This window comes from Macaca nemestrina, chromosome 9 (genome assembly GCF_043159975.1).
Source record: "Macaca nemestrina isolate mMacNem1 chromosome 9, mMacNem.hap1, whole genome shotgun sequence".
NCBI classification, from domain to species: domain Eukaryota; kingdom Metazoa; phylum Chordata; class Mammalia; order Primates; family Cercopithecidae; genus Macaca; species Macaca nemestrina.
The window spans coordinates 89,811,782-89,955,960 of record NC_092133.1 but is presented as its reverse complement, the minus strand read 5'-3'; the positions used below and the strand labels follow the sequence as shown (position 1 = coordinate 89,955,960).

The following is a 144,179-nucleotide window of genomic DNA, read 5'->3' as shown; positions in this document are numbered from 1 at the left end:
TGGTACCCTGCAAACTGCATCCCAGCTCAGCTGGTTGCACGGGCTAGGCCCTGCAATAGAGGGGCAGAAGGGAGGCTGCTGGGCTGGGGACATCACTCTTCCTGTTTGCTCCCTCTTTAGCCAGTACCATCCCATCCTCACCTCTTCACCTCAAATGTGGTGTTGTGTTCCAGGAGCAGCATTTGAGTCCAGTTTGCTGTTTACATTTGCTCCTCCAGCTGGCGGCTGCCTCCATCGGACGTCTGGGTCCGGCTCCAGGAGCCCCTCAGGCGGCAGGCCCCAGTCTGAGCGCAAGCAGGGGGTGCTCTGCAGAGGGCTGAGTTCAATGTGGTCCCTCCTCTCCCTTTTGTCCCCCACCCCCAACCTCTCAGATGTCTTAGCAGTCCCTTCTTGTCATTTAGTGAACAGTTATTTATGTTAAATTATTTTCATTTAAAAATAGGTATGGTTTCTGCCTCTACTTAACTAAATCTGACACCCATTTCTGGTATTTAAAAATATTCAGTTAAGAAAGAATTGTCAGACACTTCCCTGACATGATTTCATAGATAATCAACTCCACCTAAAACCAGCATCTTACTGAGAGGTTAAGGGTGGGGACTTGGATAACTTTTCTGTCTAGCTAAAGGATTGTAGACACACCAATCAGCGCTCTGTGTCTAGCTAACGGTTTGTAAATGCACCAATCAGCACTCTGTAAACATGGACCAATCAGCACTCTGTAAAGTGGACCAATCAGCTCTCTGTAAAATGGACCAATCAGCAGGATGTTGGTGGGACCAAATAAAGGAATAAAAGCAGGCCCCCAGCACCAGCAGCCACAACCCCATAGGATCCCCTTCTGCATTGAGGAAATTTTATTCTTTGGCTCTTCACAATAAATTGCTGCTGCTCATTTTTTGGGTCCGCGCTACCTTTATGAGCTGTAACACTCACTGCGAAGGTCTGTGGCTGACTCCTAAAGTCAGCGAGACCAGAAACCCACCGGGAGGAACAAACAACTCCAGAGGGGCCACCTTTAAGAGCTGTAACACTCACTACTGGGGAGGTCTGCGGCTTCACTCTTGAGGTCAGCAAGACCACGATCCCACCAGAAGGAAGAAACTCGGGACACATCTGAACATCAGAGGGAACAAACTCTGGACACACCATCTTTAAGAACTGTAACACTCACCTCGAGGGTCTGGAAGGAAGAAACTCCGGACACGTCTGAACATCAGAAGGAACAAACTCCGGACGCACCATCTTTAAGAACCGTAACACTGCGAGCGTCTGCAGCTTCATTCTTGAAGTCAGTGAGGCCAAGAACCCACCAGAAGGAACCAATTCTGGACACATTACCAAATGGAGAACAAAGGTTCCCCACAAGGGCACTGTGTTTGGGGTGGTAGCCAGGGCAACAGACAAGAGAAAGAATAAGCTCTTTGCTCCAAATTCTGACCTGAAACAGTGGAGGAGATACTGTTACAGGGAAAAGAACCAGGGGCATGATGGGAAATACAATGTAGACCTTTTGGGTAAGAAATGCAGAGAAACACACATATAAATGTATCTCCTTATACTTGCAAAAAGAAATACTCTAAAAACAAACCAAAAACTGATTTTTTTTTAATTGGTTACATAAACAGGGAAGGAGAAACAAGGTAGCGAGGACAGGAATGGAAGGTAGGCTTCTCAGAATACACCTAGTTACAGAGTTTTTGCAGCAGGAGGAGCCGCAGACAAAACTCCTCAGACACCAAATTAAGGAAGAGGTTTATTCAGGCGGGGGCATCGGCAAGACTCCTGTCTCAAGAGCTGAGCTCCCTGAGTGAGCAATTCCTATCCCTTTTAAGGGCTCACAACTCTAAGGGGGTGTGCATGAGAGGGTCGTGATCAATTGAGCAAGCAGGGGGTACGTGACTAGGGGTTGCATGCAGTGGTAATTAGATCAGTACAAAACAGGATAGGGATTTTCACAGTGCTTTTCTATATAATGTCTGTAATCTACAGATAACATAATCGATTAGGTCAGGGGTCGATCTTTAACTACCAGGCCCAGGGTGTGGCGCCAGACTGTCTGCTTGTGGATTTCATTTCTGCCTTTTAGTTTTTACTTTTTCTTTCTTTGGAGGCAGAAATTGGGCATAAGACAATATGAGGCATGGTCTCCTCCCTTATTCCCCCTCTTTGAGACTTTCACTCAATAGTGGGAGTTCTCACTTTCATTTTTACTACCCATGTCTTCTTGCAAGATTGATAGTGATTCATATAGCACACCTGTGCTGAAGCATTTTGGTGAACTAAGGCAGTGATGAAGCTTTTTATCATTTGAAGAAGTACAGGTAGCAAACAAAGGAGGAGTAAGCAGGTTCTTATTACTATTATAATTCTTATTATAAGAGTTTTAAATCCTTCTAGTGCTGGGAACCATTTTCTAAACATGGCCCCAGGATCAAATCCATGCCACACTTGCACGGGCACATGTGCCAGTTTTGTCGTATCTCTATGTCTTCAACTACTTGCTCTGATTATCTATGTGTAGGCAGCAATCAGTAAGGTTAAATTTCCTACAGACCTCTCCTTCAGCTGCTAACAAGTAGTCAAGAGCTAATCTGTTTTGATAGATAGCATTTCTCATCTGAGTTTCTTGCCAGGCCAGAATAGTCAAGGCTCTGCCAGTTTTATTAGTGATTATTTTTAAGACAACTTGTAACCGTACAATTCGTTTGATCATGTAAATGGGGGTCCGGTATCCCCATGAGCCGTCTTGTGCCTAAGTAGCACGCCTGTAATATTGTATGATTCTCTCAGGGGGCCATTCATCATTTTTTCAATTTCCTATAGCTATGCTTTTCTCGGGAAGCCTAAAGCCCAGGAGTTCACCTGTTTTTGTGGGCAATAGGAAAAAAGATTATTTAATAGTGCCAATAACACAACTACCTGCCTCCTGGTCAGGTAATTTGGCGTAAGCTCTATGCCTACATATCCAGTATAATCCAGTGAGGGCTATCCAGTCCTGGTGGGACTCCAGGTGGATCCACATGGTCTGCAACTTTGGGAATTTACTAAATGGATTTCTCTCTGTGTAATTTTAACTCCACCAAGTGACTGTTTTTGTGGTACCATTATACAATTTCTGTCTCAGACAACTAAGTCATCCTACGGGGTGAGTGAATTCCTTTCCTTCTATAGCTATGCAATATTGTCCAATAATTGAGGCTTTTAGGACCCAGAAATTGTCAGGGTGATTCTTTTGAGCTGGGAATTCATCAGGAACTGGGTCTGTAGGTACTAATTCTGTAGGCTTTCCATGGCCATTGATCTCCTGTTACAGTTCCTCCACATACATAACATGAAGTTACACTGAGAGACTGGGCTACATGCTTGGCTAATTGCAAAAACAAATTTCTTGTTTTTCCTGGAATTTCTGGTACGGGCACATTTAGTTCATCATAGAAAGTTTGATACACTGGCTCAGGAGAGCGTTTGTAAACTTGCCCTCAAACCAAGATATTTACTCGAGGATCCAGTCCAGCCCCGTCGATTCCTAAGGTCACACGCTCCTCTTTTTTCCAGCGAGGATCGAGGGGATTGGTTATTACTAACTCTAAGGGGTTACATTGTCCCTTAATACAGGAATGGCCATTTTTTCCTTTCTGAAGGTGGACTGGATCCTTTTTATTTTTTTTATTTTTTATCAAGTGGCCTAAATGACCCAAGACCAGTATTTACGTTTATTTCTACAGTCCTAATTTATGACAGATGTACTTTCTGTAATATAGCCTCTTTTCCAATTAAGAGAACCATACATTATTCCTAACTTACTGCTATTAATGCCAGCACAGGCATCAAATTTTCAGCTGACTTGTTTGGACACCCCTTTTTCTTCTGTTTTGGCTAACTTTACTCGTATCATTTATGAGTCCCTACCAGTCCTCAGTCCTTAATCTTATTTTAAAAACTGTGGTCATGGGAGGCTCAAATGGGTCATAACACACATCAGGTTGGTCATTTCCTGGGCTATACACCTTGTATAGAATAACATTATACAAACAAGTTCTTTTTAGAGTTCCAGTACACTTATAATAACCATAAAATAATAGGACCGTAACAACGTTTTGTCCTACCTCAGTGACTTGATGTATACACTGGGAAAAGTCCTCAGTCTGAGGAAGGTCAGTTGAAGAACCCACACCTGGTAGACTGGAGGACCACCTTGGTGGAAAGGGGACAATCTGGGCCTCTGGCCTGCCATGTGCACAAGCATAACAATTGCTTTTTTTAACATGCAGATGGAATATTTGATCCATTTTAGCCAGGCATTTGCACCTTGGTATCCTGTCTTAGTTGCTAAAATTTGTTTTAAGTCTTTAACTTCTATGATCCTCTAGTAAAATGAATGTATGGTTTTAGGAAATTACACAACCATAACCATGTGGTTGGGGCAGTCCATCCTTGCTCTTTAGTGGTCCACAGAATGTTGGACCAACTATGGCATGAAAGCTCTACATCACGGGGCAAGACTCCTGGTTGGCTCTGGGGTCTTTATCAAAATCTCCCTGGATTAAATGGTCCTAGTTTACTAATGCCCAGTCTGAGGAGAGTCAGGAGGGAGAGAAGTACTTTACTGAAGTACAAAGCTGTCTTTGACTTGGCAAGTCCTCACAGGGTATAACAAGGCAAGCATTAAATGCAATAGTTTGAGGTGAAATTGACTTGGTTATGTTAATAACTGGATGGTCAGCAATAGAAGAAGGAAAGAAGAAAGAGTAATAGAATAGATAATGAAAAGGGTTAATTTTTCTTAGCTTTAGTTTGGTAGGGTTTTTCCCTGGGACTGTGGCCCACGATCCTGGAGGGGGTGGCGCTTTCTTGACTCGGGTGTGATAAGTCCATCTTTTTATTTATTTATTTATTTATTTTTTGTGCTGCATGAAAGGCAGTCTTGGTGGTTAGCAGCACAAGGCAGGGTCCTTCCCAGGCTTGCATGAGTTTTTCTTCTTTCCACCCTTTGATGAGAACGAGATCTTCAGGCTGGTGCTGGTTTACCAGAAATTCTAGGGGTGGTACATGTGCTAAAAGACTTTTAGGTGGTTTTTTTTTTTCGAGAAAGGGAAGTGGAAGATGCAAGTATATACTTTTTAAGAAACTGACCTTTTGTTTTAAATGGGGGGACCTTGGCCGTGGACTTTATAGTCCTTAGTGCCATTTTACTGAGAAATTTCCTTTAGCACCTATTTTTATTAGTTTTTAAACCAAAGAAAGCCAAATACCATTTTACATTTAACAATGCTTCTCATATGATTTTTATACCAGAAAAACTAAATTTTATCTTTATATTAGTGTGTTATTAATGTTAACCCTAATTTTAATAAAACCTTGTAGACATATTTCTTTAATTTTTAATGTTTGACCACAAGGTAAGATTTTATAGACTCCTTTTAACCTTCTATAATTTTTGCTAAAGAGCAGGTTGGTGCTTTAAGAAAAACCTGTTATGCTTTTACTTTAATGTCCAGTTCACAGAAAAACTGGATGATACTTATTTAACTTTAGCCAATATGTTTACTCACATAATTTTCTTTAAAATTAACACCTTAAAACTTGCTTAAACCTTCAAAACAATAATTTTTTTAACTTTTTAATGTAAGTAAAAATGTACATTTTTATGCCACCTTATAATCCTTTTACCAAAGGTATATTTTACTTTTCTTATACACCTTGCACATAAACTTTTTTTTTCAATAGTTTCACATTCAGGAGGCCTAGTTACTTTTAAATTATACAACATTTTTTGCATAAATTCTTTTTTTATAATACACTTCTTTTTCATGACTTTTGCAGACAATTCTTTGACATGCCTCAACTTTCTGACTTATTACAAATATTTCTTTCTTTAAACAACCAGTTAATTTATTTCAGGACAAGAATTTACCATATAATACTCTTTTTATATAAATTTTGCCCCCCTTTTTTTTTTCCTTTTTTTTTTTTTCCTTAGGATACTTCTGAACTGGTGAGGTGTGCTCAGAATGAGGTTTCCTCTAAAAGTTTTTTTTTTTTTACTTTTTGTTGTTGTTGTTGTTAGCAAAGCAGTTGCCGTTACAGATTGAATGCATTTGGGCCATCCACGGGTTACTGAGTTAAGGATTTTTGACAGGAAGGCCTCAGTGCTTTTGGGATACGCCCTTGTTTGCACTGACAACCAAGTGGTATTGGAGTGTTCTACAGTTACGGAGAATGCCTTCAATTATCAATTATAGGTTTTAAATTTACCTTAGCTTTTAAAGGAATAGGGTACACTTTTTTTTTCTTAACTACTTGTATATCTCTCTCTTCGACTTTCCTTTTGCCTCTGTCTCTTCTCTCTCTCTGCCTCTCTCTTTCTTTCTCTCCCTCTCTCTCTCTCCTTGACTCCCTCTTTGTCGGTCTCTTCCTCTCTGTCTCTTCCTCTCTCTCTCTCTTTGCTTCTTTTCCTCTCTATCTCTTTCCTTTCTCTCTCTCTGCTGGCCTTTCCCTGCCTCTGCCAGCCGCTTATGCTGCCGTTCTCTCAACCACTGTGTGTTGCGGGCACCGGGTCTAAAACCAGCTGTAACCAAGTGTCTATGTACAGGAACTGGTCTGGGCTCCCTGGCTTACAGGTTACCTTGTGCCATACCTTTGAAACAAGAGACTTCCTTCTAATGGCCAACCTACCTCTAATGCTGGCCAGTCTATCTTACACAAAGTTTTAAGTTTTCCTAGTGTCATAGTACTCCATAGTCTCCTTTAAATTTTTTTTGAAATTTTTCAACATAGTTCCTAGTAGGGTGGGCTTATTTGTGCCTGACCTATGCTTCTTTGAGACAAAACACCACGCTCACACCACACGCACACTACAAAACAAAGAACCAGTAAAAAGGGCACACACACTTTTGCAGTTTGCGCCAAACCAAAATCAAAACCAAAATCAGAGTATCCAGAAATCCAAGCCAGGTCAAAACCAAAACCAAAGTATCAAGCAATCCAAGGCAAGTCAAAACAAAAACCAACGTGCCAGTACAGGCACACTGTGGGTGATCAGGCCACGCTTCCACTCAAATGGAGTAGGCAAGTTCCCAAGACCAATCCTGTCAAGCAATTCAAACCAAGTCAAAACCAAAACCAAAGTGCCAATAAAGGCACGCTATGGGTGATCAGGCCACACTTCCACTCAAATGGAGTGGGCAAGTTACCGAGACTGGTCCTGTCAAGCAATTCAAATTCAGTCAAAACCAAAACCAAAACCAAAGTGCCGATAACACCATGGGTGATCAGGCCATTCTTCCACTCAGAGTGGGCATGTTTCAAAGACTAGTCTTACCAAGTTTTAGATGTCCAGACTCCAAGTGCCCATTCCTTCCCAGTGTTCAACCACTGCATTGATCCTCCACGGGGGCCTGCCACACACTGCTCTGGCGAGGCATTCCACTGGGGCAAATGCCTACCTGGGAACGCTCTCAGGATCCGCATTGCTTGGGCGGGTCAGAGTCCCCGGCAGGGATGTTCCACAGGGTAGGCTTAAGCCGCCTAAGGAGCTGCCTCCACCATCCGCCAATCACCTTGCTTCCCAGTCAGGGAACCAAGAAATGTAGAAGGAGGAGCCACAGACAAAACTCAGACACCAAGTTAAAGAAGGAAGGGGTTTATTCGGCGGGGGGCATCAGCAAGACTCCTGTCTCAAAAGCTGAAGTCCCTGAGTGAGCAATTCCTGTCCCTTTGAAGGGCTCACAACTCTAATGGGGTCCATGTGAGAGGTTCATGATTGATTAAGCAAGCAGGGGGTCTGTGACTGGGGGCTGCATGTTCCAGTAATCAGAACGAGACAGAACAGGACAGGGATTTTCACAGTGCTTTTCCATACACTGTCTGGAATCTATAGATAACATAACTGATTAGATCAGGGGTTGATCTTTAACTACCAGGCCCAAGATGTGGCACCGGGTTGTCTGCTTGTGGATTTCATTTCTGCCTTTTAGTTTTTACTTTTTCTTTCTTTGGAGGCAGAAATTGGGCATAAGACAATATGAGGGGTGGTCTCCTCCCTTATTCTGACTTTGAAAACAAATTGTTTTACATACTAAAAATAAATAAATAAATAAATAATGAAATAGAATAAAAAACAATGAAACGCATTTCTAAATTCATCTGAATTCAGTTTCCAAAACAATTCCCAAAACAGCCTGAAATGAATAAGCCTAATTATCTACCTGGTTGGTAACATAACAGTACAAAGAGAAGACTTACTTCTAGTGGCTTTAAAACATTACTAACTGTGAAGAGCTGCTGGTTCCAAAACACAGTTCCCCACAGAATCCACATCAGAAAACGGGTCCCCATGCTGTGCAGCTTCCTCCACTCAGTTCCAAGTTTAATTCTCGAGTGGGTGCATCTCATTGCTGGGCCATCCAGCCCACCTGGAATCCCAGGCACAATGACAACTGGAAAATACAGTTTTCAGGTTTCTCCATTCTGCACCCAGCACTATATATTGGCCGCAGATTAGAAATGAATTGAGCACATCAATCCATATTATCTGTCACCTGGTAAGCTCAGGCCCTTCGAACGTCTTCCATTTGTCTCTTAAAGATTTGGAACATAGAAATTTTCGAGGAAAACTCATCCTAAAAATCTACAACAGGATTATACCATGTAACTAATGTGTCTTATGTCTTTAACCAGGGCCAATGTTTAGAGACTGTGAAGAAAAAGACCATGTCTAAAATATCCAGTGTGCCCTAAATAGCACCAGGGCAAGCAGGACCATGCACACAATCCTACCGTGGCTGTAGTTCCAATCACACAGAGAGGACTCTCATTTGGAAAGAAAGGTATGCAATTTTTTGTTTTCTAAATAATCCCAACAGGTTTTAGTTTTTGTTTTTTTTTTTTTTTTTAAGATGTAATCTTCTCCCTTTGTTGCCCAGGCTGGAGTGCAGTGGCACAATCTTGGCTCACTGAAACCTCCGCCTCCTGGGTTTAAGTGATTCTCCTGCCTCAGCCTCCTGAGTAGCTTGGATTACAGGAGCCCACCACCATGCCTGGCTACTTTTTGTATTTTTAGTAGAGATGGGGTTTTGCCATGTTGGCCAGGCTGGTCTTGAGCTCCAGACCTCAAGTGATCCACCTGCCTTGGCCTCCCAAAGTGCTGGGATTACAGGCGTGAGCCACCCCACCCGACCAGGATGTAAATTTATTATTACCAATAACATCTTACAAATTCCATTCATTATAAATTCCCCCAAGGAATACCCTTTAAAACTTGTCTGGATGAAAAAGGGAAATAAAAGTTAAGCTTCTGAAAATAAAAGCTTCCAATATCCCTAGACCCAGGTATGGGTTGGCTCCAAATCACCCACAATACTTTCAGGGGCCTTAGAACCAATCTCAGCTCTGATGCTAATTCATTGATCATTGTTGGCTGATGAATTTCTTTTTCTTTTTCTTTTTTTGAGACAGAGTCTTGCTCTGTCGCCCAGACTAGAGTGCAGTGGTGCAATCTCGGCTCACTGCAACCTCTACCTCCCGGGTTCAAGTGATTGTCCTGCCTCAGCCTCCCAAGTAGCTGAGATTATGGGTGCTCATCACCATGCCCAGCTAATTTTTGCACTTTTAATAGAGACAGGGTTTCACCATGTTGGTCAGGCAGGTCTCGAACTCCTGACCTCAAGTGATCCACCAGCCTCAGCCTCTCAAAGTGCTGGGATTACAAGCATGAGCCACTGCACCCAGCCGGCTGATGAATTTCTTAGCTCAACTTCCTGGTCCAACAAATTTACTCATTGCATAATGTGTGTAGTGTTCTGCAATTCCAATCTTACTCTACTAGTGGCTATGCACCTTAGACAAGGTTTTCAACCTCCCTGTGCCAAGGCCTCCTCTTGTAAAACAAAGGTAGCAAGTGTTCCTCCCATTTTTTGTGAGGATTAAATGAATTAATAAAAATCAAGTTATTTGCAATAGCAAAGACTTGGAACCAACCCAAATGCCCATAAATGATAGACTGGAATAAGAAAATGTGGCACATATACACCATGGAACACTATGCAACCATAAAAAAGGATGAGTTCATGTCCTTTGCAGGGGCATGAATGAAGCTGGAAACCATCATTCTCAAACAACTATCACAAAGACAGAAAACCAAACACTGCACGTTCTCACTCATAGGTGGGAATTGAACAACGAGAACACTTGGACACAAGACGGGGAACATCACACACCGCCTGTCGGGGGGTGGGAGGAGGGGGGAGGGATAGCATTAGGAGAAATACCCAACATGAATGGTGAGTTGATGGGTGCAGTAGACCAACATGGCACATATATACCTATGTATCAACCCTGCACGTTGTGCTCTTGTACCCTAGAACTTAAAGTATAATTTTTAAAAAAGAAAAGAAAAGAAAAATCAAGTGCTTTGAAGAGTGTCTGGCACCTATGAAGTGCTGCACAATTGCTATTACTCTTTTCATTACGTTTATTACTACTGTTACTCCCCAATGCCAGCAGATATCAAGATAGCAATGATTCTAGATACATTTAGTATTCCTGAGTCACAAACACTGGCAGATTACCTGCAGTCTGAGATAATATTTCTCCTTTGGAAAAGAAAAAGAAAAATGTAGCCTATGTAGCAAATACTATAACATGATGAATCCTTTATTAATGTTTATAGGGGAAAAAGAAAGAATATCATTTTCCAAACAGTAGAATTTTGAACTAAGAACAGTTAGGTCTGAACATCCCTCATGGATCAGAAGTGACAGACCATCCTGGTGGCATCCTCCTTAGACAGGCCACAGGCTGAGCATCCAAACCATGCAGTCAGCAGGTCAGTGGCAGGGGAGACTCTGCCTTCAACTCACAAATGAAATCCATGAAAATGAGGAGTGAGGGGCAGAGACTGCTGCCTAACACTCTAGATCCTGATGCCTCTGAATACAGGAATTGCACAGATGAGAAGACAGGAAAGAAAGACACAGAGTGGATCTCACTGTCACTGGGCAGGGACCAGGTTGGGGAGAACAGAGTGGAAAAAGACTGGTCATTTCTGCAAAATGATATCTACGTTTGTCCACTGTGCTAGTTATAGTCCTTTCCCTGTGGTTATTTCTTAAAAGATGGAACTAAAAGGCCAATACTTAGAAAAAAACTTTAAAGGATTTAAAAATCACAGGCAAAAGTTCAGATAACACACCACATTCAGATTGATGGTGAGGAAATCTTTCCCGATAGAGACCTCAGTGTCTTTAGAACTCACATCTCAGAATAACGAGGAGCAAAACTCTAAGTAAAGCAAATCATTTTTGCAGTTATATAGACTTTGCCAAAACAACTGTGAGGAAACTGAATCAGTAATATTAGACTCTAAAAGCTTTTTTCCCTCCACCAACTACCACAGATAATTTTATAGAGGACAAGAATTTCCAGCCAAAATAACCAAATATTTTCTTTACCACCTGGCATGCTGCTTCTTCCAGCTTGTGTGGTACATTGCTAGAAGTTTCTCTGCAGAATAAAATTACCCTCTGGGAGCTGGGCACATGGGTTCGTGGTAAGAGTTACTCTGGACCTAGTTTGGTCACTTGGCAGGGAAAGCATCAGGAAACTGAGTGAAGAACCATGAGTAAGCCATGTTTGCAGGAAGCAGACGGTATGTGAGGCAGGAGATTTAAAAGAAGAAAAAGAAACTGTATTGTGAGCGGCTTCTATTCTTGCTGGGCTAAGAAGTAGTAAAGGAGTAGTGGCCAAAAAATAAAAACTGTGCTATCAAAAAGAGAGAAGAAAAAAGAGATGCCAACAACCCAGTAGAAAAGTGAGCAAAATAACATGGAGAGTTCAGAGAAACAAAAGTGCAAATGCTTTCGAATATGGGAACGGATTTCAATCTCACTCTTACAAGAAAGGCAGTGGTATTTTTCACTTCACAAGTTGGCAAAATTCAAAAGCTGTGATGGCAAACTGTGTGAGTGATGGTGCAGGGAGATCAACATTCTCCTAGATATTGCAAGTGGGATGCAGGGAGATCAACATTCTCCTAGATATTGCAAGTGGGAGTGCAGGTTTACAAGTTCAGGGGAGGGCAGGCTGGCAAAAGCACAAAGGACCAGAAGTGTTTAACTCAAGGACACCACTTCTACAAAGTGAGAAACTGAGTACTTTTTTTTAATAAGTCTGAAAACAATCTAAATGTTCACAACGGGGGACTGAATAAATTATGGTGTGACCATACAGTAGAATATTATACAAATTTGTAAAGAAGCAGGCCCGTACTGATTTGGAAGGCTCTGCAAGGTACACAGTCAAGTTCAAAAGGAAAGGAAGGACCACAAAAGTACCTTGTTGTGCTACCACTTGCATAGGAAAGCTCCTCTAAACAAATGCAGATGTGCTGCAGAGGTAGCAGACACCTCTGGAAGCTGGCAACAAGGGCTGCCTGGAGGGAAAGGAAAATAGTGAAGCAGGAGACACCCAAACCCATTAAAATGTGTGATGTGTGTCTGGTGTCTGTGTAGATGTGTGCACATAAATGGAAGAAATATTGAGCATTCCCGCAGGCGTGAGCTGTGTTCTCTCTGTACTGTAAACTTATGGGTGACTTTTATCTTCTTCCTTGTAGTGTTTTTTGAGTTTGTAAATATTTCACAGCGAAATTAGATGCTTTAAAAAAAAGGATTTTTTTTTCCTCCTAAAATTCTCAATTATCTCCACCAAACAAAATACTTGGGCCAGGCGCAGTGGCTCACACCTGTAATCCCAGCACTTTGGGAGGCTGAGGTGGGCCTATCACCTGAGGTCAGGAGTTCAAGACCAACCTAGCCAATATGGTGAAACCCCATCTCTACTAAAAATCCAAAAAAAATTAGCCAGGCGTGGTGATGAGCACCTGTAATCCCAGCTACTCGGGAGGCTGAGGCAGGAGAATCACTTGAACCTGGGAGGCAGGGGTTACAGTGAGCCAAGCTTGCACCACTGCACTCCAGCCTGGTGACATAGCAAGACTTCATCTCAAAAAAAAAAAAAAAAAAAAAAAAAAAAAAAAAAACCTGGTCAGTTAATTCAGTCAAAACAAGCCTTTTGATTGTGGTGCACTCGGGTTGCACAGTGGGATTGGAGCTGGAATCCCCAGCTCCACCCTCGGAGGACAGTCAGGGCTCACCACCCGCCTGGGGAGCCTGGCGTCCAGCAGCCCCACACTACCTGTGATCCACTAGGCCCCATGGAGGGTGCAGAAGAGGGCGGGATATTTGGGGACAGAGTTCCACTTATTGTCTCTCTCAGGTGAAGCCTTCCCAAACGGTGCTGCTATTGGAATTGAAGACTTGGAGCTATTTTGGTTGCATTCTTGGCCCTGAGAGACAGGTTTCCTGTTAATACTGTTTTGACTGAGATTGTTTGGGCCTCTCCAGCGGGAGACCAGATTTAGATCAAACGCACAGGATCCTCCTGCTGCAACAAGAAGGGCCTGTGACACCCAGGGAAGTCCAAGTCCCTGCTGTTAGAGGGTGGGAAATGGGACTGGGGTGGTTTCTCTGCTGCCCCAGGAGGCCCTGGTGGAGAAAGGCCCGCCCGCCCGGAGCCACACAAAGCCCAGGAGGCTGGGCCGGCAGTGTGGAGGTCAAAGCATCCCAGGCCCCCTGTGGAAGGTGAGTACCCGCTCTGGGGCCAAGGGCCCGGCTGAGGAGGCTCACACAGTCATACTCAGAGTGCCAGCCCTCACACAGGGCTGTTTAGGGTCTGCCACTGATCAGCCACCATTTGGAGTTGATGCCGGGAATATGGAACCAAGAAGACCTTGGGAGGCAGGGTCTGTCCTGGCCTCTCAGATTCAACCTGGCAGACTCCCTCACATAGGCAGGAAGAGATGCTGATGGGAGTCTTGAACAATCCAGGGCCCACGGGCACTTCATTCTCAAAGTGAAAGAAGAAAAGGGAAGGCCTGCCTGCTGAATGCAGGTGTAGAGAGAGGGACCCCAATGTATGCAGCACAGTAGAGACAGCTGTCTGGAGATGACTCTCGGGTGCACCATGCCCAGGCTGGGGGGACCTCCGAAGCAGGCAGGAGAGTACCATCTGGTGACCAGAGTCCCTGGGGTAGTTGAGTTGTCAAGGCCTAAGCGGAACCTACTCTTTATTCCATATTTGCATTCCGTGTTCCCTTTGCAAGGCTAGGGAAGTGGCTCCAGCGTCTGAATTAGGGCCTTGACCTTCTCATAAGAGCCAGTAATGACTACGGTGAGACCTTCAGTAGAGCCTGCCCATAACCTGCTGACGTGTGGCTTTTGGGAGAGCCAGGCTTATTTGTTTCCCAAACCTTTTCCTTTGAATCTTTGTTTGATCATGGACCTGGGAACTGGCATCTGCCATCTCTTTCCTAATGTGACCTTAAATCATCCAAGTGACTACGGGAAGGTGGCCTGCAGCGCCCAGCCTGGGCCTCTGGAAAGAGCTTGTAACTCTATTGCCAGAGGCTGAAAGTTAGTAAACAACCTTGTGAGGCACAGTTCTTTTCCCTGAAACTGGAGGAACACAGCCAAACTGTCTTCTCCCATTGTAGATGGCAAACTGTGAAGATATGTCTTAAACTCTGGTAAGAGTCACCCCTTTCATTGCAAAGTTAATGAAAGAAAACCATGTGTTTACAACAAGACTGCCTTTTCCTAACAATCCTGAGTCACTGTGCCACCATTCAAATGTCAGAGAAGCATCCATGCTCCAATTAAGCCGAAGACAAAAGTAATGTGGAAAAATAGAAAGAATTCAGGTTTCAGAAGAATCATCTTGCAATATGTGTGTAAATGAAAATGTCTTTTTACCTGAAGTAACCCTTCAAGTCAGTGATCCTCACTCGAAGCCAGGAGCATGAGGGACTCACCCAAAAGCTTTGACAGTATGCTCATGCCTGGGCCTCACCCAGACCAATTAAACCAGAATCTGGGGAGAAAGGGGGAGACTCAGATATCTGTGTCTACCTCCCAGGTTATCTGAACATCCGGTTAGGATTAAGAAGCACTGATAGATCTGAACTTTCACTTAGGTTTATTTTGTAATAAATGGCCTTCCTATCTGTGACCTCAGGGCTGAAATGAATAGGTCCATTTCAGTGGCCCACCAGGGACTAACCCAAGGCTGTCAGAGTCCCAGTTATAAATGCACATCTTCTCTGGAACCCTGCATCACAAGTAAAGGAATCGCCTTTCTTCCACCAAACTGCACCCGTGCATAGAGTACCCAGCCAGCCAGCCAGCAAGAAGGAGGCACCCGTGGCCAGCAGGGCAGGCCCAATGCTGGCTGCAGGCTCCACTCCATCAGCCCTGGCCTCTCCCAGCCTCTAGGCTTGGGCCTGGTGTGTGAACATGAGTGCCCTGCTAGAGGGCTGGAGGGCCTGGAGACACACATTCTGGGTCCAGCCCATGGCCCACTCAGGATCAGCCAAGGGATCCACGTAAGTGGGTCAAGGCTCTGGATTTTGTCCCTAGTAAGCCATTTAGTTTTTAGAGAAAAACTGTTTTTCCATGCACTTTGATTGTTCCCCCACAAGGAGATGTTCTTCCCAGGACCACTTCACCTACTCAGAGATGCTCCTTCAGCACTGTGACATCTGAATATGCAAAACGAGGATCAGGTGCCTCCTAGTATTGTGGTAAGAATCAGAGAAAATCAAGTGATATATCCTAAAATACTATTGGAATGCAGGGGATAATTACATGATCATTTTTCAGGAAACGTCTCTATAATACTTTAAACTGATGGTCAAATTGGTGTCTCAGGCACATACAGATCAAAACTTAGCAAACAGTACTCTTTAACCATGTGTAGTTTGTTGTATGCCAATTATAACTTCATATAACCGTTCAAAGAATCTGTGACCCAGCACTCTGAGTTTGGGACACAGTTGGTGGTCCCAGCAGCCATGTTCTGTTACTGGAATCTATGTGTTTGCTGAGTGGATAGTCCTGGAATCTGCCCCCAGCGCTATCCATGCAGCAAACACACTTATGAGGGTGTTGACCACAGCCCCAGTTCCAAGGTGTGGGGGGTGGGGGTGGGGGCGGGTTGTCTAAAGCCCACCAGTCCTTTGCCACAGTCATTGGTTTAGGGTTAGCCCTGTGCCCTGAGTCCACCAAGCAGGCGGGGTCTCATCACTACTGCCAGATCCCAGACAGTTTTTGTCCTCCCTCTGAGGTCATAGCATGGGGGGTAAAGCCCGGAACATTTGCCACCAGGGGAGAAGCAACTTCGGAATTAAGCCCACAGTTGGTGGGAATGTAAAATGGTATGGTAGCTATGGAAAATGGCCCAGTAGTCTCTCAAAATGTTATACATAGAATTCTATGAAACCCAACAATTCCACTTCTGGGTATCCACCCAAAAGAAATGAAAGCAGGGACTCAAAGAGATATTTGTACACCCATGTTCACAGCAGCCTTCTTCACAATCGCCCAAAGACAGAAGCAGCCTAAACGTCCACTGATGGGTGAATAGATTTTTTTTTCCAGTGTGATCTGTCTATACCATGGAAAATTATTCAGCCTGAAAAAAAGAAGAGAATTCTGACACATCCTACAACACGGATGAACCTTGAGGACATTAGGCCAAGTGACATAAGCCAGACACAAAAGGATAAATATCATATTATTCCACTTATATGAGGTTCCTAGAGTAGTCACTTTGGAGAGACAAAAAGTAGAATGGTGGTTGTCAGGGCTGGGAGGAGGAGAATGGCAGCTATTTGCGCAATTCGTATAGAATTTCAGTTTTATAAGATGAGTTCTGGAGATGGATGATAGTAATGATTGTACAACAATAGGAATGTCCTTAACACCATTAAACTGTACCCTTATAATGGTTAAGATGGTCATTTTATGTGGTGTGTATTTTACCACAATTTTTTTAATTAAAAGTTTTTTGAAGAATTAAGCCCACATACAGAGGACAGCCAAGCCTGAAGAACAGCCAAGAAACAGACCTGGAGCCCTGTGATTGGCTGGCTCTGCAGCTGACATCTCACATTTCCACATTGCTTCAGCCAGTTTGTTTCAGGCTTTTTGCTACCTATGGCTTAAATCATCTTCACTGCTACCTTGCACGTGAAATAAGACATTACCATGAGCTTCCAGAACACCAACCCAGTGGAACTTCCAGTCCACCTCTCAGTCAGATTAAACATTACCTGGTGTCCAAACAAGAGTTGGTCCTGTGGGTGATCAAATTCTGACCCTGACTTTCAACACTTCTTAGCCCCTAGACCCCACTGCACTTCACCTGTCCAGTCCCTGGGCCACACCACAGACTTTGTCATCAAACGTAATCTCCAAAATTACATGCTGTGTTCCTTTATCACGTTCCACTATTCTCACACCCCTCCCATGCTCATTCCCACACACCCAGCCTATGGCACTCAACTCTGAAGTCCACTTTCCGGCCTAAACTCTACGACGTTCCACGTTAGTTTACAACGTGCTAAGCACCTCAGCCGTCCTCAGCAGTTCCTGTGTCCCTGGTCAGTTCCTGTTCTTTTCCCTAGAATGGCTCTCCAGATCCTACAGCCTCCTCCATCCTCCAGCATGCTCTCCATCCCAAATTTCCAGGTCATCTCTCCTCCCTCTTTCTCTCACTCTGGTTCGTATTTCCAGCCTCTTGCCCACAACCTCTACACTTAGTCACGTCTTCCTATTTCCCATGGTTAAGGAAACACGTTTCTTCACCTGCTGTTCCCTGGCAGCTGCCACCCTGTCACTCTCCTTCCCTTCACAGCCAAGCAGCTCACAACATTCACCTGTGTTCTGATCCCCACCTCCCAACATTTCCAGCCAACCACGGTCAGGTGTCCAGCCCCAGACGCTCCAGTGGAAACATTCTGTTAAAAAGGCTCTCACCCCAAATGGCTAAGCCCATGGACCTTTTCCAGACAGCCTCCTGCCCGAATTCCTTGTCACGTGTGGTGTGGTTCCCTTGAGTGCCATGCACCCTTGGCTCCGGGGCACCCTCTAAGCTGTCCTCCCGCCTCTGACATTCTTTCTCTTGCTCTGACTCTCCCTGGGAAGTTGGGGTGCTCTACAGCACTGTCTATGGCTTTCCTCACTTTCCATCCTCAGTACCCATCCTAGGGACTTCATCCCATCCTACATGTTAAATTCCAAGAAAGGTCTGGCTTTTGCCTGGCTCCAGGAGTAAACCTCTAACTCCTGCCCTTGGAGTGTCCTGCCTGAGAAGAGTGTCTTTTCTTGGGGCCTTGGGTCATGCCACATACCTTATGCTGACAATGGGATTTAGTCAAGGGGGAGAGGGGCTGGTCTCAGGCCATGTGGTGTGAAGTTGACCTCCGCAGGGGCTGGAGACTGAGCAACTAAGGTCAGTCGCCTGGGCACCCCATGCTTAGGTGACCAACTTGCAATGAAACCCCTGAAAACCAGGGCTGAGACTGCCTGGCTGCCGGTCACTCATCATTGCAGGGAGAAGTAAGTGCTTCTCTGCAGACCCACTGAGAGAGGGCAACTGGAAGCTGACACCTAGTCTCCCCTCCTGCTTTCACTGTAATAAACTACAACCATGCGCATCACAGCTTTTCTGAGTTCTGTGAGTCCTTCCAGTGAATCACTGAGGCTGAGGGTGGCCTCTGGGACCCCCAACACAGCATACCATGTCATCGAGTCCTGCACTAATGATTCATAAATCCATATTTTCTTCTGCACGTGTCTCCCAAGCACCCTATCTACAGACATAACAACCACAATGTCTCAGTGACACTACAGATTTGAATTGTCCAAATAGGTCTTCCGCATTCTGCTCCCAACTCATTTCTCCTTGTGCTTTGCTGCAAACCCAGCCGGTCATGTCTAAGACCTGGAAGGTATCTCACCCTCCAACCCTCCTGTGCCTCCCTTCCCTCATCTGTTGTATTGCCTGTGGGCTTCTCTGGGTCCTTCCTGCCTTCTGGGCTCACTGCTTCCCTCAGTTCAGCCTCTAACCATGTCAGCTGGACCATGAGATCAATATTCTCTGGGTAGGTCTCCCTATATCCAGGCCACACCCCTCCAATTACTCCCCCTACAGACAACAGGAACCTTTTTAAAAAGCAAAACCAGAATTCTAGTTCAAGAACGTGAAATTGAAATCTATAGGAAGGTGTAGCAGGTATAAAAACAGTAAGAACCCATAACAGTGAAGAGAAAGGCCATTAGTGAAAAGGACATTTCAACAATTTTTAGAGAGTCAAAAGTGAATGAGAACAAATTAACAGATAAATCAGAGTGGAGAAAAACTCACCTTGTTGTACAACCCTCAGCAAAGCCTTGCACTTTGGAGCTTTCCACAGGAGTTGACCAGGATGTTTACTAAGAGACACTGAGCTCAGGACCACTGCAGATTCAACCATTACTCATTCCAGGCTTTAGGGAGTCTACACCCAGACACTGGCTTCTTGCCTTCACACCCTGAAGTGACATTTGCTCACTGACAATCCCCTAACACAAACTGGGGGCCTCCAGCCAGCCGTCATCTCAGGAAAGAATCCCACCTACAGAGACAGCAGTGTGAAGTCCTGGACAACAGGGTGAGATCCCACCTGCAGAGACAGCAGTGTGAAGACCTGGACGACAGTGTGAGATCCCACTTGCAGAGACAACAGCATGAGATCCCACCTGCAGAGACAGCAGTATAAAGACCTGCACCGAGCAATCAGTCCCTAACACCTAAATAAGTACTATTTGGTTTGTGATCATGGGAATATGGTAATTTACAACCTTTTGGCTTAAAAATATATATACTGTGCAACTGTTGTAGGTACTTTCCAGTTTAAAATTCTTCAGTGGCTTCCCTTGACCTACTGGGTCAAGATAAAAATCTACCTTCTTTCTTAGCATCCAGAATCTCCTGCTAAAGACCATGTTCTCCATCAAGCCCCATGGTATTTTACAGTTCACATATATGGGTCAGCTGGCAATGTTCTGTTTCTTGGCCTTGACTCGGCATTCTCTCTACTCAGAGTGCGCTTCCCTGCCCCTGCTATTAGGGGAACACTAACACAGCTCAAAAATTTGTCCAAATAAAGATTACTTACGATCGTCCCTCTCCCAAAACCATGTAAAGTCAGTCCCTTCTACACAAGCTTTTACCAATATTCCCATGATATTTTATTACACTTGTAATTTTTTTTTCTTTTTTTTTTTTTTTTTTTTTGAGTCAGAGTCCCACTCTGTCACCCAGGCTGGATGGAGTGCAATGTCGCAATCTTGGCTGACTGCAACCTCCACCTTCCAGGTTCAAGCAATTCTCCTGCCTCAGTCTCCCAAGTAGCTGGGATTACAGGCGCCCACCACCACACCCAGCTAATTTTTGTATTTTTAGTAGAGACTGGGTTTCACCATGTTGGCCAGGCTGGTCTCTTTGGCTGGTCTTGAACTCCTGACCTCATGATCCGCCCACCTTGGCCCCCCAAAGTGCTGGGATTTACAGGCGTGAGCCACTGCTCCTGGCCTACACTTGTAAATTTACCTGCCTGTCTGTACTTTGTGCTCTGTGAGAAACCTGGGTGCCCCAGGCTTAGAATACAGGAGAGCTTTATTATATTCCCAACAATGAATGAGCAAATGGCATTTAGGGATGGACTTGTCATTCCCTGTGGGACTGATATTGGCTCCATCAGGTGTCTTATGTAAGCAACATCCTATCAGTAAAGTGGGAACAATAACACCAGCTACAATGGAGGATTTTTGTGAAGATAATAATGATTGATAAAATGTATCAAATACAGACAATGCCAAACACTACCCACAGCACTTTATACATGTTTAAATTCATTTTCATAATAACACTGTATGATTGGCACAATTATCTCCGTTTTATACTTGACAAAATTAAGACTCAAAAATCAAAGGACATGGCCACTCCAGAATCAGAGGGAGCATCTGGTGCACAGCAGGCCCTCAGCAGGTGCTAGCTCCTTTTCTTGTCCCCACCTCTCAACTCTAGGAAATTACAATGAGATAAGTGGATGACACAAGGGAGGCATGACCTGTGTTGAGGAGACTATATAACAGAGAAGCTAAATTTCTTAATACTGTTTTATAACTTCTAGGAAAAACACATCTCCCAGACCAAAGCAAGAATCACCCTGCAAGTTTCCCCTGGATCTGTCCACTTAGGCTTAGATTAGAGGATTCATGCTCACTCCACATCTCAGAAACCCCATTAGTTATAACCTCTGGGAAAAGATAGGTCAGGTTCTATTACATACCGGTGAGTCTCTTTGAGGCCAGGGTTGTTAGTCTGATTGTAATAATAATAACAGTTATAGTAGGAATAGCATGGCAACCACAGCAATAGGAGGAAGAATATTAACAGAGGACTTACTAACCACCAGGTCATGGCTAAGCACTTGAATTAACATATTTCATCCATTTGAGATCATTACTAGCAGCAATTGCAGCAACAGTAGTAACAGCATTGTCAGTGGTGGCAATATCTAATGTTAACTGAGTACTTACTCTCTGCCCAGCTCTAGACTACACCCTTTACAATTATCAGGGCATTTGATCCCTATGAAAGAATTACTGCTGTCTACATGTTGCAAGTGGATTCCATTTCTGACCAAGAGGAAGTAACCAGGTTTTGATTTACCCTCTTGTCTGAACCCACAAAAATAATAAAATATATGAAACAATAGCTTTTAAGACACTGGCCAAAAAGCAATGGAGGACAGTGATCCCTAAGAGATGGGCACAAATGAGGTGACCAGTCTGATTGCCCCAGCTTACTGGAGGGCTATCCAGCCATCTGGCAGGGAGAGGGATAGCAGGAGAATACAGGACTCCTAAGCTGAGGCAACAAAGCTAAGGAGACAAAGGTAACTAGACTTTGCAAGAAAGAGTACCAGATAGGAAAGAGCTTCACAGAGAGAAGGACAGGGGTCTGCAGAGGGCCTCCCCTGAATATTCAGTATATGAATGCAGAGAAACTAACCCAAGTCTGGCAAGAGAATTAGAGCAAATGGAACCTGGTGTTCACACCGTACCAGGGCTAGTGCCTGCTCCTACCAGAACGATAAGACATTGGGACACTGGGTAGAGTACTCAGAGGGTGATGCCTTACCAGTAGTAAGGAATAATTAGTCCAAGATTAAACACTGCTCTGGCTCTACCTAACAAAATTTAAAAACAAGACCCAAAGGGATCAGACTGTTCCCAACTAGCTTAACTGCATCCCAAACAAAGATCAGGAATTCAAAGATATGCAGTACCCAACAGGGTGAAATTCACAATGTCTAGCATTCCGTCAAAAACAACCAACAGGCAAAGAAGCAGAAAACATAATGAGAAGAAAAATCAGCCAATCAACACTGACCCAGAACTGACAAAGATGTTCAAATAAGCAAACAAAGATACTAAAACAGTTATTATACCTGCATTATGTATTTGCAAATATTAGCTTCACGGAATCTGTAAAACAGGCAAATTGAACTTCTAGAGATAAAAACTACAATGTGTGAGATGTTGAAATGAAAAATATATTGGATGGGATTAACAACAGATTAGACATTGCAGATGAAAATATTAGGGATCTTGAAGAAAGAGAAACTATCCAAAATAAGACACCAAGAGAAAGAAAATAATCAAAAATTGAAATGAATAGAGGGTGTGGAACAGAAAAAATATTTGAAGAAATAATGGCTGAAAATTTCCAAATTCGATCAGAGCTATAAACCCATAGATCAAAAAAACTCAACAAACCCCAAGCCCAAGAAATAAAGAAAACTACAAGGCACCTCAGTATTAAGTTGCTCAAAATCAGTGATAAAGAGACAATCTTAAAAGAAACCAGAATAAAAAGACATATTACATACAGAGACAGAGATGAGGATGACAGAAGATTTCTTGTCTGAAACAATGCAAAAATAAAGCAACATTTTTAAAGTACTGAATGAAAAAAGGCATCAAAAAAGGAGATTAGCATTACGTAGAGCTGAAACCAAAAGAAGACCTAGTTAACGCCGGGTCCCATCGATTTCAGGGTGCCTAGAAATTTAATATCAGACTTATAGTTTCAAAAATTGACTTGAATGACTATCATAAACAAATATAAATTCCAGTCGGATTAAAGATACAAATGTCAGCCTAGAGTTCCATATCTAGCAAAAAATATGTATCTAAAATAAAGACTGTTTTCAGAAATAAAAAGCTAAAAGAATTCATCAACAGCAAACATAGGCTACAAGAAGCGTTAAGGAAACTTCCTCAGCAGAAGGAAATTGAGACCGCATGGAAATCTGGATCTATGCAAAGGAATAAAGAATATCAGAAGTTATTAACTGCATGAGTAACTGTATAAGATTTTATTCTTATTAAAAAATAATAACGATGTAATTGTGGCATTTACAATATATGTAGATATAAAATGTATGACAACAGCACAAAAAGCCAGCAGGGGGAAAATGGGAATAACTATCATGAGATTCTAATACTGTCTATAAAGTGCTATAAAAACACTCAAAGATCGACTATGATAAGCTAAGGACTAAAGCAACCATTCAAATGATAAAACACAGATTCACAGGTCATCTTCAGGTGATCGTCTTCAGGTCATCTCATGCCTGTGAACACAGCCACGCTCCAAGTAGTGTGAACCAAGTGGAAGGAACGAGAACCTGGAGTGCAAGGAACCCCAGGCCTGGGGCTCAGGTTTCCCCTCTGGGGACTCACCTTTGAAGCCGCAGGCCTCTCATTACAGTTCCATGTGCTTCTCAGCCTCTCGTATTCTTGCCTATTGAAATACCCCATTTGTGTTTTTTTCAAAGAATAAGGATCAGAAGAGACTTCTCTAATTCTTTCCTTGCTTTCCAAAACAAGAAAGAATTTCACACGTTCTTAGGAGCTGGGGACATAGGCTTAGAATGGCAAGTGGTGGATACCTGGAATAACTGCCTCACACATCCAGGTAGAAAGGCCTTGAGGGTGGAGTTGACTATTCTCAAAATTTAGAGTATTAGAATCTCCACATACCCCTGTTGTCTATCAGTGACCTGGTCTAGGTAGAAATAAGTGGCCAGGTGTCTGGCTGAGCAGACCAGTGTTTTGCTTTGCTGAATGGGTGTGCAAGACGAAGGGTAGTGTCGGGAAGGACACAGAGAGCCAGCAAAAAAGGAGGAGAGAGAGATTCTGTAAAAAGGAAAAAAAAAATAGGAAAAGTGAGTCTGCTGCTATGGGGAGAAGAATTTAGGAAAAGAGGAGGCTGTTGAAGAGATGTGGTGACTTAATGTTGGTTGTAACCACTTCCTCCTCCATCTCCCCCAAGAACCTCAGAAAATATCTGCATTGCCTCTTCAAGTCAGATTTGGGACTTGGTGAAAAAAGAACAGCTAGGACTATCCTCAAGGGAGGCATGGGGTGCCCGGTCACACTTATGTCGAGAAAGGTGGTTGACATTCACTCAGGATTTCATTGGCTTGTTCATCTCATCAGTAAATAGTTAATAAGCATGTTCTGTGTGCCAGGCACTGTTCTAGGTGCTTAGGTTTCACCAGTGAGCAGCACAAATGTCCCTACATTGTTGCCAGAGAATGCAGTAAATTATAAAGAAAATAAATAAGTGTACATAAAATGTTAGAACATGATGAGTAGAATGGAAAAAAGAGAAAGTAGAAGAGACAGCAATTTTAAACACGGTAGTCGGAGTACAATATCCCCTTGGTAAAGTAATACTAGGGTTAAGCCTTGAAGGAGGTGAGGGAGTGAGCTGTAGTTTGGATATTTGCCCCCTCTCCAAACCTCATGTTGAAATTTGATTCCAATGCTGGAGGCAGAGCCTAGTGGAGGTGTTCAGGTCTTGGGAGAGGATCCCTCGTGAATGGCTTGTCACTGGCCTAGAGGTAATGGGTCAGTTCTCGCATGAGAGCTGGCTATTAAGAAGAGCTAGGCACTACCCTCTCTCTCGTTTCCTCTCTCACCTTGTGACCTCTGCACAGCCATCTCCCCTTCACCTCCCGCCATCAGTGGAAGTAGCCTGAGTCCCCCACTGGAAGCCAACCAGATACTGGCACCGCATTTCCCATACAGCCTGCAGAACCGTGAGCCAAATAAGCCTCTTTTTTTATAAATTACCCAGGCTCAGGTACTTCTCTATAGCAATACAAATGGACAAAGAAAGAATGGAGGGCAATCGAGTCAGGGGAAAGGCAATGCAAAAGTCTGGAGGTAGACTTTCCCAGAACTGTGGAATTTCATAAGGACATAATGGATGGAGAGGAGAAAACCTATGGTGGCTATGAAGGCCCTGATGCCACATATGTCAAATGGATATCCTCTGATGGTCATGAATTTATTGTAAAAAGACAACATGCATTAACATCAGGCATGATAAAAGCCATGTTGAGCGGCCCAGGTCAACATGGCTTGAGAATGAAACCAGTGAGTTAATTTTAGAGAGATCCCTTAACAGTGCTATCAAAAGTATTTGTGTATTTTACCTACAAGTTTCGCTACACTAACAGCTCTACTGAGATTCCTGAATTCCACTGGAAAAGATGATGGCTATGATTTCCCAAACTGTTAAATAAAACAAATCATAATAAACTGCTAACTTTCTTCAGTATTTAATACCTGTAGTTCAGTTCATAATTTTTTCATATATAACATGTTGCCTGTATGCAATTGAACCATAAAGTTCATGGCAAGACTGGGTGCGGTGGCTCACACATGTAATCCCAGCACCGTGGGAGGCCAAGCCAGACGAATCTCCTGAGGTCAGTAGTTCGAGACCAGTCTGGCCAACATGTTGAAACTCTGTCTCTACTAATAATACAAAAATTAGCCAGGTGTGGTGGCACATGCTTGTAATCCCAGCTACTTGGGAGGCTGAAGCAGGAGAATCGCTTGAACCCAGGAGGTGGAGGTTGCAGTGAGCGGAGATGGAGCCAATGCACTCCAGCCTGGGTGACAGAGCCAGACTCCATCTCAAAAAAAATAAATAAATAAAGTTTATTGTAAAGATTATCTTGTTCTTCTGCAAAGCAATCAAAGTTGAAATTTGTTTGCTACATCAACAAATTAAGAATATTTTTAGAAGCTGAGAAACAAACTAATATGTCAGCCCATAGGTGGTTTTGCCTTATTCTTCATATGTGACTTCTTAAATTAAAGCAACGATGATATAGTAAATGCTGAAATTTAGGTATATATAAACACATTCTACAGATAAATAACGAGGCTAAATATTTTTATTTTTTATGTTTTTTAAGAATCTATTCTGATCTTATAGCCACCATAAGCATTACTAGAGTTACACAAATAAATGCACTGTAAGCATGTTTATAACTTAGCCAAAACATCAATTTTTATAACTTTTTGAGAATAAGAGTTAAAATTTCATACATATTTTTTGACAAAATGCAATATTAATTGTTTCCTTTTCTTTATTGCTATAATTTAAGAACTTTGTTTTAAAGCAGCTTAGAAAGATTATGAAGTTTAGCTTTTGAAGCAGTAACTGAACTGTAGCCAGATGGTCAACAAGTAAACCACATAACTTCAAGTTCTTGCACATTATACATTTTGAGCAATGAAAGTACTATATTTTCATTGTCTATAAAGCTTCCTTTGCAATTTCCACACACACACACAAAAAAAGGCAGGAGACAATGGGGATGGGATTTCTTCTGGGAATGATGAAAATGTTCTGGAATGAGTATAGATGTTGGGGCCCCTTGTGAATATGCTTTAAAAAAAACCACTGAATTATACTTTAAGAGGGTGAAATTTGTGTGTGTAAGTTACATTTCAATTTTTTTAAATGTGCAAGGCAGGAGTGTGCCTTGCACATTGGAGAAACAGCAAGGAGGACAGTATGGCTGCGGTGGAGTTGAACAAAAAAGAGATGAGGTCAGGTATGGGACGGGACATCAGACCACGGAGGCCCTTGTTGGTTTTTCTAAGATCTGTGGGTTTTACTCCAATTACATGGGGAACCAATGCAGAGTTTTGATGTGTGTAGTGAGATCGTATCGTCTACACTTCAAGGATCAGGCTGCCTGCTGTATTGGCAGTAGCTACAAAGGGTCAAGAGTGGAGGCAAGGAGGACCATCAAGAGGCCACTGCAGTGATCCAGGGAGAGGTGATGCAGACTTGGGCAAGCTCAGGGAGAGTGACGGGAACAGTGAGAAGGGACTGGATCCTGGACATCATTTGAGGATCTCTCCACAAAATTTGCTGCTGAGTGGATGATGGACAAGAGTGAAAGAAGAAAGTCAAGGGTGGCTCCAAGGTCTTGTGGCCTGACCGTGGGAAAGACAAAGATGTTATTAATTGAGATGGAAAAGACTATGAGCCCAGGAGGTTGGAGCAAGGGAAGTATAATTTTGTCAATGTTGAGTTTGCAAAGTCATCCTAGTGGAGATGTGGAAGACAGATGTGCAAATCTGGACTTTAGAAGAGAGTTCTGGGCTGAAGATGTAAATTTGATTCTATCAGAAACTGATGAGATTGCCAAGGCAGTGGATATAAATATTAATAAATAAGAGAACCAAGATCTGAGGCTTGGAGCATGCTAAATGGCAAAAAAAAAAAAAAAAAAAAAAAAGAGAGAGAGAGAGATAAAAGAAGATGATAGTAATGAATACTGAGAAGTGGCCAGGGAAGGAGGACGAAGCCCATGAGGATGTGGTGTCCTGAGAGCCACAAGAAGAAAGTATGTCAGGGAGAAGGTGTCCAATGCTTCTCATGGGTCCACTAAGAAAAGAACCAAGAATTTGCTCCTGGTGAACTTGATAAGAGAAACTACTGTGGTCTCATAGGGGCAAAAACATGATTAGGGAAGATGTAATAAAGAATGATAAAAATTCTTCAGGACCTAGTAATAAGAAGAGTTTTCTTAGAACACAAAGAGGATCAAGCATAGAGAAAAACAAGTGATTAACTGAAATTTACCAAAACGAAAGTCTTCTGCTTTTCAAAACTTACCATCAAGAAAATGAAATTCTGGTACAGATAGGAGTTTTCGGAAATGAAAAGAGGTAAGCTATTGACTGGGAGAACATATTCTTCAGTCATACATCTGACAAAGAACTTGAATCCATAGAACTCTTCCAACTCAACAAGAAGACAACCCAATTTAAAATGAACAAAATATTTGGATAGCTATTTCACAAAAGAAGATATACACATGGTAAGTAAGCCTATGAAACAATGCTCAGTATTTTCAGTCAATAAGGAAGTGCAAATTAAAACCACACTGAGATGCTACAGAGCAGTTGAAATGGCTAAAATTCGAGACTGACAATAAAAGGTCGGCGGGGATATACAGCCATTGGCACTCTCATACATTACTAGCAGGAATGTAAAATAGTACAACCACTTTAGAAAACAATTTGGCAGTATCTGAAAAAGTTAAACTTAAACCTACCATATGACCCAGAAATTCCACTTTCACATATTTACCCAAGAAAAACAAAAACTTATGTCCATACAAACCCTTATTCCAAACTGTCTCACTCCTTCCCAATCAAAGCCCTCATCTTCATGGAGCAGACCTAAAAATGCTGAAAACTGAACTTTCTCTGGAGCTCTCTTTCTCCTCTGCTTTTCTGCATTTTGACTGAAAGAAATGAGAGTTCCCATGTGCAGCCAGGAAGACCCTCTGGCTTTCACACTTCGCCTTACACTGGTGATTCCTCATCCTCAGACTGTCATTGTTTTTCTCCAAGGTGTTGATGGCCTCCAGGAATGGTCACCTGGTTCCAACATCCTTATAATGACTATCTCCAGCCCCCAGACTCCCAAGATGACCACCTGAGATGTCACACCTGCCATATGCTTTCTCCCACCGGCACCCAAACTCAGTCTACCACTGTTGAAAATCTCAACAATTGTTCCACAATTTGACACTGGGACTATCAGGGTACACTTAGACCAGTGACGTGGTCTTCATTGCCAGTAAGCCAGTGGATGATCAAAGGGAATTGAAGACTTACATATGATTTAATACAATTCAACATATACATAGCTAATATTTATTGAGTGTACATGTCAGAGCTTATTCTAAACACCATGTGTCTATGTGTGTGTACATACATAGACATATATACACACATATGCACATATATCAATATATACATATATATGTGTACTCATATACATTTATTTAACCCTTAGAGCAGCCCTCCGAGGAAGGCACCACACTTACACCATTACAGGTAAGGAGACGGAATACGGAGAGGTGAAGTGAACTTGCCCAACATTTCTAGAGGTCAGGGGAAGAACACCTTTAGGTTCCGGTTCATTTATCCTTCCCATATGTCTTTTCGGAGACTGTGGTCTTTGAGTAACCCATAAATGTGATCACTTTTCCATGTGTGTAACAGAGATTCTTGTTATGGCCTCCTTCACTGTGCAGAAGATTGGGGCAGTGTTTCACCTGCAGTGAGTAGGTCTCGAGGATCATAATCCCAGCATCATGATCACACTCTACCATGTTTGCCTCAAATAAAGCCCTGGGGTTACAGGGTGTGGGTGGGCACCAGGGAAGCCCCCTACAGTGGGACTCGGTGGAACTCTGTGCGTGGGTTGCAGCCGGTGCGGAGGACCATGAAAGAGCAGCACGAACAGGAAGGGAGTTGGCTGTTCCCACACTTCCCTAGGCCCTGTCCTCGCTCTTGGATGATTGCACTCACAGCCCAGTGTCACCTACCACCAGCACACTGACAACTTCGGGACACATGCGTCCAGCTCCACCTGCGCTCCCAAATGCAGACCCAGCACTGGCTCGCCTGGTAAATGCCTTCACCCGTATGCACAAAGGAGATATAACATCTCCAAAACCATCTCACTGTGTCTTTCTTACCTAAAGACACTTCTTTGTGTCCCCATTTCTGGTTGTTGGAGCCATTATCTACCCACCGACCCCAAGAAAAAACACAGGATCACCCTGTCATTCTCTGACATTGCCGCCTTCTACTGGCTGACAAGCCCAGTAACCTTCCCGCAGGAGCAGAGCACACAGGACAGTTGGCAGGAAGTCCTTTTCGCCTGTCTTCAAGGCTAGCTCACCCCATCTCTGTCTATCAGGAATTTCCTCTATAAATTATAAGCCTTGGAAAAATACTGATTTCTCCAGACTCCTGTGCCAGTGAGAGGCACTGTTAATGAATGACAAGGACTCCAGATCCATAAATTAAATAAACATGTATAAACTTGCCAGTTGACAACTTGAGCAAAAATGGCATCTAGTGGATTACAGATTGGCATTAGCAGTTGTTTCCAACACGGTTGATGAGAGAAATCAACTGAGGAATCTATTTTAAAAATCCAGTCTCCTGGAACGTGCCCCCGGGAAGGCAGCCAGCTTACAGACAGGACTCCCAGGTAAATATGAACTTCAGATAAACTGCGAATTGTGGTTTATTCTAAATATGTTCCATGTAATATTTGAGACATACTTTTATTTAATAAAATATTTGTTGCTTACCTGAAATTTAGATCTAGCTAAGAATCCTATGTTTTTATTTGCCAAATCTGGCAACTCTGACAGGCCTACAGAATCAAATATCTTTCGAGCCCTTGGGACGGGCTTAATCTAAAATTTCACACAAGTCTGACTGGTCATCATTGGAGACTAGTGGACCCTGATAAGAGGACAGCAGTTCTGTTCCAGCCCCTCTGCAGAGCTGCACAGCCTCCCTCAGAATCAGGGGACTCAGCCCCTCACACCCAATGGGACCAGGTGGTGTCATGGCTGGAGCTTCTCAGAGGGCCTAAATGCCAGGCAAGGCTGGCTCATGACGCACTCGTGGCTTTGGGAAGCACCATAATGTGTCAGAGTAAAAAATAAGCAAAACTGAAGTCCAGAGAACTCTGCTTATCTGCCACTTTCCCTACTTACCAGCTGTACAAGCTTGGAAAGCCACTTAAGCTCTGTGATCCTCATGCATTTGTTTTTTTCATTAAAGAAATATTTATTGGGTGCCCTTTATGTGCAAGGTCCTCTGCCAGGCCCTGGGGATTTAACAATGAATAAGGCAGTCATGGTTCTGCGCTCACAGAAGACACACATGTGTAACAGACAAGTAACTAAAAATGTGAAGGTCGTGAATGAAACAAACAGGGTGCTGCTTGGAGTATGAGGTGAGCGGGGGCATCTGGGCTGCATGGTCCCCCAGAAGCTGTCTCTGAAAAGGTAACAATTAAGCTGAGACCGGCAGGATGAAGAGAAGCCAGCCATCAGCGAGGCTGGATGTAGTAACCACGTCCTTTATTTTCTGTATTCTCATGTTTTTTGATATATGGGGCCTTGCTGACCCGGAAGGGGCTGCCACTCCCAGTGTTAACCAGTTCCTAAAGATCAGAAACAGCTCAACCGTACACACCTTTCACGTGCAAAGCAGCCAATCCAGAGTCCATATCCCAACCCCTCCTTCATGGGGCTCTCCTGCAACGTTGCTGAGCTCACTTTGTTTCTAGGAGGGTCTCGCAGGTTCCTTGGGATTTTCTATAGAACTAATCGTGTCATCTGCAAATGGAGACAGTTTTATTTCTTCTTTCAAATCTGCATGTCTTTTATATCCTTTTCTTGCATTATTGTACTGGCTAGAGCTTCCAGCACAATGCCGAATAAAAGTGGTGAGTACAGACATCCTTGCCTTTCCCCTGTCTTAGAAGGAAAGCACCATCAAACATAATGCTAACTGCAATTTTTTAAATAAATGCTCTTTATCAAATTGAGGATGTTCTCCCTCTATTCCTATTTTTTCTGAGACTTTTTAATCATAAGTGAATATTAGATTTTGGCAAATTCTTTTTTCCACGTCAACTTTAGTCTGTTACTCTGGTGAATTACACTGATGACTTTTTGAATATTAAATCATCATTGTACCCCTAGAAAAAAAATCTCACTTGAAATAGTGCATATTTCTACAAATTGCTGAATTCTATTCTCTAAGATTTTGTACTCTGTCTGGTTTTGGTATGAGACCAGTCTGGTTTTGGTATTACTCACTTCACAAAGATGAACTAGTGTTCCCTTACATTTTCTGGAAAAGATTTTTGTATAGAATTGATGTCAATTCATCCTTAAACATTTGGTAGAAGTATCCATTGAAACTATCTGGGCTTGGAAATTTCCTTTTTAGGAGATATTTAATTACAAATTCAATTTTCTTTAAGTTACAACACTAATCAAAATAACTATTTCACATTGCCAGAGTTGCAGAACTTTGTGTTTTCTGATGAATTAGTTCATTTCATCTAAGTTGTCAAATTTGCATGTGTGGAGTTGTTCATAGTAACCCACATCATATTAATGTCTACAGGTCTGCAGTGATATATCAAGTTTCACTCCTGATATTTGTAATTTGTGTATTTATTCTTTTTTTCTTTGCCAGTCTTTCTAGAGGTTTATCAATTTTATTGCTCTCTTCAAAGAATCATTTTTGTTTCATTGATTTTTTTTTCTATTGTTTTTCTGCTTTCAATCTCATTGATATCTGTTCTTTATTTTTCCTTCCTTCTGCTTACATTTTGAAGTTTTCAAACTTCTTGAGTTGGGGGTTTGGATTATTGATTTTCAATTTTCTCCTTTTCTAGTGCATGTGTTAAGAGATACAAACGTTGCTCTCAGCGCTGCCTTAGGTGTGCACCCACACATTTTGATATGTTGTGTTTTCATTTTCCCTCAGTTCAGTGTATTTTTTTAATTCCTTCAAGATTTCCTCTTTGTCCCATGGGATTTTTACAAGTATGCTGTTGCCTTTCCATGTGTTCAGAAATTTTCTGATCATTTTGCTGTATTGATTTCAAGTTTGATTCCATAGTGTTAGAGAATGAACTCTGTATGATTTCAATTCTTCTAAATTTGTTAAGGTTTGTTTTATGGTTCAGCATATGTTCTATGCTGCTATCTACTTTGTGGGCCTGAAAAGAATGTGTATTCTGCTGTTGTTACACAGAATATTCTATAAATGTTAACCATATACTGTTGGTTGAGGGAATTTTTGAGTTCTCTTATTTCCTTACTGATTTTATGTCTAGTTATTCTAGCAATTGTTGAGTGAGGGACACTGAAGTCTTCAACTATAATTGTAGGTTTGTCTATTTCTCCTTTCAGTTCCATCAGTTTTTTCTTCACATATTTTGCAACTCTTTTAGATGGCTGTCTTCTTGGTGTATTGACCCTTCATCATTAGTAATGTTCCTCTCTGCCTCTGGTAATTTTCTTTGCTCTGAAATCTACTTTATCACTTATTGATATAGCCATTCCTACTTTCTTTTTATTAATGTTTGTATAGATATAATTTTCCATTTTTTTGTTTTCAAACTGCCTGTGTCATTATGTTTAAAGTGAGTTTCCTACAGACAACATACAGTTGAGCCCTGCTATTTAATCCACTCTGTCAATCTCTGCTTTCTATTGCTGCATTAAGACTATTTATATTTAATATCATTAATGGTGTGTTAGGTCTTAAGGCTGCCACTTTATTTTTTTGTAGATCACAGAACTTTATTAAGATGGAATCACTGCAAATTACATAGAAGCTACTGGACTAAGCCAAAATCTATGAGGTTCATATGAACTTACAGTTATACAAATAAGAAACAAATGGCATATTCAAAACCATAAAGAAATATCCTGATGCCCAGGTGATGAAGGCTGGGGTGAATAAGTCCTCACATTTATTTCAAGTTGTTAAGGAGTTTGTGGGCAAAGCAATGGTCCCTTGCATGCAAGAAGTCAAAGAGCTCCTCTTGCAATCTTCTTCTGTATGTGATCGAGAGGCTACATGCTTGTCACAGAGCTCTAACTGCTCCCAGGCCTTTACACATTCCTCCAACTGCTCATATTGCTCTCTCACTGTTGTTAGGGGATTCACTCATTCCTCCTCTTCTTCTTCCTCCTCCTTAGGATCTCAGGACCTGCTCAGCATCTTTTGCTCATCCTCCAGTCCCATGTCTGGCTATGGTTCCAGAGTCAACATGAGCAGCAACAGTGACACCTAATCCACTTCAGGATCAAAAAGGATTTGAATATTTTGTTTTGTTTTTTATTTCTCTGTTTTGTTTTACTTGCTTTACTGTGAGTTACTTGAAAGCTTTCAGAATTCTATTTTGCTTTATACTGTTTTTGAACATGTAGCTCTTTGAGTAGATTTTGTGTATGTGGCTGCTGTAGTATTACACCGTATATACAAAATATCACAGTCTAATGCTGTCATTATTTCATCAGTTCAAGTGACATATAAGCACCTATCTTTTTATAAGTCAATATACCCCTCTCTGTTTACAATTGTCTTGATTTGTTTGTGGTCACCCTACATAGGATGAATCCCTTTCAAAATTTGATTTAGATGTCAAGACTAATGATACTATATTCACCCCAAGAGAAAATGGAATGGTTCATGACTCATATAATGAGGCTTTCTGAAAAGAGTACTGTGGCTCACAAGCAGTGCCAAAAAATGGCTTGAGAGAGCAGACAAAAGCTTGGGGTATTTATGGCAGTTAGGGAGTAGTAGGGCCAGAGCATAGGTTCCTGCATGTGGTTCAAACCTCCCCTGGTTGAAGGAGGGAGAATCCAGGCTTTCTTATCAGTTTGCCCAGATGTGAAGCAGAAACAAGGAGGAAGGATGAGGCTTCAAAGCTGTCAACCATCAAACGTCAAAAAAACTGGATCAAGCTTTGTTACATCATTATTTTATCTACATACATGTAAAGTTTTTCTCTCCATCTTTTATGTTAAATAGATATTTTCTAATGTACCATTTTAATTCCCTTGTTTCCTTAAGATTGTTTTTGAGTTATTTTTCTTAGTGGTTGCTTTGGGGATTATACTTCATTCTAACTTAAAACAATCTAGTTCAAGTTCATAGCAACTTAATTTTAATGGTATATAAAAATTTTTGCTTCCATACAGCTCTATTCTCTTCATTTCTTTCTTTGTGCAATTATCATCATAGAAATTACATCTTTTTGTACATCCATTAACACAGTTTTATAATTATTACTTTATGGCATTGACTTTCAAATCAGAAATGAGAAAAAAAGAAAAAACATTATGCTATATTTTATATTTATCTATGAGGTGCTTGTATTTCTTCATGTGGATTTGACCTACTGACTAGTGTCCTTTCATTTTAACCTGAAGGATTCCCTTTAGCATTGTGTGGGGGGCAGGTCTACTAATGACAAACTTCATCACTTAAATTTACCTGAGAATGTCTTAATTTCACCTCCATTTTTGAAGAATGATTTTGCTGTATATAAAATTTTTGGTTGACATACTTTTTTCCCCCACATCAGAGTTTGATTTAGTACTGTTGTGAACACACAGAATCTCAAAAAAGTCTAATGCAAACAGAATAGATTTCTTGGAATCTAATTTTTTTAATTGCCTGACAACCTACCCTCTAAGAAAACTTATTTAAGTGAGGCAAATTATTTCGGGAAGGTAAGTATAAGAGGCAGTAGGAGGAAGTTCAGGAAAATTACCACCACATATTGCAGAAATGTACTGGAAGGCAAGTATAGCCCAAAGGAAAATCTCCACTGAAAAAAAAAATGTTGAATGCTGACCATAGAACTAGCACCCTGCTCCCAGGTCAATAATTTGAACCAAAAAAAAAAAATTTTTAAGACCTTGCTCAATCCTGAGGTTAGTGAAGGAATATAGGAGAGCTGTGTGTTAATGTGACACATGAAATCAAACAGCACTACTATTCAAGGGGCATAATGTCTTGATCTTGGGATCAAATACTCTAGGCCTTGAGCTGGAGAGTCTCCATTACAGTAGAAAAACGGGAAGTGCTTTATGCACATGGATTCAGGACATACCAGCAACCTACATGTGCAGCATTGTCTAAGCCATAATGATCTTCCTCATCTCCCACTGAAGGTAGATGTAAGAATCACTGGCCAAATCATTAAAAAGTCAGGAAACAACAGGTGCTGGAGAGGATGTGGAGAAATAGGAACATTTTTACGCTGTTGGTGGGATTGTAAACTAGTTCAACCATTATGGAAAACAGTATGGCGATTTCTCAAGGATCTAGAACTAGAAGTGCCATATGACCCAGCCATCCCATTACTGGGTATATACCCAAAGGATTATAAATCATGCTGCTATAAAGATACATGCACACGTATGTTTATTGTGGCACTATTCACAATAGCAAAGACTTGGAATCAACCCAAATGTCCATCAGTGACAGACTGGATTAAGAAAATGTGGCACATATACACCATGGAATACTATGCAGCCATAAAAAAGGATGAGTTTATGTCCTTTGTAGGGACATGGATGCAGCTGGAAACCATCATTCTCAGCAAACTATCGCAAGAACAGAAAACCAAACACCGCATGTTCTCACTTATAGGTGGGAATTGAACAATGAGATCACTTGGACTCTGGAAGGGGAACATCACACACTGGGGCCTATCATGGAGAGGGGGAAGTGGGGAGGGATTGCATTGGGAGTTATACCTGATGTAAATGACAAGTTGATGGGTGCTGACGAGTTGATGGGTGCAGCACAGCAACATGGCACAAGTATACATATGTAACAAACCTGCACGTTATGCGCATGTACCCTAGAACTTAAAGTATAATAATAATAATAATAAAAGAATCTCTGGCCTAGCACGGTGGCTCACGCCTGTAATCCCAGCACTTTGGGAGGTCAAGGTGAGCAGATCACGACGTCAGGAGATCAAGACAGTCCTGGCCAGCATGGTGAAATCCCGTCTCTACTAAAAATGAAAAAATTACCTGGGTGTGGTAGCGCATGCCTGTAATCCCAGCTACTGAGGAGGATGAGGCAGAAAAATCGCTTGAACCAGGGAGCTGGAGGTTGCAGCGAGCCGAGATTGCACCACTGCACTCCAGCTTGGCGACAGAGCAAGACTTTATTTCCAAAAAAGAAAAAAGAAGAAATCTTCCATTCTGTAAGAAGAAATCTCTTACAGAACTTTGATAGAAAGTTGGGTCTCCCCTGTCCCCTGCCATTGTCTCCTCCTCCTCCTCCTCCTTCTCCTCCTCCTCCCCCTCCTCCCCCTCCTCCCCCTCCTCCCCCTCCTCCCCCTCCTCCTCCTCCCCCTCCTCCTCCTCCCCCTCTTCTTCTTCTTCTTCTTCTTCTTCTTCTTCTTCTTCTTCTTCTTCTTCTTCTTCTTCTTCTTCTTCTTCTTCTTCCCCTTCTTCTCCTTCTCCTACTTCTTCTTCCTCTTCTTCCTCATAGGGAAACCAAACATTTATACTTGTTACACCCCCTGAAACTGAAAGCAATAAAGAATGAACACATACAGCAAGTTGCTAGGTGCATGTCTGTTTAGGAATTGCCTTAACATTGGATTTTTATTGACAGAACCAGGGAGGAGGTTGCCTCAGACCTTCCTGAAGCTCCATTGTCCCCTGGCTGAGCAGACCACAGCTAATTTTAAGTGGCAAACGAAATGCAAACAAATTCCTCCAGGATGAGAAGTGTGATTTCTGGCTAAAACCGTGCTCTTACATAGAGTATATGAGAACATTCAACCACCACTAGAATAGAACCTGAGGGTGGGCACATGGTGCCAACTGCTGGAAATCTTTCAGTTAGATAAGAATGGAAGAGGCTGGGCGCGGTGGCTCACGCCTGTAATCCCAGCACTTTGGGAGGCCGAGGCAGGTGGATCACGAGGTCAGGAGATTGAGACCATCCTGGCTAACAAGGTGAATCCCCATCTCTACTAAAAATACAAAAAAAATACAAAAAAAAAATAGCCGGGAGTGGTGGCAGGCGCCTGTAGTCCCAGCTACTCCGGAGGCTGAGGCAGGAGAACGGCATGAACCTGGGAAGCGGAGCTTGCAGTGAGCCGAGATGGCGCCACTGCACTCCAGCCTGGGGACAGAGCGAGGCTCCGTCTCAAAAAAAAAAAAAAAAAAAAGGAAGAATGCCTGAGTTTTTAGATAATTTTAGACATTGGGATATGGTTAACAGATTGTGTTCAGGGCCTACTCTTGATATTGTCTAAATAAAAACAAAAATAACTGCCTAAAGAGACTATCTACATCCTAAACGACAAAACATATTAGCTGGGTGAAAGGATGATTTAACTCATGAAACTCAAGAACACAAGAACAACAACAATAATCGTTTCCTTGAGCACGGTCACTGGAAGAGCGAAGCATTTTTCTACATAAAACATTACAATTTTCCCACTACTCCAAAGGAACCCAATAAATAATTGCACAGTGAAAGGGCCTGGATCAAAACTGGAAGTGACACCGGCCCCGACGAACACAAGTCACAGGTCCCTAGGGTGGAGTCGTCCAAGAACACCCCACCCCCGCCGGCCTGCGGTTTCATCTTTCCCCAGTGGGAATGACCAGAGGGTCAAAGCTGCTTTGCAGAATACTATTCCATCTGGTAAGCCCGGTGCTGAGCTAAGCCAAGGATGACAACACGAAAAGTGGTCAAAGCCAAGGTTTCCTCACGCTGCCTTTGTCTTCTTCCCACGGCCTGGCCTGAGCCCTGCAGCCGGGCCCCAAGAGGCGAGTTCTTCGCGGGACCTCCCACCCAAGCTGGGGCAAGTCCGCTGCCCATCCAGCGGTGAAGAGCTCCGGGGCTGACTCCACGGCAGTACTTTGCTAAGGGTCCCAGTAGGTGTCCTCATGCTGCAGGCTCTGGAACGAGGCCCTGCATTCAGCCAGGCACCACCCCAAGGGATCTTAGAGAGCGAAGGCCATGAAGAGTCTCTGGCACGCCACTCCTGCGCGGTTAGAAGCGCTCTGCCAGAAGCTACGTCTGGGCTGCAGGTAGGGGGAGACGCAGTCCAGGAGACTCTGCAGCAGCCGTCGGGCCAGCAGCCTTTGCGTCAGTATTGCTTTATGATAGGGACGTTGACTTTACCGCCGCCATGCGCCTGCAAATCCTTCCTCTCCCAAACGCAGCTTAGTTCACCCCTGAGGAGATGCTTCCTTTGTCTGGAGTTGCGGCATTGGCTGCTCAGGCGACTGCTATTGCCTAGGTTAAATTGCACTTTCCAAGGGATGGGTTGATTGTGGTCTTGAATCTGGAGGAGATTCCTATCTCTCAGTGCCCTCCCCTCCTCTTCCGCAGAAGCCGGAGCACACGGTGTCCGCCAGATTCACCATCTCGCGCGCACGCGGGGCGCAGAACGCGGCAGGTGCAGATCCCGGCGCATGGCCCTTCCGCGCCCCGCATCCCCACCCTCCAGGCGGGCGCCGCCCGCGTGGGCAGTTGATGTACTTTTCCTTCAGCATTTTGAATACGTCATCCCACTGCTTTCTGTTCCCCATTTCAGATTTTTAAAAAATTAACCGTTAATCTCATTGAGGATCACAGGTAGTGATAAATCACTTCTCTCTTGCTGTTTTCAAGGTTCTCTCTTTGTCTTTGTTTTTGTCAGTTTGTTTATGAGGTGCGGAGGTGTGGATCTCTGAGTTTATTGTGCCTGGAAATCATTGAGCTTCTTGCATGTAGAGATGAAAGTTTTTCATCAAATGTGTGGGGTTTAGCCCTTATTTCTTCATATATTTTTACTATCCCTTTCCCTCATCGCCTTCCAGGACTCTCATTATACGTATTGTGTATGCTTGATGATTCTTTTACCAGCCCAAATCTCCCATTCAGCCTCTATAGTGAACATTTTTCAATTCAGTTATTATTTTTAGCTCTAGAATTTCTAGAATTTCTACTCATTCTTTTGTATAATTCTATCTCTTGTTGATATTCTCTATTTGATGAAACATTATTCTCATACTTTCCTTTAGTTCTTTAGATATGGTTTCCTTAGTTCTTTATATTTAAAATAGCTTCAGTATTATTTAGTAAGGACATTGTATAGACTTCCTCAAGGACAGTTTCTATTGACTGCTTTGTACCCCTATTTATGGACCATATTTTCTTGTTTCTTCGAATGTTGAAACTGGACATCTCAAATGATGTAATGTGGCTGCTTTGAAATTCAGGTTCTCTCCACTCCCTGGGATTTCTTTTTGTTGTCATTTATTGTTGTTCTTGCTGCTGCTGTTTGTTTGTTTGTTTTAGTGACTTTCCTGAATTAATATTGTAGACTCTGTCTTTTTGTCGTAAATGACCAGGGAAGTCTCTGCTCAGTTAGCTCAGTGGGCAGCTCAAAATTGTGCATAGATTTTCTTAACTGTCTGAAACCATTAAGTTTCCCAGTCGTTGCCAAGGGATTCTGAGTACATTTTGGGAAATGCTTTCTACACTCAGCCAAGTAGTTGACAGCTCTGCCTTAGGCTCTCCTTTTTGCTCTTCAGAACCTCCATATCAGCCAGAAGTGAGAGCTTAGAGTTTCTCAGCTCCTTCCTGAACACATGCACAGCCCTGGGCATTTGCACTACCCTGTGCATGCAAATGGCCTTCCAGGTTCCCAGGATGTGTCAGAGTTTTTCAAAGCCTCCTTTGGACATCTGTCTCCAGCTTTTCCCTTTGGGTTTTTATGGTCAGCTTGTCATTTGCCCCAACTATTATCATCACCTCAGGCAGCAGTGATGCTAAACCATCACCACTGATTGTTTTTGACAAATGTCACTGAGGAAAAGGTTATTTGCACTGGGCAAGCTCTGAGTCAGACCAAATAAAGAAAACTCTTATGAGTGGGGAATGACTAGCAGGTCAAACAATGGCAGTTCTCTGGGAATGGGTCTTTGGAGAAGCTGCAGCCCAATTCTGGCCTCTCCACTGGCTGCTGGGCTGCTGTCTTTTACCTCTGCTGTGGGTTGTTGGCTTCCAAGGCTACTGCCAAGCTGTACAGGCAAGACAGAAATAGGGCTCGTTAAAATGCTACAAAACTTGCTGTTCTTACCTCAACTCAGTGTTTTTCTTGAGTAAATGCTTTCCAGATTGTGACAGGCTTTGTTAGTTTCCAGAATTCTGAAAAAGTTAGTTTTCATGATTCTTAGCAGTGTTATTATTAATTTTATAAACAGAAGGAGAGGGGTTTGAGATCGTTGCTCCACCATCCCCACTGACATCCTCTTCACATGCCACTAGAACTATATTAGAGTTATAATTTTTGTTTTAGTTGTCAAACAAACTAGAAAACATAAGAGAAGAAAAGACTATTGGGCTTAACCATATTTTTGTTCTTCATGTTCTTGCTTCCTTCCTCATGTTCTCGCTTCCTTCCTGATGTTCTCAGATTTTTCTTATCATTTCCTGTTTAGAGAACTTCCTATAACCAGTCTTTTAAGGTAGGTCTGCTGGCAACAGATTCTCTTAGCTTTCCTTCATCGTTAATGTTTCGATTTTCCCTTCACTCTTGAAGGATATTTTCACTGAATATAAGATTCTGGGTTGACAGTTCTCTTTTTCAGCACTTGTTATGCCACTTCTTTCTGGTGTTGGAGGTTTGATCTTGATTAATCTATTGTCATTTGAATTGTTTTTCCCTGTGAGTAAGGAGGTGTTTTTCCTCTCTTGTTGCTTTCAAGACTTTTCTGTCTTTAGTTTTCAGAAGTTTGACTAGGGTGTGCCTTGGTGTGGATCTCTTTGGGTTTATCCTGTTTGGGGTTCACTCAACTTCTGGAGCTTTGTAGGTTTCTGGACTTCACCAAATTTTGGAAGTTTTCAACCATTATTTCTTGGTGTACTTTTTCAGTATCTTCTTCCTCCTCTCCAGGTGGTAATTATTCCATTTTTAATATTCTACCACATTATGTTGTATCAGTCTATGAATATGCTGTTTGATAAGTATAGTTAATTATTTAGAATTTTTATCTATAGTTGTAAGTGAAAATGGTCTTGTTATAGGTTTGGAATTATGGTTGCAGTAGCCTTACAAACAAATTGTGGAACTTTGTAACTTTTTCTATGATCTAAAACAGCTTAAAACAGAAATGGCATACTATAATTAGCTCCTCTCAAAATCTATTTGAATTTTTTTGTTTTTGAGACACAGTCTTGCTCAGTCGCCCAGGCTGGAGTGCAGTGGAGTGATTTCGCCTCACTGCAAGCTCTGCCTCCTGGGTTCATGCCATTCTCCTGCCTTAGCCTCCCAAGTAGCTGGGACTACAGGCGCCCGCCACCATGCCTGGCTAATTTTTTTTTTGTATTTTTAGTAGAAACGGAGTTTCATCATGTTAGCCAGAATGGTCTCAATCACCTGACCTCATGATCCACCTGCCTCGGCCTCCCAAAGTGCTAGGATTACAGGCATGAGCGACCATGCCCAGCCGAATTTTTTAAATTAAAGCTATCTAAGTACTTTTCTCACCTCTTCTGTCACTTTTGATCTGGTTAGTATTCTCCTCCTTCTTAGGTTAATTTTGGTGGTTATCTTAGTGCGTTCAGACTGCTTTGTCAAAATCTCATTAAGTGGGTAGCTTATAAACAACAGGAATTTGTTTCTCACAACTCTGGAGGCTGGGAAGTCCAAGAGCAAGAAATCAGCAGATTTGGTGTCTGGTGAAAGCCCACCTTCTGGTTCACAGACAGCACTGTTTTGCTGTGTCCTCGCATGATGAAAGGGGTAAGGAGTCTCTCTTGGGCCTCTTCTATAAGGCACTAACCCCATTCATGAGAGCTCCACTCCCATGACCTAGTCACCCGCTAAAGGGCTCACCTCCAAATACCATCACCTTGGGGTTAGGACTTCAATGTATGAATTTGGGAGGGGACACAAACATTCAGACCATAGCTGTGGTTCACATTTTTCCTAGAAAATCATCTATTTCTTATATATTTTCTATTCATATTTGATGTCATTGAGTTACATATTATACTACTTATAATTTTTAATATCTCTGTTATATCTGTAGTTAGTTTTGCTTTCTCTCCTTTTCCTTAATCAATCTTGTTGGGTATTTGTAAATTTAATTGGTCTTTTGAAAGAATCAGCTTTTATATATTTAATTTGACTTCTGTAAAAACTGGTTTTGGTTTTATTTATCACTGCTATTATTTTAATATCATTCATTCTAACTTTCATCTTTGTCAATTGCCTCCTTCTACATTGTTCATTTCTTTGGTTCTTCTCTTGGGTTTATGACATATAAAACCAACTTCTTTTAGCTCCTCAGAGTCTGCGTCCATGTATTATTCAGTTTTGTGTGCTTCAAACCACCCAGAACATTGCTTAGCAAAGCAGGTGCAGCAAGAATGAGTGGATTAAATTACTGACATTGGATCTCATGGTGATGAAAGTCTCCTCATCTATAGGCACATGGCTGGGGTACCAAAAAACCTTATGAGATGTGTATATTTGCCTTCAGAGAGGTTAATTTCCCAGGAGTTGGGGTTGGAGGAGAAAAAGCCTGAAAGGCAAAGAATGCAAGGTCACATTAAAGTGTCATCAGAGGATTAGAGGCTGCAAATCATTTCAGTTCTGCTGAGTCCAACCCAGTTCCTTCTTAGCTTCTCACTTCGCATTCTAGTAACAAATGTGAGAACATCCAAGAAGAAGGCTATTTTACTCAAAATCCTGGTGCTACAAACAAGAATATTGCACACACTTGTCTAATGGATAGAGCTTGTGACTTAAGCCCTCTCAAATCACGCATTGTAAAGGATGCTAGAGACACCACAGGTACATTTTGGAGTCTGAAATTAATCAAAAGACCAACAAAAACATCTCAGCCTTTGGGGAGCACCTTGCAAAATATACAAGTTTAAATGTTCTGCTAACTCCCTCTAAACTCCTAAAAGCTCGACAGTGATTTTGTTCTCCCAATTTCCTGAAACCATTGTACCCACTGGATTGGACAACCTCAGCTGGTGGCCATGTGTGCTATAAGAATCATCCATTTTAGACATTAGAGTTGGAGAATATTTCCCTGGTTCAAGCAAAAAAGCTCTTCTATCTTTCTGTCATAATAGTCATTTCCATAGTAAACTCTATAGGCCTCTTTGTAAATTTGGAGGCTGAGCAGAGCAGAGAGACATTTTCCCTCTTTTGAGAGAAGACATGTGAGTACCTTAGAGGCACAAGCAGCTCTCAAGACTCACTGTCATGCTGCTTGGTTTCCAATTCTTTGCTTTCAACAAAATTGAAGGAAAACCTAGTGAATGTGTCAGCTGACAATTCACTGAAAATAATATTTGATGATAGATTACTATTTGATTTTTGGCAAATAGCTAGGAAAGAGTTCAAAGTACTGATAAAATAAAACTCCATTCTCGTCTACTTATATAAGAGAGTAAAGGTTCTCAGGCTTAGATTTATAGAAACTGAAAATAAGTAATATTCATCTCTGTATGCATGAATTAATTTATTAAAATGTCCCATATATCTCCTTTAACACTAAAAAAATAAATTTACCACAAAATTTTTACTTTTATGTACTTTCTCCAAATTTATAATATATTCATGGTATTTTCATCAATTGCATACTAATAATATTATAGCAATTCAACTAACAATAAATATTCTTAACACTTGTAAGAGCCTTGTAATCTCATGAACTACTTTGAAAAATCTATTTTTATTTTTATACATATTTTTGCCATATACATATTTTTGCCACAGGGAAGTTTAATAAATATATCAATAAAAGACTTTCAGCCATTAAAAAATATATTAAGATAAAATTCAAAGAGGGAGGTGGGAAATGGAAATACAATGTAAGGAGAAAAAGAAACAGTGTTAAGTTTCCAGCTATTAAAGATTTAAATTCATTTATTTATGTATTTATTTATTTATTTATTTATTTATTTATTTATTTATTTTAGAGACAGAGTCTCCCTCTGTCACCCAGGTTGGAGTGCAATGGCATGATCTTGGCTCACGGCAGCCTCTGCCTCCCAAGTTTAAGCTATTCTCCTGCCTCAGCCTCCCAAGTAGTTGAAACTACAGGCACACACCACCACGGCAGGCTAATTTTCGTGTTTTTAGTAGAGATGGGGTTTCACCATGTTAGACAGGCTGGTCTCGAACTCCTGACCTTATCAAGTGATCCACCCACCTCAGCCTCCCAATGCGCTGGGATTACAGGTTTGAGCCACCGCACCTGGCCTCAAATGTATTTTTAAATAGGTGATGATGAGTATCAAATTGCAAGATACTTAATTTCTATTACATATATGTTTTAAAGAGTGTTATGTTTACTTTAAATGACTAATACATATGCAAATTACATCCCTTGCAATTATAAAATACAAGATAACATAATTAGTATCATCTTTAAATGTGCATCATTTTCAAAATTCCTGGAGAATATGCAAAACTGTTTAGTCTGAAGGCCATGGCTTGAGAGGTGCCTCAGGCCTCTGCTTTCCACCTCCCCAGCTGCCTCTCTGGATCACAACTTTGGCCCCTTTCACCTGGACTACAGCACAACCCCTCAGGACATCTCCTTGACTGGAAAGACCTGAGTGTGCTGCCTGGGAATCTCCTACAAACAAATCTGGTCACATGGCCCCTTCTTCAAAATCCTGTTGATGTCATCCCACCTGTGGATTATTGCTGACAAGACTCTGAGCTAAGTCAACTTTAAATCAAGCCATTAACTTAAGCCATAGCCATTAGTTTAAGATGAAGCCATCAGAGGGTATTGACTTGGATTTCACTCTATCTTGCTCAATGAAGAGCTCCACATTTAGATGGCGTAGAACATAGGAAGCAAACCAGCCGCCCTTGGGCCACATCAGGCCTGCAGGTGTGTTTGGCTTGAAATCAACCTGCTTTTCAGTACCTGGCAGGAGCACACTGGGCCAGGGCTCCCACACAGCCATTCAACTCAGGTGCAGTCATCACTGTCCTTGTGGAAGGGCCGCCCTGCCTGCTTCCCTAAGTGTGTGTTATTGCCGGGCACCTGCAGGCAATTGTACCTGAGACCTGAAACAGAGTTTTTTCTGCAGTGTGTATTAACTACATGATAGTATCATCGTGTCATAGACAACTTAAAGCATCTAATGCTAAGGGCACAATAAAATAATATTGATGAGAAAATTTAAAACAAAAACACTCACATCCCATTTCTCCAAAGGATTCCTTCTGGATCATTCATCATCTCTGGTTCCTGGTTGCTCTCCCCTCCTCCTCCCCTGGCTCAGACTCCCTGTGCCATCTCTAAGACCTGGCTGCTTTGTTTGCACAGGACCTCAGGAACTATGGACAAAGACAAAATCTCTGGAGGGCTGAAGCATTTGTGCCATGAACAGGTCATCCTCAGAAGGACCTGAACTCCAGAAAACAGAAGAGCACTTTGGGGGATCTTGCAGCTGGACTGCTGCACAGGAAGGGCTGGGGCAGGGCCCCTCTGCAGAGAGCAGGGCAGACAAGGCTTCTTGGGCACTGAGGGATCCGACTTGTGCCCGGCTCCAGGTGGTCTAGGGTCTGGGAGCTCGGTCATGGAATACGGGTGCCAGACAGGGCCTACTGGAAGCTGATGACCCAGAGGCCCCCTTGACTGTTACAGGTCAGCTCTGGGTGGGGTTATTTCTAGGATCAGTTACACCATGCCCAAAATAATGAAACCAATACACTTCTGGTCAAGCTCTCATGTGCTTTGGGAATCTCAGCCAGCAGCCCACTCCTGCTGCCCACCTCACTTGATTGAAATTACAAAGACAAAGGATGACCTTCCCCATCCATGTTCATAGCAGCACTGCCCACAGTAGCCAAAATATGGAAGCACCCAAGCATCATCACAGATGCTTATCACAGAGAAGCAAAATGTGCTGTATCCCTACAATGGAGTATGATTCAGCCTCAAAAAGGAAGAAAGTTCCAACACATGCTACAACATGGATGAACCTTGAGACCATGATGCTTAGTGAAATATGCCTGTCAGAGAAGGACAGAGATGGGGCCAGGCATGGTGGCTGATGCCTGTAATCCCAGCACTTTGGGAGGCCGAGGCAGGCAGATCACCTGAGGTCAGCAGTTCGAGACCAGCCTGGGCAACATGGCGAAACCACATCTCTACTGAAAACACAAAAATTAGCTGGGTATGGTGGCACACGCCTGTAATCCCAGCTACTCAGGAGGCTGAGGCAGGAGAATCGCTTGAACTGGGGAGGTGGAGGTTGCGGTGAGCCAAGATCACACCACTGCACCCCAGCCTGGGCGAAACAGTGAGACTCTGTCTCAAAAAAAGAAAAAAGAAGAAGAAGGACAGAGATGGCATGATTCCACTTACAAGGTCCCAAAAATACTCAGAGAGATAGAGACAGAAAGTAGAATAGTGCTGTTTCAGTTTTGCAAGTCAAAAAAGTGCTGTGGATGGATGGCGATCATGTTTGCACGGCGTTATGAATGTATTTAATACCACTGAACTACACACTTAAAAATGGTTAGGATTGTAAATTTTATGTGATTATATTTTACCATAATTAAAAACTTGCGAAAAACAAAGATTATCAAATTGAGGGAAACAAAGTTTAACTTAATTTAGTAGCAAAGAAAACTAAGTCTAACAAGAAAAATTAAAACTGAGAAGAGTGTGTGTTTGTGTGTGATTCAGAGGACAGAAATGGACCCAAAGAGTAGAATTTAGAGGAAGTCTGAGATCAGCTCAACACAAAGAGTGTTCTGATGTTCACTTGTCTAGCAGATCCGTACCAAGGACCTCTGTGTGCCAGGCACTGGAGAGGCAGTGGGAGCGGAACAGAAGGTCCTGCCTGGGGGTGGCCGACTGGACTGCCCCATGAAGGGCCACTCCCCATCCCTGCAGGAAGAACCTGGACACCTGTCTCAGGAGAGTGTCATGCAGTGAGTTTCAGATTTACAGGCAGATGAGCTGGGTCCAATCTGAGGCTCCTGTGAGGGCAAGGGGTAGTGGATGACAGTGTTTGTGCTTCTTAGGTGCTCACGGCTCCACTCTCAAAAGAGGGAAAACATCTTTCACCTCACCGTTTGCTCAGCTACTTGAATTTACATAGAGACCTATAGTGTTTATGACAGAAATGATCGTCAGAAAGACAGTAACAAGCCATATTGCATCAGGTTCCCCAACCCTGCACCAAGAAGGGCACACCAGCTCTGGACACTCCTGCCAGAAGTGTGTGACCTCATCATGAGAAAACTACAGACCCACCCAGACTGAGACATTCTGCCTAGTAACTGGCAGCATCCTTCCAAGTCTTGAGGGCATGAAAGGAAAGGGGCAAAATGAGGACTGTTGCAGACTGGAGAAGACTGAGGAGACGTGAGGGCTGCGTGCAAGGTGGGATCCTGGAAGAGAAACAGGATCGCAGCATGAAAAGCGCTGGAATCATATAAAGGCTGCCATTCACCCAATGATACTGCACTGTTCATCTCTTGGTTTTTATCATCGTGCTAGGGTGTCTCTAAAATGTGCATACTGTATTGGTGAAAACTCTCTGCACTTTATTTGCAACTTCCCTGTAACTCTAAAATTATTTCTAAATAAAGAGCTTTTTAAATACTCCCACCGCTGGCCTGGCTTGCACCTGTAATCCCAGCTCTTCGGGAGGCCGAGGCAGGAGGATTGCTTGAGCCCAGGAGTTTGTGGCCAGCCTGGACAACCTGGCAAAACCCCGTCTCTACAAAAAATACAAAAATTATCTGGGTATGGTGGTGCACATCTGTAGTCCCAGCTACTCAGGAGGCTGAGGTAGGAAGATTGCTGGAGCCTAGGATGCAGAGGTTACAGTGAACAGAAACTGTGCCACTGCAATCCAGTCTGAGCAACAGAGCAAGGCCCTGTCTCAAAATAAAAAAAGAAAAGAAAAATTAAAATCCCTGCCTTAAGCCCAGCCCCAGGGGTACCAACCATCAGGCCAAATGTCTGCAATGAGCTCCACAGGGATCTTCTGCAGGACACATAATGGCCTCCGCACAACCCTTGTCACTTGGAAGGTGTGCGCATGGCTGTGTATCAGCTGATGCCCCATGGGTCTCTCTGCTCCTCTGTCTGCTCCCCACTTCAGCTGAAACCCCACCCCATGCCTCCCCCTTCAGCGATGCCTGCACACATCCCCCCAGCAACCCTCTGCATGGGCATGGGTGGGAACTGTGCATCTTGTGTCCTAGGCTCGTGAGGATACTAAGGAAATGTGAATCCACTTAGATTTTTAAAGGGCTGGGAGGAGAGAGGCATCAGTATTGCCAGAGTGACCTTTCCCTGAGGCCAACCTGACCGAGCCCTCTGTTGGTTCCAGTGCCTCTACCCTGCCCACCTCTCAGCATAGCACACAAATGCCTGGTATGATGTCTACATCCGTGTCTAGCCTGGCCCTGGACCTGGTGTCTCTGGGCCGATAATTCTCCTGGCCAGATAACAGGCATTGTGCCACCTGTGGACCCCATTGCCCTGAGACCTCAGGCCCCTCCCTTGCTCACTTGCCTCCTGGCTGCGGCTTCTCTAGTGTTCTTGCCACCTTCGCCCCTGAGAGCTGCCTCTAGTGAGCTGGTTAAACCACGGAGATTCCTGACCCCAAGAAGATGCACCTGTTTCCCTAGTTCTTTCCTTCTCTCTCAGCGACAGCTGAGAGTGACCAAAGAGAAGTCCTGCCTAATCACTTCCAGGCTGGGGGATAAAGGGCAACTTATTTTGGATCCAATGATGCTTATAAATCCGTGGAGCAGCCGACAGCATTATCAATAGAGAGGTTGCACATCCTGTCCACAATGGCTGCACGTAACTTAATTTTACATACAAAACTGTAATTCAAAACGGTTGAGTCAGGAACCATTTCAGTCATTCTCAACTCTAAAGAGCTTCTTTCTACCTCCTATCCCTTTAGCCTCCCACTCCAGGGAAGTGTTTTCTTCCCAGAACTCATTAAATCCTCTTCCACTTTTCATTTATTTTCTCATTTTCCCCCACAGCCCTTCTCGCTGGTTTTAATATTTTTGTTTTCTTTTCACCACCCACTACAACAGCCTCTCTGTGATGGTAAGCACTGTTCTTTCCAGAATTCCTAGCTCTTGTCCCCACCTTCTCTTCTCCCCTGTTTCCCCCTGGCTCTCCTGCCCTGATGGCATCGTTTGTTGACTTTGGAGGTGTTTACTCTTTTAATCTTCTGAAGTTTGGAAAGGGGATTGCACTTCCCTCCACGTGTTTTGTGAGAAGACCACATTTGGTGGCAGCTCAGGCACTGCTGTGCAGCCTTTTTGCGATTCAGTTGATCTGTTTGCCTGCTCCTTGGGTTGTTTAGTAAGGCCCCTGCCAGCACGCTTTAGAAAGGGCTGCCCGGCTGTCCTGCCACCTACCCCTGGTCCACGCTGGGCTCACGGGAAGGCAGCTCAGAGTCTCATCCCTCTCCCCTCCCAAGCACGCCTCCCTTCCAAGCCACACCTGCATTCTGTGAGCCCCATGCAAGATCCAGCTCCATCTGGCTCAACCCTGTTTGATAACAACCACTTCCCCCATGGACCAAGCAGTCCTTCTGTGTAGATGTGGCACTTTCAAGTTTCCATGACAACTTGAACGTGTAGACATTTATCTTCAAAAATGGTCTTAGGAAACTTCTGCCATATGCTATGTCCCCCAGATACAGAGTAATGGGGTCTGTGGTTGCACCTGCTGCAGTGCTGTGTATAGAAGAGGTGCTGCTATTCATGCCCTGCAGACACCCTCCAGTGCCACATCATGATGCACCTGCCCTCTCCTGTGTGAACAGATACAGACTGAGCATGCAGCCGAGAGTCAGAAGAAAGACCTGGTGCTAGTCCCACATCCTTACACTTACCGGCATAGTCCCATATCCTAGTACTTACCAGGCTAGTCCCACATCCTTGTACTTACCGGACTAGTCCCATATCCTTGAACTTACTTAGTGCTCAGAACATCACTTCCTTAATTTTTCCAAATAGAATGACAGTACCTCCCATGCTTAATTCACAAGACTGTAATGAGAATCACATGAGGTAATGTATGTCAGCAAAATGTTGCTGAAAATACTCTCCCCTCAACTATGTTGTGAACCTGAAAATGCTCTTTAAAAATAATAAAATCTATTTTTTTAAAAAAGTAGCCCTTGGAGAGGTTAGCCATTTTTCTTTCCCAGCCTCTGGACTGATTCTGTGGAGAGAGCGTGGGAATGACTTGGGGGTGCAGCCCTCAGTGTGTCCCTCCGCCAGGCAAGAAGGACTCCCCAGGCCCCACAAGGGACATTACAAGCTGCTGCCCTTCTGCCTACTGATAACCTACAGATTAAGGACATTTGGGACACAGACTGCACAAAGGAAATGCTGGCTAATGAGAAACACAAATGTAAACACCATAAATCAAAGTGCCCTCTCTACGTGGATGAGTGCAGTTAGGAGGATTAAGGTCCAGGCCAGAGCCAGACGAGGCCTGACCTGGGCAGGAAACTTCTCACACCAGGGACAGTGACCACATCGGGGGAGAGAGGTGTCCCGGCACAGGCAGGGCCACCACCCACTGTGGCCATAATGGAGTGAGGTCAGACTCAGAAAAATGTGGATGTCTATACAATAGGGTCAGCAGACTTTATTCACTGGACAAATAATTTCTTCATAATCAGGATAATTTTATCCATCACCTCTTAAGGATAAGACATGAATGGTTTCCTTGTACCACTAGAGGAAATTCTGCTCAGAAACCGAGTACTTGTTAGGGGAACTATTTGATTAAGTATTCTGGGTGAATATAATACTGATCTCAAACAACTGTAGCTGAAGTCATCACAAGTACAATGGTCATTGTACGCACAAGAATCAAGGGCATATTTTATTTCTAGGTAAAAACTATTTTTAAGGTACTTCATAAATCACTGGCAAGGTCAACCACACTAAACATTCCAGAACACACAGGGGAAATCTCCGTGGGCGTGCCCAGACCTCTGGGCTGCAGCAATGCATTGTTCTGAGGCTTCCTGCACGGAGCTGTCCCCGTCGTCAGCAAGTCTGCTGGGCCCACAGTAGTGACTACGGGAGGCTCACTGTGACCCGGCTGCACAGGTGCAGCAGACACCATGGTCCTCACTGCCAGTACCCACACAGTGCGGTGATCACTATGAGGCAAACCTACTGCAGGCCCACTGTCTTCATGCAGCAAATACAGCAGCCCACAGAGCTGTTAAGAACATGAAGTGGAATAATAAAGACGGAGCACTTTGCACCCAGCCTGTCATTCGTCAAGTGTTCATCATTTCACAGATAGGGATGATCACTTTTTATCCCAGGCCGTGCTGATCACCGTACCCAGGTGCATTTAGTAGTAGGCTCAACCCCAAGCCTACTCCTGAATACACATGAATGCATGCATGAATGAGTGCAGAGTTCCCTATATTTACAGATGAGGATAGCAATAATCAGAAAAGGCAATATAATGAAAATTGTGACTGGAATTCACAATTTCCTAACCAGGAAAGCAGGTTAAATGGGAGACCAGTAAGTGGCAGGAGACCGTCATGCTTTTTTGTCCTCCTACTTTCTAGGTGTGAGACTACAGATGTGATGGCTGGAGGTCCAGCAGCCACCACAGACTCTGAGTTGACTTTGAGGACAGAAGTTGTGTGCTAAGGCTGACAAAAACATAAAGATAGGTGGTGTCAGTGTCCCTCATATCTGTGGGGCCACTCTATTGTCCCTAGGCACACATCCTACTTTTCACTAATACAGGCGGGGACACGTCTATCTGATTCTAACCATTGTTATGTTTGGTCTCCATTACTAGAAGCCAAATACATTTCTAACTGAAAAACAAATATTCTGGACTGGGCGCGGTGGCTCATGTCTATAATCCTAGCACTTTGGGAGGCCGAGGCAGGCGGATCACCTTAGGTTGGGAGTTCAAGAGCAGCCTGGCCAATATGGTGAAACCCTGTCTTTACTAAAAATATAAAAATTACCTGGGCGTGGTGGCAGATGCCTGTAATCCCAGCTACTTGGGAGGCTAAGGCAGAAGAATCATTTGAATCAGGGAGGTGGAGGCTGCAGTGAGCCAAGATCACACCACTGCATTCCAGCCTGGGCAATAGGTCTCATCTCAAAAAAATATATATATATAAATATATATATATATGTGTGTGTGTGTGTGTGTGTATATATATATTCTATGTCATGCCCATCTCTCCTTACAAACTGCTGGCCCCCTCCCCGCCTACTTCGCTGGACCCCACTCCTCTCCCTTCTCTAAATGCTGGATCAACACAGGGCTCAGGCCTGGGCCCTTCTCAAATCCCACAGCTAATTCCCCTCACTCCTACCAAACCTCTTTCTCTCCTACTCGCCAATCTCAGAACATGAAGCTCAGGCCAAAAGGCTCAGAATTCTGCTGAATTCCTCCCTCAGGCCATGAGCACAGCCCACATCAGCCCACAGCCCCTTGCCCTGGGCCCCGGCACATGCCAGCCCTTACAGCCTGCCCTGCACACAGCCTCAGAGGGTCGCTTTTCCACTCGTACCCTTCAATGGTGTCCTGTGGCCCTAAGAATAAAATCCATGTGCCTGCCACGGTGGCCAGGGTGCTCTGGTCAGCCTTTGCCTGCCTCTCTGCCCATGTATATGCCTTCTGGCCCCACATCAGCTTCCTCTCAATCAGGGCCTTTGCCCTCACCCCTGCTGCCTGGACACCCCTCCCCGAGAGTGAGTGGCAGCCTCACACTGCGACTGCGCATCCCCTGACCTGACCGCTGTGAGCAGCCTCTACTCTCTCCATCCTCCCCATCAGCACCTTGTGCTATTTTCTTTGTAACTTTACTGCTGTCTGAAATCATCTCATTAATTTCCTTGTTTTCAGCCAGGCGCAGTGGCTCATGCCTGTAATCCCAGCATTTTGGAAGGCCGAGACGGGTGGATCACTTGAGGCTAGGAGTCTGAGACCAGCTTGGCCAACATGGTGAAACCCCTATCTCTACTAAAAATACGAAAATTAGCCAGGCTTAGTAGCACATGCTTGTAATCCCAGCTACTTGGGAGATTGAGGCAGGAGAATTGTTTGAACCCGGGAGTCAGAGGTTGCGGTGAGCTGAGATCATACGACAGGTGAGCCGAGCTTGAACGACAGAGTGAGACTCTGTCTAAAAATAAAAAATAAAAAATCCTTGTTTTCTAGTGTATTATTTAGGATGTGCAACTGTAGAAAATCAGGAGCTCTCTTTGTCTTCATCCCTGGCTTCTGAACCTTGCCTGGCTTAGAGACACTTCTCACTCATCAGGAATTAAAGGGCCATGTCATGGTTACCAAGCTACAGTTTTTGTTCATTATGTATCTTCAGTCTTCATGCTGCTTTCTGGCTCTTTCACCCAAACTGACAACAAGGTAGACATTTGTAAACTGAGCTTTCCATTCCTGAGTTCCTGTGGTTGATTCTTTTCTCAGTTATGACACCATAAAGCTTAGCATAATTCCAGAGCCCTTGTATATAAGAATGGATTTGCTGTCTTAACATATAAAGTCAAATTGGGGATAAGAAAATGATTTCTCTGAAAACCGAGACATTGCCCTACTGTCTTCTGCAACTTGCTGCTGGGAATGGGTCTGACATCCTCCTAACAAGCAGTTTGTTCGTTCCTGAGTAGCATGAGCTCTCAGATCGGATGTTACTATACCTATTTTTAATTTGTCAGTTAAATTGCCTGTTTTTAAGCACTGATAATGGATATAGCTTTGTTTTTTAGAAAATTTGCCTTATACATCGTTATGTAAGTCGGTCTCTAGACCAAGTACTCTTTCATCCCAGCTCAAGAAAGTTTTCAAATGTTCTATCTTTCATTATTGCTTCTTTGCAGTTATTTTTCATTCTTCCTCACAATAGGCCGTGTTATTCAAAGCCTGTTTCTCCTCTTACTAGCCTCCTTGATGGCTGTACTGTTTTCATTGCTTTTATCCCTTTATCCTTTCCCTGTGGATTCTAGGAGAGCAATTTGAATTTGCTCTACCTACGGGAGGGTGTTTCTAGGGCTTCAGTTCTTTCCTTTATGGCCACTGTGGAGTGCTGGGCTCTGCTGTTGCAGGTGGGCGCCTTTGAAGCCTTTTCTCCTGTCTGGGGTGCTTTTCACTGGGGCTTGTGCCTCAGCCTCTGCATTATCTGAGCTTCTCTAATAATCTCATATCCCTATTGCTCACTGAGAATTTGAAATATGGATCTTTAAATTCTTTTTTATTTCTTTCTAAAAGTATTTTTTTCAAACACTGTATTTTCAACTATAGTCAGTGTATTCGGTTCAGAAGGTGTTCATTAGTTCGACTGGTCCATGTTCCATAAAAACCTTGTTACAGAGACACACAGCATACTTTCACTCTCTTACCACCCTGCGTCCCCTGGCTGAATGCCCCTTGAAGAGCTAAAGCTAGAAGGCACAGTGAGTTCACCCCCAGTCCTGATGTCAGTGCTTTGGAGATGGGCACTCATTGGGTGTGGTTGGCTGGGCTGAGGAAGGCAGGTTCTCTGACCCACTTAGGGTCAATGTATGCCCTTGTGAATACAGGGATGGGCTTAGTTTTGTTCCACCAAATAGGCTACACAGAAGAAAAAGCTGTACCAGTCCTCCCTCCATCCGGCCAGCAGCATTGTACCTTCAGGGACCACACGGCTCAGGACTCAGTGGGACATGTCTGCCCCTTTACCTCCCCAACATTGCAAGCCGGCAGGGAGCAGGGGAGGCAAGGCCCAGGCTCAGGACAGATGAGCAGCAGTCCCTGCCCCAGGGGAGGGTAAGGTGCTCTCAGGACTCTGCCGGGTTCAATGACAGCCACTGGGCCACCAGGCCCCTTCTCACTTACATACCTCTGGCCAACTGAGCCACTAACAATGGAAATGTCCTCAATTGTGCCCGAGGCTGTCTCATTATTTTTGAAGATAGTGGAAATCCCTCCCAAGGCTAACAATTGTTGACACTGTTCCTGGGCGGTTTTTGTGTTGCTTTTTGGCTGTTTTCTGTACTTTGATGTGTATTTTAAGAACAAGTTGGAAGAGAGACTACTCAGGGCTACAATAGCCTCAGGTCACCGCTAGTCTCCTTCTCCTTGAATCCCCATAACGTGGAGCCCAGAAGCTGGCACTAACAGGTTCTCAGTAAAAAATAGACAAATGAGTCGTGAGTTTTGGCTGAGATATTTGGGATCGGAAACTGATCTAGACCCAGGCTGGGATGGATCTAGGGCAGGGGTTGGGCTGTAACAGGTCAAGGGAGGAGGGGCCGTCAGAAGCCTCTGAAGGCACAGACACCACGTGAACCGAGGCAAGAGGCAAGTCCAGCGTGCAAACCAGGCTGCCCAGGAAGAACAGGACTGGACGGCAGGACCTCAGCTGTGGGGGGCAGGAACCCTGCCACTGTGAAGCTGATACGGAGCCAACGCACATCAGGGGATTCAGGGATAGTGCAGGTAAAGTGGAGCTGAGTGTCTCCAGCTGCTGCCTGGGCCTCCGGGCACAGGACAGACCCAGACGCTGCGGCCACGCCTCCAGGGCCCCTGGGCAACATCTCCACCTGTGAACCTCGGCCTTCACATGCTGTCCTCTGTGTGCAGGGATCCCAGACCGCCACTGACAATAAGCCTTGCTTCTGCAAGGCCTATTGCTGCCACGGCTGGTCCTAGTTCTAGGCATGAAATTTTGCCCTAAACACCTCTCTCTTCCACCTCTGGACATTCACAGTGGGATGGGGGAACTGCCTGTGCCCCGTGTGTTCTTGGGCCCAGGCCTGTTGGTCAGCCGCCCCGGCCTTGCCTGCTGAGGGAGCACCAGCACCAGGAGTCCGGGCGCGCGTGGGAGTCACCGTGACCAGGCGGACCAGCATGGCCAAGGACCCTACCGTCCTCCTCTCATAGGGCATAATGACGCGGGGCCAGAGCTGGGCTAGAATAAGTGCCCAGATCACTAGGGGAAACAAGCAAGGAAAGACAAGGAAGGGCAAGAAAGCGAGCCTACCTGTCTCGTAAGTGCCTCCCTGCAAGCCCACACCAGCCTCCTGGCCTCACCCTGCCCACCACCCTCCTTCTTCCCTAGAAAGTGAGTCCTTGGCAGAAAAAACTGCCACCATTCTATACCTGGAAGGTGCTAGCAAATATGCCATGGGCCATGGGCAGCCAGCTCTCAGGACCCTGGTCTTGGGCCACGCCGGGTGCAACTGTCAACTTGTCCATCAGAGCTGGGGTCTCCCAAACCTGCCCGCCTGCCTCCTGCCAGTCAGGATCGAGGGCGTGCGCATGGGCTTCAAGGAAAGAATCATTCTCTCCTGGGGCATTTCCCACTGTAGCTAGTTGTTCTCCAGCACATTCCATATAGGCATTAAAGGGAGATTGAATAGCTGGTCTACAGCAGCAGAGACCCTGAGAGTTCTGAAAGCCCCCGACTCCACGCCCGGCCTCTGCACTGGGGAGGCTGAAGCCTCTACAGAAGACGGGGATATGGGCAGGTGGCAGCACGGGTGGCAGCGTGGGGGGCAGCTCGGGGAACGCACCTGTACCCAGTCTCCTGTGTAGTGCCTCCTGCCCCTCTGAACTGCCCCCGCAGGCCAGCCTCAGGCGTCTCCATGAGTTCAACACTAACACCACCTGCCATGCACCCAGTTGAAGAAGCCCCGGACAGAGGGCACCGGTAGGGACAGAAAGAAAACACCTCTCGTCTTGTTTTTTTAAAACTGTGGGCCGGGCACGATGGCTCACGCCTGTAGTCATGGCACTTTGGGAGGCCGAGGCAGGCAGATTACCTGAGGTCAGGAGTTCAAGACCAGCCTGGCCAACATGGTGAAACCCTGTCTCTACTAAAAAATACAAAAATTTGCCAGGCTTGGTGGCAGGCACCTGTAATCCCAGCTACTTGAGAGGCTGAGGCAAGAGAATCGCTTGAACCCAGGAGGCGGAGGTTACAGTGAGCTGAGATCGTGCCACTGCACTCCAGCCTGGCGACAGAGTGAGACTCCATCTCGAGAAAAACAAAAAACTGCGGAATTGTCCCACCTATCAAAACAATTTTTGTTGTGGAGTTTATTGGGAGGGGTGGGGGGTTAGGGGAGAAGCAAGAATTATAAATAGAACAGAGAAAAAAGTTTATTAGTATATTAGTAGAGATAAAAAGCATTAGATAATGTCCCTCATGTTAACATCTCTAACAATATTTAAGTTAACATTAGGTGAGTGGCTGAGCTGAACGTACACTGGGGTGTAATCCCAGGAACACAGGCTGGGATGGATCTAGGGCAGGTGTTGGACTGTAACAGGTCACAAAGGAGGAGGGGTTGTCAAAAGCCTCTGAAGGCACAGACACCACCTGAACCGAGGCAAGAAGCAAGTCCAGCGTGCAAACCAGACTGCCCAGGAAGAACAGGGCAGGACAGCAGGGCCTGAGCTGTGGAGGGCAGGAGCCCAGCTCCTGTGGCGTTGATGCGGAGCCACTGTGCATCAGGGGATTCAGGGATAGTGCAGGTAAAGGTGGGGCTGAGTGTGGGGGGTGTGCTCCCAACCCCTGCCCTTCTTGCTGCCCTCCAGCCTCTGTGCCCCTCAAGGTACTCTACACCATGGTTCTTTCTTTATTCCAGTAACACAAAAGTCAGCCTGCATCCCTGCCTGCTCCAGGTATTTTAATGACAACCTCCAAACATCGGCTTCTTCTCCTCCGGCCCCCCTGCATCTGGCCCTGCCCATTTTCTCCTCCTCTCCTATGGGCCCCTTCGGTCCCAGCCCCTGGCTGGGACCCACTGGGGCACACATTCCGCCCTGTGCGTCTGTTCACCACTGTGGGCCGCCCTTCTCTTTCCGTGGGCTTCTGTCAAAATCCCACCCAGCCTTGAAGGGCTGCTTCAATTCCATTGTCTCCAGGGAGCCTGAGTCTCAGCCAGGACTGTCCTCCAAAGATCCACACTCCCCTAGTAGGTATTCATGCATTCACTGAGCCTCCCTTTGAGACCCGAGCCCCTTGTGGGGGTCTCCTCCTCTCTGTGCCCCTCAGCACCTCACACCGTTCCCAATACTAGGACACTCAGCAGTTTGGAGGGTGACTGAAAGTGTGGGTGATATGTGACTCTGCGACTGTGTGGTCTGTCCCCCTACTAATTTGTCACAGTTCAAGGAACATGCCTGAGTGTTTTCATGATAACAAGAGAAAAGACAGGAAGGAGGAGAATGGAAATAGAGGCTTTGGAGAAGTTGAGAGTATTGAAGTTGTACTCACTGTGGCTTCCTGGAGTCCTGGAAATCTCGAGGGGACAGTTTAGTGAAAGACTTGATGATGAGCTCCTTCTCTTAAGAGTAGTACAGTGGACCAAAATCGTGTGACACAAACACCTCCCACGTGGCTGTGAGGTTTATAGATGTAGTTAGGCAGAACAATGTGTTACTCAAAATTCCTCTCTACTTATTCAGAGACAACTTCTTCTGAGGCCCATGAAGGGTAAAAGCTGAGTGTCTTGGGGGCCCTGAGGCAGGGAGGAAAGTTCCTGCCGGGACACAAAGGTGGCTTAGCTGAGCTGGGTGTAAGGAGAAGGGGCAGGAGATAGGGAGCAGGCATCCCACCCTCCATAGAAGGACACAGAAATCAGGGACCTGCTGTATGTGGACTTCGGGAAACTAGTGTTGAGGGGGCTTCAGCAGGCAGAGATGCAGACAGCAGCAGGGACTCACCGACCTGGTGGGGGCCTCATCGAAGCCAGAAGAGCTCAGGTTTGGGCTAATTACATGAACGTTCTCCACTGGTAGTGAGAGTGTCTGCATTCATTCATGTACACACAAATACACACACACTCACACACAGGCTTAACTAGCATGCAAACCAAGCGGGTGCTCCAAGTGTTTATCTGGATCAAGTTGACTTAAGTTTAAATGGCAAGCAGTAGTTTGGAGCAGAGTGCTGGCCGCAGTGGCCCACAGAGGGCCTGAGTCTCGGTGGATCCTGATCCTCCCCGAGGTGCCCCCTCTCCCTCCCCTATGTACATCTATACATAGAGAGGGCTCCACGCCTGTTCGATTGGACCCCATGAGTCCATCTGGAGGATGATTAAAAGGGATGGAAGGATGATATACTAAGCAATGTAGAAAATGGAGTCTTGTTTACTTTATAGATGAAGAAGACAGTTTGCCAATAAAACATAGCACTCCATTTCCCTCTAGAGTTCTGTTATTAATATTAATCTGTGATGAACTCTTGGCACTTCTCTCACAAGGCCTTCCAAAGGCTTTAAAAACAATAAAGCATGCTCAAGAAGAGCAGAGTGGATTCCAGCAAGACAGCTGGACCAAATTGCCTTCTGCCGGGTAGGGGGAGTGGGAAGGAAGGCAGCTGGCAGCTTCATAAATTAAGCACATTAAGGACAAAATTAGTAAAGGAATGTCATCCCTCCATCTCTTCAGAGACACCCACAAACACAGTCTAAACACGAACATGAGTTCAGCTCACAACTTTACACACAGGCTCCAGAGAGACACACACAAACGCAGAGCCACAAACACACATGCAGAGACTTGGGTACAATCTTGACATGGCACACATGCAAAATACACGTTTGCACACAGAGACACAACATAGGCACAGACACTAGGAAGAAAATACGCAGTGCACTTCCATTGCTTAAGTGTCAATGTCCGGTGCTGGGCCCCTGCAGGTTTCTGAAAGTGGCCTGGGGGAAGAGGGGGTCAGAGTCCCACAGAGACCCTCCTGGGCAGAGCTCATCTTTTACCTAATCCTCTGGCATGAAATGGTGAAACGCTGATGCCCCCCGCCCTCTTGAGCATGGCAGATGATGAGGCCTTGTGGCCCCCTCTCCCTCCACACTCGGTTCTGAAGAATGCTTGGCGTCAAGCGACGCAGACACCATCCCAGAGTCCCCCTGGGTCTTTTCCCTGGAAAGCATCCGGAGGAAGTCTGTGGTGGCCCAACCCTGCCCGGGCTGAGAATGAAATGATAGTTGGCAATCTCCACTATCCCCTCATTTTAAAGTCAATAATTTTGCAAAACTTTTCATTTAAATCATTGAACACCCTGATTTTGAGAAATGAAATACATTTTGTAGGATGTAGGCATTATCACGTGCAATTGCTGTCCTTCTCTGCCCACATCCCTACTCTCTTCTCAGCAAGAAGAGGAGCCTGGGGCTTGTGTGGCCATTTCAGGCAAGGCTACGTTAGGACAAAGAAGAGCCAAGACATGGGCGGGAGGAGGGCAAGAAGGGGCTGTGACTTTGCTGCAGTCCTTGGGCACAGTTAGTGTGAGTCAAGCGTTGATTAATACAGATAAGGTCAAGTCTAGAAGGCCAACTCTATTAAACTCAAATCTTATTATCACATCTCACATGGACATTAAAATCTCTCAGATAATGGCAGCTATGTGCACTGGGGGTGACATCAGGGTTTTTCAGGCACTGGAGAAATTATTTTGACAGGGAAACTTATGTGCTGAAGGCAGAACAGCAAATGAGCAAGCTGGGCCATCTCCTGGGAACCCTCAGACAGGATACAATGCAGCTGTCATGCTAAGTGACATTCGGTCCCTTCAGAGGTCGGCCTGGTCACGCCCGCGAGCCCCGGCCCTGGCAGCAGGGTCACCCTTGGGCCACAGATCCTGCAGAGATGGCCAGGGCTGCACATCTGTGGGGAGACTGGCAGGCGAGGCAGAGCCCACCCGGCCTATCGCTGTATTGGTTTACGCAAAAACATCTCTCAGTGTTGTGGATACCTAATACATTCTGAGAGACACTTTCTTTAACTAAGTAACAATGGAAGAATAAAATTGCGGACTATGTGCACCCCATAATGCAGAATGAGCACAAAGGTTTCTGTACATCTTTATTGTTAGATGCTTAAATGTCAAATAAATCACAACAAAATACTCTCTCTGCTTAATGCCATATTATGAATTCAATAGTTTCTTTTTTTCTCAAATCAGCTATCAGTAAACTTTCAAGAAGCCTCCTCCATATTATACACGGAAAGCATAAGGGTAAATGGTATTTGTTTCGTCTAGGAAATATTTGCTGATTGTAGAAAATTGTGTGAGATCCTTCCCGCTTATGGAGAATATCTTCATAAGGCAGAATAGATTTCCTCAAAACTTCAAGATTGAGCCTGGAGAATCAATGCATGCACACATGTACACACATGAGCACACACACACACATGTGCAGTGGTGGGCAGTGGATGGCCCCCAAGGTCCCCATCCCTGCTATAGAATCCCCTCCCCGGGGCTGTGAGGGATGGGCTATTCTCCCCCAGTAACTGCTCCCTCTACAGAAACAGCGATTCTGCAGAGGTAATTGAGGTCTCTCGTCAGTTGACTTTCAGTTAACCAAAAAGGAGATTCTCGCAGTTGTGAGCCTGACATGATCCGGTGAGCCCCTACAAGGGCCCTTCTGGAGGGAGAGACTGGAAGTGGGAAAGGGCCATGCCAGCAGCCCCGGGGCAAGGAGCTAGGGGTGACTGCTAGGAGCTAACAACCGCCCCCAGGTGACAGCCAGCATGAGAATGGGCGTCCCCATCCTACAATTTGAGGAACTGAATCCTGCCAACAGCCACGTGAGTCTAAAGAAACAGCCCAGGACACGCCTTGATTTCAGCTTCTTGAGACCCTAGGTGGAGAGGCCAGCCACGTTGGGCCTGAACTTCTGTCCTAAAGAAACTGCAAGACAATAAGTAGCTGTTGGTTCCCCATTGTGTGGTCATTTGTTATGCAGTAATTTGTTATGAAGCAATAAAAATCCGCACGCTCACACCAGCACCCTTCCCATAGCCGCCCGCTTCTGTGTCCTTTCTGCAAACAATTCCAATAACCAAGACCATGGCATTCAGTAACTCCTGCATTTTATGCCTACGTCTACTTCCCAAATGTCCTGCAAATGCACTCACACACACACATTCACTCACACACACACATTCACTCACACAATGACTCACATACAAATACACACACATTCACACACACATGCACTCACATGCAAATACATTCACACACACATGCACTCACAGATACGTACACACACGCGCTCACATGCAAATACACACACATTCACACACATGTACTCACAAATAAACTCACAAAACGCACTCACATACAAATGCACTCACACACATGCTCTCACATACAAACACGCACATTCACTCACACTCACACATGCACTCACATACAAATACACACACATTCACTCACGTTCTCACAAATACACATTCATTCACACACATGCATTCACAAATACACACACATTCACACACATGCACTCACATACAAATACACTCACAAACATGCACACACATACAAATACACACACACATGCTCTCACATACAAACACACACATTCACTCACACTCACACATGCACTCACATACAAATACATTCACTCACATACAAATACAGTCACTCACGTTCTCACAAATACACATTCACTCACACACATGCATTCACAAATACACATGCACTCACATACAAATACACACACATTTACACACACACGCACTCACAAATACACACATTCACTCTCACACGTACTGACACATGCACTCATACAAATACACATTCACTCCCACACTCACACACTCACACATTCACTCACACAGTCACACATACACACACTTGCATACACGCAGTCATACATTCACTCAAAAACAAACACACATTCACTCACACTCATACACACATTCACTCACACTCATACACATACACAGTCACACACATGCACTCACACACATGCACTCACACACAGGGACTCACCTACACTCAAATACACATGGACTCACACACGTGCAGTCACATACACATTCACACACACATTCACACACAGGCGCACACACAGGCACTCACCTTCACACTCACACAGGCACACTCACACTCATACACACTCGCTCACACAGGCACACTCACACACAAACACACACTTTTTTTTTTTTTTAATTATACTTTAAGTTCTAGGATTAACAAACACACACTCAAAGAGCTCCATCTGGCTGCCGGGGGGGCGGGGGGGGCGGGTGTCTGAAACGGACACCATGTTGCGGGACCGCCGGGGCCCTCAGGCTGGGAGGAGCCAGTGCAGGAGTCACTCCTGCTGTTAAACAGAGCGCCGGCCTGAGGAGGCCGGGGCCGTCTTGCAAAGGAAGCGAGTTCTGGGAGGATGGAAGATGGGAGGGTTCCGTGTGGTGGATGGAGCACAGAACCTTCTCGAAGGCAGGAGTGGGAACGGGAGCCTGGCGGGTGCCCAGAAGGTGGCAGGCGGGCTCTGCTGGAGTCTGAGCTCTTTCACAGGAAAGGTCGGGGCCTGGAGCTGGCGAGGGGCGCCCGCAGTGTGGATGCGGCGGAGAGCTCTGCGTGCCATGTTGAAAGGGGACTGGGCCGAGGGCACACCAGCAAGCTCCATCACCCAGGTCAGGGCTTGACAGGGATGGCGGCGGGGGGCTGCCAAGCAGAGCTGCTGCCCAAGGGCCTCCTGCCGGGCAGAGCAAGAGCAAGGGCAGCACAGCCCTGCCGAGGGACAGAAGCGACTGCCAGAGTAGAAGCAGGGAAAAAAAGGGTCCCATGTCCCACGAGAAGTCAGTTGAGAGAGAAAAAGAGCAGGCCCTTATCCCACCAGGGTAAGTGCCTCCGGCAGAAAACAAAACAAATGTGAGGATGCATTCGCCCCTGTTGCCTTCATGTTCTCAGCTAAAGACCCGTGGCGCCCAGAGTGAGGCTGAGGACGCCATGGAGGCAGAACGCCATGCAACTGTGGGGCCTGCATGGGACTCCAGGAAACCAAAACCCACTGGGGCTCAGCTCCTCTGGGAAGCAGCCAAGCAGGTGCCCTGCCCTGACAGGACCCTGCCTACAACTCCCCACACAGCCTTTGCCCACCTCCCCCTCGCCCACCGAGACCTGCACCCCTGGGAGCCTGTCACACATGTTCACTGCCCTGCCAAGCCCCCAGGACGCCCTTGTGTTTGGCTGTAACCAAGTCCTCATGTTGTGATCCAATCATTTCCCTCAGGGAGTAAGAGAGTTCAAGAAGACCATGGACAGGGTGTTTATTATACAACTTCTTTGCAGTAATTCTCCTGCCAGTACTTTCTCACTGTTTAAAATCAATAAGGAAGAGGCACTGTATTAGTCCGTTTTCACGCTGCTGATAAAGACATACCTGAGACTAGGCAGTTTACAAAAGAAAGAGTTTTAATTTACAATTCCACATGGCAAGGGAAGCCTCACAATCATGGTAGAAGGCGAGGTGGAGCAAGTCATGTCTTCCATGGATGGCAGCAGGCAAAGAGGGAGAAATTGGGCCAGGAAATTCCCCCTTACAATACTGTAAGATCTCATGAGACTTACTCATTATCACGAGAACAGCACGGGAAAGACCTGCCCTCGTAATTCAATTACCTCCCACCAGGTCCCTCCTACAACACGTTGGAATTCAAGATGAGATGTGGGTGGGGAGATAGCCAAACTATATCAGGTACCAAGGGTAAAACCCAGGGAGCAGCTGAAGGGCCACCAGGGATGAGAATGAGAGGAGAGGTGAAGGGCAAGTCCAGGGCCCCAGGTGTGTGGGTCCCAGATAGAAGTAACCCCGAATGCAGGGAACAGACCCTCCCCTCCTCCCAGCCCCTCTGTTTGCCACCAAAGGGCTGACTCTCTGGGAACCAAGCTTACAGTGACCCCTTGGGTGGGCAGAAAGCTTCCTGCAAGTTGAAAGCATGAAAGAGAGAAGAGGTCTCAGGAGCACAAGCCAAGTGGGGCTGGCACAGGGGAGCAGGCAGAGGGGAAGCACACAGTGGGGGATACAGTGAGGGGGGCCTGGGCTCATAGCAGGCGATTCATGTGGCCAGGGTCCCACCTCCCAGTCAGAGTGCAGGGCAACCAACTGGTCTCTGGGTCAGGATGCTGCCTCACCACTCACCATTGTACACCCCTGCCAGACAGAGGCCTGTAGCTACCTGGATTCTCCCCCAGCAGAAAGAATATGGACTTCAGTGAGTGAAAGTCATTTCCTCGGTCTGTTCAGGCAGACATATCACTGGTGGTCCAAGATGCTGGTCAAAACAGAGCTTCCTCCTCAGCCTTGACCAATGACAGAGGTTTTGATAACATTACCTTGTATGGCACCATCACAGGCCAAAATTTATAGAGATGTTTTGTTGAATCTAATTTCTATTTTACTACATATTTTTTGAAATAAATGCATATTTTCCTAGACACTGAGTCAATTCCATAAACACCTGTGGGTGCCAGCAGGCGTGCTAGGAGCAAAGGCCACTGGAGACATGAAGGCTCCTGCTGCTGGGAGACTCATTGGCCATAACCCAAGTGCTACGTGTTGGGTGAGGGGAGTCCAGGAAGGCTTCACCCCGGAAGGGATGTTGAGCAGGGATGGGGGAAGAGAAGACTAGGTGGGATTTGCTGAGCAGACAAGAGAAAGGCAGTGCAGAAAGAGGAAATAACTCCTGCAAAGGCCAAGATCTTGAAGAATTAAACAAAGGAAGTACCAATAAAAATAAAGGGGGGAATATGAGACCCATTAAAGGAGAGTGAATTCCAAAGGCCTTCCATAACGGGGGTTAAGGAGCTGAGGCATTCAGCATGACCCCCTGTGAGGGAGTGGAAGGTGGTGTCACCAGTGGAGACTTGGGAGAGGCCAGAGGAGCAGGCTGCAGGAAGGAAATGAGTTCAGTCTTGACTGTGTCTGCTGGACATTCCAAAGCTGCTGTCTGCTAGGCAGTCAGGAGTTAGGTAGGTTCATCCGGAGACCAAGGAGCAGGGTCGGTGGTAAAAGTAATAATAATAATAATTATTATTATTATTAATTTTTAAAAACCCTGGAGTGTGAGTTACTCAGAAAGAGCATCTGGGAAATTAGCAGAGAGCAGAGTCATATGGAGCACACATTTCCTACAGAGTTTGTAGGGTAAAAATACATAGGAGGTGGGTGCAGAGAGAGAAGATGTGGTTGCAGAGACTGATGAGGAACAGACATTGCAAGAAAGAGCAAGGGACATGCGGACTCATAAGCATTATCACTGTGGGCTGCGGAGCAAAGCACTTTCTGGGTGCCACATGCTTCATCGGCAAGGCCTCTTCAGTCTTCCCAAAGTCTCTGTATAGTTACTTGCTCTCTTCCCCATTTTATAGAAGAGGAAAAGAAGTCTCAGAGCTAGCAAGTGATGAGTCCAAAATCACACAGCTCTTACCTGGTGGAGCTGCCGTTGGAACTTACTGCAAAAAAACATGCTCTTTCCACTCTGCTGGGCAGCACCAGGTTTGTCACAGAAGAATGGGAAGGTCACACCTTCAGATTCTGGAAAGAGAACAGGTGAGAGGCATGACTGTCACCTGCCTGCAGGAGAGCAGTTTTGGTGGAGTTTGGGAAGTCGGAGCTAGATTGCAGAGACTAATGGAGGGGCTGGACGGGGAGCAACACAGGCCAGTTTCTCTTGCCAGAAAGAAGCCCGACCATGGCATGAGACAGGTCTCACTCTGGCTTCGCAGTGAGGGCATTTTTATTTTCTCTTTTTTGTTGTTGGTGTTTTAAGCTTGTGCATGCTCATAATCTGTGGGGGAAAGAGTCAAAGAAGGAAACATTGAGGACTCGGGAAAGCAAGAAGTAAATACAGGAAAGAACAAAGTACCCAAGAGGAAAAAGGTGAAGGTGTCAAGATGAAGAAGGAGAAATTATCCCTGGATGAGAGGACAGTGCCTTTGATTCAGAGACCTGAACACAGCAGGGAAGGGCATTTGTGGGCCTGGGGCCAGGAAGCTGAAGGAATCCTCTTCTAACCTAGGGAAATACGTGCATGCCAGCAGGGGCTGAGACGGGGCAGTGGGGAGAGGGACTGGAGGAGCATGGTAACAGTGGAACGGCCATTCCCTGAGGAAGGACAGCATGCCCAGCAGAGCCCATGTGCAGCACAGCAGGAGACCTCACGCCGGTCCTTGACCAATTGCATAACTCTCCTATCTTCTTGGCCAGCCATCAGTTGCAGGTAAGCAGGAGGTGAGAGCAGACGACTCTACAGGTTCACAGTTGGGCACTGGCAGAAAGTCAAGGGGAGAGGGACTGGCAGGGGCTGGAGTGACCTTCAGAAGACATTTACGAGAAGAAAGACATGTTGCAATGTGTGTTGTAATGGGAATTGGCAAGACCTTTATACCACCAAGCATCTAAGGATGCAGTTTTGAATCATGTCGAGATAGCTCTACTTGGAGCTTTGTTTAAAGGTTTCCTAATCTTCTCTCCCACCCACCTCTCTTTCAACACATGGTAGATAAATGCTAAATAGACAAATGTCCCAGTTAGCCTCAGTAACAGAGGAAATCCAAGCTGTAGGGTCATCTAAGACCCATGGAGGAAAAATGTGAAATGTCAACACGCACAGGTGGTGCTCAGTCCCCGGCCACACTGTGTGTGGCCTGGGTCCCTGATGCTATTCCTCTCCAGGAATGGCAAGCACGTCCTTTGGGGCTCTGCATCATCGAAGCTGTCTTCTTTCACATTCTTCTCCTTGCAGCAGTCTTTGGTGCCTTATCTGTAAAATAGGGCCCAGGACTTGAGGGGCTGGAGCCCTTTAAAATTCTAACAGTTCATGAGCCCTCCTCCTCTTTCAGCAGCTGCTCTGTAACCATTACTTCTGCATCCCCCTAAGACACTATAGAAAGGGTGCACCCAGCCCCAGAATGCTGGGTGACTCAGCCCTTCCTAGCTTCCAGATGGATGGCAAGCCCGGGGCTGCCAGCAGGGGCGTGGGCCAGGGACAGGAAACAAGAATGAAAAAGAACAGTGCCTTTTGGCCATCTTCCCAGAGTCTCGCACCTCATCACCACAGTCTTATTAACCATTTGGTCCAAAATATTACCTTTAAAAATGTGTTGAAAGTAAGCCACTTTTAAAAAATCATGCAACTGTCACTATGGAAAACAGTATAGCGGTTCCTCAAAATATTAAACACAGAATTACCATCTGATCCAGCAACTCAACTCCATTTCTAGGCATATATACAAAAGAACTGAAGGCAGGATCTCAAACAGATATTTGTACGCCCATGTTCATGGTAGCATTCTTCACAACAGCCAAGAGGTACAACCAAACCCAGTGTCCATCAATGGATGAACAGATAAGCAAATTGTGATATAGACATGCAATGGAATATTAGTCAGCCTTAAAAAGGAGGATTACTCTGACACTTGCTACTACATGGATGAACCTTGAGGTCATTATGCTACCTGAAATAAGCCAATCACAAAAGGACAGATGCTGTTTCATTCTACTTATATGAGATACCTAGAGTAGTCCAATTCCTAGAGACAAAATAGAATGGCGGTGGCCAGGGCCTGGGGGAAGGGGTAAATGTGGAATTGTTGTTCAATGGGTACAAAGTTTCAGATTTGCAAGACGAAAAGACTTCTGTAGATGGATGGTGGTGACCTCTGCACACCAATATTAGATGAACTTAATGTCACTGAATTGTACACTTAAAAATGGTTAAAATGGTACATTTCATGTTATGTGTATTTTACCACAATAAAAAAAAATCTTTTAATCACGCAAATGCTTCTTTCTTCTTCCCTACTCCAGAATCAGCAGCCACACTTCCGTCCCAAGGAGTGAAGCTGAGTAGAGAGCGCACCCTCTGCCTGGGACCTGATGAAAGATCCGAGCAGACAGGGGCCCCCTGGGGAACTGTGGACACCGAGCTGCCTCCTGTTCCGGCAGCAGCCTGGACCCCCGACTCCGGCTGCAGGGTCCTCACAGGTGTCCTGTGACAGCCGCCACTCACTGCGCAGCCCCAGCCGACTGCTCCCACTCCACGCTCCCCTCCTGGACCCCGCGCAGCTCTGTTGCGCAGAGGCCAGGCTACCTTCCCAGTCTCCATCAAAGGCAGAAATCACCGAAATTCCGCCGCTACTCCTGACAGAAGCGAACGTGAGGGGCCTGTGGGCCTCCGACCCTGGAAGGAGCGCACAGTGCCAGTGTTGGATAGGGATGCAGCGTCGGGCAGGAGGACGCAGCACGGAGGTCGCCGCCGGCAGCGGGGCGCAGCAGGCCGGCTCAACTGGGACCCCTGGCGCTCTCCCCTGCCGGTTCCACGGCCGCCCCGCAGCGCCCTCTTCCGGCCCAGCCCAGAGCGCCGCTCCCCAGCACACAGCGTGCGCCGGGTGTGCGCGCCCCCGGGGCCAGAAGCTCTCCCTGCTGGGCCTGGCACGCGCAAATGCGAAGCCCAACTCTCCTGAGGCGCGAGGCTTCTGGCGAGTATTATTTTTTTATCCCTCTTCAAAAGGCCAGGATCTGTTAGATCTGGGCACCGCGTTTCTAGTGTCCCTCTGAATCGACCAGTGAATGAACCCATTTCCAGGAGACTTTCGCAGAAAAATGCGCAAGAGTGAACCTGGCGGGGGACGAGAAGGGCGTTCGCAACGAGGGCCCCATGGGGGAGAGCTTGCGGTTTGAGGGGCGAGGCCCACGGCGAAGGCCTGGTTTCTCTCTTCCCTAGAAAGTCCTTGTGCAAACGAGTCACTGACCACGGCGGAAGGGCTTGCCCGGCCGGGCTCTCTGCAGCCTGCACCGCGCACAAGGCGGAAGGCGAGAGGGCTCCAGACTCCGCCCTTCCCTCTTCCTCCCGCTCACAGCTCCGGGGCCACCCGGGGCCAGGGCCTGGCCTAGTGGACCTCGCCGGCTCACAGTGGTCACCAAGACGCTCGCGGCGCCCGGGTTTTGCTCACCCCCAGCTTCCGTCCGCTTTCTGACCCTGTCTCGCACGCCCTTACCCCCTAACCACCCCCGCACGCTGATGCCCTCCATACCCTGACTCCCACAGTCCTGGCCTCACTGGGACCTTCAGGCCGCTAATCTCACCTCCGTCCCGGGCTCCTCCTGTCCTGCCCCAGCTGGAACTCCATGGCCCTTTCCTTAAAGCGCTGCCTTGAAGGCGCCCTTGAGGCCCTGGCCCCTGGCTCAGCCCCTCGCCCTCGCGTCCCTCCTGCTCTCTGCCTGCGCGCCGCCTTGCCTGGGCCGCTGCAGGTGTTGGGAGAGGGTGGCTTTGGGCATTATGACCCCGGCATCCTCAGGGGGACCCACGACTGCTGGGAGCGAATCCCCCTGCAGCTCCGCACCTCCCACCCGCTCCACTCCTCAGCCTCCCAGCACCTGTAAGGATGACGGCCTTGCTTCTATTGCCTTGAGAAGGCAGGAGGTCAGGGGATCGGCACAGGCCTCCTCCGACATCCCGCCCCGTGTGCCATCTGCTGCCCCCGCGCCCCCTGGTCTTGCCCTAAGACCTTCCCAAGAGCTCTCCGGGCCAGGACCCCCCCCCCCGCCCCCAGGCCGTCTACTCAGCCACCAGCCACGCCCTCACTTCCAACTTCCCCCTCCTCTAGGTTATTCCAGTGAAGGCCAAATCCAGTAGGATTTCTCCACCTTACCTTACAAAGGCCCCCTCAGGGCCCCACACTTCTTTCCCCAGCAACCTCTCCCAGCTCCTGTTTCCGCACAACTCCTATTTCTCCTTCGCACCCTGACACATTCACCTTTACCCAGCACTCCATCAAAACCACTCCGACATGGTCAGTCTTCCGCCTCGCCCTGCTCCACTCCGAGGTACTGGCCACTGCTAATCATTCCCACCTTGCAATGCTTTCCCAAAGGAGGGTCTCAGCCTGCCCCTCGCTCCCCAGCCCCTCAAGCCTCCCTCGCAGCCCCTGTAGCCCAGGCGAGCCCAGCTTCAGGTACAGCCCCTGGCCCTCTGGAGGCACGCTTCTGCCCCGATGACTTCACCCACTCTCCCTGTTTAAAGGCCACCTTTCCACCCGTGAGTCACCAAGGAACAGCCCCGTCCCAGCCAGCTTCTCACACCTGCTCCACACTCGCCTTTCCTGTAGTCCACCAGACAGCTCCTCCCAAATGCCGAATCTTAAAGTGAAAACACAAAGGCCAAACTCCTGATTCCCTCCCCCCATAAAAAAACAGTCCGCAGGCCGGGTGCGGAGGGTTCACGCCTGTAATCCCAGCACATTGGAGGCCGAGGCGGGCGATCACAAGGTAAAGAGATAGAGACCATCCTGGCCAACATGGTGAAACCCCATCTCTACCAAAAATACAAACATTAGCTAGGCTTAGTGGCGCGTGCCTGTAACCCCATCTACTCAGGAGGATGAGGCAGGAGAATCGCTTGGACCCAGGAGGTGGAGGTTACAGTGAGCCGAGATTGTGCCACTGCACTCCAGCCTGGGCGACAGAGCAAGACTCCATCTCAAAAACAATACAAAATGAACAAAAGCAGTCCGCTGGGAACTTCTTTGCCTTTCTTTTTGTTGCTTAGATCCAAATCGCATTTGTCTTCAACTACCCTGCTTCTCCTCCATCCAAACCCACTGTCAGCAAATCCTGCTGGACTTGCCTTCAAGGAAGACCCAGAGAGCAGCCACTTCTCGTCACCTCCCTCACGCTCAGTCCAGGACACGCCACCACCGTCACTCCCGGAATCATGTCGGGCGTCCTCCCTCTTCTCCCTACCTCCGCCCTTACCGACCCCTCCAGGAATCTAGTCACAACACAGCAGCCGCAATGGCCTTGTTAAAGCGTTAAGTGAAAGTCATGTCAATTCTTTGTTGAAAATCCCTCAATGCCTTTCCATCCCAGAGTCCTAAGATATCCCAAATGGGCCCCCTCTGCTGGGCACTTCCCCTCCTCCACCCACAGTGGCCCCCCAGACTCCCCAACTCAAGCCCTCCCCGCAATGCCACCACCATCTCAGGGTCTCCACAGCACCATCCCCCTGCTTGGAATGCAGCCCCCAGGTACCGCCCCCCACCCCCACCCCCGCCCCGCGCTTGCTTCCTGATGCCTTTAGCTCTCTGCTCAGAGCTCCCTGCACAGCAGACTCCTCCTGGCCACCTTAAGACTGCAGCTCTCTCCTTCCTCGCCATCCCTTCTTTTCCTCTTCCTCACTCTGGGTTTCCAGAGCCCTGGCTGCTTTCTCTCATTCGATGTGTCCTGACTTGCTTATTGTCTTTCATCCCTCACTGAAGATGTGCTTCAAGCAAGCAGGAATTTTTTATTTTTTTTTTAAGAGACAGGGCCTCACTCTGTTGCCCAGACTGAAGTGCAGTGGCTTTTCACAGGTGCGATCATAGCCTGCAGCAGCTTCAACCTCCAGGGTTTAAGCAATTCTCCTGCCTCAGCTTCACCAGTAGCTGGGATGACAGGCATGTGCCACCACCATGCCCGGCTAATTTTCTTCGCTGCTAGGTGCCCCTTGCTAAGATCATTGAGGAGGATCTAGTGGATCTTTGCCCACTAAATGCATGAGGGAATCCTATATCTGCCTTCTCTCCCCTCTTTTCCTGCCATTTCCATCACATTCTACTCTTGCCATGCTCCGTGAGGATTTCTCCAGGTAGACTCTTTCCTGCCTCGGATTTTAGAGTCCATTTTGGGACTCACCACCTCTAGTGGGTTTTGCTTTAGCTTGGGCCACTGTGGACCACTTCTAAGAACATTCCCTTGTTCTTCCACTGCTGCTTTTTCATAATTGCCTACACTTGGGTTTAATCAAAGCTCTGGCCCCTTGACACCCTCTGAGATGCAGGCTGAAATTGTGTAAACGTGTTTCTGCCTTCTACAGTAACTATTTGGGTTGGGGCATTTTGTGGTTCTAAGCACTGCTGGCTGTCTGACCCACCCGGACATCTTCTGTGGCCCATCCACATTTGCGAACTTGATTGACTGCCATGGAGCTGGTGGGATTCCATCAACGGGATGTTGAGGCTCCCCCAGAGGCATCCACATGTAATTATTTGAGTTGAAGGAAAGGCCTCCCCACTGAGAGATGAGTGAACCTTATACCTTACACCTTTCCTTCAGGGTGTTCAGGTAAGAGGCTGACCAGCAGAATGAGGCCCTCTCAGAAGGGAAGTAGGTGATCGACCACATGGGGTCCTCGGGGAGCACCCCCCTCCGCTCATAGGTGGCCAAGCTGAGCCCCGGGAAAAGCTGTGGCCTGCTGTTCTGACTGTGCTCTAAAATACTTCCGGAAAGCTTTTCCTTTATTCTCCTATAACTGCTTCCTGACCCACCCATTCCTCTAGCCTCTGGACTTTAGATTTATTCAGTGAGGTCTGTAATAACAACAACAAGAGCTAAAATCATCCTGACATTTGCTGTATGCCAATATTGTTGTCAGGACTTTATAGAAATTAACTCATTTAGTTAGCTCATATCAGCCCAATCAAGTATTTACTATTGTTTTCCCAGTTTGAAGAGGAGGGAACTGAACCACAGAGAAGTGAAGACCTGCCCATAGTCAAGCAGCTGCTAAGGGGCATCCCTGAGACCACAGCTCACTCACCAGCAGGGAGCGAGAAAAACAGAGAGGGCGAGCACACCTGAGACCTGCTGTGCTGGGCCTTTGAGAGTGTCTGTGAGTGCGTGAGCGTGTGTGCAGTCAGGAGTCACCTGGGGAGCTGGCCGGGGGCCCTCACATGAAAGCCCAACCAGCCACAGCCACAATCGCCCTGCTATTCCTGTCAAGACCTTGCATAACAATAAATTGTTCACATGCCAAGGCTAGAAAGGCAACAGTCTGCAAAGCCAAGCTCTCATTGACCTTATAACCAGAGGGTCTAGCTTATGCATATAGTAGGTTGCTTAATAAATATTTGTTGGAATAAAGACATTAGAAACATTAGAAGTCTCCTTTTGATTTTTTTATTCTGTATGTGCATGTATTTATGTATGCATGTGTACAACGTATATCTGTATGTACATATATATACATGTTTTCATGTATGTGTATAATATACACATGCATGCATATACTGTATGTACAATATATTATAAACATGTGTGTGTTAATATGTCAGAAGTAGCCTTTTACAATCAAACTCTACTGAGGGACACATGATTTGCCTAGTAAAGGATTCCCAAACCAGTAGGAAGCCAGTTTTGTTTCCAGTCTTGAAAAAGAAATATAACTAGCATCAATCGGAATTGAGAAGAATAGTCCTCAACAATATCTCATATTATTAGAGAGTAATCCTGAAAAGATCAGGCTACTACATATACCACACCTGTAGTTAAAATTCAGTTCTGTAAAACCTTGTCTTCTAAGTATACCATTTATGGAGTCAGAACATAAAAGATCTTAAAAATAAATCCTTCAGAAGGTTAAAAAAATCACCAACTTAAAAATAAACACTGAGACATTGATTTTGGAAAGACTCTAACAAGGATGTTGCAGAAAGTCCACAAAACACAGCACCCAACCAAATTCAGGTTCAAGGCTGCACACCAATCAACAAGAACTGCTTGCACATGAAACACCCATCCCACTTTTACAAATCTGCACAGAGAAGCCTTAGAAAGTCACAGAGGGCACTCCATATTCCAGTCTGTAAAGGCTATGATTAGCTGATTAGCATCACTTTAATATTCAATACAGATTTCTCATAAAGCCCAATATGTATTAGTCTGTTCTCACGCTGCTAATAAAGACATACCCAAGGCTGCACAGTTTACAAAAGAAAGAAGTTTATTGGACTTACAATTCCACATGGCCTGGATGGAGGCCTCACAATCATGGCAGAAGGTGAAAGGCATGTCTCACATGGCGGCAGACAAGAAAAGAGAGCTTGGGCAGGCAAACTCCCGTTATTAAAGTCATCAGATCTCAAGAGACTCATTCACTATCACAAGAACAATGCAGAGAAGACCCGCCCCCAAAATTCAATCACCTCCGGGTGGGTTCCTCCCACAACACATGGGAATTGTGGGAGGAACAATTCAAGATAAGATTCGGGTGGGGACACAGCCAAATCATATCACGATATGTTATTAAAACCACACAATTGAAAACCTCTACTACAAGCCAAATATGTAAAACCTTTAAAAAAAAAAAAAAACTCAAACTGAGGATTAGAGGATAAATGGTTGTGGGTTTTTTCCACAAGAAATTTCATAAGAAATCAGCTGAGTATGGTGGCTCACACCTGTAATCCCAACACTTTGAAGGCCAAGGCAGGAGAATCACTTGAACCCAGGAATATGAGATCGGCCTGGACAACATAGTGAGCCTAGTCTTCACAACAAACAATTTTTAATAAAATAATTTTTTAAAGAAGTCGTCCAGAATACAGGGCCAACTGGACTTGAGGGATTGCAGAAAGTGTCCTCAAACTTGGACGTCAAGAAAGATGAATTTGAAAAAACAGTCCTGCGTCCCATCATCGTTGGAGTTAGAACTGTCTGAAATGTGTACAGTATGCATTGCAAAAACCTATTCAAATGTTCTTGGTTTTCTATCCAGATATGTTTTTGTTCTGTGTCTGTCTCACACCTGTCCAGAGTCTCTTGCCTGATACTAAGTCATTTGCTTGAAATCTGGAAGTTCTATCTCAGTGTGCTTAGCAGGAAGAATCACACAGGAAGGATACATGTTCTTGGTGACAGGAATGAATGAGGAGGGATAAAGGTTCTTGGGTAATGAATAGGGGATAACCAGGGTAAAAAAAAAAAAAAGTCAAAAGAATTGTGTCCAGAAAGAGGAATTAACTTCATGTTAGGTCAAAGGTATGACAGAACAAAACTCAACTGAAGAACTGTAAGTTATTTTAGAAAGCTGGATTCATAGGGTGGATGGGTGGCGGAGAGAATCATGAGACATGGGCTCGAGAGTGGGGCAGAAGCAATACCACAGGGCAGAACTCTCACTGAACTATAGAGGGAGCCGCTGAGTTTTACATCGACCCCCCTCACTGCATCCCCTGGGTTAGAGGGCTGGGGGTGCTCTGGTCTAAGTGATGAATCTCTGCAGCACTGAGCAGGGTGTGTTGCCTAATGGGAGAAATTTCAACGGTAATCAAAATTACAGGACTGACAGGCCAGTCCTCTCCTTTCTCTGCACAAGGCTGGGAAGATGCAGCTGGAGGCAGCTGCTATGGGAGGCTCAAAGGATAAACCCAGTTCTTGAAGTTTTAACTCTTTCACATTTCCAGGGACTGTTCATCATCACAGATTTCTTTTTTTTTTTTTTTTTTTTTTTTTTTTTTGAGACGGAGTCTCGCTCTGTCGCCCAGGCTGGAGTGCAGTGGCGCGATCTGGGCTCACTGCAAGCTCCGCCTCCCGGGTTCACGCCATTCTCCTGCCTCAGCCTCCCGAGTAGCTGGGACTACAGGCGCCCACAACCGCGCCCAGCTAATTTTTTGTATTTTTAGTAGAGACGGGGTTTCACCGTGGTCTCGATCTCCTGATCTTGTGATCCGCCCGCCTCGGCCTCCCAAAGTGCTGGGATTACAGGCGTGAGCCACCGCGCCCGGCCTCATCATCACAGATTTCTTCTCCCATTTTTTGCTTGCACTATCTCTCTCTCTCTGAAATTTTAACATTTAAAGAAGTTCAAATCTCTCCTGTCTTAAAAGCAAAAAGCAAACAAAAAAATGCCTCAACTGCAAAGTTCCTTCTAGCCACCATCCCCCTGTCTCCCACTTAACATCAAGCTTCTCAAGAGAACTGTCTGTATTCATTTTTGTTGACTCATATCTCAATGACTCTCCATGCAGTCCACACAGATTTCTGCCTTCATTAGTTCCCCAGGAGCATATTCCCTTGAGCCATCAATGCTCTCCATGCAACTGGTTTCAGTGGACGGTTTTCAGACTCCTTCTGACTTTCTCATACTCCTTCTGACTTTCTCATACTTCTCCTGGTTTCCCTAACTCCACATTCTCTTAGTTGTCCTCATCTATCTCTGGCTACTCCTTCTCAGTTTTCTTTGCCAGTCCACCCTTTTCTAACCATCTGTATATGTACAGACAACTCAAGGGCCAGTCCTTAATGAGCTCCTCATCTTTAAACTCCATCTTCTCTTCCCGGGGGGGTTCTCATTCATAACAACATTCATTACCATGGTTACCTGGCTAGATGCTCACCAACCTCTGTTCCTCTTGTGGGGCACATAGACCAACTATAATTCCCAGCTTCTCTTACAGTTATGTTGGGGCCACATGACTGGGTTCCAGTTCATGGTACAAGGACCAAAGTAGCATACACCATAAAACATCCTGCATGAGCCCCTTTGTTATGGAACTCAGATCCTGAAGTCACCATTTGGAAGATGGCCATTCAGGAGAACATTCTGACCCACAACAGACTTTGTGAGAGCAAGAAATCAACTTTTATGTGTTCACCCACTGAGATTTTCCAGGGTTTGTTTCAAAAGCGAGCATTAATTACCCTAATACACGTCTACCATCTGCCGGTAGGTGACTCCCAAAGGTACATCTCTAGCTAGACCTCGTCTCTGAGCTCTGAATCTGAATATATGTGTCTCCTCAATATCTCCCATCATAAGTCCCAAGGGCCCCTCTTCCATAATATGCAAACCTGACCTCAGGGCACTCCCAATTGCTTCTCTTCCTGGGTTCCCATCCCAGTGAATGGCACCTTATCCATCCAGCTGCTGAAGCCAGAAACTCTGAAATCATCTTCCACGTCTTCTTTCCCTCACATTCCCCAACATGCACCATCAGACATCTAGGCTATCCCTAAACCTAGTGTATTTTTCTCTCCTAAGTTGTACTTTTTCACTATTACTTCCCTAGTACCAGCCACTATCAGCTCTTGCCTGAGCTGCGGTAAATCCTGTGTTGCACACTTTTAACCTGCACACCTCTAACCCTGCAGTCTAAATTTTCATAGAAAACACTAGCCACAGCCCTGGCTGACTATTGCTCCCAGAATAAAAAGTTGGCATCCTCAATACAGCCGCAAGACCCCACCTGATAAGTCCCTATGAGTTTCCCAAACCTCATTTTATATCTCTCTGCCCTCAGGCTCAGTGCTCCAACCACTTGACCCTTCATCCAGTCCTTGAACCCACTGGGCTCCTCCCTTCCTCATAGCCCATGCTGCCTGGTGCCACAACCCTGCTCCACAGAGACAGAGAGCTCTCGTGCCCTTGCCTGCAGCCCAGGCTAGAGGCTCCAAGTACATCACGACACGTAATCCTCAAAACAATCCTCTGAGGTACGTGCTTTTATACACATCCTATAGATGGGAAATTTGAAGTTGTGGGAATCTAGGAAACTTTTCAACGTTTACATATCCAGTAAGTGATAAAAGCAGAATTCGAATGTCAGCCTGCTTGACTGCAGTGTCCGTGCTCTCACTCCCTGCACTGTGAGGGAGACACTTGCGATGGTTGAGAGGACCATGGTGGAGGACCAGGGAGGATGGGATTCACTGAGGCAGAGTCAAGGCCCCAAAACACCCATTCCAGGAAAACTACAGGTGACAGGGCCTGCAAGGATGGAGGATTAAGCCAAGCCAATAACCAGTCTGGCACTCATCCTGAAGCATCTCCCGTGCTCCTTCCTCTTCCCAGGACCCCAAAAGGCTTGTCCCCCCAACTTCATGAGGGAGTTCATGACTAACATACTTAGCAGTATTTGATAGCTATTGGATAATTTTCTTATCATCAGGAAATTATTGAGATAATTCCATGTCCTCATCAGTATTACACATTTCTAAAGTGTCTTGCCAAGCAGAGAGGAATTTGGTTTTAAAAAATAAAAATGCTTATTGAGCACTGCTGGAGCCAAAGTTTTAGGTTGTCAAGAGATGTGATCCTTATTCTTGTGAAGCTTAAGTACCCACTGGGGTGTGTTCTGGTTATCCACAGTCATAGAACAGACAAATCCAAACTTAGTGGATAAAAACAGCCACTGCTTCTTTATGTGTCATTTTTTTGTAGCTGGGGAAATTGGGCAAGGTTTGGCTGGGTGACTTCTCTGTCCTACATGGCACTGCAGAGGTCACTTGGTGGTATTCAGCTGGCAAGCAGTCTCTTCTGGAGGGACCAAGCTGACCTTACTGACACATCTAGTGACTTGGAAGACATGGGGGATGATTCAGCCAGGCCTATCCATCAGAGCTCTATACAACGGACTACTACCGAGCAATAAAAACACAAATTACCGATCCATGCAACAAGCTGGCTGAATCTCAAAGGCATTATGCTGAGTAAAAGAAGCCAGTCTCAGAAGTTACACACTCTATGATTCCATTTATACGACATTCTCAAAAAGACAAAACTATAGTCATGGAGTGGGTACCAGGGGCTGGGGGTGAAGGAAGGGACAGTGTGACTATAAAGGAACAGCACCAGGAAACTTTGGAGGAGATGGAACAGTTCTGTGTCCTGATTCTGGTGGAACTGTCCACTCCCAAAAGGTCACCCTTACTGCATGTTAATTTTAAAAATAAAATAACTTTGAGTCAAGTAACAACTTCTTCTGGACTGAATACATGAGCACAGAAGTAATTCTGAATAGAAGCCTGAGCAGTCTGTGCAAGGGACATGATGTGCCGAAAAGTGCCTTGGTCCATTTTGTGCTGCTATAACAAAATACCTGAGACTGGGTAGTTTATAAAGAAGAGAAATTTCTCTCACAGTCTGAGGGCTAAGTGCAAATTAAGGCTCCAGCATCTGGTGACTCATTCTTGCTGAGTCATCCCATGGTGGAAGGTAAGAGGGCAGGTGAAGATGAGAGAGGGTAGGGGAAAGCAGAGAGAGGAAAGCAAACACCCTTTAGTAAGGAACCCACGCCTGTGATAATGAACCACTCCCAAGATAATAGCGTTAATCCATTCATGAGGGCAGACCTTCCTACAGGTCCCACCTCTTCATATTGTTAAAATGGCAATTAAGTTTCAGGATGCATTTTGGAGGGACATTCAAACCATAGGAGGAAGTGAGGAAGGAATCCCTGCTGTGAGCCTCACCCTTCATCCAGGGCTCACCTGGCTGACTCCATTCATCCCAGCAGAACTATGGAGAGTGGAGCCATAGTGAGTCCTGTCATGTCCCGACCGGCATGAGGAGAAAGGCACAGAAAGACTCCAAACCTAGGAGGAGGCCAGGCCAAGTCAGCATGCTCTAGTTTCCCCGCCTCCTGGTTACCAGAGCTCCTTGGGCCATGCCAGCACTTGACAGCAGGCACTGGGACACCAGCCAAAACTCCTCACAACCGCCTCCCTAAGTTGCACTTGTCAGCAATTAAAACATTTGTCAAAGAGTATTTAATCCTGGTGTTATAAAGTGCTATGGCAAACAGATTTGGCTCGATATTTTTAAAAGTTCTACAAAATGGCTACTCCCAACTGTAACTCAATTATGTTACTATGGCTTTAAACAAAAACAGTAACTAAAAAGACCATATTTTGATGTACCAGGAAAAGTCATCTGCAACCACAGAGTCATGAATACTTTTTTTCAAAAAAATAAAAAATAAACTCCAACTATAGAAAGTATCCTTAAAGCCAAGCCTCAGAAACCTCAGAAGTCAAAGGACAAATACAACACACAGGACAGCAGAGGTCATGGTATTTACATCAAACTGTGGAAGAGACTGCGTTTTCTTGGGAGACCCTCAACTCTTTTTACCTCCCATTCTGTTCACCATACTTGGCAGGGATTATCCCCTTGAATTAGGAGTAGCATGAAAACCAGTGGTTATTGTAAATCCAGATCATAGATAGATATTTTCATGAGTCAAAATCTAAGTATGAGTAGGATTTAATTTACATGAAAGGGTGTTTGCCAAATGTTAACAACTGGTGGCCTGAGGGGATGCTGGGAGGGAGCAGGAAGCGAAGTGCAAGGTTGAGGAGGACCCTCTGTGAGGGCCAGGGCCTGTGCAGGGACGTGGCAGGCAGCATGGAGGCTGGGACACAGGGCAGGCAGAGGAACATGGCTGCAAGCAGAGAACATGTCAGATGGAGGATGACAGTGACCAGAGAACATAGTGGGCAGGCAGGGAAGATGGCAGCAAGCAGTGAACATGGTGGGTGGGAGGGGGCCTGGTGGGCATGGAAAACGTGGCATCAAGGATGGAGAACTTGGTGGGCAGGGAAGATGGTGGGTAGTGAATATGATGGGCAGAGAACAATGCAGTCCCCAGACAACCCTTTCCTGCCTGGATTCTGACTGATGGTGCAGTCTCTGGACATCTCTCCCTGCCTCCACTACACCCAGATAAGAAGATGAAAATCTCATGCCAGCTGCCCAAAATGCAACACTGCCCCTTAGGCTTCCCTGAGGGCCACCCCTGCTTTCTTCTCTGCCTATGAGTTCCTAAACATTGGCAGTATCATTGCATCTGCCGTATATCTCCGGTCTGCCCTCTGTCTTCATTTTTGTTTATTTGCTTGCTTGTTGCTAGCAAATAAAGAATAAATGAGGAATAAATAATCTTTTAAAGAAGCCAAGTTGTGCCTTTTGTTCATGGTCCCCAAGTCATCTTAGGGCAGAGCTGTCTGATGGGAAGGGTACAAGTTAGACTCAATAGATTTTTTCAACGTTTACTCAACACACACAAAGTAGAATTCCAGAGGGAGGAAAAGGCATGCAGAGATACAAAGTGGATCACCTTATGATGATCGGGGCACCAGCAAAAAAGAACACACAGCCTTCACCATCACATGAGGGTCAAATAACATCCTATGCCAACACATGAAGTGACTCTTGCAGGAATTACAAAGACAAAGTAGAATAAATGAGTGTCCTGGGATGTTTTATTGTACCTATTTTAATATACATTTATGACAGATTAAGTGCATTAAAATGAAAATATAAGGAATCTAATAATACATAATGAGTCCTTGGTTCAGACTCTTTTGGAATAGTACTTGTGGGGCACATATAATAATAAATCATGATTTCAATTACAAAGAAAAAATGAAATGTTAACTCTAAATCCACCATAAAACTCACCTCCTTGCTTAAAGAGAGTTGAAATGTGCTTCTGGAGACAGTGAAATGCAGGTCCCTGAGATCTGACCAACTATATCTGGGTCCGGTTCTGGTCACTAACAGTGTGGCATTAGGCACCTCTCCCTGCCTGAGTTGTCATCTTCTGTAAAATAGGGAAATGGTGATCTTGGCTTCAAAGTGTTACTGTAGAGATTACAAAATACACACATAAAATGTATACTAGGAAACACACACTCAACATGAGTTATTATTAATACTAACAATAGTAGTAGTAGTAATACTGCTACTGCTATTATTATCACTACTACCTGCTCCTGGGGCTTCAAAACAATATTTCAAAAGAAGCAATTCAAAGGAAGAAATGGTTAGTTTTGGATATTTGCAACTTCAAGGCCATAAGTGAGGATGCATCACAGAAAGGGGAGTGAAGATATCTTACACTCACCAAATTACGGAGAATCATTCTCACCTCTGTGTTACTCAGGACCTTTCCACTATATGTAAGAGGAGGCCCAACGCAGCCTGGCTTAAAAAAAATTAAAATACATAACCACTAAGTCCAACAGTTAACACGGTTTCAGAACTGGTTAGCCCAGAGGCTCTCCAATAGCACGGAGTTCTACATTTCCTTCTTTCTGCCACAGTGTTAGCTCCATCTCCTCATGACTGAAGTTCAGTGGTGTGTAAAGATCACACTCTATGCTTCCTCATTCTTGCCTAGCAAGAGGTCTCACTGCTCCAACAAGCACTCTGCACCCCTCCCAAGAGAGTATGGCTAGAGGAAGAGTCTGCCAATCCAGTGAAGCCAACCAGCCTCCATGGCAAGAACTGGGATGGGTCATCAGCTTCATCCCAGATAGGAGAAGACAGAACACTGGAGAAATTCAAGAGAAAATGGATGAGAATAAGTGCTGAATAGTGCATCACTGGGTGGGCTCTCTCCCGGAGGGGGTTTTTCAGAATAAGAACACTGGATGGTTAATTGTGTCCACTACACACATCCTTTGAGACAAATTTGCCACATTCAAGTGGGTCCGGTTCTGCCCAAAGGGTGGTCAGTGAGTTATCCTGTGAGAAACCATCTACTAATCTAATTAAATGTCTGAAGACTACGACTAACTTCTAATGTAGTCCCTTTCAACCACATGTTTCTGTGCTAGGTGCCATGAAAACCCAGGTTCCACTGGGCTCAAGACAGAGATGCGGCCCAGAAGCCACAGATTCACTAAGACGGGGTCAGGAGGCCCAGTGCTGACCCGGCCTGGGCTGGGCTCCAACCATCTTACTTCCTCAAATTAGCAGTCCTGATTACATAAATTACACATCTTACTAAATGCATCCAAAATTCTGACACAATTTTTTTCCAAATCTGGTTTATTTCCAAAGGTGAAAAGTCTAAATTATAAAATATTACAACGTCCCAATGAAAGTAAACAAGGGAGAATTAGGTGAAAAATCATGGAAGTTTATGAAAACCCCTTCACAGAATGAAGAATTCCCAAGAGCATTTCGTCTGGTTTAAATTAATAACTTATGATTAAAACGCCATTTGTACGAATCCTCCACATAATGAGAAAGGTCAAAGCGTGACCGGTTGTGTGGTTGTGGCCCTGCTCACACTCTTCCGTTTGGAATGAGCAGCTCTCCTACCCTTTCTTGGAGGCTCTTGGCCATCAGCACAGGAGCATGTGCCCCTCTAAATCTCAGGAACCTTTGATTCCACTTCTTGCCTGGAGTGAAAATATCTATGGGCTCTGCCTGCACTTTTATCTTTAAAATTCAAAAAAAATTAATAGCCACAAGACATAAACAAGGAGCCAAAGACAGAGTGAGATGATAGTTCTTAACTGACTTAGGCAGAATCACTCAGAGAATCAGGGCTTAGAGAAAATACTAACTTAACCCTGAAAGTATTTACTCTCTTGGAAAAAAAATGAAAGGTCATAGCCGTATCTGTTTAACTTTTCTTTTTTTTTTTTAACTGTATAATTTTATTTTTTTATTTATTTTTATTATTATACTTTAAGTTCTAGCGTGCATGTGCATAATGTGCAGGTTTGTTACATATGTATACTTGTGCCATGTTGGTGTGCTGCACCCATCAACTCATCAGCACCCATCAACTCATCATGCTCATGGATAGAAAGAATTAATATCGTGAAAATGGCCATACTGCCCAAGGTAATTTATAGATTCAATGCCATCCCCATCAAGCTACCAATGAGTTTCTTCACAGAATTGGAAAAAACTGCTTTAAAGTTCATATGGAACCAAAAAAGACCCCGCATTGCCAAGACAATCCTAAGTCAAAAGAACAAAACTGGAGGCATCACGCTACCTGACTTCAAACTATAGTAGTCTACAAGTAACCAAGGCTACAGTAACCAAAACAGCATGGTACTGGTACCAAAACAGAGATATAGACCAATGGAACAGAACAGAGTCCTCAGAAATAATACCACACATCTACAGCCATCTGATCTTTGACAAACCTCAGAAAAACAAGAAATGGGGAAAGGATTCCCTATTTAATAAATGGTGCTGGGATAATTGGCTAGCCATAAGTAGAAAGCTGAAACTGGATCCTTTCCTTACTCCTTATATGAAAATTAATTCAAGATGGATTAGAGACTTAAATGTTAGACCTAACACCATAAAAACCCTGGAAGAAAACCTAGGTAATACCATTCAGGGCATAGGCATGGGCAAGGACTTCATGTCTAAAACACCAAAAGCAACGGCAACAAAAGCCAAAATTGACAAATGGGATCTAATTAAACTAAAGAGCTTCTGCACAGCAAAAGAAATTACCATCAGAGTGAACAGGCAACCTACAGAATGGGAGAAACTTTTTGCAATCTACTCATCTGACAAAGGGCTAATATCCAGAACCTACAAAGAACTCAAACAAATTTACAAGAAAAAAACAAACAACCCCATCAAAAAGTGGGCAAGGGATATGAACAGACATTTCTCAAAAGAAGACATGCATATAGCCAACAGACACATGAAAAAATGCTCGTCATCACTCGCCATCAGAGAAATGCAAATCAAAACCACAATGAGATACCATCTCACACCAGTTAGAATGGCAATCATTAAAAAGTCAGGAAACAGCAGGTGCTGGAGAGGATGTGGAGAAATAGGAACACTTTTACACTGTTGGTGGGATTGTAAACTAGTTCAACCATTATGGAAAACAGTATGGCGATTCCTCAAGGATCTAGAACTAGAAGTACCATATGACCCAGCCATCCCTGTTTACCTTTTCAAGCACTGCACTCAGTAGTGGAGCTTGGGGAAGTTTTACAGCTTCTCACATGTGTTTTCTGACATCTCTGCAGATCACAAGATGACTCTGTTTCCACTCTAGTAACATGGTAATAATGTTCACAGATTTCCTTTTGTTGAACTATCCTTGCATTGCTCACAAACCTTTCTTGGTCAGGATGCACTATCTTTGAGAGCATTGCTTGTTTGATTTGTTACCTTTTTTTTCTTCTTTAAAGAATGGAAGATAAGGTGGCTCACACCTGTAATCCCAGCATTTTTGAGAGGCCGAGGCAGGTGGATCACCTGAGGTCAGGAGTTGGAGACCAGCCTGGCCCACAAGTTGAAATCCTGTCTCTACTAAAAATACAAAATATTAGCTGAGCATGGTGGTGGATACCTGTAATCCCAGCTACTCAGGAGGCTGAGGCAGGAGAATAGCTTGAACCTGGGAGGTGGAGGTTGCAGTGAGCTGAGATGGCACCATTGCACTCCAGCCTGGGTGACAAAGCAAGACTCTGTCTCAAAAAAGAAGATAAGATTTGCTAGTTTTAACTGAGATCTTTGCATCTTTGTTTTTGAGTACAATAAACCTATACATTTTCCTTATCATGCTAGGGTGGTTTCTTTCCCCAGTGTGAGATCAGAGTTATGTTCACCATTAGAAAAAGATAAAGACGGCCGGGCACTGTGGCTCACGCCTGTAAACCCAGCACTTTGGGAGGCCAAGGCAGGTGGATCATCTGAGGTCAGGAGTTGGAGACCAGCCTGGCCAACATGGCAAAACCCCATCTCTACTAAAGGTACAAAAATTAGCCAGGTGTGGTGGCAGGTGCCTGCAATCCCAGCTACTCAAGAGACTGAGGCAGGAGAATCACTTGAACCTGGGAGGCGGAGACTGTAGTGAGCTGAGATTGTGCCACTGCACTCCAGCCTGGGCGACAAGAGTGAGACTCTGTCTCAAAAAAAAAAAAAAAAAAAAAAAAAAAAAAAAGATAAAGACTGTTTCATCCTTTGCTGTGTTCTGGAACAGTTTAAAATGACAGAAGTTATCAGTTCCTTAAAAGATGGTGACTATTATTTAATAGGTAACTGTGGAAGGACTTGTGAGCAGTGTTTTAGCTACAGGAGAAAATAGACAAGCACGCACAGGGTGATTCGTACACTACACAGGATTGTCCACGCACAGGTCCTTGCTGTGTACGAAGTGCCTGCTACCTGCAGTACAAGTGGCCATAATCCCAACTGGGTTCTCATAGGCTCGTGGTTGCTTGGTAACATTGACATTCCCTCTCGGCTCATCACAACCTCCAGCACACTGATGTGTGAAAATAGGTAACAGGAGAACCCCAGAGCCCTAGTGATGAGGCAACGCCTTCGTGACGCCCCTGCCACCTTGAGTCCGGACCCCCAAACATGGTGGCTCCCTATCACAGAAATCTGAGCCCACACTGAGGCCAAGACTGAGACAAAGGACACGTGGAAAGAAGTAACAGTCTTAATATGTTGGTGCCAGATTATGAGTTTCTCTGGAGTCTGTCCTAAAGGAAATGGAAAACCACTGAAGGTGCAGCAACAGGAGGCAAGTTAATGGCAGATTGGCAAGAGGGACAGCAGTAAGGAATTTAATTGAAAAAGACTAAAACGTTTCCAGGAATATGTGCCAAATGTGACACTTTAGCAAGATGGGAGACTTCTGCAGACCGCCAGAAAGGATTTCTGCTTAGACTTTAAATCCTTCTTCTAGATGTTGGATTTTACTATAAACCCATTTTTAACATCTTTTCCATTTCTAGAATTCCCTAACCCTGTCATGCTGTTGTCGTTTTTTGTTCATCTTTCCACATGTTTCTGAAGAAGAATAAGTCATAGAATATTTACTGATTATATGTAAGCCACAGAATATGTACACAATGTGAACATAATAAAATTAACCATTCAAATGCACAATATATTTTTCAGTTCCAATCATCCCAGCTACATAGTCAAGTAGAAAATATCTTAATATTTCTTCCACTGTATGTGACAAATTAAATGAAATTGGCCAAAATATTGTACTTGTTATGGTTGTCATGCTAAACTAAAAAGGTTGTAATGAAACAAAACAGCTAAAAGTGGAATGATGGTACACGTTCTCTAACCCGGTCCTTGAAAACATCTGCGTCAAGGTGCCAAAGTGGTTTTCCAGTCTTGTGGGTCACTGTCCTCATCACGATTTAATCATAGCCACATTCATGATGGGTGGCATTTACGGAGTGTGAGGAGCTTTGTCTGGTGCCTGTCAGATGGGGCCCTGCGGAGACGGTCTTAGTGGGCCCTCTTTGCACTGATAGAACCTGAAGAGCAGAGGGTCCTGTCTCTCACTTCAAGACGCCGACTCATGGATCCTGGCAGGGAGCCCTGTTAAAACAATACCCAAACTTTTTGAGATCATTTGTTAATGAAGGAAGACCTACAGTTCCAACCCAGTCTTCAGTACTTGGGAAGGCTTGCCTCTCAAGAATTCATTTCATTATTTATTCATTCAACAAATATGTGCTGGGCACCTGCTGCATGCCAGATAACTGCTCTAAGCACTTGGGGCACATCAATAAACAAAGCATGCCTGGCCTTGTGGAGCTTGCATCTAGAAGGAAAAGCAGTCAGCATTAGATAATAAATAAGCAAATCCAATAGCATGCTGGGGGATAAGTGCTGCAATGTAAGTAATAGTACAGCACCAGGGGGTGGGGAGACAGGGTGCGACATGAAGGAGGGTTGAGATAGACCTTGGGGAGAAAAGGACATCTGGGCAAAGGCTGAGGAGAGTGAGGAAAGTGTCTGGGGAGGAGTGTTCCAGACAGAAGTACCCAGCAGTGTGAATGTTCTCAGCAGGTGTGTGCCCAGTGCCCCAAAGGAATAGCAAGGAGAGCACTGGGGACAGACTGGAAAGGGCACAAACACAAAAGGTCAGAGACATACAGGGCCAGATGGCAGAGGGCCTTGGCCATCAGTGAGCTGACGAGCATTGTGGGATTTTGAGCAGAGGAGGGTAAAGAGCTCTCTGCTCTTTTGATAGCCACTGTGCTCGCTCTCTTGACAACAGCCTGTAACAGACCAAGGGCTGAAGCAGTGAGAGCCACTGAGAAACTTTTGCAATAACCCTTAGGAGAGTCTTGGGCCCAGTGATAGCAGAGGAAGAGGTAGGTGGTTGGATTCTGGAACTTTTTTGAAGCTAGAGACAGCTGAATTTCCTGATAAATGCTGAATATTTGATCAGCTATCATAACCATATCTTCTTTTAACAGAACATAGTCCAGGAAATCAATTTGCTGTGGAAATTACTTTCTTGAGTTGGTCTGTTGAGGATGTTTCCATGAGAACCCAAACCTGCTAGAGCACGGACTGCAAATTTAGGTTTTCAGAGTTTAGCAAGCTCTCGTCTAATGTCAGCATGACCCTATCATCTATTACTCATCCAAAGGTCATGAAGGAGTTCCCTTACACAGTGTTGAAAATCAGCTGGGATTTCAGACAGGGCTAAGACATTAGCAGATGCTCAAATTGTCACCAAAGGAGTTTGAAAATCTGGAAGCATTATTCTGCTACGTCCAGGAATCAAAATTGGTGCACGGACTACGACCCTCAGACCAGCAGGGATGCTGAAATAAGAACATAGCATTAAAGACAGGACCACAGGTACTGAAGCTAGAGGACTTCCACCAAAGCCTGCACCCCCCAGACAGGGTGCTGTGCCCTGGAATAAGAGAACTCATAACCATCTTCTCTGAGCCACCGGGTCTTCCCATTCGGTCTCGGCCCTCGCTTGCTCTCTTCTTACTTCCAAACACACAAAAATACGGTGAGGGTTTGCAGCTGATGAAGTCCCAAAGGAGCGATCCAGGGCTTGGTGCATTTTCCTGTAAGGGGCCAGACAGTAAATATTCTAGGCTCTGTGGCCACACAGTGTCTGCGGAGGCTTCTCAACTCAAAGCAACAGAGACAACACTGAACAAATGAGTGTGCATGAGTCCAACAAAACTTCATTTACAAACCCTGGAATCTGAATTTTATGTGAGTTTTACCTTTCACAAAATATTATTTTCTTTTTACTTTTTTTCAGTCATTCAAAAATTTTAAAACCATTCTTACCTTGCTGGCCAAACAACACCAGGCAACATCCAATGTGAGCCCTGAACTAAACCACGTGCTTTGAAAGGGCTCTGGTGCAGACAGGCTGGCATGGAGCCCCTAGGTCATGCAAAATGTAGTGGTCTTTCTGCTGTGGCCTCAGCTTAGTAGTGACTCCAATAAGTCCCGTGTGTGAAGCCTGGTCGCTGCGAACTCACAAAGGTGCAGCACAGGTCACCAGGCAACTCTGTTTCATGACACTTTACTGCCATCTGCTGGACCACTGTTACAATACAATTATATACAGATTGCACCAACCTTGAATTTGAAGAGTCCCCTTGTAATTTTGTGATGCATCATTTGTTCAATTCAAGCAGTGGCCCTCGGTTGGAGAAACACAGGAGGAAGAAGCAACTAATTCACAGGAGTCCCAGAAGTCATCATGCAAATGACACAAAGATCCCATCACTTTCTAGTTTGAGGAGGGGGCACAAGGGGAAGGAAGGAGGGAAAGAAGACATCTTCCAGCTGTTCTTGTCTAGTCTCTGCAGGCTTAGATTGGTGCTCTGCCTATATTGCAGGTGTTCTGAAAACCGGAGTCCTTCTCACTAGAGTCCCAAAAACATGCCTCAGTCAGACGCCGGAGAGACAGAGAAAGGAAGAGTCCATCAGGGCCTCCTGATTCGAGCGTCACACAGCAACCCTTCTGAGCTCGGTGGTCCACTCAGCGCGGGGTTCTGTGAACTTCTGCAGAGAGCAAGGAGTGCTGCTAAGCTTCCCCAGGTGTGCGTGACCATGTGTGCCTTCATCTGTGTGTGACTTGGGCCAGCACTTGCCCTCCTCCTTCCTTGGCTTCTCGGCCCCTTCAATGGGGATAACACTCCTAGATGTTGCTGCCTCATGGAGAGTGTGACCGCGGAACGAACACCGTTTGCACAGCATAATCAGGATCAGCAGTCCTGAAGCTGCAAGGCTGGCAAGAGAACAGGAGGTGAAAGAAAAGGGCGAGTTAGACCACAGTTGTGGGGTACAGTCGAGAAGCCACGGCACATAAGAGATTGCCTGTAATGGGGCTCCAGGCTTTCAGGCCTGGCAATGGATCCTCAGGTTTCAAAATGAAAAAGGAAAAGAGATAGAGACCAAGACCAAGGGTTACGTGCAGAGACTATGAGGTCCACTGTTTTGTAATTTAAAACCAAAACACTTGCCATTTGCCCTAGAGAATCAGGGAAGAAAGATACAGGGTGATCTGTTTGGCCCCACCCCCAGGCTTCTGGACATTTCCAGGACTCTAGGCAAAGGCAGAAGCCAGGTCAAGAGTCCCACTGTAAAACAGGTGCACCCAGGACCGGGAAAGGCTCAGGACACCCATAGTACACATTGGCTGGAACTCAGGAGGCCTGGGACTCAAACTGCCCTGTGTCCGGCCTGGGGGAACCCGGGGCGGGCGGCATGATGTGCAAACCTCAAACCCAGCTCTGGTAACACAAAGTTGTCCCAGGGAAAAGTGAGCGGATTCCAGTGTTGTGACAGCTGCAGAGGGCGGCTCAGGATGAAGACGCCTGTGTGGGGACAATGGGTCCTTTGTGGGTGCAAGGGAGGTCTTTGGGGGCAGGGCAGTGCATAGGGGTCTGGTGGCCCCTTCACCTCCTTCCAGAACTGTTGGGAAAGAGACACTGCCTGGGAAGACTGAGTGTCATAACTCACCCAACCCCTTGTCCAACATGAAGTGACCAAGCCCTTGATCAGCTTTAAAAACTAGTTTATGGCTGAGCACAATGGCTCACGCCTATAGTCTCAGCACTTTGGGAGGCCAATGCAGAAGGATCGCTTGAGCCCAGGAGTTCAAGAACAGCCTGGGCAACACAGGGAGACTCCGTCTCCACAAAAAATTTAAAAAAAAAAAATTAGCCAGGCGTACTGACACATGCCTGCGGTCCCAGCTACTCAGGAGGCTGAGGCAGAAGGATCTCTGGAGCTCAGGAATTCAAGGCTGCAGTGAGCTATGATGGCACCACTGCAGTCCAGCCTGGGAGACAGAGTCTTGCTCTGTCTCAAAAAACTAAAAATACAAACTAGTTTCCATCTCCTCAGCCACACACCATGATTAAACTTTAGCACTAACACTTTCATGCAGGACAATGGTTGACAGGCTTTAAGACTGCCTCCTTAGCGCATAGAGGGCAATGGCACAACACCATAGCCAACCAAGCCCAGACCAAGGTGGGATTCCACTCTTACCTGCATCTGGAAGGCAGAGTCCCCCTGGTCACTGGCCAGCGCTGTTTGGCGAACTATCCAGGAGGCTCAAGGACTCATGGGCTCTCTTCCTCCCTTCCCTTCTCCCAGCTCCCATCTCCCTCCACACTTTCCCTGCCCACAGCCCCGGGAGTCAGGTCCACAGGGCACAGCCACCCTTGGCCACCAAGGTAAGCCTGGAGTCCTAGGGGGCAGGCTCTGTCCCTCTGGGCTGCTCACCAAGCCACACGCACAAAATCCTGCCTGTCACCCCAGCAGCCTGCCACGCTGCTGAGCCCAGATGGTAAGTTTTAGTATGAAGACACAGGAAGAAGCCAAGGGAAATGTAACAGAGAACTTAGAAGCAGGCTCTGCCTCTGTCCTAGAGTCCCTGAACTGATCCCCTGCCTGGCCCACGAGGCCTGTGCATGGCAGAGGTGTGGCCCCCCGCCAGCACTAGTCAGGGTCAGGCCGTGCCTTGGCCCCCACCCTTCACTCTTGGGTGAAAGCTCTCAATTTGTTCAGTACCCACACATGAGGGGCTGTCTTTATGGGTCTGCCCAGACATCCCAGGCCCTTCCAAGTCCATGTCCTTCCCTAAGACTCTCTACTTCCCAGGACAGTGACAATAAAGGCCCGTTCCCCTCAGGAGAAGCCCCCTCTACTCAAGGTGTGGCCTTGGAGATGTGCCCCGACCATGCCCAGAACCACACAGACTAAGGAGCGACCAGGACCACCCACGCTGGCCTGCCCCTGCCCTCTGATGGCTCCTTCTGGCCCAAGGACCATCCCCTCCTCATTGAAACCCTGACTCAGGGATGCTCTGGGGAAAGGGGAGGTCACTGTGGAACCAGAAAATAAAGATACAACCCTAGCTTCTCATCTAGAGAGTGCCATCCAGCTGTGAGACCAAGTATCGGAAAGGCAATGAAGTAGAGCGACCCCAGGGCTGCTGTGTCCTCACCCGCAGCACGTGCAGACACATGGCACTGTAAGCTACAGGCACAGCTTCTCTGTATCTAGAATTGTGTGTGTGTCCATGTGTGTCTGTGTGTCTCTGTGTGCATCCATGTGTGTCTGTGTCTGTGTGTGTCGTCTGCATGTCTGTGTGTGTGTCTACGTATGTCTGTGTGTGTGTGCCCTCCAGGCTGGGTAGGGGCAGGAAGAGTTGAGAGAGGAAGCCTGAGACAGGCCCAGGCCCCAGGGCCTGCTCACTCCCCTCACCTCCTTGGGCTGAGTGCAGTGGGCTTGAGGGTGGATGTGCAGTGGCCTCCTTCCTGAAGTCTGAGGGCCTTGGTCTAGGGCTGAGGTTGAAGGACAGCCTGGCAGGCACAGTACCAAGGCTCTGGGAGAGGCTGTGTCAACCGCCTCAGGGGCGCAGGCAGTCTGGGTGCATTTGGCACCCGCGGCAGCCCCATCTTCCCTGAAAGGCTGAGGAGGGAGGGCAGCCAGAAGTTCCATGGGGACCCCGGTAGACTTGAAAGCTGGCCCACCCAGGCGAATCTGATCGCTGGAGTCGGAGGTGGGGAGGCTGCAGTTAGCTGTGATCGCTCCACTGCACTACAGCCTGGGCAATAGAGCGGGACTCTGTCTCTAAAAGAATTAATTAATATGACTGAAAAGTGACTAACTTGGCAGAATTCACCAAGAAGCGGTCGATTGCTCTCTATCAAGCATGAAATAGGAACTAGACTAGAATTACAGAATATAATGGGGAGTTACGTTTTTTTCGTGGGCGTCCCACTGGGAACTCTGGACCCAGAGCCAGGTCTCCTGCTGCGTGTGAGTCTGCTGACACCCCCCTGCGCGCAACCGGGGCCCCTCCGGCCGCCCCGGGACGCGCGTGCTCCTCCCACCCGCGGCCCACCCCACTGGCAGTGCGTCCTCCCGCCAGTGGGACCTGCCGTGGGAGGGGAAGGTAGGGGAAGGGAAGAAGGCCGAGTCCGCCTCCCCTTGGGTGTAATCTGTGCTGCTGACTTCAGAAGGATGTCTTCGGGTGGAAAGATTTAACTTGGAGTGAAAGTCGGTAAACTCTGGCCCACGAAACAGGTCAAGGCTCTCTAGGCCCTTCCAGAGGTTTTTTGCATGATGAAGCCCGGCAGTGGGGAGGGCCCCGGAACGCACCAGCCGCGCCCCTGCTGGGAGCTTTCCACGCTCAGCTAAGGCCCCTGGCGGTCCCGGCCAGCGTTTCCATCCGCGGAAAAGACCCACTAGGCGACGTCTAAGTAGCAGTTGGAAATCGCTATGTGCGGAACCCTGGCTCGGGCCGGCGGACACCAGGACTCCTCTGCGCGCACAGCGGCCCGCCGAGCCTGGGGACCGAGCCTGGGCCGGGCTCCACGTGACTCCCCGTGGCCCCAGGGAACTGTCGCCCCTGGGGTCCACCGCGGCTGCTCTCTCGGCCCTCCGCTGGCACAGTGGCACAGGGGTTTTCCGGGGCAGGGGTCGGGTCCAGCCTGTCCTGCTTCTGAGCCGCAGGAAGCCGCTGGGACCAGCGTTAAGGAGGAAACCCCAAAATCTCTAATTGGGCAGGAGAACCCCTAAGGGACCTCCTGAGAGGAGGAGCCGCAGCTGAAGCCGGCAAGCAGAGACGAAGAGAAGTGTGATATCATCATAATCAGCACCAATACATACATACATAAATACTTGGAAAACCACCCAATGTTAAATTTCAGATTAGAAACGTCCTAAATGTCCAACAGCACGGGAATGGCTAAGTAAAGTATAATACCTCGCTAGAGCAGATGGTACCAGCCAGTCTAAAAGGAGGGTTCAGAGTTTGTTGTAATTTTGGAAATTGTAATTAATACCCATTTAACTGAGGAGATAATTTTTATTTACTAACATGATCTCATTTATAGCTTTAAAATGCTTCTAAAAATAGCAATTTTCATGGTGATTTTATTTGGTTGATAGAATGGGTGGCAATTAATATATGAAAGAACAACTTACCCCAAGAAGACAAACAGGTTAGAGTGACCTTGTGCAAAAAATAATAATAATAATAATTCCATCTGCTTCTGAAGGAAGCGTGAAGTTGCCTGTGTGGTGCCTGCCTCCTTGGACGTGGTGCAGAAGAGCTGGGGCTCTGCCTGGCAGTGCCCACTTCCTCTGTAACAGGTAGCATGGTGTCAGCTGAGGAAAGAGCTGTGGCCTGAGGAAAGGACAGCGGATTCCTGAAAGTAGAGCACAGGGAATGAAGGAGGGACAGGATAGGGGATGGGTAGGGGACAGGGAGTCCAGAATCAGAAGTGTGAACCCTGGGGCCAGGCCACTTGGTCTGGCGATGCAGCCTCCCAGCTTGGCAGCAGGAGGTGAGACCTTGACTATGGCCCCCATGAGTTCCCCATCTCTCAGGAGGGTAGTAATGGTCCCTACTGCTATGATTTAAATACTCCTCCCTTCAAAACTCACGTTGAAACCTAATACTCAATATGGCAGTATTGAGAGGTGGGGCCTTTAAGAGGTGACTGGGTGATTAAGGTTCTGCCCTCTTGAATAGGTTAGTCTGTTAATGGATTGATGGAAGGGTTGATGGATTAATGGGTTATGCAGTAGGACTGGTGGCTTATAAAAAGGGAAAAGAGACTTGAGCTGGCACACTCAGCCCCCTGCCGTGTGATGCCCTGAACCACCTATGGGCTCTGCAGAGTCCCTGCCAGCAAAAAAAAACCCTCACCAGAAAAACCCTCACCAGATGCACCCCCTCGACCTTGGACTTCCCAGCCTCTAGAACTGCGAGAAATACATTTCATTTCTTTATAAATTACCCAGTTTCGGGTATTCTAAGCAACAGAAAACAGACTAAGACCCCTGCTTACTAGAGATGTAGAGAGGGGCACACACCAGCATCCATAGAGCACTAAGAAGAGGGCCTCCATGGCATAGGCACCCAGGAAATGTGTCCACTGAGCCTGTGGATTCACAGGTGCCTCCGATGGACTTCAGGACGGGCTGGTGGTGCCATTAAAGACTCGTGGCTGCCTCTGCTGTGTTCATGTTGTCCACACCACTACTGGAATGACAAAACTGCAGAGGCCCCATCTGCAAATGGTTTTGATGAAGCTAGAAATTCTCCCTGTCTCCTTGCACCTCTTTCTCAGACTTTCTTCTGGGATTTTTATGGTTTTCTGAATTATTTTTGCATAAACACTATTTTAACAGCAAAGAATAAAATTTTTTAAGTGTAAACATTCACCCTTCATCTCACTGCTCTCAAATTATCTTTTACACTTTCATATTTACCTCCTATCCCTTCTCATATTCAGACATAATTTGACATAGTGCTAATTATAGCATCAATTCATATTCTGTCTTTGCTGTTCAAAGGAGTTTGGGGTAGATTGGTGGAAAAGTCAGATTAAATGAATGTGAAGCAAGCTAGCATCAAGCTGCCCCTCTGCAATCATAAGCACCAGATCTTTGGGAGGATCAACAAGTGTTACATTCAGAGTAGCCAGCTTCAAGAGCAAAGGCAACCCCAATTAAGCCATTTCTGAAAATATTATCCCAAGTGTATTATGTGTGTGTGTCAAAATTATGCAATGGTTTCATGCAAATTGTTGAGTAGTGAATGAGAACATTGCCATTTAAAACAAACAAACAAAAAGCCCCAGATGAATCCGAAACCACTTACTGGAAGGGATGAAGAATTAAAGAAAATCACTAAACCGCCGTAAGAGAGGATATATTACTAATAAGTCTGATGAACCAAGTGAGCTAGATGCAATCCCTCGCTCTCTCTTTCTCTCTCTCTGTCTCTCTGTCTCTCTCTCTACACACACACACACACACACACACACACACACACACACACACGCGTCAGGAAAAGAGAGTAAGTTAACATCATTTTAAACCAGCATTTAAGATCACAAACTAAATAATAAAGAATAGAAACAGGTGAGAAAGTGAGCAGAGGGAAACCAAAAATCATTAAAGACTTAACCCTTCCATAAAGGGCAGACCAAGTTTTGTGTGTTTTTTTGCCAATTGTAGATATATTCTGAATCAGACTGATACTGTTTTAGGATAACAACCATAGGATCAAAACTGGGCTGATTTCCTGGCTGACCCTTAGTAAAAGATGGAAGCAAATGAAATGTGGGTCACTCATCCAAAGACAGCAAATAGAGAAAGAAGACAGAAAGCTGGCCCTGCTCTGCCGGTGTCCACAGTAGGCACCGTAATGGGGCAGGGGCTCCCTCACCTCCCACGCTCCCCCGACACGGGTCCTCCCAGCCTTCCTCTTAATCATTTAGTAGATGTGCCACCTCCTTCTTCCCTCTCCTTCACTCCACACCATCTGTGTGAACTTTTTCTGGGTTTCTGGGTGGGCTCCTAAACGTTGATTTGTCTAAAATATAAAACTCGTCATACACAGTAGGTATCCAACAAATACAAAATGTGAGTATTTTGGTATATTCATTTTATTTACATCAAGTTTATTTCTATCTACATAAGTGCAATACTGTATATCAGCATGTTTCAGGTTTTACTATGATGGTTCTGCTAGCTACAGTAAAGGAAGAAGGCTTTTATGTTTGTGTGCATGTGGCTGTCTTGCAAAATGTATATGGGATATGCATTGTCTGTTCTTTAAAAACATAAAATGATTCGCCTAAGTATTTCCAGTTTATTAGTTCTGTTTACTTAGTCATTTCCACTCTCAACTTCTATTAGTCTGCTCGGTTTGCCATAACAGAATACCACAAACTTTTTTAAAGAGTCTTAAAAAACAGAAATTTATTTCTCACAGCACTGGAGGCTAGAAGTTTGAGATCAGAGCGCTGGGCAATTTGGTTCTTGGTGAGGGCTCCCTTCCTGGCTTGTAGACAAACACCTTCTTGCTGTATCGTCACATGGCCTTCTTTTGGTGAGCATGCATCCCTCTTGCTATGGTGTGAGTGTTTGTGTCCCTGCCAAAATTCATGTTGAAACTGAATTTCAACAGTATCAAGAGGTGGAGCTTCTAGGAGATGATTAGGCCATGAAGTGTCTGCCCTCATAAATGGGATCAGAAACCTTGTAAAAGGGCTCAAAGAAACTAGTTCCACCCTTTTTTGCCTTTCCATCCCTTCCATGTGAGGACATCTAGATGGTGCCATCTTAGAAGCAAAGACTGGACCCTCACCACACACTAAACCTGCCTATGCCTTGCTCTTGGACTTCCCAACCTCCAGAACTGTGAGAAATAGACTCTATTATTTATAAATTACCCAGTTTGTGGTATTTTTTATAGTAGCACAAATGGACTAAGAAAACTGCTATCTCTTCCTCTTCTTCTCAGGACATCAGCCCTGTGGCATTAGGTCCCTGTCTTCATGGCCTCATTTAACCTTAATTACCTGTTCAAAGTCCTCATCTCAAAATACAGTCACATTGGGGGTTAGAGTTTCAACATGTGGATTTTGAGGGGACACAATTCAGTACATACCACAATTTTTCTGGCTAATTGTAGGATGGTGCTTCTTGGCACACTTAGGGATGAATTAGATTGTGTGATTAGTTCTGGACAACAATTTGTGAGCTGGTATGATTTGAATATTTGACCCCTCGTGTTGAAATTTGATCTCCAGTGTTGGAGGTGAAAGCCTCACAGAAGGTGTTTGGGTCATGAGGGTGGACCCCTCATAAATAGATTAGTGTCCGGGGGTGGGGCTGAGTGAGTTCCTGCAAAGAGTCTGGCATTTCCCCCTTGCTCCCTCTCACAACATGTGATCTCTACACACAGAGATCCCCTTCACCTTCTGCCATGAAGGGAAACAGCCTGAGGCTCTCACCTAACATTGGTGCCATGCTTCTGGTACAGCTTGCGGAACTGTGAGCCAAAAAAAGTCTTTTCTTAGGCTGGGTGCAATGGCTCACACCTGTAATCTTAGCACTCTGGGAGACTGATACAGGAGGATCACTTGAGCCCAGAAATTTGAGGTTATAGTAAGCTATAAATACATCACTGTATTCCAGATTGGGTGACACAGCAGGACCCTGTCATTCATAAATAAGTAAATAAATAAATAAATAAATATTTTTAAAACTCTTTTTTTTATGTTACCCAGCCTAAAGTATTCCTGTATAGCAACACCAAAAAGACTAAGATATGAGCAAATGTGATTTATGTCACTACTGGGCTATGCACTTAATTGCCAGTATAAAATGTTTCAAAGCTTTATCATCTCTATGCCATAGTCACTGGCACTGTAAAGATAGTGGCTGCTTTGTCAGCTTGGGTTGCTGAATGTCCACAATGAGTAGAAGTTCCTGCGATTGGATAGCATGAGAATGGAATAGAGAAGAAATACACCTTTTTGACTTGTCACTAGGATCTTACTGTTTTTGCTGCAGCATAACCTAATCTACTTTCACTGATACAACTTCTTTGGTGGTAATTTTTAGTGGAGATATAATTTAGACACAAAAAAAATGCAAAGTGTTCATTTCGATATGTTTTGGTAATTATATTACTCCCGTGTAGTCACTTCAAACTATGGTGCATGTCCATTACCCCAAATGTTTCAAGCTCTTTCCAACCAGTCCTCCCACCCTCTTCTATCTCAGAGAAACTATGCTCTGATGCTCTGATTTCTGTCATCATAGATTAATTTTTCTCTTCTTGAGCTTCATATAAATGGGATCATATTGTATGGATGTATTTGTGTCTTGCTTCGTTCACTCCATGTGAAGTTTTTGAGATTGGTGTATTTGTGCGAGTCAGGTGAGCATCCTTTTGTTGCTTGCTGACTACTATTCCATAGTATTAACATGCCACAGTTTGTATATCCATTCTCCTATTGATGGACATTTGGTTGTTTTCCCTTTCGGGTTATTCAAATAAGGCTACATTCTTGTGAAAGTCTTTTTGTAGACATGTGTTTTATTCCTGTTGGCAAATACCTAGGAGTGAAATTTCTGGACCATAGGGTAGGTGTATCTTGAAATTTAGAAGAAACTAACAAAAGGTCTCTAAAGTTCTCCAGCCATTTTATACTCCTTTCAGCAATGTTTGAGAGTTCAGTGCTACATACTCTTGCCTATATTTGGTTGTATTGTCTTTTATAATTTTAGCTAGCCCAGACTGCTGTTAGCATTCAGTCTAGGAGCTCTCAGGAGAGAGAGCCTTTGTTTTCTTTCCCAAAAAAGTCTTCCTTAACAAATGGTGCTTAAGCACTGATTGTTTATATGGAAAAAATGAACTTTGACCTCTAAGTCACTACATACACAAAAATTAAAATGGGTTATAGACCTAAAAATAAAAGCTAGAACCATAAAGCTTCTAGAGGATAACATAGGAGATTCTTTAAAAAAAAAAAAATTAGAATAGGCAAAGGGTTCTTAGGACACAAAAACATTAAATCATTAAAAAATGACAAATTTGACTTCACAAAAGTATTTCTCCCAAAGTACTTGAGTTATAATTAACTATATTTGAGCACCACCATGCCAGGCTAATTTTCATATTTTTAGTAGAGACAGGGTTCCACCATGTTGGCCAGGCTGGTCTTGAACTCCTGACCTCAAGAGTTCTGCTCGCCTCAGCCTCCCAAAGTGCTGGGATTACAGGCATGAGCCACTGCTCCTGGCTGATTTTCTTTGTATTTTATAAAGCTTTGATCGTTGTTATGTCATAATGATTTACCATATTTTTAAACATTTTAGACACTAGAAAGTCCCCAGGCAGGACCTGATGGCTCATGCCTGTAATCCCAACACTTTGGAAGGCTGCAGTGGGAGGATCTCTTGAGCCCAGGAGTTTGAGATAAGCCTGAGTAACACAGTGAGATCCTGTCTCTACAAAAAATTTTACAAATTAGACGGTGTGATGGTGTGTGCCTATAGTCCCAGCTACTCAGGAGGCTAAGGCAGGAGGGTGGCTTGAGCCCAGGAAGTTGAGGCTGCAGTGAGCTATGATCTCCACTGCACTCCAGCCTGGGCAACAGAGTGAGACCCTGTCTCAAAGAAAGCCTCCAAATGTCAGAATCTATCGATTAATTCTGTTTTGCTTTTCTGTAATTTATACCTACCTTTGCCAGCTTGACTTTAATAATGGTGAGTCAAATTGTCTAACTAGCATATTTTGTCAAATTGTTCCTAACTCTAAATCTTATGTCTTTATGTCAAAAAGTAACAAAATTCATAAAGTTTCAAAAACATTATACTTAATATTGATAATAATTTTTGTTAAATGCTATTTAGCCAATTGCAGTTGACTAAATCATGCCCTTTTAATATTAATATTGATGTCAATGCCTGTGATTCTGTTTGGCAAAGGCTTTCTGGTTATTATGCTGCTGCCCAGTGCATATCCCATCATGAAAGCCTGGTGAGTTGGAAGGAACAAGGTACTTGAGTCAGACCTGGGTAGAATCCCACATCGACTGCTCACTGGTTGTGAGATCCTGGATATGTGTGGTAACCTCTCCAAACCATGGAGGGAAGAACAATGCCTACTACAAAGGATGAAATTATAGATTCTATGCAGCAATGGCTACATACACACATCCGTGTCCAAAAGCAACAGACATGGACTGTTTCCAAGCCCATTTTTTAAATTATATTTATATTTGAGTCTAGTGGTTTTTGAGACAGGTTCTCGGTCTGTAGCCCAGGCGAAGTGCAGTGGCACAATCTTGGCTCACTGTAGCTCTGCCTCCTGGGTTCAAGCAATTCTTGTGCCTCAGCCTCCTGAGTAGCTGAGATTACAATAGTGCACCACCACTCCCAGCTAAGTTTTGTATTTTTAGTAGAGACAGGGATTCACCATGTTGGCCAGGCTAGTCTCGGTCTCCTGACCTCAAGTGATCCACCCACCTCGGCCTCCCAAAGTGCTGGGATTACAGGCCTGAGCCACGGCGCCCAGCAGCAAGCCGGTCTTTGGAAGCTTTTGTGTATTTACCATGGTTTGGAATTTACTTGGTACCTAATATACATAATAGTTGTATATTTTAGACAAGACAACATTTAGAAGCCCATTCAGAAATCCAGAAAAAGCTCACATAGACGGTATGGAGTGATGGAGAGAGAAGAAGGAGGCGGCAGATCTATTAAACGATTAAGAGGAAAGCTGGGAGGACCCATGTAGCGGAATCGTGGGAGGTGAGGGAGCCCCTGCCCCACTGGCCGTGACTACCATGGACACCTGCAGAGCAGGCCCAGCTTTTCATCTTCTTTGTCTATTTGCTGTCTTTGGATAAGGGAGCCACATTCTTGTTTGCCTCATCTTTTACTAAAGTCAGCCAAGAAATCAGCCCAGTTTTGATCCTAGAGTTGTTATCCTAAAACAGTATCAGTCTCATTCAAAATATATCTAGGCCAGGCACAGGGACTCAAGCCTGTAATCACAGCACTTTGGAAGGCTGAGGTGGGCAGATCACCTGAGGTGAGGAGTTGGAGACCAGCCTAGCCAACATGGTGAAATCCCATCTCCACTTTAAAATAAAAGTACAAAAATTAGCTGGGCGTGGTGGCGGGTTCTTGTAATCCCAGCTACTCGGGAGGCTGAGGCAGGAGAATCGTTTGAACCCGGGAGGCAGAGGTTGCAGCAAGCCAAGATTGCGCCATTGCACTCCAGCCTGGGCGACAGAGCAAGACTCCATCTAAAAATAATAGTAAATATATATATTGGCAATAAACACACAAAACTTGGTTTGTCCTTTATGGAAGTGAAAGTCTTCAATGATTTTTGCTTTCCCTCCATCCACTTTCCCACCTGTTTCTATTCTTTATTATTAGCTTATGATCTTAAACGCTGGTTTAAAATGATACTATCTTCTCTTCCATTACTTACTTGTGTGTGTGCGTATGTGTTTTGTATCCATTTCCTTGACCCATGAGATTTAAAGTAAATCCCTTCCTGTTGGAGTTTAGCGATTTTCCTGAATTCCCCATTCCTTCAAGCAGCTTCAGGGCCACTGTAAGCTTTCGACTTCTCAGTGAGACTGAGGGTGCTGTTGAGTCACCTGGTTCACATGGCATCTTCTGCTGCCCTCCCCAAAAGGAGACCCTGAGACAAACTTGGGGCTAGTCATTTGACTTGACTGTCAGTCACTGCGCAATAAGCCAGAATGGGAAGCTGTGCCACACACAGGTGCAAGAATGAGTGGGGTGCCACTGTGGCAAACAGGGTGCAATCCCACTGAGGCCCTCTGAGAGAACATGGAACACGGCAGGACTGACTCACAGAAAAGGGGGTGAGCTGGGATAGTCCTCCAGGAACTCCTAGTCCTTATCGCTGGAAGGTAGCTCCTGGAAGCATTAAATCCCCAGCACCTGAAGTTGGGCACACCCACAGGGCAGGTAAATTCCTGTGGCCACTGAAAGGCCTCAAGTAGGGAGCTCAAGTTATTGAGGTGGGAAGCCCTCGACACACGGGGACATTGGCCACCAAAGCACAAGATGAGCTCAACAGATGTGAGGGGCGCTACCAGCGGCTGCTACACGCCATGTTTTATGAAGTGTCAGAGCATGAGGGGCTCTGCCAACTGAACGTGGCTGGGAACGGTTGCCTTATGGTGCCCTTTGCCAACATCACAGAACCTAGGCCATGGGAACGCCTTCCCAGGAGGACCTCCAGGTATGGACCAATGCCAGGGGCCCAAAACTGAAGTAACAACTTCTCCTTCTGCTGTAGAAAAATTGCAGAAAAATATTGTCTCTAATTTTATTAGAAGTACTTCTAACTGTAAAATGTTTCCAATTAAGTATTTTAAATTTGTATCACTCTAGGCATTTCTGAAAATGTTATTCAGAAAACTGTAGGAAAATACTTTTCAGCAGCTCATTTTATGAGTTAAAAACAACTTATTTCAACTCCTAGTGCAATAAATTTTATTTTAAAAGCATTAATAAACTGGCAAGTTCAGAAATAAATACTGGAACAGTTCTAAATCAAAGTTTACAAACATTTGAAATGCCAACAGACTGCAGTACTTTTTAATAGCTGGAACTTTTAAGTAGTTGGAAGGATTTCTGAAATAAAGAAGACAAAAGCACAGAAAAATAACGTGTTCACATGTGCACATTTACATATTTGCCATATATTGAAACTTTTTAAATGAAAAAAATATGTTCCAAATATTCCACAGCATAAACCATTTTCACAGTTAACATCCATTTTTGCTCTGAAAACAGCAGTCTTCGATAATGTAAACATCAATTTAGCCTTCATCCTATAATCTGTCTTTTCTCTTAAATAAATATTGGGACTTCTGTTTCGGAAACTTAATAACCACAAGGCAAGTTCAAGTGCCTGGAAAATACTCTGCACTTGATGCGTCTGGTTCCCATAATGAAAAGATGCATCAATTCAGAGCAGACCTATCAGAGCTGCACCTTCGGAAAGATGCCCGTTGCCAAAATACACCACCGCCCCCGCTGGAATTACATAAATGTGTTTAGTGTTCATATGGAATTTTCTAAAAGAAAACAAGTCAATCAAGCTGTTTTGTAGTCCTAAAGAACTTAGGTTTTGGCAAAACATTGGAGACATTTTAAAAGCCCTGGACTCAAGACAGATTCATGAGTGACGGGTCGAGGTCAAGGTCTTTACAGACAGTGGATGTACGTTGTTTAATCTCCATTGTTTAGAAGAAACCTAGTGCTCGTTATAAACCCTCAATGCAAGTGAGATAACTTCAGGTCTTAAACTGACCATAGTTCTATTGTGTTCTTATAAATTAAACATGTTGAAGTGCATTTGCTAAATTGAAAATGACACTTTACTAGTGACAATCTCTTGCTTGTCTTGGGAGAAGAGTTATTTTTATCTTCAAGTGCAAACACATGGTTTCAGATTCAACTTTATTTTATTATTATTATACTTTAAGTTCTAGGGTACATGTGTACAATGTGCAGGTTTGTTACATAGGTATACATGTGCCATGTTGGTTTGCTGCACCCATTAACTCGTCATTTACATTAGGTATTTCTCCTAATGCTATCCCTCCCCAAGACCCCACCCCATGACAGGCCCAAGTATGTGATGTTTCCCTCCCTGTGTCCAAGTGTTCTCATTGTTGAGTTCCCATCTATGAGTGAGAACATGTGGTGTTTGGTTTTCTGTCCTTGTGATAGTTTTTTGAGAGTGATGATTTCCAACTTCATCCACGTCCCTGCAAAGGACATGAACTCATCCATTTTTATAGCTGCATAGTATTCCATGGTGTATATGTGCCACGTTTTCTTAATCTAGTCTATCATTGATGCACATTTGGTTGGTTCCAAGTCTTTGCTATTGTGAATAGTGCCGCAATAAACATACGTGTCCATGTGTCTTTATAGTAGCATGATTTACAATCCTGTGGGTATATACCCAGTAATGGGATCGCTGGGTCAAATGGTATTTCTAGTTCCAGATTCTTGAGGAATCCCCACACTGTCTTCCACAATGGTTGAACTAGTTTACACTCCCACTAACAGAGTAAAAGTGTTCCCATTTCTCCACATCGTCTCCAGCATCAGATTCAATTTTTAAAGTCATTGCAAAAGTTAAGGTCAACTACAGTTAGAGAAACAGTTCATAAGACTGCCTTCATTTTTTTTTTTTTTTTTTTTTTTTTTTTTTTTTTTTTTTTTTTGAGACAGGGTCTAGCTCTGTCTACCCAGGCTGGAGTGCAGCGGCACAATCAGAGCTCACTGCAGTCTCAACCTCCCAGGCTCAGGCAATCCTCTCACCTCAGCCTCCAGAGTAGCTGGGACTACAGGCATGCACCACCACACGCAGCTTTTTTTTTTTTTTTTTTTTAAGAGACAGGGTCCCACTATGTGGTCCAGGCTGGTCTCAAACTCCTAAGCTCAAGCAATCCTCCTGCCTTGGCCTGTCAGAGTACTGAGATTACAGGCATGAGCCACTGTGCCCAGCCAAGACTGCCCTCACTTCTGACACCAACTGTCAATTTGGTGGGGAGGTTCCCAAAACCACCCTCAGATTCAATTATTTGCTAGGAAGACACAGAACTCACTGAGAGCTGTTGTTATTGTAGGTAGGGTTTATTACAGTGCAAGTCTAGATTAAAATCAGCCAACGGCAGGGTGCAGGGAAAGTACCACTTGCAGTTCCCATTGTCTCCTCCCCATGGAGTGAGGAAGGCATGGCTTTCCTAGCATCGCTGCATGACAGTAGGCATTGGGTCTGGGGTGTCTGCTGGAGCTCCCTCACATGCATGTGACTGATTGTTCCCCTGGCAGATCTCAGCCTCCAGCTTCCTGCCCTCCCGAGGTTGACTGATTCCACGTGACCCCCAAATCCCCCACCCATAGCACGTCGTTACCACCTGGAGTGTCCAGGTCCCATCCTGAGACTACCCAGTGGGGCAGCCCCACCCTAAATCACATCTACACTACCCAGTGTGAGCCCAGGCCACTGGCAAATGAAGACAATCCTATTAAGCACTATACTCCAAGGGCTTGGAGATAGATCACCTGCCAGTAGCTGAGGACAAAGTCAGAGCTCTTTAGGGCAAGGTTAAACTCCTTACTACACAAATCAGTTGTATGATTATTACAGTCATGTATTTTATATTTCAAGAAATGTGTTTGACTATTGTGAAATAGAGTTGAAGCCTTTCAAGCCTTTAAAACCAACAACTATATGTTTTGCATACTTTAAAATAAAAGTTATGACATACTTTACTTTGGTGATAGCAAATGAAAATAAACTTAATTTTAAGGGACAGAAAATGAATAAGAAGGCAAGAAGCAAGAAGGGCAGACGATTTGTGTGTCCCTACAGTTATCTTGCAGTTTACCACCATTGCTACCAACAGATTTTATTTTCTTTTTTAAAATGAGAAAATGCCACAGATTCAAAGAGATTGTGGAGACACAACAATGGTGTGCAATGTAGGATCCTGGATTGGATCCTGGAAAGAAAATGAACATTAGCAGGGAAACTAGTGAAACACAAACAAGGTCAGCAGCTTACTATTAATTATTACCATGATGCCTTTGGGAGGCCGAGATGAGTGGATCATGAGGTCAGGAGTTCAAGATCAGCCTGGCCAACATAGTGAAACCCCATCTCTACTAAAAATACAAAAATTAGCTGGGCGTGGCGGCAGGTGCCTGTAATCCCAGCTACTTGAGAGGCTGAGGCAGGAGAATCATTTGACCTGGGAGGCGGAGGTAGCAGTGAGCCGAGATCGCACTACTGCACTCCAGCCTGGGAGACAGAGCAAGACTCTGTCTCAAAAAAAAAAAAAAAAAAATTAGCATGATGCATGGATGCATGGTACCAATGTTAATTTTCTGGTGTTTTTATAATTCTGTGAGTTGTTACTATTAGGGGAAAGTGAGTGAAAAATATATGTGAACCCTCTCCATTGTTTTTGCAAATTTTCTGTAAGTCTAAAATCGTTTCAAAATGAAAAGTTAAAAGAAAAATGTTTAAAATGATCTGTCTCTGCATATTCAAGGATTCTCAATCATTTTCATCTTTTTGGAGATCAACCAACTCTTTGATGAAAAGTATGTACCATCAACCAACTCTTTGATGAAAAGTACGTACCATCTGTCCTAAAGAGCTTCGAGTCCACTTCATAGTTTGGATGTTTGTACCAGAAACCTTATGTTGAAATTTGATCTCCAGTGCTGGAAGTGGTGCCTAACAGGAAGTGTTTGGGTCATGAGGGCAGATCTTCATGAATAGATTCATGCTCTGAGTAAGTTCTCACTCTATTATTTCCCTTGAGAGTTCCCCCAAGAGCTGGTTGTTAAAAGAACCTGGCACCTCCTCTGTCTCTCTTGCTTCCTCTCTCACCATGTGATCTCTACACACCACTCTCCTTCACCTCCCACCATGAGCAGAAGCAGCCTGAGGCCTCCCCAGAAGCAGATGTTGGTACCAGGCTTCTTGTACAGCCTGCAGAATCATGAGCCAAATAACCCTCTTTTCTTTCTAAATTACCCAACTTCAGGCATTCCTTTATAGCAACACTAAATGGACTAAGACATCCACTTTTGCCATTTCATCAGTTCACAGACTCACATGGAGCCCATCTGTGGGCCCCAGTGAAGAACCCTAGCTCCAGGGTCCACAGCTCAGGACTCAGGTGTGAGAGGAAGTAGCATCTAACAGTTGATCTGAGGAGGAACACCTAGCTCCTACTTCAGCTAAGGGAGGAGACCACCCCTCATATTGTCTTATGCCCAATTTCTGCCTTTAAAGAAAAAAGAAGTGAAAACTAAAAGGTGGAAATGAAATCCACAGGCAGACAGCCCACTGCCACACCCTGGGCATGGTAGTTAAAGATCGACCCCTGACCTAATCGGTTATGTTATCTAAAGACATTGTATGGAAAAGCACTGTGAAAATCCCTGTCCTGTTCTGCTCCGTTCTAATTACCAGTGCATGCAGCCCCCAGTCACGTACCCCCTGCTTGCTCAATCGATCATGACCCTCTCACATGGACACCCTTAGAGTTGAAGCCCTTAAGAGGGACAGGAATTGCTCACTCGGGGAGCTCGGTTTTTGAGAGGTGAGTCTTGCTGATGCTTCCAGCCGAATAAAGCCCTTCCTTCTTTAACTCGGTGTCTGAGGGGTTTTATCTGCAGCCCCACTAAGTGACACCAAACAGGGTAATCAGATCTGGGCATCAGAGCCTCTGCAAGAAATGTTGGGCTTAGCCCACAGTGCTGAAAACAAATGCAAATTTGTACTAGGTGTGGGTCATCTGCTGCACACCACACTTTCCCTCCCACTTCTGGCTTATAAGCAATTCCATCAAGAGGTTGAAGAAGGGCACAGTTGGCTAAATGGTAGAAATGAAAGGCAAGAACCAAAATCTGCCTGAAGCCTGCAGAGATAGCTTCCATCAGTATGATTTTTATATTAACAGTTGTGGGAGTTTATCAGGGGACGAGAGCAATGATGCACATACTAGGCTCATGAAGGCCAAAGTCTTCGTATCCTGAGTTTATAAATCAGGTGCTAGTGAAATCAAACACAAGACACATTCGCTCAAAAGGACAAAGGTGGCTTCAGAGAAAAGGAACAGTTTGTCGAAGGAGAAGCCGTGATCACTTCCAGCCCTGAGAAATAGCTAGCACATCAGGAAATGCTTGGACAGCTCTGGCCCAGGTTCAACAATCTTTCCAAAGAATCACACTAAAGCACAGATCCCTTTATCCTGGGGGTCCAGCTGCCCAAGCTTGGCCACCGAGATGGAGGGGTCTGCAAGAAAGCTCACTTTCTCCCAAGCACTCCTCCCTAATGGACAGAGTGAGAGGAGAGTGTGGAGTGGACAAAAGGATTGCACAGTGCAGTGAGTGTGCAGAGCACTGAGGAAGGAGGAACACAGCCAGTGGGGACTGAAGAGGTCTGCATTTCTGACAGGGACTGGAGTAGACACAGATGGTAAGCATGATGGAAAGTGTTCTGATCAACCCCCCACAGGAGGGTGTGCTCTCATTCTACCACTCTAGACCCAGGTACAGTCATGCGCCGCATTATAACCTTTCAGTCAACAATTGACCACATATAGAACAGTGGTCCCAGAAGATTATACCACCACATTTTTACTATACCATTTCTATGTTTAGATACACAAATATTTGTCATTGCATTACAACTGCATGCAGTATTCAGTACAGTCACTAGCATGTGACTGTACTGAATAGAGTCTAAACCACTGAGCCTAGTGTATAGTGGGAGGTACCAGCTAGGTTTGTGTAAGTACATTCTACAATGTTCAAAGATGAAATTGCCTAACGATGCATTTCTCCGAAGGTGTCCCCATCACTAAGCACCAAATGACTGTGTTTGTTCAGAACTATGGCAGCAAGTGAAGGCTTCAGCTTCCCTAGAGCTTCACAGTCTCATGGAAACTTCTAGGGCAGCCACTCCTTTCAAAGGAACTAAAAGTCCTTTCAAAGCCAATAATTCACTTCAGCAACCTGGACCCTAAGGCTTTCGTTCCACAATTAGGATACAATTAGCTGATTCTTTTTCCCCAAAGAAAAAATTATAGAAGGAATATGTACATTTTCAGGACTTTTGGTATGCACTGCCAAATGTCCTATCAGAGCAGTCATCTCAATTTACACACGGACAGACATGTCCACTTCCCCAATCTCCTTTGCAATCTTTGCTATTTAGTACTTGGGAGGTAATTTTCATTTGTTTCAATTGGAAATTTTATAAAATGAACAGTGAATATATTTTCCTTTCATTTGTGTGTGTGTGAGTTGCTGTCCTTTGCCACATTTCTAGTAAACTGTCTTTTTCTTATTGATTTGTATGGTGTCTTTAAGTATGACAGTTGCTAATATTTTCCCAGCTTGTCATATGTTAACTTCATTTAGTGGTGCTTTGTCCACACAGAAGTGCTGGATTTTAATCTTCTTCTTTATTGTTTCTGCCTTTGTTACATTGGTTAAGAAAGCCTTCCCTGGCAGAGCTTGCAGTGAGGCGAGATAGCAACACTGCACTCCAGCCTGGGCGACAGAGCGAGACTCCTCTAAAAAAAAAAAAGAAAAAGAAAGAAAGAAAGAAAGCCTTCCCTATGCCAAGATTATAAGAAGATTAATCCATGTGCTCTTCTGGGCCTTTGTGGCTCTGTGTTTCCCATTTTACATTAATCCATCTGGAGGTTCTCTTGGCATGGGAGTTAGGTAAACATTCAACTCCCCCCCTCCAATGTCTCACCCTTGTCATAACACCATTTATTGAATTATCTGTCCTTCCCCTAATATTTTGAAATGCCTGCAAAGTGGGGGAATTGTTCTTTGGCAATTTTTCAAATCTATACTGCCGACAACAATTTCCCTTTCACCCTCACCCCACACCCTCCCTCTTGTTGAGTATTTGCCTTAAGATGCAGGTGGTGGGTGAGGATGTGCCCTATTTTGCAACTGGGCAGTCTGTCTATGGAGGCTGGGGTCACATCAACCCCAATCCTAACAACTTTCTCCCCCACTTTGGGCCCTTCAATGTGTCCACTTTCCTGAGACCCCTTAAGGGAGTTTATGCAGATTTATAAAAGTGATGATGATTGCCCCTCACAGCCACCTTTTCCCATCAATGCTTTGTCATGTACCTTCACAGCAGGATCTGAAACTTGTCCTAGCGTCCGCAGCCGGTCTTGACCTCAACGGAACTTATGTACCCTTGTGTGAAGCAGAGGATGCAACCTTAGGACTCTGAGCCTTGACCTTTGCTGTGTGCCACCCTCCACTCCTTTCTCTCTCAGATTTGGGAGGAGTGGGGGGAGGAGCCACCTGGAGCAGTTCAGGAGTGGGGAGCTTCAGGACAGTTTGCACCACACACTCTGGGACTTCGCTGCACAACACCCCTGACCCCCATGTGAGGGAGGTGGTTTTTGTTTTCTCCACTAGACTGTCAGCCCCTCCCTAGGAGCACAGTGTGTCTTGCTCACATTCGTGTCCCCAGTGTCAGCACTTAAAATGGGTTCAACAGATAAATGTTGAATGAAATTCAGAAATGATGTGCAATAGTAACAGCTAACATTTAGGAATCAACTTATTACTTACATGACACCTTTGCATATTGAGTGAAATTAAGTTGTTTGGTTTAACAAATGTGTGGCTTTCGGGTAGAGGACAAGAACATAGCAAAAGGAAGCATTCTTTATGAGTCCTTCACGCAAGAGGATGGGCAGACACATCCCTCCAGAGGCAGGGACCCAGAGAAACGCCCGGCCAGGCAGAAGAGCTCCAGGATGAGGCCCCGATCCTGGAAAAGTGCGTTTGAAGGAGGCTTAAGGCATATCAGACAGCCTGGCCAACATGGTAAAACCGGCCTCTACTAAAAATACAAAAAAAATTAGCCAGGCATGGTGGCATGGTAGTCCCAGCTACTTGGGAGGCTGAGGCAGGAGAATCACTTGAGCCCAGAAGGCGGAGGTTGCAGTGAGCCGAGATCCTGCCACTGCACTCCAGCCTGAGAGACAGAGTGAAGAAAAAAAAAAAACAAAAAAAAGGTATTATTAGAGAGGCTTTATCTCCTACGTGTTCAAAAGCAACCATGCTCCTCCCAGTATCTCACTAAGACTTGGACTGACTGTGTTCCTGTTGCTCTTCACAGAAGCTCCATGAAAGCGAGCTTCGCCTTTGTTCATGCAGCGAGCTGCTCAACACAGGACCTGGAAGCCCCCAAGGCTTTATCAACGGATTTCTCCCCAAAACTTCGTTTCCTTCCGCGACGCCCTACAAGAACCCTGGACTCCTGAGTCCCTGGCTCAGCGCCTGCTACCCCGATGCTGTCAATCAGATCTTGCTAATCTGAGCGGCCGTGGCTCGGACCCGACTCCGCGTCCACTGACAGGTCGGCGCTATGGGTCTCCGGATTCCCAGTCCAAATCCGACGGCTTGAGGTCCCCGCGTCCCCGGGACCTGCGGAGCCCGAGCACCGGGAGCGCCAGAGAACTACATTTCCCACAGTGCTCTTGGGAAGCCGGGGCCGCCGAGACCCACGGCCCGGCGGGCGAGCTCGCGCGGAGACTCCTGGGAGTTGTAGTCCGGTCCGCCGGCGCCGGCACTGGTGCTGCTGCGGGCACGGCGCCGGCCTTTGTCTGCGGGCACGCGCCGCTGCGGTGAGTGAGGCCCCCGGCCGGGTCAAAGCGCCGGGGCAAGGCGGGGCTGCGCTATCAGGCCGCTGTCCCGGGCCCTCCGTGTGGCCGCATTATGACAGCGGCCGCCACGGAAATGAGCAGGCCCGGCCGGCCCGGCCCCCAAGGGAGGCCAGCCGCGAGCGGAGAGGTCGGCGGTCCGCAGAGCAGGGTCCCGTGGACCGGAGAGCGGGGTGCCGAGGTTCAGGACGCTGGGCGGGCCCGGGGCCCGGGGCCCGAGGCGGGAGGGCAGCGTCTGCGGAGAGGAGCAGGGCCCATGGGGTCGGGGCGTGGGAGGGGGAGGCCGCGGTGGGCTCCCCGGGCCTCCGTGCGGGCTTCAGCGAGGGCGGGAAGCCGGCGCCGGCCTTTCGGGGATGCGAGGAGAGGCAGCCCCTCCAAGGGAGAATAGGAAGCCAGGCAGTGTGTGGGAAACCACGCTACCCACAAGCTCCTACACCTGAAACGCCCCAGGACATTCTCCAGACCGCCAAGTGTACCCCTCCTCTCATCCGCCCTCCAGAGGACGCTGGATTTTAGGTCTTAAGCCTGGTGGTCTCGTCAGATACCCCTCCTGTTTGGTTCTTTCCCTCTCACTGTCCTACTGATAGGAGAGTGTTAGGAACCTGTTTGGTAAGTGGGGAAACTTGCCGAAGGTCATAGACCCTGGGGGAGCCAGGGCAAGAAGCCAAGACTCTCACGGACTACTACTAAGCTTTTTCCAAAGGATATAATAGCCTTTCTAATAGGAAAATCAATGTTTTTAATTATAAAGCCACTTTTACAAAATCTTAGGAAAACTACTTCCTCAGACCTGTGATCTAGGGAGAAAAATGTGACAATTTCCCCCTTACTAATCACGGAGGTCCCTGATAGGCAGCGGAGTTGTAACTTGAAGACGTCACAGCAGGTGGAAAGGCAGAGCTGTGAATTCTATCCTAATTTCCAGAATCCCCAGCGACAGAGTCCAACCCCAGGCAGCAGGAGTCATGTACTCCAGGGACTTTTAATGTGTGCAGTTGTTGAGCAAGAATACCTTGAACTTCCAAATGATGTGCTGGCATGCTGGTAGGGAATTCCTTTGTAGGTTGTGTTCTAAGTTGGAAGTGAGTCCTCCAAATAAAAATTTAAATGCCTCTCTTGGTCATCACAGCATTTAGCAGAACGTGCAGCTGTCAAGAAGAACCAGATGCTTAGGTTGACAAAACAAATAATGGTAGCATCATATTATTATTTCATTAAATCAGAAGGCCAGCATTTTGATAGGACATATTAGAGGGAAACAAGGAGTATGCATTGAACCACTGCGTTTCTTAAAAGTGTAAGAATTCAGTAATTAGGATCCTGAAGTAAGAAAAAATATTTTTTAAAAAAATAGATCATGTGGGCCAGGTGTAGTGGCTCATGCCTACAATCTCAGCATTTTGGGAGGCCAAGGCAGGAGGATCACTTCAGGCCAAGAGTTGGAGACCAGCCTGGGCAGGATAATGAGACCCGATCTCTACAAAAAAAAAATTTTTAATAATTTTTAAAAATTAGCTAGGCTTGGTGGTGCTTACCTGTAGTCCTAGCTATTTGGGAGGCTGAAGTGGGAGGATCCATTGAGTCCAGGAGTTCAAAGCCACAGCAAGCTATGACTGAGCCACTGTACTCCAGCCTGGGCAACAGAGCAAAACCTTGACTCAGAAAACTTTAAAAAATAATAATAATAAAAGATAATTTAGAACACATACAAGAGGATTCCTAGGATCTGGAAGAGTAATTCAGTCTAGTCAAACTCTCTTCCTTTCTGTTCAATTTTATAAGCATTCTGACCAGGTCTTTAGTGATCAGGAAATAGACAACTGTTTAATGTAAGAGCATACACTTTGGATCCAGAAAGTCTTGGATTTGAACCTTTGCTCCACCTTGATTCCTTATTTTCTGTGGGTTTTTGGGCAAGTTACTTAACCTAGTTGGAGTGCCTCGGGCTTGGTTTTGGAGTCCAGAGTAGGTCTTTCTTTTCCAAGAATTGACAAGTGTTTACACTTGGTCAGAACTGGTATTCTTATATCTTCAAGAGCAAGAGAAAGGTGAGTCTGGGTCTGGAGCCTCCTAAGAATTGTTCAGTGATAACATATGGACTCTCTTGGTAAGTCTTTGTAACTACAGAGAACTGGAGAGCTGCTTGGTTCCAACCAATCGTGAAGGCTGAAATGTTTTTTTAGATTCTGAATTCCTCTGGGGCTTGGAGGGAAGAAAGTAGTAGGTGGTTAGGTGGGGAACCAAAATGGAAGATCCCAATCACATGCCAAGACCAAAGTGTAAACAGGAGTGACTGTTAACTTGGGATTGGCAGGAAGAGATATATGTTTATGTGTTCTCTGCCTTCCCACATCCTGCTTCCTCCTAGACTCATTTGTGTGTGGTCCTGGTACCTCTGGGCCCATTTTGCAGTGACATTATAGTAACTAACATTATGTCAAGCAATCTAGGTTTCTTACATTCACTTATGCCTCCACAACTGTTGACTTTTTCCTTCTCACATATCAATTATTCTGCCCTTTCCTGTTTGTTTCTGTTTGTTTGTTTTTATCCCTCAGGTGCTCAGGAACAGCCCATGGAAGAATCATATGAAGAGGTGGTGACTGAGGTCGTAAGCAGGAGTGGACATGTTTGGATTTCCAACAGCTACCCTGCTGGACTGTCATGGAAGATATGCCCAGAATGTAGCATTCTTCAGTGAGTGAGTCAGTTGATGTCTGGATGTGCTCAGCTCACAGATATTCAGTGTCCCTGTCCTCAGCACTGGTCAGCAGTCTGAGGAAGCAGAGGAGACCTTGCTTTGGTAGAGCTCGCTGTTCCTAGGGTTACAAGAAAAGCCTGTGAGCTGGAGTTAGAAGTAATGGTAGAAACAGAGCAAGAGAACCATCGTGATATAGAGGTAGCGTTGAAGTAGTCTCTGAGAATCAATGAGCAGCTTAAATCTCAGCATTGTCTCTGAATAAGGCAAGAGAACAAGGAGAAAATTACCCTGGGGTGACACCAAGAAAACTGTTAATGGTGATGAATGGACCCATATATAAAGTGCACCAGGAGGCTCAGATGCAGGGCAATATTAGGAAAAAATAAAGTCAATACCTGCATAGAGAATAACTTCCAAACCAAAATTGATTTCAGTTTTGCCATAGCTTAGTAGGCTGAAAATAGCAAGGATTTTAATGGGAAAAATTCCTTGGATCAGATTCTATAATTGCCATGGCTAGATCTGCAGTATCAGACAGGTTATTTAACTTCCTTAAGCTCCAGGTTCATCTGTAAAATGGGGCAGTAAGTTCTATCTTGTAGGGTTGCAGGGATTAGCAATGACAGATGTAAAGTACCCAGGATTGTGCCACATATTTTCTGAGGTCACGGTGCTTATTCCATTGTAAAAGCAGACTGGACAGAGGTGGATTTCTGAAGAAGCAAATGCAGCTTAAGTTTTAGGACCGCTTACTTGCATTGGTCTCTCCAAGACCCTGGACTTAATTTTATACATTTTCTTAAAAGGGTGCCTCTAAAATGGGGAAGTTTTAGGCCTTATACAGCCTGGATCCACACCTGTTTTGGAGTCAGACAAAAGTTGGGTATGGGGCTCTATGTGATTCTGTATAGTTTTCTAAATTTTCTGAGCCGGTTTTCTGACCTATAAAATAGAGAAAACCATGTCTGTCTTACAAGGTTATTTGTTGGCCTAAATTAAATTTAGAGGCAGTACAGTACTATGGAGAATGCCTATTTGAGTCAGCTCTAACTTACCTAGTTCTGTGACCTTTGACAGTCTCCCTTTGCTCCCATTATCTGTATCAATCTCATGGTATTGTTTTCAGGATTGCATTGTCTATGCACAGAATAAGGCCTGGCACATCATAAGCACTCAAAGAATTATGTTTCTTTTTCCCTATTCTAAATCAGCATATTGGTGCTTCTTACATGACTTCCCTCTCATTTTATCAGATGTGATGACTGAAGCCCACCACAAGTATGACCACTCTGAGGCTACAGGATCCTCAAGCTGGGATATCCAAAATTCTTTCAGAAGAGAGAAGCTGGAACAAAAATCCCCAGATTCGAAGACCCTACAGGAAGATTCACCTGGAGTGAGACAAAGGGTCTATGAGTGCCAGGAGTGTGGAAAATCCTTCCGGCAAAAAGGTAGTCTAACGTTACATGAGAGAATCCACACTGGTCAAAAGCCTTTTGAGTGCACCCACTGTGGAAAAAGCTTCAGGGCCAAAGGCAATCTTGTTACACATCAGCGGATACACACGGGAGAGAAGCCTTATCAGTGCAAGGAGTGTGGGAAAAGCTTCAGTCAACGAGGTAGTCTCGCTGTCCACGAGAGACTCCACACTGGACAGAAACCCTACGAGTGTGCTATTTGTCAGAGAAGCTTCAGGAATCAGAGTAACCTTGCTGTTCACAGGAGAGTTCACAGTGGTGAGAAGCCCTATAGATGTGATCAGTGTGGAAAAGCCTTCAGTCAGAAAGGAAGCTTAATTGTTCACATCAGAGTCCACACGGGCCTGAAGCCCTATGCCTGTACCCAGTGCAGGAAGAGTTTCCACACTAGGGGGAATTGTATTCTGCATGGCAAAATCCACACAGGAGAGACACCCTATCTGTGTGGCCAGTGTGGAAAAAGCTTCACCCAGAGAGGGAGCCTGGCTGTGCACCAGCGAAGCTGCTCACAGAGGCTCACCCTTTGACCACTCTCTTGAACAGAAGTTCTCTTTACAAATTAAGAGTACAAAATTCTCTGAGATGAAGCAACCTATCCAGTTCTATGGAATGAATGGAGAATCTTTCAGAAAGACCATCATCGGGTAGGGCAAACTGACTTTTCTCCTTTCCCCTAAAAGAGTATGAGAAATAAATGTCTTCTTTATTATCATTATCATGTATGTTTTATAATTTCTGTCACTTTATTTTGACCTGATTTTTCAAGGTACCCCCATTAATCCGGTGCCACACTAGAGATTGCTCTGTGTATACACAATACAGATTTTAAATTTGTAGTTGAAACCATCAGGCTTTTTTAAATGTAAAAAATCAGCCCCTCATCAATCGCAAGTTCTTTTTCTTCCCTACATATTCAAATTAATCTTGTTTTGCCTTCAAAACCACTGGGCAAAATCCATGGGGCAAATCTAGTTAACCTTTATAATCTTCTTGTTGAACATTTCATTACCTGGATGATACCCCTAATAACCTATTGTGACTAATCACTCATGTCTGTAGCAAAGGGCCTACCCTTTTGTTACAAAAGAAAATTTCTTTCCAAGCCTGCAGAGCTTTAGTTTGTGCATTTAGACATACTTCAGTCCTCCACTCCTAACTAGGATAGAGATAATTCACCTATAACCAAAGAGCAAACAACTACTGTCTGTGCAATTTTTTAAAATCTTTAACCCATTTCTCCCCATCTATTAAAGGGACTCCTACATTCTCAGAGACCTTCACTCCCTCTTTGGTAACAGTAGTAATATCTTAGGATTGGGTTATCTAGAAAGGATGTAAGTGTTCTTATTACTGAACCCAGACTTGTAGTTTGTGGTCAATAATGAACTTCCACTTTGCAACAATACTATCCTCTTCCTCCTGCACACACACAAAGAAATTTGGAATTCTAACCCATCCTTTTTTCTGACCTCCAGGGGATGAGATTTGAAGAAGGCTGCAGAAGAAAAATTGGTTCTGAGGGGAAATTTTCATTTCCATTTTTTAAAATCTTAGCCATCTCTATAATTTTTCATGCTGAGCATTTATGTAAGTGAAATAAATGATGGATGATAGAGATTTTGGTTTTCTTGGTAAGACACCATTCCATACTTTCTAGTGGATCCTATAAACCAGTGGTCCCCAAGCTTTTTGGTACCAGGGACCAGTTTCATAAAAGACAATTTTCCTACAGATGGAGGGGGAAGGTGGGATGGTTTTGGGATGATCCAAGCACATTACATTTATTGTGCACTTTATTATTATTACATTATAGTATATAATGAAATAATTATAAGGTACTCACCATAAGGTAGAATCAGTGGGAGTCCTGAGCTTGTTTTCCTGCTACTAGACAGTCCCATCTGGGGGTGATGGGAGACAGCGACAGATCATAAGGCATTAGATTCTCATAAGGAGTGCACAACCTAGAATCCCTTGCATGCACAGTTCACAATGGGGTTCACACTTTTATGAGAATCTAATGCTGCCACTATCTGACAGGAGGCAGAGCTCAGGTGGTAATGTGAGTGGTGGGCAGTGACTGTAAATACAGATGAAACTTCACTTGCTCTCCCACCACTCACCTCCTGCTGTGTGCCCCAGTTCGTAACAGGCCACAGACTGGTACTGATCCATGGCCCCAGGGTTGGGAACTCCCTGCTATAAATTATTGCCTCCTTAATCCCAAAAAGCTTGTAATAGTAAATCCTTACCATGTGGAGAGGTAAATTTCAAAGGTCTTTGAGCATTGAAATAATTTAGAAACACTGGATTTTAATATGAAAGTATTATTCCAAAGATACCATGATAACATTTGAAGATATATACAAGAATGTTCATATCATCTTCATTTATAAAAGCTACACACTAGAAATAAATGTCCAACAATGGGTGAGGGATAAACTGTAGTATATGCATACAGTGAAATACAACTCAGCAATAAAAAAGAACATACAAGTGATACATCAATATGGATGAATCTGAAAGTTTTATGTTGAGTTAAAGAAGTCAAATACACAAATAGTATAATTCCACTTACGTGCCTCACAGAACAGGAAAAACTATGTGTGAGGATTGACCTGAAAGGCACACAAGGGAAGTTTACAGAGTGAAAACAATGTTCTCTACCTGACATCAGGCAGTAGATGCACGGGTCTAAACAATTACCAAAATTCATTGAACTCAATGCTTAAGATCTGCGCATTTTATTATATGTAAGATATACTTCAGTAACCATGAAGCAGTATATTGCCTACAAGCTCTTTGACACTCATCCCATGAAGATATGTAGGCTATGTCACCACCGCTTGAATCTGGACAGCCTTGTGACTGCTTCAAACAATAGAACACAACAGAAGTGATACTACACCAAGTATAGTTCTGAAAAGCCCTTAAAAGGTATGAAAAATTTCTGCCTGGTTCTCTTGAGAGACACTCTCAGGTGAAATCAGCCACCATGTAAAAAGTCCAGTTATCCTGAAATCACTATAATGGACAAGCTGCATATAAATGCTCCAGCCAACAGTTTCAGCTGAGCTCCCAACAGCCTGCCAGCCATGTGTGAGGGTCATTGTAGGTTTCTGGCCCAGTAGAATGCAGCCCCAGCTGACATCTGGCCAAAACTGCATGAAAGACTCCAAAGTGAGACTGCCTCACCTAATTCCTGACAAACAAAATCATGAGAAAAATGAAACATTATGGTTGGATACCACTAAATTTTCAGGTAATTTGTTATGCAGCAATAACAGAATAACTTAAGTACTTTTTAAGGATAAGCCACTGTAAAATTTATATATAGGAAAAATCGGAGGCTAGGAGTGGTGGCTCATGCCTGCAATCCCAGCACTTTGGGAGGCCAAGGTAGGCGGATCACCTGACGTTGGGAGTTCAAGACCAGCCTGACCAACATGGAGAAACCCTGTCTCTATTAAAAATACAAAATTAGCTGGGCATGGTGGCGCATGCCTGTAATCCCAGCTACTTGGGAGGCTGAGGCAGGAGAGTCAACTCGAACCCGGGAGGCAGAGGTTGCAGTGAACTGAGATTGTGCCACTGCACTCCAGCCTGGGCAACAAGAACAAAAACTCTGTCTCAAAAAAAAAAAAAAAAGAAAAATCTGGGGAAGCAACTTGATATTACCTCAGTGGCTAAATCAAAACAGGAAATTATGATTTATGATTCACCAGAAAGCTTAAGGTTTAAAATAAACATTCTCTTTGACAAAATAAGAGGCATGGTATAGATAGTTAACTGATATCTAATCCAAGTTATAAAATGAAGAAGTAGATGCTGGACTCCAGCAGTACTGCATTATAAGAAATGTAAAAATATATGCCTATATGTATACTTATACTTTCAGAATCTCAAAAATATATATGTGTATATATAGATAAATATAAAGAAAGAGCTATATAGATACATAAAATCTTAAAAGCATAGTTCTGCAAAAAGGAATGAGTAAATAATAAAGAGTAAAGAGGTCAGAAAATATATCATTGGCCACTGGTGATCAACTAAACCTTTAGCCCCTCTCCCCTCCCTGTGGTAGGGGGGTGCTGAAAGTTCCAGTCCCCTAATCCTGCTTTGGTCTTTATGGTGACCAGCCCCATCCTGAAGCTACCTTAGGACCCCTGGCCATAGTCATCTTATTAGCATAAAAAACGCACTCTTATCACGAGATTCCAAGAGAGAAGCTGTTATGTCAGGAAATGGAGATAAAAACCAAATATATGGGCCAGGGTGCGGTGGCTTATGTCTATAATCCCAGCACTTTGGGAGGCTGCTGTGGGCGGATCACTTGAGTTCAGGAGTTCGAGGCCAGCCTAGCCAACATGGTGAAATTCCATCTCTACTAAAAATACAAAAATTAGACAGAAGTGCTGGCGGACGCCTGTAATCCCAGCTACTTGGGACTCTGAGATAGGAGAACCACTTGAATCCGGGAGACGGAGACTGCAGTGAGCCAAGATTGTGCCACTGTACTCCAGCCTAGGTGACAGAGTGAGACTCTGTCTCAAAAAGAATAAATACATAAAAATAAAATTAAAATATACATATATAATGTGATATCATAAGCCCCAAATACATAAAGCAAAAATTGAGAGAACAAAGGAAATATAGACACCACCAAAATCCCATAGTTAGAGATGTTGACACCCTTCTCTCAATAGCTGGTAAAGTTAGGGGGGAAAACAACAGTAAGGATATGGAAGTTTTGAATAGCACTATCAACCAACTTGATGCCATTGGTATTCGTGGGTACTACATGCATCAAAAGCAGCATACACATTCCTCTGAAGTGCACATGAAACCTCCACCACAATAGACCATATGCTGGGCCACAAGTCTCAATAAATTTAAAACACTTGAATTATACAGAGTATATTCTTTGGCCACTACGTCGTTAAATTAGTAATCAATAATAATAAAATATCTAGAAAATCCTCACAATTGTTTGGAAATTAAACTGTACACTTCTAAATCACTTATAGTTCAAAGAATAAATCACAAAGAAAATTGAGGAAAATATTTTGAACTGAATGATAATATGTGTCAAAATATGAGGGCTGCAGTTAAAGCAGCTCTTTAGGGGAATTGTGTAGCTTTAAAATGCCTGGATTCGAAAAGAAAAAAACATAAAATCACTGATCTGTTACCTACTTGAGAAGCTAGAAAAAGAGTTAATCAAAACCGAAGAAAGAAGATATTGTTCATAATAGAGTAGATCAATGAAACTGAATATCAGCAAAGCAGAAGTAAGCTCTTTGAAAGGGTTAATAAAACTGATAAACTCATAGCAAGGCTAATCAAAAAAAAAAAAAAAAGAAACACAAACTACAAATATCAGGAATAAAAGAAAGGACATCACAACAAATTACAAAGATATTAAAGGAAAAATGAAAGCATACTATGAACAGTGTTATGTCGAAAAGTTCAACAACAAAAATGAAGTGTACAAAGTCTTTAAAAGACACAACTTGCCAAAATGACAGAAGAAGAAACAGAAAATCAACTGGGTGCAGTGGCTCACACCTGTAATCCTAGCACTTTGAGAGACCAAGACAGGAAGATTTCTTGAATTTCTTGATGCCAGGCATTTGAAATCACCCTGGGCAACATAGTGAGACCCTGTCTCCACCAAAACAAAAAAAAAAGAAAAGAAATAGAAAATCCAAGTATCCCTATATCTAATAAAGAAATTCAAATACCTTCACACAAAGAAAACTCCAGGCCAAAATCGCTTTACTGATAAAACATAAAACATAAAAAAGTATTCCTACACATTTTTTCAGAAAATAAAAGAGAATATGCCCTAAGTCATTGTATAAAATCAGTATTACTTTGACCCTAGAACCAAAGATGTCATAAGAAAAGAAAATTATACATCAGCATCCCTCATGAACATAGACACAAAAATACTTAATATTTTAGCAAATCTAATCAAACAATATATAAAATACATAATACATCCTGATAAAGTGTAGTTTGTAAAATTAATGTGCCTTGCAAGTCTAAAATTTTTCCCCATCACAGCACCATATTATACGTCCAAGTAAAGACCCAAATCTGTTTCATCTACCTAGAATTTCGATAATTAAGAAAATATATATATGTAGGGGTGTGTGTGTGTGTGTTTGTGTCTGTACAACTGATTTTCATTATTCATAGATTCTATACTTACAAATATACCTACTTGCTAAGTTTTATTTGTAACCCCCAAATCAATACTCACTGTGCTTTTGTGGTCAGTCACTCACAGACATGCAGAGGACAGTGAGAAATTTGAGTCATGCAACATGCACATTCCCAGCTAAAGTCAAACAATTATTGTCTTCTTGTTTCCTTTCTTATATTATAAACAAGTGGCCTTTTCACAATATATTGAGTGCTACGTTTTTCATAGGTTTGTGCTTTTTGTTGATGATTTTTCTGTTTAAAATGACTTCAAATTTAGTGCTGAAGTGCTCTCTGTTTTTCCTAAGCTGTGAGGTACCTTGTGGAGGGAGAAAACACATGTGTTACATAAGCTTTGCTCAGGGATGAGTTATACTCCTCTTGGCAATGAGTTTAAAGTAAATGAATCAACAATATATATTAAATTAGGTTTCTTTAAACAGAAACATACATAAAACAAGGTTATATTTTGATCAGCTTATTAAAATGTTGTGACTAGAAGCTTGTAGGAACCTAACCCTGTATTTCTCCTAGGAACAATGGTTCCATATTTGCTAATCAATATTCACAGAGACTTTACAGAACATAACTACTGTGAATAATGAGAATCAACTATATATGTGTATATAATACATACATCTGTATATATATTATATAGGTATATATAATACATATATCTATATAAATGTGCATATATTTGTATAATATGTATAACACATAAAATATATTTAAAACAAATCATTAAATATCAAAATGTTAAGTTAAAATTTTAGGCTAAAGTTCCTAGTGTATGGGTACATTAAGACTGAATAAACATATTCCACTGAAGTGCAGAATTTTGCTCTGTTAAAATGAGAATCTAGCTTCCCACTGACTTTCATTGTAAAATATCAATGTGTCTGTAAGGTGGGACTGACTCCATACAATAAAAATCATACACCAGAAAACCAGAAATATTTGACATTAGTATGTAGAAAAATGATTTTTAAATGACAGCTAACATTTTTGAAATGCTTAGGCTTTGCTAGATGCTGAGCTAAGCTTTATATCCTTGGCTCTCACAGCAAACTTGAATAAGTGCTAACTATAATTCAGAAAACTAAAGTCTAGAGGGGTTAAAAAAAACTTTTACAAGGTCATGCAGGTGGTGAATAAAAAAGAATCAAATGGAAATTTTAGAACTGGAAAATAAATGTAAAAATCACTAGATGGCTCAGTAGCAGCATGAATATGGTGGAGCAAGGAATCAATACATTTGAAAATAGAATAATAGAAATTACCCAATCTGAATGACAGAGAGAAAATAGACTAAAAAGAAATTAACAGATTATCAGGGACCTGGGAAACAATAACAAAAGAGATAACATTGGTGTCACTGCTGTTTTAGAAGAGAAAAGAAAGTAAGGCCGAGAATGTACTTGAAAAAAATAATGGCTGAAAATTACCCAAATTTGGTGAAAGCCACAAACTTTCAGATTCAAGAAGCAGAGCAAACATGATAAACACAAAGAAACACACAGCAAGACACATCATAATTAAACCTCGTTAAATCAAACATGATGAAAAAATCTTGAAAGCAGCTAGAGAGAAACAAAACATAATCTATAGTGAATGAATGATTTGAGTAACAATGGACATGTCACTAGAAATTATGGAGGCCAGAAGGAATTCACACACATTTTTCAGAGAAAAGAACTCTCAACCCAAAATTTTATATCAGTGAAAACATAATCATTCAAGAACGAAGGGGAAGGAGGAACTCCTCCCTAACTCATTCTATGAGGCCAGCATCATCTTGATACCAAAACCTGGCAGAGACACAACAAAAAAAGAAAACATCAAGCCAACATCCTTGATGAACATCAATGCAAAAATACTCAACAAAATAGGCTTTATCTCTGGGATGCAAGCTTGGTTGGTCCAATATATGCAAATCAATAAATGTGATTCATCACATCAACAGAACTAAAGACAAAAACCACATGATCATCTCAATAGATGCAGACAAGGCTTTTGATAAAATTCAACATCCCTTCATGTTAAAAATTCTCAATAACCTAGGTATGGAAGGAACATACCTCAAAATAATAAGAGCCATCTATGACAAGCCCACAGCCTGAATGGGGAAAAGCTGGAAGCATTCCCCTTGAAAACTGGCACAAGACAAGGATGCCGTCTCTCACCACTTCTATTCAACGTAATATTGAAAGTCCTGGCCAGAGCAATCAGGCAAGAGAAAGAAATAAAAGGCATCCAAATAGGAAGAGAGGAAGTCAAGCTCTCCCTGTTTGCTGATGATATGAACCTATATCTAGAAAACTCCATAGTCTCAGCCTAAAAGCTCCTTAAGCTGATAAACAACTTCAGCAAAGTCTCAGGATACAATATGCAAAAATCGCAAACATTCCTTTACACCAACAACAGTCAAGCTGAGGGCCAAATCAGGAATGCAGTCCCATTCACAACTGCCAAAAAATAAAATAAAATACCTAGGAATACAGCTAACCAGGGAGGTAAAAGATTTTTCTCTACAAGAAGAGCTATAAAACACTGTTCAAAGAAATCAGAGATGACACAAACAAATGGAAAAATACTCCATGCTCATGAGTAGGAAGACTCAATATCGTTAAAATGGCCATATTGCCCAAAGCAATTTACAGATTCAATGCTATTCCTATTAAACTACGATTGACATTCTTCACAGAACTAGAAAAAACTATTTTAAAATTCATATGGAACCAAAAAGGAGCCTGAATAGCCAAGGCAATCCTAAGCAAAAATAACAAAGCTGGAGGCATCACGCTACCTAACTTCAAACTGTACTACAGGGCTACAGTAACAAAAACAGCATGGTACTGGTACAAAAACAGACAGACCAATAGAACAGAATAAAGAAGCCAGAAATAAGGCCACCCACCTACAACTATCTAATCTCCAACAACCCTGATGAAAACAAGCAATGAGGAAAGAATTCTCTATCCAATAAATGGTGCTGGGATAACTGGCTAGCCATATGCAGAAGATTGAATCTGAACCCCTTCCTTACACTATATACAAAAATTAATTCAAGATGGATTAAAGACTTAAATATAAAACCCAAAACTATAATAACCCTGGAAGACAAACTAGGCAATACCATTCTGGACATAGAAATGAGCAAAGATTTCATGATAAAGACACCAAAAGCAATTGCAGAAAAAGCAAAAATTGGCAATTGGCATCTAATTAAACTACAGAGCTCCTGTACAGCAAAGGAAACTATCAATAGAATGAATAGACAGCCTACAGAATGGGAGAAAATTTTTGTAAACTATGCATCTGACAAAAGTCTAATATCCAGCATCTATAAGGAACTTAAACAAATTTACAAGAGAAAAACAAACAACCCATTAAAAAGTGGGCAAACAGATGGGCACAGTGGCTCACATCTGCAATCCCAGCATTTTGGGAGGCTGAGGCAGACAGATCACTTGAGGTCAGGAGTTCAAGACTAGCCTGGCGGTCTCTCCTAAAAATACAAAAATTAGCTGGGCATGGTGGCATGCACCTGTAATCCCAGCTACTCAGGAGGCTGAGGCAGAAGAATTACTTGAACCTGGGAAGCAGAGGTTGTGGTGAGCCAACTTCATGCCACTGCACTGCTGGGGCAATAGAGCGAGGCTCTGTCTCAAAAAAAAAAAGAAAAAGAAAAAGTGGACAATGGACATGAACAGACACTTTTAAAAAGATGACATACATGGGGCCAACAATCACACTTTTTAAAAACTCAACATCACTGATCAGTAGAGAAATGCAAATCAAAACCACAATGAGATACCATCTCACGCCATTCAGAATGCTATTACTAAAAGCTATTAAAAAGTCAGAAAGTAACAGATGCTGGTGAAGGTGCAGAGAGAAAAAAGGAATGCTTTTATGCTGTTCTTGGGAGTGTAAATTATTTCAACCATTATGGAAGACAGTATGGTGATTCCTCAAAGACCCATAAACAGAAATACCACTTAACCCAGCAATCCCATTACTAGGTATACATCCAAAGGAATATAAGTCATTCCATTATAAAGACACATGCACACGTATGTTCACTGCAGCACTACTCACAATAGTAAAGACATAGACTCAACCTAAATGTTCATCAATGATAGACTGGATAAAGAAAATGTGGTATATATACACCATGGAATACTATGCAGCCATAAAAAAGAATGAGATCATGTGTTTTGCAGGAACATGGATGGAGCTGGAGGCCATTATCCTTAGCAAACTAATGCAGGAACAGAAAACCAAATGCTGCATGTTCTCACTTATAAGTGGGAGCTAAATGATGAGAACACAGGGACACATAGAGGGGAACAATGCACACTGGGGCCTACTGGAGATTGGGAAGAGGGAGAGGATCAGGAAAAATAGCTAATGGGTACTAGGCTTAATATTCGAGTGACGAAATAATCTGTACAACAAACCCCCATCACACTAGTTTACCTTTATAACAAACCTGCACATGTACCCCTGAACTTAAAAGTTAATTTAAGTATGAAAAGGAACGTGAAGGGGAAATCAATCATTTCTTTCAGATGAAAGAAAACCAAGAGAATTTTTCAACAGCAGACCTTCCCTAAAATAATGGCTAAAAAAGTTATTCAAGCAGAAAAAAATATTAAAACAAGGAAACTTGAAGCATGAGAAAGGAAAAAATAAAAACAGAAAGAGGCCAGGTCCTGTGGCTCATACCTATAATCCCACCACTTTGGGAGGCCAAGCTGGGTGGATCACCTGAGGTCAGGAGTTCGAGACCAGCCTGGCCAACATGGTGAAACCCCATCTCTACTAAAAATACAAAAATTAGCCAGGTGTGGTGGTGCATGCCTGTAATCCCAGCTACTCCGGAGGCTGAGGTAGGAGAATCACTTGAACCCAGGAGGCAGAGGCTGTAGTGAACTGAGATCATGCCACTGTACTCCAGCTTGAGCAACAGAGCAAGACTCTATCTCAAAAAAAAAAAAAAAAAAATCAGCCTGGCATGGTGGCGGATGCCTGTAATCCCAGCTACTCAGGAGGCTGAGGCAGGAGAACCACTTGAACTTGGAAGGCAGATGTTGCAGTGAGCCAAGATCACGCCACTGTACTCCAGCCTGGGCAACAGAGTGAGACTGACTCAAAAAAAAAAAAAAACAAACAAAACAAACAAACAAACAAAAAAACAGAAAGAGTAGAAATATGGGTAGATATAATAGATTATCCTTCTCTTAAGTTTTCTAAACTATGTTAGGCTTCTGAAGCAATAACTACAACACTGATGTGGTTCTCAATGTGTGCAGAGGAAACACTCAGAGCAATTTCACTATAAAAAGAGTGAGGAAGGGAGCTTGGAGGTACACATATGGTTTATTTCCTTAACAGGATCAAACCACACATAATGATCTACATCAGGCGGGTCTAGTCTTTTGGCTTCCCTGGGCCACATTGGAAGAGGTATTGTCTTGGGCCACACATAAAATACACTAACATTAACAACAGTTAAACAGCTTTAAAAAAAATCGCCAAAAAAAAATCTCATAATGTTTTAAGAAAGTTTACGAATTTGTGTTGGGCCACATTCAAAGCTGTCTGGGCCGTATGCGGTCGTGGGCCATGGGTTGGACAAGCTTGATCTACACGTTTACTTTTTTCCCTTAAAATATTCTGAGTTTCTACATTACTTCGTCTAGATCTGCCTAGATTGTTAATAGACAATTATGAGCTGTATGTCAGGAAATGAGGACAAAGACTAAATAAATATATATATTTAACAGTATCACGGGTTATAATTCATTTACAAGTTTCTCTGCTGATTTATTGGCTTATAAGTGTTTACTATCACAAACGATACCGCAGGGAACATCTTTATGCACATCTTTTCATGTAACTGTGAACAGTTAAACATAAAATACATTCCCAGAAGTAGAATTGCTAGATTAAGTTATATACACTTTAATGGCGGTTGTTGTTTTGAGACAGGGTCTTACTCTGTCGCCCAGGATGGAGTGCAGTGATGCGATCACAGCTCACTGCAGCCTCAACCTACCAGGCTCAAGCGATCCTCTCACCTCAGCCCTCCAAATAGCTGGGACCCCAGGCATGCACCACCGCACCCAGCTATTTTTGTATTTTTTGTAGAGACAGGGTCTCACTATGCTGCCCAAGCTGGTCTCAAACTCCTGGACTTAAGCCATCCTCCCACCTCGACCTCCCAAAGTGCTGGGATTACAGGTGTGTGCCACTGTGCCTGGCCCTTTAATTGTTTTATATTAAAATTTTTTCTATTTAAAAAATTATTTCCAGAGCTCCTTAGGCTTGAAAGTGTGGATTAAACATTAGCAGACATTTTTTAAACAAACTATCCAACCTCATAATCAAATTTTCCCAGGAAATAAAAGGTGGTGACAAGTAAAATCCAGAAGAGAACCACTGGATCTGCTCTTCCATGGGGGTGGAAATTTTAGCTTAAACCAGTCAGGGAGCACTGTTCCTGAGAGTTCTTAGGGGTTAGGGTAGCGAATAGAAGCAGAAAATTCAGAAAGGGAGAGAAATAAACACAAGGTGGGACAAAATTCAGAAGCAGCGGCAGCGACTGTTCAGCACTGTGAATATGACTTCCATCAACCCCAAAGAGGCTCTGAGACCAAATACAAACTGGTCCGATGCTTTTGCTAAAGTCCATAAATATCAACACGCAGCTTACTCCACTATTCCGTAATTTACGTATTGTGTTATGTTTGTGTATATAAAAATTAAATATATCATTAAATATAATGTTTAAAAGGTGACCTGTTAAAAGCAAGGATTATATAGTGTTTATCTTCGGGAGGGGTGCTCATAATTTTCTTTTTTTTTTTTTTTTTTACAGTCCAGAGGTCTTTTTTTTTTTTTTTTAACACTGATTATGCCATGAATCAATCCACAGGGAAGAGGTTCCAGCAGCTCAAGCTCCTTCCCATTTGTTCTCACACAGTGTGCTTCTCTGAGCAGAGCAGACTGGCGCTTCCGTTGAACCCAGGTACCTTTCTCTTTGGCTTCCTTCTTTTTCTGATCATTTTCCTTCACAGGTTTCAGGAAGCTAGCTCGGCTCTCAGAGTACTTAATGTGCTCAATACCCACATGAATACTCTTGGCAAGAATCTTGCCCTTAACTTGTGTGTTTACAACAATGCCGACGGCCTACTGGGTAACACTGTAGACTCTTCCAGTTCTGCCATGATAACACTTGTGGGGCATTCCTTTTGAAAAGTGCCCATTCCTTTAATGTCTACAATATCATCTTTCTTATAGATTCACATATACGTGACCAAAGGAACAACTCCATGCTTCCTAAAAGGCCTAGAGGACATCTCCCAGGAGCCTCTCCTCTTTCCCTTGGTGTTTGTCATTTTGTCGAATTACTGGAAGACGGTGGTTCTGATCAAAAGGGCCATAATAAATTTTTATTTTCTTGTGTCTGTGTTTTTCTACAATAAACATACATTATTTTTATAACCAAAAATGATCAACGTACGTAATTTTCTCTTTAATATACGTTATCTGATTTTCCCATTAAAGCTAAATATGCTCCTTATCACTTCCAAATAAAAAGTTATAAAAAAAGCCAATAATCTCCCTACTCCAAAAACCCAAGTGTTACATCACTCCAAATAACATCACTCCAAAGTTACACACACACACACACACACACACACAGAGTATATGGTTGTGTGTATTTCTATATACTATTTGATATATATACTTATGCAAACCATGGAATTTGAACATATTTTCTTATTTCATTCTTTTTAAACAAAAAAGGACCACTCTATACACATTGTTTGGCAGTTTAGTTTTTCTGTTTTCATTAATAAATGTATCTATCTTTACATTCTAGTAACATATTACTGCAAACTCAGCAGGTTGAACAACACAAATGTATTATCTCACAGTTTTGCGTAGTTCTGAAGTTCAGGAGGGACCAAGCTGGGAACTCTGCTCAGGGTCTCACCAGCCTGAAATCAGGGTGCCAGCCAAGCCATGTCCATCTAGTCTCAACTAGAGAAGATCCCTCCTTAGCCCATTCAGATGGGGGCGCGATGCATTTCCCGATGGCTGTAGTACTAAGGGTCCCAGTTTCTTACTATTAGCTGAAGTTTGCCCTGAGGTCCTTCAGGCCACTTAAACTTCTCTGCCACCACATGGCAGTTTACCTCTTTAAGTCCAACAGAAGAGAATTTATCTTCTTTTTTTTTTTTTTTTTTTTTTTTTTTTTGAGACGGAGTCTCGCTCTGTCGCCCAGCCCAGGCTGGAGTGCAATGGCGCGATCTCGGCTCACTGCAAGCTCCGCCTCCCGGGTTCACGCCATTCTCCTGCCTCAGCCTCCCGAGTAGCTGGGACTACAGGCGCCCACAACCGCGCCCGGCTAATTTTTTATATTTTTAGTAGAGACGGGGTTTCACCGTGGTCTCGATCTACTGACCTTGTGATCCGCCCGCCTCGGCCTCCCAAAGTGCTGGGATTACAGGCGTGAGCCACCGCGCCCGGCTGAGAATTTATCTTCTAAGTCTGCTAAGAGTCTGCTTATCTTTCAAGTTGGCTAAGTGTCTTCAGAGTCTCATATAACATAACAACCATAGGAGCGGTGTCCCATCACCTCTGCCATATTCCATCAGAGGCAAGTCTCGGGTTATTCTCACAAAGGGAGAGGTTATACAAGGGCGTGACTCACTGAGGGTAACCTTAGTGTGTTACTTTTCTAAGGATTCTATAATAAGGTACCGCAAACCAAGTGGCTTAAATAACATAAATTTATTATCTGGCAGTTCTGGAGGCTAGAAGTACAAAATCAAGGCTGTGCTCCCTCTGAAACTGTAGGGAGAGCCCCTCCTTGCCTGTCCCTAGCTCTGATGGTTTGCTGTCAACCCTTGGTGCTTCTTGGCTTGCAGCTGCAGGACTTCACTTTCCACTTGTGCCGTCATATGGCCTTCTCCCATGTGTCTGTGTTTCTGCATTTCTCCACCTCTTATATGGACACCAGTCACATTGGATTAAAGGCCCACCCTATGCCACTATGATGTCATCCTAACTAATTACATCTGCAAAGACCCTATGTCCAAACAGGACATGGTATGAGGTACTGGCAGTCAGGACTTCAGCATATCTTTTTGGAGGACAGAATTGAACCCATAACACTTGGCGAGTATCCTCCACGGTATCAAAAACATTCTTCTGCAGAAATACATACAAATCCAACCAAGTGGTTCCGAAGGACATCAGCATCACCTGGGAACTTATAGGAAATGCAAATCCTCAGGCCCTGTCCCAGACCTATTGACCCAGAAACTGCAGAGATTGGGGAGAAGGGAGGGACAGCACAATGTGTTTTAACGAGCCTACAGCTCATTCTTCTTACCAGCTTCACAGTTTGACTCTCAACCCTACCAGACTCTCTAAGCAGACCCAAAACTCCCTTCAAGGCAATAAAAAGAGCAGGAAGAAAATTCCAAGCAGCAGTTGGCCTGGATTATCCTACTCCTTAAACAGGGCGTTGAGACAGTACATGTCTGTCCTCCTTTTCCACGCCGAGTTCCTTATTGCTAGGGCTTCCATTCAAAAATCAATGCCACAGAAGACTAGAAAAGTCAACGAAGATGATTAAATACATGATTTCTTACCTAATTTTGACATCAAGTCACAGGAAGGAGCCCACATGAGTCAACCGTGCCAAAAAGGCCCCACACATGCAAACTCAAATGAATACCTTCATCTTCCCTTTTATCGTGGGCACAAGTCTCTCCCAAAGTCCCTTCCACACCATCCACCAAGTCCAGTTCACCAGCTCACCTGTAGCCCTGCCCTGATTCTGTTTACTTCACTTGCATTTGGGGTCATTATGATGTCACTGCCATAGGGTCAGGCACTTAGTGACAATAGAATGTATAATCCAGCCATGACCAAGACTTGTGTTTCTGCAGTACTGAATCCCATCTTACTCTTAGACGGCCTCATTCCTTTGATAAAAGAATGCAAATCACTCCACAATTCTGCTTGCTTTCTAATTTCTATCTCTTCCCAGTAGTTCTGGCCAGCCTGCCTGGTTTTTCCTGATTTTACTGATTATACTCCTTTTATGTTTTCAGGCCACTAACCTCCCTAGCTTTGCCATAGTCCAAAATAGCGACTGTAATCAATACATCTCATTCAACACAAGCTACAGATGTACTGGAAAAACTTGTTTGACTATTGCCATAACCTTTCAGGAAGTTTCTTGGGGTTTTGCTTATACAAACATCTCATATAATCCTGACTATAGCCTGTTGTGACCCTGTCTCTGCTTGATTCAAGACAATACTCTCTCCCTTTCTCTTAACTCCAACGTTGAGTCTCTTGCCTTAAAGCTATTGTACACATTATTCCTCTTTGCAGCAGTTATCTATCACCTGGGTCGCTCCTTGAAGATTTTAGTTCCTGTATCACTATCACTCACTCCAGCTCTACTGTCATCCCACTTGGAGTGCTTATAAATGACTCATCACTTTTCCTCCTTACTTCCAATGAACTTCCTCTCTGTAAGACCAGAGCCACTCACCTCCATCCATGATCATATTCATAACATTTGCATTATCGATCCAACAATGGTCTCAACTTTAATCATCTCACTTTCTGATTATCAACTCCTGTCTTTGCATCTCACTTCCTCTAGTGAACTAAAGCCAATAAATTGTCAGCTGCATCAAATAATTCATGGATCCTGCTACTCTTTCATTACTGTGCATCCTTCCTTACCAGCTTTTATTATATGGTCCCTCTTTCAATCACCTACTTGCAAACACCCTCAACTCCCATACCTTGCTATCACTTTTAAAAACAGTTTTATCAAGGCATAATTCACACACAATAACACAATTCACATACAATAACACCCACTTATTTTAAGTGTACAATTCAATTATTTTTAGAAAATGTGCACAGCTGAGTAACTAACATCTCAATCTAATGTTAGAACATTTGCAATACACCATCAACAAACTTCATTTCCATTTGGAAACATCCCTCACTGCTACCCTCTGCTCCACGGGACCATAAATCTAATATCTGTTTTTATAGACTTGCCTTTTCTGGACATTTCATATAAATGGAATTATAGAATATATGGCTTCTTTTATCTGGTAGAATGTTTTTGAGGTCCATCCATATAGTAACCTGTATCACTACTTTATTCCTTTTATTGTTAATATTCCATTGTATGAACATAGCAGATATTGTTTGTCCAATCATAAGTTGATGGACATTTTGGTTGTTTCCAGTTTTTGGCTATTTCAAAAATTGACAGCCAGGTGCGGTGGGTCACACCTGTAATCCCAGGACTTTGGGACGCTGAGGTAGGTGGATCACCTGAGATCAGGAGTTTAAGACCAGTCTGGCCAACATGGTGATACCCTGTCTCAAAAAAAATACAAAAATTAGCCAGGCATGATAGTGCATGCCTGTAATCCCAGCTACTCAGGAGGCTGAGGCAGGAGAATTGCTTGAACCTGGGGGACAGAGGTTGCAGTGAGCCGAGATCGCACCATTGCACTCCAGCCTGAGTGACAGAGCTAGACTCCATCAGAAAAAAAAAAAAAGAAGGAAGGAAGGAAGGAAGGAAGGAAGGAAGGAAGGAAGGAAGGAAGGAAGGAAGGAAGGAAGGAAGGAAGGAAGGAAGGAAGGAAGGAAGGAAGGAAGGAAGGAAGGAAGGAAGGAAGGAAAGAAAGAAAGGAAAGAAAGAAAGAAGGAAAGAAAGAAAGAAAAGAAAGACAGACAGAAAAGATGCTATGAATATTTACATGTAAGTCTTTATGTGGATATATATTTTAATTTTCTTGGGTATATCTCAGAGTAGAATCACTGGGTCATATGGTAAAACTATGTTTAGCATTTTAAGGAACTGGAAAACTGTTGTCAAAATGGCATTTTTACAATTCCAACACCAATGTATGAGGACTCCAGTTTCTTCACATTCTCCCCTGCATTTGTCCATCTTGTGTTGCTATAAAGCAAGCTTGTCCAACCTGCAGCCCAACACAAATTCATAAACTTTCTTAAAACATTATAAGAATTTTGCAATTTTTTTTTTAGCTCATCAGCTATCATTAGTGTTAGTGTATTTTATATGGGGCCCAAGACAATTCTTCCAATATGGCCCAGGGAAGCCAAATGATTGGACACCCCTGCTAAAAAGGAATACCCAAGTCTGGGTAATCTACAAAGAACAGAAGTTTATTTGGCTCGTAACTCTGCAGGCTGTACAAGCATGCTGCCAGCGTCTGCTCAGCTTCTGGTGAGACCCTGAGAAGTTTACAATCATGGCAGAAGGCAAGGGGGAGCCAGCACATCACATGGTGAGAAAGAGAGTGGGGTGGCAGTGGGGGAGGTCCCAGACTCTTTTAAACAATTAGATCTCAAGGTAACTCATTACCATGGGGAGTGCAGCAAGCCATTCATGAGGGATCCACCCCCATGACCAAAATACCTCCCACCAGGCCCCACCTCCAACACTGGAGACCACATTTCAACATAATTGGAGGGGACAAATATCCAAATTATACCACCCCCCAACACTTGTTAGTGGCTTCTTATTACAGACAACATTCCCTGGGGCACAAAGTGTCGGTGGCATCTCATTGTGTTTTAATTTACATTTCTCTAATATCTAACGAGGTTTTCATGTGCTTATTGAGCTTTGTTTTGTTTTTGTTTTTGTTTTTTTTGAGACAGAGTCTCACTCTGTTGCCAGGCTGGAGTGCAGTGGTACTATCTCGGCTCACTGCAACCTCTGCCTCATGGGTTCAAGCGATTCTCCTGCCTCAGCGTCCTGAGTAGCTGGGATTACAGGTGCATGCCACCATGCCCGGCTGATTTTTGTATTTTTAGTAGAGACAGGGTTTCACCATGTTGTCCAGGCTGGTCTCGAACTCCTGACTTCGTGATCCACCCGCCTCGGCCTCCCAAAGTGCTGGGGTTACAGGCGTGAGCCACCACGCCCGGCCCTTTTTCTTTTTTTTTTTTTTTTTTTTTTTGAGATGGAGTCTCACTCTGTCACCAAGGCTGGAGTACAATGGTGCAATCTCGGCTCACTGCAACCTCCGCCTCCTGGGTTCAAGCAATTCTCCTGCATCAGCCTCCCAAGGAACTGGGATTACAGGCGCACACCTATTTCAAGTAAAACTATGATCAAAATAAATGTGCATGCCTTTTCTAGTAATCTGCCTTTTGTCAGTGATTTTCAGCAAACTTTCAGAGGGCAATGGGGAAGTTTTCCCTTCGCCTCTACATCCCAAACCAAATTTATAGTTATACCTCTTATATTTAAGTCAATGATCTTTCTTGATTTTTATGTATGATGAGAAATGACTAAACTTATATTTTGTACATGAGCATATCCAATTATTCCAGCACCATATGTTGAAAAAACTATCCTTTCCCCACGCTGAATTGCCTTGGCACATCTGTCAAAAATCCATTGATAGTGGACTCAGGTGATCCTCCCGTCTCAGCCTCCCAAGTAGCTAGGACTACAGAGGTCACCTGCACCCATGCGGTGGCTCACACCTATAATCCCAGCACTTTGAGAGGTTGAGGCAGGAGGATTGCTTGAGCCCAGGAGTTCGAGACGATGCCCAACTAATTTGAACTTTCATATACAGTCATGCACCATGACATTTCAGTCAATGACAGACTGCATATACAACAATGGTCCCATAAGATTATAATACTGAAAGGCCGGTATGGTGGCTCATGCCTGTAATCCCAGCACTTTGGGAGGCTGAGGAGGGCAGATCATGAGGTCAGGAGTTCAAGACCAGCTTGGCCAACATAGTGAAACCCCATCTCTACTAAAAATAAAAATAAAAAAACTATTAGCTGGGAATGGTGGCAGGCACCTGTAGTCCCAACTACTTGGGAGGCTGAGGCAAGAGAATCGCTTGAACCTGGGAGACAGAGGTTGCACTGAGCCGAGATCACGCCACTGCACTCCAGCCTGGGTGACAGAGTGAGACTCTATCTCCAAAAAAAAAAAAAAAAAAAAGATTACAGTACTGTATCTTTACTATACTTTTTCTATGTTTAGATACACAAACACTTACCACTGTGTTACAATTGCCTGCAGTATTCACTATATTCACTATAATAGCATGCTGTACAGGTCTGTAGCCTAGGAGTAATAGGCAACACCATATAGCCTAGGTGTGTAGTAGGCTATACCATTTTGGTTTGTGTAAGTACACTCGATGTTCACACCATGCCTAATAATGCATTTCTCAGAACCTCTCCCCATCATTAAGGGACACATGACTGTATTTTCTTTGGTTAAATGTCAATGCATATATTTTTTAAACAAATTTATTGAGATATATTTCACGTACCATATGATTCACCCATTTCAAGTGTACAAGGCTTTTTGTATATTCAGAAATGTAAATCACCACACCACATCACTACTTAGTCAATTTTAAAACATTTCATCACCCAAAAAAGAAACCCAGTACCCATACCCACTACCAATTACTCCCCATCCCCCCATCCTCCATCCCCCAATTCTTGGCAACCACCAGTCTACCTGCTGTCTCTACATATTGACCTCTTGGGGGTATTTCATATAAATGCAGTCATACAATATGCGGTCTTTTGTGACTGTTTTCTTTCATTTAGCATAATGTTTTCAAGGTAAACACATGTTGTAGCATGTATAAGCATTTTACTTGGTTTTATTGCTGAACAGTATTCCATTGTATGGATGGACCACATTTTATTACTCCATTCACCAATTAGTGGACATTTGGATTGTTTTTACTTTGCAGCTATTAGAATAATGCTTCTATGAACATCTGTGTACAAGTTTGGGGCAGAGGAAGTTTTCATTTCTCTTTGATAGATACGTCGGAGTGGAACTTCTGAGTCATGTGGTAACTGTACGTTACACCTTTTTAAACTACCAGGCTGTTCTCCAAACTGGAAGGACCATTTTACATTCTCACTAAATGTATGAGAGCTCCAATTCCTGTACATCCTCACCGACACTTGTATGATCGGTTTTTATGGTTACAGCATCCTAGTAGGTGTGAAGTACATCTCATTGTGCTTTTGATTGGCATTTCCCTGATAGCCACTGATGCTGAGCATCTTGTCATGTGCTTATTAGCAATTTGCATATCTTCTTTGGAGAAATGCTTGTTCAGATCTTTGGCTCATTGTTATGGGCTGAATTCATATAACAAAGTCATAATATCCAATATCACAGAATGTGACTGTATTTGGAGACAGGATCTTCAAAGAGATGGTTAATTAAAATGAGGTCATTCAGGTGGGTCCTAATCCAATGACTGGTGTCCATATAAGAAGAGGAGACAAGGACACAGACACGCTCAGAGGGAAGGCCATGTGAAGACACAGGGAGAAGATGCTATCCACAAACCAAGGAGAGGGGCCTCAGGAGAAACCAACCCTGCCAACAGGTAGATCTCATACTTGTACCTTCCAGAATTGTGAGAAAATACATTTTTGTTGTTTAAGCCAGTCTATGGCATGCTGTTACGGCAGCCCTAACCAACTAATACAACTACTCTTAAAATGTCTTCGGGGTGGGCTGGGCGTGGTGGCTCACACTTGTAATCCCAGCACTTTGGGAGGCCGAGGCAGGTGGATCACAAGGTTACAAGACCAGCCTGGCCAAGATGGCAAAACCCCGTCTCTACTAAAAATACAAAAATTAGCTGGGCATGGTGGCAGGCGCCTGTAATCCCAACTACTCAGGAGGCCGAGGCCGAGAACTGCTTGAACCCGGGAGGCAGAGGTTGCAGTGAGTCAAGATCGTCTTTGGGGGGTTTTCATTATTATTTTAAGACAGGGTCTGGCTCTGTCACCCAGGCTGGAGTACAGTGGTGAGAACATGGCTCACTGAAGCCTTGACCTCCTGGGCTCAAGCAATCCTCTCACCTCACCTTTCTAAGTAGCTGGGACTAAAGTCCCTGCCACCACACCCCAAATCTAGCTAAATTTTTTTTTCTTTTTTTTTTTTTTTTGAGACGGAGTCTCGCTGTGTCTCCCAGGCTGTAGTGCAGTGGCATGATCTCGGCTCACTGCAAGCTCCGCCTCCCGGGTTCACGCCATTCTCCCGCCTCAGCCTCCCACGTAGCTGAGACTACAGGCGCCCGCCACCACGCCCGGCTAGTTTTTTGTATTTTTAGTAGAGACGGGGTTTCACCATGTTAGCCAGGATAGTCTCGATCTCCTGACCTCGTGATCCACCCGCCTCGGCCTCCCAAAGTGCTGGGATTACAGGCTTGAGCCACCGCGCCCGGCCTTTTTCTTTATTTCTACTTATTTTTGTACAGATGGCAGGGGGATGTCTCATTATGTTGCCTAGTCTGGTCTCAAACTCCTGGACTTAAGCCATCCTCCCATCTAAGCCTCTCAAAGTGCTGGGGTTACAGTCATCAGCCACCACTCCCAGCAAAATGTCTTTTTATTACCGAGTTGTAAGAGTTCTTTATATATTCAAGATACAAGTCCCTTATCAGATAAATGATTTGCAAATATTTGCTGCCATTCTATGGGCCATCTTTTCACTTCCTTGATCATGCAAATCTTTTAACTATTTTTAAACTGTCTAGTTTAATAATAATAACAATAATTGCAGCCGGGCATGGTGGCTCACACCTGTAATCCCAGCACTTTGGGACACTGAGGCAGGTGTATCACCTGAGGTCAGGAGTTCAAGACCAGCCTGGTCAATAAGGCGAAAACCCGTCTTTACTAAAAATACGAAAATTAGCCGGGCATGGTGGCACACACCTGTAATCTCAGCTACTCAGGAGCCTGAGCCAAGAGAATTGCTTGAACCTGGAAGGCAGAAGTTGCAGTGAGCTGAGATTGCGCCACTTCACTCCAGCCTGGGGGACACAGCAAGACTCTGTCTCAAAAAAATAATAATAGTAATAATTGTGTTGTTAGAGTTCTTTATGTATTGTTGGATACAATCCTATATTAAATATATGATTTGTAAATATTTTCTCCCAGTCTGTGACTTTCTAAATGATGTCTTTTGAAATGCAAGTGATTTTAATTTGAATAAACTCTAATTTATCAGTTTCTTTTTTTCTTTATCACTTTTACTTTTGATGTCATATCTAAGAATTGATTGTCTAGTAGGGTCTCAGAAAATGACACCCAAAACTGAAGGCCACAGAAGCAGCTCTGACTTTCTCTTAACCTTTCTGCCTCTGGTCCCTCATTCTCCCCATAGGCTAGCCATAGAAATTAGAATCCCTCTTCCCCCACAGGTCTAGAAACCAGAACCCCTTTTCTCCAAAGCCAGCAATAAAACCTAAAAATATATCCCTCACTTTCCCATACCTTTCTGTGTAAAAACAGGCCATAAAAAAGTTATCTGTCGGCCGGGCGCGGTGGCTCAAGCCTGTAATCCCAGCACTTTGGGAGGCCGAGACGGGCGGATCACAAGGTCAGGAGATCGAGACCATCCTGGCTAACACAGTGAAACCCTGTCTCTACTAAAAATACAAAAAACTAGCCGGGCGAGGTGGCAGCGCCTGTAGTCCCTGCTACTCGGGAGGCTGAGGCAGGAGAATGGCGTAAACCCGGGAGGCGGAGCTTGCAGTGAGCTGAGATCTGGCCACTGCACTCCAGCTCGGGCGACAGAGCCAGACTCCGTCTCAAAAAAAAAAAAAAAAAAAAAGTTATCTGACCTACCTTATTTAACTGTATGTCCTAAGACCCCCATTCCAGAGAGGGTCCTGCCTCAGAGGCAGAAGGAAGGAACGCATGTTTAGAGAGGCCACGAACAATCTAGACAGACAGGCCCTGCTGGGTTTCCCCTTTCCCCACTCAGTCTGTCAGTATCGGATCACACCCTTCTCATCCCATCAGATTTCTACATGGCTGTACATATTCTGTTGAACCTGAGCAAAAAAATGGGCCCTATCCCCTGTATCTCTGAGTCTTCATTCTGAAGGCTCCTATTTCAAGTAAAACTACGATCAAATAAATGTGCATGCCTTTTCTGTTAATCTGCCTTTTGTCAGTGATGTTCAGCAAACTTTCAGAGGGCAATGGGGAAGTTTTCCCTTCGCCTCTACATCCCAAACCAAATATGTGTGTGTGTGTGTGTGTGTGTGTGTGTGTGTGTATGTGTGTATATATATATATATAGTATAACTTACCTCTTCTATTTAGGTCAATGATCTTTCTTGATTTTTATGTATGATGAGAAATGACTAAACATATTTTTTTGAGGATAAAACTTATCCTTATATATAGGATATATATAAACATATATAAGGATATATAAACATATATTATATATAGGATATTATATATAGGATATATATGTTTATATAGGATATACAAAGATATATCCTATAGAAACATATATATCTTATATATAAGGATATATAAACATATTTTATATATAGGATATATATGTTTATATATCCTTATATATATTAGGATATATATATAAACTTATATATATATATCCTAAACTTATATATTTTTACATGAGGATATCCAATTATTCCAGCACCATTTGTGGAAAAAACTATCCTTTCCCCACACTGAATTTGCCTTGGCACATCTGTCAAAAATCCATTGCTAACGGGCTCAGGTGATCCTCCCATCTCAGCCTCCCAAGTAGCTGGCACTACAGAGATCATTTGAGTCCATTTAAAAAAAAAAAATCCACTGATGATGGGCACGGTGGCCCACACCTGTAATCCCAGCACTTTGGGAGGCTGAGGCAGGAGGATTGCTTGAGCCCAGGAGTTTGAGATTAGCCTGATCAACATAGGGAGACCCCATCTCTACAAAATATTTTAAAATTCGCCGGTGATGTGTCACACATCTGTAGTCCCACCTACTCAGGAGGCTGAGGTGGGAGGATCACTTGAGCCTGGGAGGTCGAGGCTGCAGTGAACCATGATCTTACCACTGCACTCCAGCCTGAGCAACAGAGTGAGAACCTGTCTGAAAAAAAAAAATCCACTGGCCAAAAACATAAGGGTTTATTTCTAGAATCTCTATTCTGTTTGATGGGTCTATATGTCTAATTTTATGCTATGACCACACTGTCTTGATTAATGTAGTAGCTGTGACATTGTGAAATATATAATTGGTCTTCAACCTCATTTCCTAACATACAACTCCTAAAACCCTTAGAAACACCAAAATGATGTCTTATTGTATGTTAATGCATTGACAGCCCCCCAGGTAGCTTCAGGATGGGGCTGTCACCATAAAGACCAAGGGAGGATTACAGGGTTGGGACTTTCAGGCCCACCTCCTCTGGAAAGGGTTGAGGGGCTAAAGGTTGATCACCAACCAATGGTTTAATCAATCATGCCTATGTAACGAAGCCTCCGTAATAACCTAAAGGACAGGGTTCAGAGAGTTTCCAGATAGCAAAACCTATGCAGGTTCTGGAGAGTGGCACGCTCCAGGAGGGCGTGAAACCTCCATACCTCTTCCCACATGCCTCACCCTAGGCACCTCCCCATCACTTTCCTTTGTAATATCCTTAAGAATAAACCAGTAAATGTAAGTAGGTATTGCCCCGAGTTCTGTGAGCTGCTCTAGCAAATTAATTGTGTGGTGACAGCAGTTATATAAATGGAACCCAAAGAGGTGATTGTGGGGGCCCAAACTTGAGAAGCTGGTGGGTCAGAAGTTCTGGAGACCAGGGCTTACGTCCAGAATGCCTCCAGATGCACCTAGCATCTGAGAGGGTGTAGGCAGTCTTACAGGGTTGAGCCCTCAACCTGTGGGATCTGACACTATCTGTCAGACAGGAAAAATCCCCACACATTTGGTCGCAGAAGTCTTCTGTGTTGTCGTCGTGGTGTGACAACAGATGGAAAAGTTTGTTTTTTCCCCTTAGCAGTTGTATAGTAAGCTCTGAAACTGGGATTAATTTCGTTCTTAGCTCTTTTTCAAGATTGTTTTGACCATTCTCAATTCTTCTTTTAGTATAAATTGCAGAATCAGTTTGTCAATTCTTCAGAACAATCCTGCTGCAAATGTGATAGGTGCTGCATTGAAACTACAGATCAATTTGAAGAGTTTTGCAATCTTAAAATATTGAGCTTCAACTTCATTAATGCAGAGTGTCCCTATATTTATTTAGATTTTTTAAAATTTCTTTCCGGAATGGTGGTTTTCAGTGTACAAGTCTCACATTTATTTCGTTAAATTTATCTCAAATATTTTATTGTTGCTATGGTTTGAATTTGTTCCCCCAAAATCATGTGTTGGAAACTTATTCCCAGTGCAAGTTTGGGGAGATGGGGCCTAATGAGACATGATAAGGCCATGTGGGTGCAGTGAATGGATTAATGCTGTTAGCATGGCAGTTTTATAGCATCCCTGCTATAAAAGGAGGGAATTCAACCCCCTTTACTTTCACTTTCCCTTTCTCTCTCTCTCACCCTCTCACCTTCCACCATGGATGAAATAGTGAGAAGTCCCTCACTAGATGCCAGAAACTTAATACTGGACTTCCTACCTTCCAGAAATGTGAGCTCCAGTTTATCAATTTTTTTCTGCATGGATTATGGTTTTTGTGTTATGTCTAAGAATTCTGTACCTAACCCAGATCATGAAGATTTTCTCCTGTTTGCTTCTAAAATTTTTACAGGTTTGTGCTCTACTTTGAGCTCTATAATCCCTTCTGAGTTAATCTGTGTGTAAAGTGTGAAGTATAGGTCAAAGATCATTTTTAACACGTGGCTAAATGCTCCAATACCATTTGTTGAAAATGGTATTGGATTTCTCTTTTTCTATTGAATTGTTTTTGCACCCACGTTTAAAATTTTTTAACTAGTCATATTTCTGTGGGTCCATTCTTGACTATTTTGATCCACTTATGTATATTTCTATATCTCCACCAATACCACAGTCTTAAGAGTCTTAAATCTTTAGAGTCTTAAATTGTGTAAACTGAGTCAAAGTTTTTTCTAGTTTTGTGAAAACTTGTTTTAGCTATTCCAGTTCCTTTGCCTTGGGTAACACTTTAGAATCCA

The 144,179-nt window shown here is 44.3% G+C and overlaps 2 protein-coding genes, 4 long non-coding RNA genes and 1 pseudogene across 15 annotated transcripts; 2 read left to right on the top strand and 5 right to left on the bottom strand.

Annotated features, from left to right (window-relative positions):
* Window positions 1-12,154: 12,154 nt before the first annotated feature.
* On the bottom strand, window positions 12,155-14,624 carry LOC139356318 (uncharacterized). Its single transcript, XR_011607998.1, has 3 exons — window positions 13,941-14,624; window positions 13,198-13,348; window positions 12,155-12,433 (listed from the first exon to the last, which is right to left on the bottom strand). It is a non-coding gene; the product is annotated as an uncharacterized lncRNA (long non-coding RNA).
* A 17,284-nt stretch (window positions 14,625-31,908) lies between these two features.
* LOC139356317 (cytochrome b-c1 complex subunit 6, mitochondrial pseudogene) lies at window positions 31,909-34,230 on the bottom strand (annotated as a pseudogene).
* Window positions 34,231-58,559: 24,329 nt separating this feature from the next.
* On the bottom strand, window positions 58,560-75,358 carry LOC105486596 (uncharacterized). Its single transcript, XR_011607479.1, has 3 exons — window positions 75,297-75,358; window positions 66,953-67,059; window positions 58,560-59,109 (listed from the first exon to the last, which is right to left on the bottom strand). It is a non-coding gene; the product is annotated as an uncharacterized lncRNA (long non-coding RNA).
* A 12,245-nt stretch (window positions 75,359-87,603) lies between these two features.
* On the bottom strand, window positions 87,604-90,872 carry LOC139356094 (uncharacterized). Of its 2 annotated transcripts, none has more exons than XR_011607478.1 (4): window positions 90,221-90,872; window positions 89,551-89,691; window positions 89,277-89,433; window positions 87,604-88,192 (listed from the first exon to the last, which is right to left on the bottom strand). It is a non-coding gene; the product is annotated as an uncharacterized lncRNA (long non-coding RNA). The 2 variants fall into 2 exon arrangements; XR_011607477.1 differs by lacking the exon at window positions 90,221-90,872 and adding an exon at window positions 89,924-90,039.
* Window positions 90,873-112,119: 21,247 nt separating this feature from the next.
* LOC105486598 (uncharacterized) lies at window positions 112,120-115,413 on the top strand. Its single transcript, XM_071070071.1, has 2 exons — window positions 112,120-112,680; window positions 115,275-115,413. Exons 1-2 carry the CDS (start codon window positions 112,205-112,207, stop codon window positions 115,306-115,308), a joined length of 510 nt encoding a protein of 169 aa, XP_070926172.1. The 5' UTR covers window positions 112,120-112,204; the 3' UTR covers window positions 115,309-115,413.
* On the bottom strand, window positions 113,682-133,438 carry LOC112427534 (uncharacterized). Of its 7 annotated transcripts, none has more exons than XR_011607991.1 (5): window positions 132,783-132,975; window positions 123,167-123,427; window positions 115,176-115,535; window positions 114,252-114,349; window positions 113,731-113,864 (listed from the first exon to the last, which is right to left on the bottom strand). It is a non-coding gene; the product is annotated as an uncharacterized lncRNA (long non-coding RNA). The 7 variants fall into 7 exon arrangements; XR_011607994.1 differs by lacking the exons at window positions 123,167-123,427; window positions 132,783-132,975 and adding exons at window positions 116,275-116,359; window positions 116,473-116,664; XR_011607996.1 differs by lacking the exon at window positions 115,176-115,535 and having other exon boundaries at window positions 113,682-113,864; window positions 132,783-133,438.
* Window positions 115,278-117,613, top strand: LOC139355260 (zinc finger protein 32). 3 transcript variants are annotated; one of them, XM_011749484.2, is made up of 2 exons: window positions 115,278-115,413; window positions 116,671-117,613. In XM_011749484.2, the coding sequence occupies exons 1-2, from the start codon at window positions 115,344-115,346 to the stop codon at window positions 117,420-117,422; spliced, it is 822 nt and encodes a 273-aa protein (XP_011747786.1). In that variant the 5' UTR covers window positions 115,278-115,343; the 3' UTR covers window positions 117,423-117,613. The 3 variants fall into 3 exon arrangements, with proteins under 3 accessions (XP_011747786.1, XP_024650107.1, XP_024650108.1); XM_024794339.2 differs by having other exon boundaries at window positions 115,278-115,417; XM_024794340.2 differs by lacking the exon at window positions 115,278-115,413 and adding an exon at window positions 115,425-115,519.
* Window positions 133,439-144,179: the final 10,741 nt, after the last annotated feature.

Coding starts and splice junctions, on each gene's coding strand:
- LOC105486598 (XM_071070071.1), top strand. CDS start 112,205: ATGCAGCGAGCTGCTCAACACAGGACCTGGAAGCCCCCAAGGCTTTAT. Junction 112,681..115,274: donor TGCGGGCACGCGCCGCTGCG/GTGAGTGAGGCC, acceptor TTTATCCCTCAG/GTGCTCAGGAACAGCCCATG.
- LOC139355260 (XM_024794340.2), top strand. CDS start 115,438: ATGTGCTCAGCTCACAGATATTCAGTGTCCCTGTCCTCAGCACTGGTC. Junction 115,520..116,670: donor GCAGAGGAGACCTTGCTTTG/GTAGAGCTCGCT, acceptor TCATTTTATCAG/ATGTGATGACTGAAGCCCAC.